Below are 139,604 nucleotides of genomic sequence, written 5' to 3' on the forward strand. Positions count from 1 at the left end.
ATGTACGTCATAGTATGCGACAAACGAAAGGGGAGGAGTGTGAGCGAATTCAATTGCTTGCGTTGCTACATGCATACACACCCATAAATAAATGCATACAAAACAAACAGCAATATTTGAGTGGAAGTGGACAAAATTACAGCAACAATAAAAACTGGCAGCCTCACACTAACGCATCAAAACTAATAAAAGAGAATGTGAAAAGCTTTTAAGCTCACTGAGAGCGCGATGAAGACAAAAAAAAGCCAAAAAAGTGTGATCTCTTAAATTGTACTCAATAAAAACGAATACTCTTTTATTTGAAGCAAAAATATCGTTCGTACCAGTCTCGCTTGATGCAAAAATTAGCGCACTACAATTGACGATCAAATCGTTTTATGAGTTAGTTGTATGCATAAATTATGAATATAATAATACTCGACACGGAATGAAGCTTAATCGAAGAATTTCTTGAACTCCAAGCAACCGGCCCAGTTCTCATCCCAGCCGGGAGTCACCTTCTTGGCGTTCTCGTACCACTTGCTCACGTTCTCGTACTTGCTGATGTCGAATTTTGCCACGTCGAAGGTGGACACGGTGGCCAAAATGGCAATATCGGCGACGGTGAGTGAGTCGCCAGCGACATAGGTCTGGCCCTCCAGGAAGGTGTTCAGGAAATCGAAGGCAGTCTCAATCTTCTTGAATAACTCGGGATCGGCGGGCGCCTTGGCGAACAGCTGAGGATAGTAGTAGTTGGCAAAGCTCTGGTACAGGGTGCCCATGTCGAAGTACAGTCTCTGGTTGATCAGGGCGCGCTTCTTCGGGCACTTGGGATAGAGTGAATCGGTCTTGCCGTATTTCTCCACCAGGTAAACCAGAATAGCTCGCGATTCCCACAGTGCAAAGCCATTGTCCACTAGCGTGGGAATCGTGTGCTGGGGATTGATCTTCACGAATTCGGGCTTCAGTTGCTCACCAGCCTGCAGATTCAGCAGCTTCTTGTTCAGCTCAACGCCAACAGCCTTAGCGGCCATGATGACGGAGCGGCAGGGAGCGGAGCCGGGCAAATAGTAGAAGTCCATTTTTAATTTCTATAATTAGAAGAGCACAGAGAACAAACGATCATTAGACGCGCTCCATTATTTCAGCAAAAGAAGACAGCAAAAGAACATTCGAAAATTGATAATTAAAAATCGCTTTATATGTATGTATATATATACATATATGTACATATGTATATAGTCCCTTGATGTCATAGTCATAACTTATGTATTTCTTTTTCTCTTTTAGTTTTTTCCACACAACTCAAGTATTTTTTGTTGGCTCACAAAAACAACAACACACTTTGACATATGAACATACATATGTATGCATGTACATATATAACTTGTATATTATGTACGTACGTACGTAGATATATACTAAGGCCACCACTTACTTTTTGATTTGTAGAAAATTTCCGGCGAACTGTACAAAGTATCAAGCAACACTGCTGAGCGCTTTAAGAGACGACCGGCTTTTATAGACCCCCAGCGGGAGTCAGTCACCGGCCGGTGGCCGCTATAAAACCGGCGAGCAACTTATCTATAGTTCGCCGCGAGTACAGTGGACCTTCGGTAAATGAACACAATTTGTTCCAGTTTGAAAAATAATACAAATATTACGTTTCAATTTGAACTGTTATTGAAGGAAAATTACATTAAATGTATAAAAATTTTAAAGAAGTAAAATTGGAATGTAGGCGAAATCTGAAAAGGAAAAATAAAAGGAATTTGGAAAAGAAATATTTTGTCATATTGGATGGAATCATACCTAGATTTTTTTTAACCAAAAAGTTTCTAGAATTTGTAGAGTATCTGACGCCGCTTTAAAATCTGTTGAAAGTGAGACACAGCAATATCATTGAATATTTCTGTTGCACGTGCAGCCTCTGTTTGATTGGGGTGATATTTTTTAACGTATGATGCCACAGACTCCCATGCTTTGAGCATTTCTCTGATGGCACTAGATGGTTGCTGTTCTTCTGTTACCCGCTTGTCTGATAAAGTCTTTTTCTCCTCTGATGTGATGTAAGTGCGCTTAGGCATAGTTTTCCGAGTAAGATCCGTTTCGACACAATTAAAAATTTGCTGGGGCAAGTAACCCGCAGTAGCCACAAGATTCTTAAATTCTGCTGCCTTAGAATCTGAACTTGCTGCTTCACCATGTCTCAATGCGACGTGAATACCAGTGCGTTTTTTAAATTTTTCGAACCACCCCTTGCTGGCTTTAAAATCTTGTCCATTTGCTGTTGATGTCCCTGGTGACTCTTCAATAAGATTGGCGAATATCCTTTTAGCCTTCTCACATATTATAGTTGACGAAAGTGAGTCACCTCGCATTTGCTTTTCGTTAATCCATATCAAAAGCGATCTTTCAACATCATCAAGAATAGGTGAACGTTGCGCAGATACTCTTGATACTCCCTTTGAAGCATTCACCACCTCAAGTTTGTCTTTATTTTTGAGTATTGTAGAGATCGTTGATTTCGATAAGTTGAACGCACGTCCTAAATCAGTCACACCCAAACCAAGTTTATGTTTTTCAATGATTTTGTGCTTCATATCAATAGAAATTATGGCTCTCTTATTTTTCTCTTTCTCTGATTTTTTTTTAGAAGGCATTTAGGTAAGTTAAATTTAAATTTTTAAACAAGCACTAAAAATTTTTGCATAAAATTGCATGCAAAATAGTAGCAAATAATGCAAAAACGGCCAATGAACAGCACTATAAGGAATATTCCAGATTTCCACAATTTCGGTATTTAACACTGACAGAAATTTGTATACAATAAAGGTTTTCCAATTTTTCGCTGGTCGTTGTGCGAAACATTGTTCATTAAGCGAAACTTAATTTCTCCAAAAAAAAGTGTTCGTCATGCGAGGGTCCACTGTATAGTATATGCACACACACAGCATGTACACAGTTGCCATAAAGAGCGCTTGTTGATTTCGCGTGTTTGACGTTGTTTGTATACATGCATATAAAACTACTATCAAAAGGCGGAATATGTAGCAGATATGTATGTATATGTATGTATATGTATATCCAAATTATAACACAAGTAACTTGTACAGCATGCAACAAATAACCTTCACTAGTGATACCACAGAAAGCGTCAACTTTCTAATAAACTCATTGCACTGAATTGCGCCTTAAATTTTCAAGAGAAAATAATTTATGCGCTCTCATCTGCTCTCTGCTCTCAGCAGAGCAATCTTTTCGGTTCTTTTTGTTTGCGAATTCAGACTCATTGTTGCCTGACTCTCTTCACTATGTGCAAGTGAATATGTGCGTTATGTATATACGTGTTGCTGAATTGCTCTATTATGTCTATATGTCTGTTTGTATGTATGTTGTGTACTGTGGATATCTTTTTTTATATCAATATGCTTATAATACCAACAAATTGAGATTCTAATACATACGTGCATTCAAACAATTTTGTTTGTTCCTTCCATCAATATAACTTTACACCGGTAGGAATCCATTTCATCACTTACATATGTACATGCATTCATATGTATGTTTAAAACGATTCAATGACAGTTACATTTTCTATTCACTTTATTAAAATAAAAATTAAAAAAAAAACGTAAATAAAGGATTGACCATTTGAGCTTACTGTTGAAATTCGCTATAAAATACTTTATTAGGGTAGGTCTGAACCATTTTCCAGATCTGTCTAAGTGCCCGCCAACTTTTAAATCGAATAACAGAGCTCATATCGAAAATGTGACGTCACAACAAAGCTGTTAATTAGCATTAAAATTAACGGAACTTCTCTTTGCATTACAAGGTTCTTCCCATGGTAGTTCCCATGATTAGGTCAGCCTTTTTATAGTGGGAAGTTCCATGAAATATTTCAATTCACACTTTCCTGGAAGAAATAAATAGCCTCACGAAAAATTTCAAGATCAAAACGACGCCATTTTATTAAACATTTGAAAATATGTTAACATAACATAACATACGCTGCCCGTAAGCAGTCTTTTAAGGCTAATTTAATACAAACAATATTTGCGATTTTAACTTTTGCCGACTTTGTACCATCGTTTCAATATCCCCCCAATTATCCCTAAGTATATGTTTATTCATAATATAAATATAACAGCTCTAATCTGAGTCAGAATCCGAGTCAGCTTCGCCGGTATTTGAAGCCTTTGCTGCGGGCGGATCATAGACATGCAGCTGCTTGCGCCAGATCTTCACCAATCCATCAAACGCCCGACGGCTGTACTTGCCAAATTTGTTTGGTGTCCTGGGATGTTCGCGAGTGCGCTCCTTCTTGGGCACCGTCTCTACATATCTTTCGTAGGCAGCCGTATTTTTGCCATAGTCGATCTGCTTCTGACGGCGGGACAAAATGGCCGGATCTGCCTCTGTGTACGAGGATGAGGATGATGTTGATGAAGTGTAACTATTATGGCGCACACGCTTCTCTTCCTTGCGACCCTTGAAGTGATGTGCCTTGGTATGCGGATTAGATTCGTTAGTTGCGGACGACGCGCTGCTATTTGGACTGTTGGAGCGACTATTCTCAGTGCTGAGTGTGGGCGGCGTTAGGGAGTGTCGACGCTTAAAGGGCGTCTTTAATTTGTCTTCCTTGACCAGACGCTCAAACTTCTCCTCATTGCTGCCGTCGAGAAACTCCAGAGTCATTTCACGTTTTGATTGAGCAGCTGTGCTCCCGGCACTGCTGTTAAAAGATGACGAGGCCTGAAAGAGATGCTAACTAATTAGCTAACTAGCTTTAGAGTATATAAACATCATATATACCTCATCGCTTTGTCCCAGCTCGGCGCGAACCTCTTGGGCCCAACTGTTCAGCGGCTTGATGTCCATCGAAATGGACGAGCCGGAGGAATTTAAGCTGCCTGCGCTTTTTATTGGTGTGGTTGAATCTACAGACATGCGTTGGTCCTCGAACATCATTTTGTCGCTCTTGTTTTTTATCTTAGTTGTATTTACAATTAAATGCGGTAAATACGTGCCTTAGCGCAGCAAAATAGAGTTTTGTGTTTTGCTCGCTTGTGCTATTTGTTCGCGCGTTTTTGTTGCTGCGATGCTAAATTGTGAGTAACTTGTATATCGATAGCTATCGATGACAACAGAACATAGGGCTGCCACTCATTCATAATAATATGATTACCAACACCGCTCTATGTGTGACTTGCAGCACTCATACACACCAGCCAACATTGTGCAACACTATACCGTTTGGTGATTTAGCGTTTTTTCGGCATAAAAGAAAAGTCTGTGTAACATTAAAAACTGCAATCCATTGGTAAGTACATAAAAAAAATTACTTGTCTATATTGTAAACAGACAGTTTTTCGATTCAAATTATTCATATGTTATATACACTTTCGTAGAACATATTTATTATTGGGACTAAAAACAACGCAAGCAAAAAATGAGCCTCACATCCGCCGCGGGGATAATATCCCTACTTGATGAACCGATGCCAGATCTCAAGGTGTTTGCCTTGAAGAAACTGGACAACATTGTGGATGAGTTCTGGCCTGAAATTTCCGAGTCGATTGAAAAGATCGAAATGCTGCACGAGGACAGGACCTTCCCGGAAAACAAGCTGGCTGGCATGGTCGCTTCCAAGGTATTCTATCATCTCGGCTCGTTTGAGGATGCGCTCACATATGCGCTGGGCGCTGGCGATCTGTTCGATGTGAATGCCCGCAACGAGTACACTGAGACAATCATTGCCAAGTGCATTGATTTTTATATTGCACAACGCATTGAATTCATTGAGAATCCAAAGGAGGCGAAGCCCGTGGATGAGCGCTTGGAGGGCATTGTGAATCGCATGATTCAGCGTTGTCTGGACGATAATCAATACCGCCAGGCTCTTGGCATTGCGCTGGAAACGCGTCGTATGGACATTTTCGAAGTGTCCATCATGAAATCGGACGATGTGCGCGGCATGCTGGCCTATGCCTACAACGTGACCATGTCGCTGCTGCAGAATCGCGGTTTCCGCAATCAGGTGCTGCGCTGCCTGGTCGGACTATATCGAGACTTGGGCGTGCCAGACTATGTGAACATGTGCCAGTGTCTCATCTTTCTGGAGGATCCGCTAGCCGTTGCTGAAATGCTAGACAAGTTGACTGGCTCTCCGGTGGAGGCCAACAACCTGATGGCTTATCAAATCGCCTTCGATTTGTACGAGTCGGCAACCCAGGAGTTTCTGGGTAATGTACTCCAGGCACTGAGGGACACAGCTCCCATACCCACAGCGTTGCCCAGCACATTCAAGCCCCAAGGCACAACAGCTGGAAGTAGTGATACCACTGGCAAGTCTGATGATGAAAAGGCTAAATCGCAAAGCGACGAGCGCATGGAGACCACTGATGATAAGGAAGGTAAGTATTCAGGCCAGACATGCAATCGCTTCCCATTTATTATAAACAATTTTTATTCTTCCTTAGGCGATGGCAAGATCGAACGCACCATCGACTCGCTGAACGACATGGAGAAGCTGCATCAGAAGAACATTGAGAAGCTCATTTCCATCCTCTCCGGCGAAGTGTCTATTGATTTGCAGCTACAGTTTCTCATCCGCAGCAATCACGCCGATCTGCAGATATTGCGTGGCACCAAGGAGGCGGTGCGCGTCTCGATTTGCCACACAGCGACTGTCATTGCCAATGCTTTCATGCACAGCGGCACCACGTCGGATCAGTTCCTGCGCGACAATCTGGATTGGCTGGCCCGTGCCACAAATTGGGCCAAGCTAACCGCAACCGCCTCATTGGGTGTCATTCATCGCGGACACGAGAAGGATTCGCTGGCACTGATGCAAAGCTATTTGCCCAAGGAGGCGGGTCCCAGCTCTGGCTACTCCGAGGGTGGCGCCTTATACGCCCTGGGTCTGATACACGCCAATCATGGCGCCAACATAATCGACTACTTGCTGCAGCAGCTGAAGGATGCCCAGAACGAGAATGTGCGCCATGGTGGCTGCCTTGGCTTAGGCCTGGCCGGCATGGGCACCCATCGCCAGGATTTGTACGAGCAGCTGAAATTCAATTTGTATCAGGACGATGCTGTAACCGGCGAGGCAGCTGGCATTGCAATGGGCATGGTTATGCTGGGCTCCAAAAATGCTCAGGCCATTGAGGATATGGTGTCCTATGCCCAGGAGACACAGCACGAAAAAATTCTTCGCGGTCTAGCCGTAGGCATCTCATTGACCATGTTTGCACGCCTTGAAGAGGCAGATGCCCTTGTCACCAGCCTCTCCACCGACAAGGATCCCGTCTTACGTCGCTCGGGAATGTACACCCTGGCCATGGCTTACAATGGCACGGGCAGCAACAAGGCCATCCGCAAGCTGCTCCACGTGGCCGTTTCTGATGTTAACGACGATGTGCGTCGCGCCGCTGTCACAGCAATTGGTTTCATCTTGTTCCGCACGCCGGAACAGTGCCCATCGGTGGTTAGTTTGTTGGCCGAATCATACAATCCGCATGTACGTTATGGTGCCGCCATGGCACTGGGAATAGCTTGCGCTGGCACTGGACTGCGCGAGGCAATCGCCTTGCTGGAGCCCATGGTTAAATTCGATCCTGTGAACTTTGTCCGTCAGGGTGCGCTCATTGCCTCCTCTATGATCCTCATACAACACACAGACTTAAGTTGCCCCAAGAGCACCTTCTTCCGCCAGCTGTATGCTGAGGTCATCAGCAACAAGCACGAGGATGTTATGGCTAAATATGGTGCCATCCTAGCACAAGGTGAGTGAAGGTCATATACATACAATCTGTTGCATTTTTAAAGTACTGCTTTTTATCTCTGCTTGCAGGTATCATTGATGCTGGCGGTCGCAACGCCACGCTCTCGCTTCAATCTCGCACAGGACATACCAATCTGCAGGCTGTGGTCGGCATGCTGGCTTTCACCCAGTACTGGTACTGGTTCCCACTGGCGCACACCCTGTCCCTTGCCTTTACACCCACCTGTGTAATTGGCCTGAATTCAGATCTGAAGATGCCCAAGATGGAGTACAAATCGGCGGCGAAGCCATCGCTGTACGCCTACCCGGCTCCGCTGGAGGAGAAGAAGAGCGAGGAGCGCGAGAAGGTAGCCACAGCTGTCCTTTCGATTGCAGCTCGACAGAAGCGCCGTGAGAATGCCGACAAGAAGGAGGATGAGAAAATGGATGTTGATGAGGATAGCAAGGAAAGCGCAGCTGCAGGCAGCAAAAAGGAAGATGAGAAATCAGAAACTGCAGTGAAATCCGAAGACAAACCGGCAGAAGAGACCAAGCTCAAAAAGAAGGATGACAAAGAGAAGAAGATTGATGAAAAGGATAAGGAAGCGAGCACTAGCGCGTCTGCTGACAAAGAAAAGGACAAGAAGGAGAAGAAGGAGCCCGAGCCCAATTTCGAAATTTTACAGAACCCGGCACGTGCCCTGCGTCAACAACTGAAAGTCTTGAGTTTAGTCGATGGCCAGAGCTACGAGCCCATGAAAGATATTACTATCGGCGGCATCATTGTATTCAGGCACACGGGCAAGGCCGAAGAGCAGGAACTGGTCGAACCGGTCGCCGCCTTTGGTCCAATGAACGATGATGAGAAGGAGCCCGAGCCACCAGAGCCATTCGAATACATTGAAGATTAAATGGGCATGTTGTTTGTCATCATCTAAGTAAAACATGTTTTGGTTTTTGAATATTGCATACAAATGTATTTTTCACCAAATTTACTAAAAACAAAACAAAATGCAAAAAAAAAATAAAATAAAAGAAAATAATAATAAATAAATTACACAGAGAACTAATGCTAATCTACAATTACTCATAATAAATGTTCATCGCTTATGATGTAAAAAATTGTTTACTACACTCATTCATTAAGAACTTTATCTCCATTTTTTGTCAACTAAAAACATTTCTTTTGTTGTGAAATGAGAAAAACCTTATCAGAATTATCTCAAACATCTCTGTTGTCAGCTGCCGATTCTACATGTTTGAATATTTTTTTTTGTTGCTTATTGATATAAACGAGCTTTTTTAAATTGTATGCCAAACCATTTCACAATGCCTAGAAATTGCTGGCGCTCAAATTTTTAAATTGTCGTTGACAAACAAATACGTTTCTCTCGCTCTATCTACAGTTCGGAGACCGTTTCATTCCGTCATACACACACATATAGTATATAAACATGTTTGACCGTGATTGGTATGCGTGAGAGAGCGAGAGAAACCGATTTGAGCAAACTAAACTGCAGTCTTGTGTATCAACGTCGAAGCTAATTTACTCTTTCCTAAGTATTAAATAAATAAATATTTTGATTTATGTGTCAATTTATATATACTCTATATTTAACTTCATTCCACTCATAAAATGCTCGGAAAGTAACCTGTTTTGGGCACATTTATACGAATGGGAACTGTTACCTCTAGCTCAATGTTTGTCGTGCGTTACAAAAGTAACGAGAAACCATTTATACTCTCAGCAATACCGTACGACTCGGGCAGCTGTTTACACCAACACACTCACGCACTCTTTTTCTCTTTCGCTCTTCCTGGCTGAGGTTTATTTCAAAGTTTTCTTGCTCTATCGTTTGCGTCAATCCCACCATTGCCGTTTCAGAAGTCGGGCCAAAAAGACGTGCGTCGGTCCATTACAATTACAGATAGTTTGGCTTCGCGTAATTATTGTAAATTCTAATTAATTACAGAGGGCAACAAATAATAAATTGAAAGTGTGATATTTGTGCGGTAAAAGCCAACTCGATCGATTGCGTATGAAACAGTTGTGTTTGCATTTGCTTCTGCGTTTGCTTTGTTTGTTGCTAGGTCAATCACGGCAGCAAACGGCTAATTTTATATGAGAAGCGGACACACAAGAATTGCGGCTGGCCTCGACCCTAGACAGTTTACAGTGGCTATGTTGTTGTTGCCGGCATAATTTTGTACATACTTAAACATATGCATTACTGTTAAAAACACATACATACTTACATATGTGCATTTCGTCAATATACATACACACATATTGCTGGGACAGTGAGCGTGCATAAAATTTTAATAAAGCAGCCGCATACAAAGAGCAGTGAACGATAGCTCTATTTGCGTTTTACTTGTAATTGGGTGGCGTAACGGTGAATGCAAAAGTGATAAATTGTGCCTAAAATTAATAGAAAGCCACCCATATTATGAACCGCACCAGAAGAAAGATTGTACGTCCAAAAAATCTTTACTCAAGTGCAAATGTATTTTCACGATGGAGTTTTTGGTAAGTTACAAGTAGTGGTTCTTCCCCCTTCGCACTGTCCACACACACATACATACAAACATGCTAGTCATTAACGGTAAATTATACATACATACATACATACATGTATGGAAATTGTGCAGTGTTCGCTGACTGTGGCTTCTCAGCTCGATAGCACGTGCTAGAATCTTTAATTGTCGCTGCATATGTACATATGTATGTATAATTGTACATACATGCATTGTATGTCTATATGTACATACATATGTACGTTTTTATTCTAATGAACTGTTCTTTGCGACATAGAGCATCGAGAGAAACACAAATTCCCAAGACCCCGATGCTGGATAAATTGTGAAATATGCACAAATGTATATAAAGTTTATACATATACATATGTATGTATGTATGCATAGGTAGATTTTTACTATGTAAATTATATATGTATGTAGTATTTTGTATTTTGTATGTGCATATGTACATACATATTTGTTTTTATATTTCTTACTAATATGTAGTGTTGTTCATCTAGCCATAAAATTTAGCTTTTAAATCCGTTGCTGAAAGTTCTAATATGACAGCTAATAAATAAAAATGCTCAAAAACCGTCAGAATTGGCTATTATTACGTAAAAATATTAATAAATGGGCAACACTATTAATAAATAAGCATACAGTCATAATTACAAAATATATATGTATGTTCATACGTATAGTTTGCTTTAGATGTAATTTTTTAATTTTAATGCTGTTTATATTTTGTTTATAGAGGTTATTCACCGTCCGATTATTGCTCTTTGACATTCACCCGTTTTTTCGGCACATATACATATGTATTAAATTAATATAAGTAATATAAATGACTATGAGCTGATAAGAGCATATATAAACTTAGAGTAATATACATATATGTATATTAAATATATAACACAAATTCACACATCCATATGCATACATATGTATACTTGAACAGCTCACAGTTCCGCATATGTTCATTTTGATTAGAATTACATTGGGACATTTTTATTAGAAAAGCATTGAATAAATATTATTGGCAAATCGAGTTAGATTATAATATGAAATACAATGAATGTGCAGCGATTGCCAGGCGATCAATCTTTTACTTTCCATATCCATATAGTTATCATATTTGTTTACTAATGATCATTATCGCTTCAGATTTTAGTATGCTTACTACTGTACTGCATGTAGTACGAGTCTGCCTTATCTTATGAGCAGTAAAAAAGTAATAATCTTATTTCAATATTTAATATAATTTATTGTGTACACAACACAATGTTTGGCTGTAGGATATTCATAAGTTGAAGTTCAAAATAAAATATAATGTCTTCTATCTTATCGGTATAGTCACCCAGACCACATGGGACGTTAGCAACCCCTTGGAACTGAGAAGCTTAGTTAATTATACGCTAAATGGATGTAAGGCCTTCAAAATGCGAACAACAATCATTAATGAAACCCTAAAAAAAACTTAACACAAATGTAATTAGTAATAATAATTAGAGTATATTTTTTTCTTATCAAAGTACAGTGGGTGCTCGATATTGGCAACTGAGTACAAACGTAGATAGGCATATGTAGAACATTGATTTGGTACTTGTAATACATAAAAATATTTATCTTTACAATCTCATGCTATCGATTTTGCGATTTCAGGTGGATGCGCGATTTGTTCAAACGCGGTCTGGAAGGTCCACTCACAGACGAGGAGCTGTACCAACATAGAAAGACGCTGGACAGTGAACGCGTGACGAGCACGTTTACTGAATTGTGGGAGGATGAGAAGAAGCACAACAATCCGAGCGTCGTACGCATGATATTTCGTGCATATGGCGCCATATTCGTGCCCTTGGGATTGCTCTTTTCCATTCTGGAAACATGTTGCAAGTAAGTATAGTAATCACCGTTGTTGAAATGAGCTAATCCTTAATTGTGTAATTCACAGATCCCTAATGCCTTTATTTCTGGGCGGTCTGGTGGGTTATTTCGCCACGGATCAGACAACGATAACCGAGTCAATGGCCTATTACTATGCGTTCGGCATTGTGATCTGCATGCTGCTGCCCGTGCTGACATTCCACCCGTTCATCTTTTACATATTCCAAGTGGGCACCAAGCTGCGACTGGCACTGTCCGGCCTCATTTACCGCAAGTGCCTGGAGGTGTCCAAGAGCAACAGAAACGATGGCCTACGCGCACGTGCCATTAATATATTGTCCAACGATCTGGGACGCTTCGATGTGGCCCTCTGCTTTCTGCATGACACATGGAAAGGGCCAATGGAATCGTTGCTCATTGGCTATCTCATGTACCGCGAGATCGGCATTTCGGCCGTCATTGGCGTTTCCTTTATGCTCAGTTTTATACCGCTCCAAGCGTGGGCTGCCAAAAAGGCAGCCAGCTTTCGTCAGATGACTGCGGAGCGTACAGACTTACGCGTGAGGCTTATGAACGAGATTATACAGGGCATACAGGTGATTAAGATGTATGCCTGGGAGAAGTCCTTTGCGCGCGTCATTGCCGAGGTGCGTCTGAAGGAAGTGAACGCCATTCGAGGAACTGCCTACATTCATGCCGCTCTCAGCTGCACCTCGATGATCTCTCCACTGTCTGTGTTCCTCGCCCTCTGCTCGTATGTTTACCTGGGCGATGCACTCACTGCCAAGAAGGTCTACATGTTATCCTCCTACTTCAACATGCTCAACGATTCCATGGTTCACTTTTGGCCTCTATCCATCACGTTCATAGCGGAGGCACTGGTCTCGGCGCAACGCTGCAAGGAATTTCTGCTGGATGGCGACAAGGCCGAGGTGCCAATCAAACTGGAGTCGGATGCCAAGGCGCCCAAGAACAAGCGCAAGGTAACCCGAGAGGACAAACTGAAGAATGTCGAGGTAAATGGCACGCTGCTGATCAACGGTGAGCCGACGACACAGACGCAGCACAGTCGGCTGCGCGACTATAGCCCGGATGCGCCACAGAAGTGCGTGGTCTTGAAGAACGTCTCCGCTTCGTGGGACTCAAGTGATGGTCATGCCAACTGCGCCATCGATAGCTTCAGCACGGACATTCAGGATCAGACGTTGACTGCTGTGGTTGGCCCAGTTGGTGCCGGCAAGTCCAGTCTCCTTCATGTGCTGCTCGGCGAGGTGGGCATTGATCAAGGCGAGGCATCGGTGCATGGCAAGATCTCATATGCTGCACAGGAGCCGTGGGTCTTTGAGGGCACCATACGCGATAATATCGTCTTTGTTGAGGACTACAATGAGCGGCGCTACAAGAAGGTGATCAAGGCGTGTGCCTTGGAACGCGATCTGGAGCTAATGCCAAAGGGTGATCTAACTGTGGTGGGCGAACGCGGAGTCAGTCTCAGCGGTGGTCAGAAGGCGCGCGTGAGTCTAGCCCGGGCTGTCTACCGCAAGGCAGATATCTACCTGCTGGACGATCCGCTGTCTGCTGTCGACACGCACGTCGGCAAGCACATCTTTGACAGGTGCATACGCGACTTTCTGTCCAACAAGATACGCATATTGGTCACACATCAGCTGCAGTATTTGTTCGACGTGGAGCACCTGCTGCTGATGTCCTCCGGCAAGGTTGTGGCGCAGGGCAGCTATCAGGAGCTGCAGCGCTCACGCCAATTTCAGTTCCTGGAGCAGGCACGTGCGCACGATGAGAGCGGCATCGACACGGACAGCGTTCATAGTCACATGTCGCGCAGTGATTCCGAGAAGAGCATGGATCAGCATAATACGTTGCTGCGGCCCGATGAAACCGTGGAGGAGATCAACCAGGAGCAGCAGTGTGTGGGCGCGGTTAAGTTCAGCGTATACGCTTCCTACTTCAAGGCACTTGAGAGCACATTTTTCTTCAGCTTGATTGTGGTGCTCTTCGTTTGCTCGAGGATCATGCTCACGGGTGTGGACTACTTCCTTTCCCGCTGGTGAGTTTGAGGAGTTCTAAAAAAAGTGCATTATTCACTAATCACATATTCCTTTCGTATAGGGTAATTTGGGAGGAAAAGATTGCTTTAAACGGCAGCTCCCTTGCTGTGCCAGCAGCTGTCAATGCCACGCTGGATGTGACCACAGAGGTGTCTGTTAATGATACAGTGTTCAGTGCCTTGCCGACAGAAAATGTGGCAAATGCGGACATTGAGAGTGACGTGCGTCAGGAGCTTGTCGTATTCTATGCCGCGATTCTGTTCGCCACGTTAATTGTTTACCTGATGCGCACCTTTGGCTACTTTAGGATGTGTCTGCGCATTTCTCTGCGCCTGCACGATCGCCTCTTCCGTGGAATCACACGCGCCACCATGTACTTTTTCAATACGAACTCCTCTGGCCGCATTTTGAATCGCTTCTCCAAGGACATACGCACAGTGGACACTGATCTGCCGCACACGCTGCTGGATTGCCTGGCTGTAATTATTTCTTTATTATCAAATACGTTATTTATTGATAAACTGACAAGCCTTTCAATACTTGCAGTTTGCCATTGATGTCTCCGGCGTGCTGGTCATTGTAGCCATTGCAAATTATTGGCTGCTGGTGCCCGCGGCTGTGATTGTCGTCCTTCTCGGCTGCATACGTTACCTTTATGTGAACACGAGTCGCAGCATCAAGCGACTGGAGGGCATATGTAAGTCCACAAATTTTCTTTAGTCTGGTTAATGTGAATCATGAAGCTTTGTTTCTTTTGCAGCTCGCAGTCCCATCTACTCGCTGACAAATCAAACGTTTCAAGGTCTAACCACAGTACGTGCTCTGCAGGCACAGAGCGCGTTGGAGAGCGAGTTTCACGAGTATCAAAATGCCAATACCTCCGCCTGGTTTCTCTTCCTCTCGTGCACACGCGCATTTGCGTTGTGGTCGGACCTGTTGTGCATTGGCTATATCACAGCCGTCACATTTAGTTTTCTGCTGCTGCGCAACGAGTTTAACAGCGGCGATGTCGGGTTGGCGATATTGCACAGCACCACCATGACTGGCATGTGTCAGTGGGGTATGCGGCAAACTGCACAGCTGGAGAATGAGATGACCAGCGTTGAACGTGTGCTGGAGTATACGGAACAGCCATCGGAGCCGCCACTGGAGACTGCTGAGAAATTCAAACCGAAAACCGAATGGCCTAGCAAAGGACGCATTGAGTTCATTAACTTTAAGCTGCGGTATGCACCAAAGGAGGAGCCTGTGCTGCGAGATCTGAACTTTACCATTGAGTCGCGAGAGAAGATTGGTATTGTGGGACGCACCGGTGCTGGCAAATCCTCCATTATACAGTCAATATTCCGCTTGGCCTGCAATGAGGGCATGATTCGCATAGATGATGTCGATATTGAGCACATGGGCTTGCATGATTTGCGCAGTCGTATCTCCATAATACCACAGGATCCTGTGCTATTCTCTGGAACACTGCGCTACAATCTGGATCCGATGAATGAACGAACAGATGAAGAGATGTGGAAGGCACTGGGCGATGTAGAGCTGCGTTCCTATGTATCCACGCTCATTGGTGGTCTCAATTGTCGCATGTACGATGGTGGCTCCAATTTCAGCGTGGGTCAGCGGCAGCTTGTGTGCCTGGCACGAGCCATACTCCGTAACAACCGGATACTGATATTGGATGAGGCTACGGCCAATGTGGATCCAGAGTATGCGTTGAATTGGATTCTTTTTCTGTCCATTGTTGTAATTATGTTTTATTTTGCAGAACCGACAAGCTGATTCAGCAAACGATCCGCTCCAAGTTTGCCAACTGTACAGTACTGACCATTGCCCATCGACTGCATACAGTTATGGACTCGGACCGTGTCTTGGTCATGGATGCAGGCGAGGTGCGAGAGCTGGGCCATGCCTACGAGCTGCTGCAACGGCCCGACGGCTATTTGCGTCAGCTGGTGAACAATACGGGTACATCGATGGCGAATGCGCTAATGCAGGCGGCGGAAGAGAGCTATAGCAAACGGCTATTGGATGGACGAATATCTGCCGATGATCTGAATATCACGGCAGCGATGCACGAGCACAACGATTAGCACAGTAATAACTCACCCAGCAACAAAAGCACAAAACTTATTTAAGATGCATAGCATTGGGAACTGAAAGTATTATGAGCGTACATCAAAATGTTGTACTTAACTTTAATTTATGTTTTCTCTGTGCTGTGTAATTGTACATAAATTTATGTATGTAAGCGTGATTATATTGTTAACTTGTTACTTAAATTTCGAATGGCGAATTTATGAATGCAATACTTTCGTTAGATATGTCTAATGTATACCTCCGCTATGTCTTCAGAAAACTATAAAGCTCGAAAGCAATTTGCACAAATCAAAATGCAACTTAAATCAGACTATATCTACTGCTATTTTTTTTATACATCTACTGTATACACCTAATATAGATACTATATAGTCTAAAGTAATGACATTGTACTTATGTAGGTATATATGTAAACAATAAAGTGCCTGAGAATGATTACACCAAACAATAAATTAAAAATCTATGCCTTAACTGCTATTAGCTAATATTTATATTAGTCATAAGACGGTCAATATATATCGCGGATCTGGAGCGAGCAGATAAAAAAAAAACTAAATTAAAAAAATTCTTTCTGTTAAGTGGGAAGGGCTTTAATCAAAATTGTCAATACTTAAAAAGTGTAGTAAAATATATTGGGAATATCTGGTTAAAGTGGACAGCTAACATTCAAGTGTTCGACTGATAGATACCCTATAGACAGAGATCATGGTTTGTGAGTATTATGTGTGATAGTTGACTAATTGATAGAAAAAAAATGATGGAACTTGTTCATATAAAATTTTAGTATGGAGAACTCTGCAAAGATAAATACTTTTCATTTAGATACGCTCTATGTTTAGCTATATGGATCTGTATTTAAAATGTGGGCAGCAGAGATAGCACTATTTGTGACCTATTAAATATGATTTTCCTTAAACACAATTTTAGAAATTTAAACCATGTACAGGGTATTTGGAATATATATTACTCATAGCTTGGTTTATTGAGCTAACTGTTAACCTGAACTATGGCACTCTGGCCATGTTTTCGGTTGCGACTGCAGTGCGGCTGATGGTTCGCTGTCAGGCGGCATTAAGATAAAACTGGCACCGAGTGGTGCGATAGGGCAGCTCGGATCATTGATTTATACCGATGATTCGCGAACGTAGCAAAACATTCCGTTAAAAATCAAATGCCTTTCACACACGCCCTATCAGTTACGAGTGAAACGGCAAAGGCGACGGCCACACGCGCGAATTGCTTTAAAGGATCTGTGCGGTCTTTAATATGTATAGAAATATACTCGTGTGATATAAGAAATATACATATGTATATATATTAAATATATATATATATAGATAGATAGTGATTTAAGTGAAGTTTAGGCCACACAATGTGCGCGACTAAGGAGCCACGCAAACCAAATCCAGTGCTGAAGGCCAATTTCTTATCCAAGTGGTTTTTTATGTGAGTGCGCGATCTATAAATCTCAGTCGAATTACCATGAACAAATGTTTATTTAATCATAAATATTCAGTGGTTTGTCAGCCATTGCAAGATAATATTACGTATACGCGCAGTGCTTCAAATTTCGTAATGAAGCAAATGCTGGCAATTTTTACAGAATCAAATCATGTTAGGCGCGATCAACTCCTGCTGCCTGCCGTCTGCTGCTGCCTGTCAAGTTGATAAGATAAAGATTGAAGTAAAGCAAATCGCTTACAGATTTATGACAGTGTCGTAACGCTTGCCTGTCAATTTGTATGCAGAACGTGCCGCAGTTTCTACGAAAATATTCGACTGATAATAAAGCATATATATATGGCCGTCTTTAGGGAGTATGAATTCCCATTTTCGAATATTGCCTGGCTCCATTAAGCCATATTCAACAATTCCAGACAATTTCAAGTCTGACGGCACCAACAATGTCATCAGACTTGTTGCATGGCATATAAAGATAATGTTAACTAAAAATATATTTATATATCCCTTTTTTTTTGCGACAACTCCCTGAGTTTTCCTAAAATAGACGTCCGTCCATCATAATTTGGTTAGCTTAAAGCATTCACCACATTTGGTATGACACTGCATATATTCTGATATTTCTTTCTTTCATTCCCTTTCTCTATAAATATACCCATGGAATGCGTATTGAATTATTTATTATACTTCCGTAATCTAATAGACATTGCAGATATAGTTCATCATAAATATTCGTATATCTTATCTGCCATCTCAAACGAAGTTTTTGTTCATTCAAGAATGCATTCTCAAAAACAGAGGCATTAACGGATTATAGGGTATTCTCCAGTCGCTCGGGACATAGCAGACAGGTCAACTCCATCTTTATCTTATTTCACGAACAGCATTTTGTTTTTGTCAGCTGGTCACGTGAGATTCTGCGCAAGGGCCATGGCAAGTCGATTGATCCCAAGGACTTATATGCGCACATTCCAAGCCTGGACAGCGCGGAGGTGTCGCACTCTCTGCTGGGCTACTGGGAACACGAGCTGAAGCGCTCGCAACCGAATGTGCTGCACATGATCTTCAAGGCGTACGGCACAAGCTTTGTGCCCATCTGCATTCTGTACTCTCTGTTGGAGATATCCTTGCAGTAAGTGGAAGCTAATTGGGATATACATATACCGACGCCATTCCTCACATTTATCCTTGTTTAGCACCATGCAACCTCTGCTGCTGGGCAGGTTCGTGTCCTTCTTCTCGGAGAGCAATGCCAACGAGTCCATGGAGGCAGCCTACTTGTACGCAATGGGCGTCGTCCTCTGCTCGCTCATCAAAGCTCTGTGCTATCACCCATTCATGTTCTATCTGTTCGAGCTGGGCGCTCGCATACGCCTGGCCTGCGCCGGGCTCGTCTACCGGAAGTGCCTGCGCGTCTCCGTGGCGGCCGATAACAGCGGCATGAGCGGCTACGCGATTGCCATCATGGCCACCGACCTGCCCCAGTTCAATGAGACGTTCTACTACTTTCACGAGCTGTGGAAGGGCCCATTGGAGGGGCTGATCTTTGGCTACATCATCTACCAGGTGATTGGCTGGCCAGCCTTGGTGGGCATCGCCACCATCATACTCTTCATCCCGCTGCAGGTGTGGGCGGCCAAGGCGACGGCGCGCTTCAAGCGCCTTTCGGCGGAATACGGCGACGAGCGCGTCAAGCTAATGAACGAGATCATATCGGCGATGCAGGTGATCAAAATGTACGCCTGGGAGAAGTCCTTTGGCAAGCTCATAGCACGCGTGCGCAAAAAAGAGATGGGCGCCATCCGCGGCTCCATGTACGTCTATGCGGCGCTGCAGTGCACCGATATGATCTCGAAGCTCTCGCTCTTTCTGTGCCTGGTCGCTTATGTCTTCACTGGCGACGTGGTCACCGCCCAGAAGGTGTTCATTGTGTCCAGCTATTATGACCATCTCAACCAGTCGTTGCTGCATCTGTGGCCCATGGCCATTAACTCCTGGGCGGAGACGCATGTGGTTGCACGCCGACTGTTGGACTTTCTGCTGCAGCAGGAGGATCCCGCCGACGGTGGTGTAGCGAACTTCAACGATGTCGACGACGACCTGCAGCACGGCAACTACTTCGGACGCATGCACAATCCGCGAGCCATGCGCAAGAGCGTCACACTGCATGAGCTGACGGCCAGTTGGGATCAGCCCGGGCAGGAGAAGCGCCAGCGGCACATCGAGAACATTAGCTTCCAGGTGGAGGAGCAGCAGTTCGTTGGCATTGTGGGCACCGTCGGCTCCGGCAAGAGCACGTTGCTGGCCGCTCTGCTGGGCGAACTGGACATCATCAGCGGCAGCGTGGAGCTGAATGGAGTCATCAGCTATGCGCCGCAGGAGCCCTGGCTCAATCGTTGCAGTCTGCGCGAGAACATCATCTTCATGGAGCCGTACGACGATCAGCGGTACAAGGATGTGCTGCGGGTCTGCCTGCTGGACAAGGACATTGATCAGCTGCCGCATGGCGACGCCACCATCGTGGGTGAGTCCGGCGCCAGTCTGAGTGGCGGCCAGAAGGCCAGAGTTAGCCTGGCCCGAGCTGTTTACCGCAAAGCGGATATCTATCTGCTGGACGATCCGCTCTCTGCCGTGGACACGCATGTCGGGCGGCTGCTCCTGCAGCGTTGCCTAAACGAGTTCCTCAGCGACAAAATACGGATTCTGGTTACCCATTGTGTGTCCCTGTTGCGCAATGCCGATCACATGGTGCTCATGGAGAGCGGACGCGCCACCATTCAGGGCCGCTACGAGTCACTCAAGAAGCTGATACACTTTCGCATGTCCGTGGTCAATGACAGCGAGGTGGCCAGACTGCGCGCCGTTCGGGCGGATAGCATCTTTGAGGAGGTGCCGCCACACGAGCAGCGCACCCAGCAGCAGCTCCAGCTGCAGCTGGACGAGCACGAGCAGCTCCACAAGGAGCAGCAGCACCAGGGCTCCGTCAAGCTCAGCTCCTACAAGCAATATTATGCCGTGCTGGGCCTCCCCTTTGTGGTCTGCCTCATATTCTTCCTCTTTCTGCTGGCGCGCGGCTTTGAGGCCACCATGGACATCTCTCTGTCCAAGTGGTATGTATTAACTACAATTTGTAGGGCTAGTTGAATCGTCACCTACCCATTTCACAGGGCCACCTGGGAGGAAACCCAGCCGGACGAAACGGAGCCAGAGATCGAACGCCGCGAGATTCGCATGCGCATGGTCATCATCTATACCGTGCTCATTGTGAGCACCCTGATTCTGTATATGGTGCGCACCTTTGGCTTCTTCATGATGTCCCTGCGCATTTCACTGCGCCTTCACAACTCCCTCTTCAACGGCATCATACGCGCCAGCATGCAGTTCTTCACGCTGGCCTCCTCGGGCCGCATACTCAATCGCTTCTCCAGCGACATTCTATCCATTGACATCACCCTGCCGCAGGCCATGATGGACTCATGGGAGTTCTTCGTCAATGGCCTGGCCGTGATTGTCGTCGTTAGCACTGCCAACTATTGGCTCTTGATTCCAGCCCTTATCATGATCAGCCTGCTCTACCTTGCCCGCCGCCTCTACATAGGCGCCAGCAGAAGCCTCAAGCGCATCGAGATTATTTGTGAGTGGAATATACATTGATATCAAGGTTATTCTCAATCTCTGACTGATTCTCCCCAATCCCAGCTCGCAGCCCCATCTACTCCTATACGAATACCACCTTCAAGGGCCTCACCGCAATCCGCGCCCTAAGCGCCACCAAGCGGCTGGAGAGCGGCTTCCACAACTATCAAAATGAGCACACCTCGGCTATCTATCTGCATGCGAGCATCAATAGGGCCTTTGCCTTCTGGACGGATCTCATCTGTGTGCTGTACATTCTGGTGGTTACGTTCAGCTTCCTGGTGATCAATCGCAGCTTCTACAGCGGCGATGTGGGCCTGGCCATAACGCAATCCATGACCTTGGGCATCATTTGCCAGTGGGGCATGCGGCAGACCGTCGAGCTGGAGAACCAGATGACCAGCATAGAGCGGGTCCTGGAATACGTGCAGATACCTCCAGAGCCCTCCTACGAGACTGAGGCAGCCGTCAATCTGCCCGCGAATTGGCCAAGTGCGGGCCAGCTGCATTTTAAGGATCTGCGTTTGCGCTACGGTGAACACGGACACTATGTGTTGAAGGGACTCAGCTTCACCATACATCCCAAGGAGAAGGTGGGCATTGTGGGTCGCACAGGCGCTGGCAAGTCCTCCGTGGTCCAGGCGATCTTTCGCCTGGCGCTCAACGAGGGCCTCATCGAGATCGATGGCTATGATATTGCCAAGCTGGGTCTGCAGGATTTGCGCAGCCGTATCTCGATTATACCACAGGATCCGGTTCTCTTTTCGGGCACGTTGCGCTACAACCTGGACCCGTTTGAGCATCAGCCGGACGAGGAACTGTGGCAGGCGCTAGACGCCGTCAAGCTAAAGACATTCGTTTCGGCCCTGAACGGCGGCCTCAACTACAGACTGCACGACGGAGGCGCCAACTTCAGCATGGGCCAACGCCAGCTAATCTGCCTGGCCCGAGCCATACTGCGGCACAACACAATACTCATCATGGACGAGGCAACGGCCAACGTGGATCCGATGTAAGTGTGAACCCCAATATGATTCATAGTCGAAATATTAACCACTTATGTAGCTCATGAGCTCATCAAGCACAAGTGCCTATTATCCATCATGACGACAGCTAAATTGATTTGACAATTTCCGTCCGTAAAGTACAAAACCGAGACACAGATATGTGCCATAGATATTTGGAAGTCTCTTACGTCATGCGCGGAACAAGTGTATCATTATTTTTCCATATCTAATCCAGTTCTCTGATTATCACTAAAAACCGATTATCAGACTGAGCATAACTGAAAGACAATAGAATTAGTCATATCATGGGCGAACGCACTTCTTTTACATAGGTATTCCGGTATTCCTTCAAATGAGAGCCTGGAAAGCATGTTATAGGGTACCTCATAGTCGGACATTGCCGACAAAATCACTTCAACTATATTATAAATGCATCCCAATGCCACTTGCAGCACGGATCAGCTCATCCAGGAGGCCATACACACAAAGTTCGCCAACTGCACGGTGCTGACCATTGCGCACCGCTTACATACGGTCATGGACTCGGATCGTGTGCTGGTCATGGATCGCGGTCGGGTCGTGGAGCTGGGTCATCCGCACGAGCTGCTGCAGCAGCGCAATGGGTATCTCTACCGGTTCGTAGAGAAGACGGGCGCTGGTAGTGCCAAGCACCTGCGGTACGTAGCGGAGCAGAGCTATTACAAGCGCGTGATCAGCAAACGTCAGCCGGCCGATCAGCCGGATCTGGAGCCGGAGGGCAGGCTGAGCGTATTCCGGGGCACCACACTATAAAAGACTGTAGTTTATGTTTTGTTTTGTAAGTTATGGTAATATAGTTTTTATTATAGTGAACTGATCTTTAAATATAAATCTATATAGTTTTGTATATATGTATATATATATGTATGTATATATATATATGTGTATATATATGCACATTATATGTATAATATACGAAGTGGTTGTTGTAGCGTTTCAGCTTCTTAAAGTTTTTGAAAAAAAGCATTTGTAAGTATTTGGTTTTCATAATTTCTTATCTTGTTCTTTAGAATGCCATGTATTTATTTACTTAACGATTAACTAGCGCGCTATAAACCTGGCTACTATTTAGTGTGTTTAGTGTTTTCAGTTTTTCTTCTTTTTTTTCAATACTATAACTACGCTCAACTCCTAGTTGTTCATGTTGTTGTGTCTAGTATTACATGAGTCACATGAGAAATCTTGAATGTAGTTCTTGCCTGTTTTCATACTTTAGCATTCAATATATTTATTAATATTATTATTCTATTATTTTCCGTATGTGCATTTTTTTCTACTATTCTTTTCTATATAGATTTTTATTAGATTTACGAAATTTTGCTAGGTATATGTATAAAATTTGTTTTTGATTTTTGTTTAGTAAAGTGTAAATGAATTTATCGCATACTTTTCTTTTTCACTAGACTTTTATAATTTTTTTATATATATTTTTTTTTCATGTAATTTTATTGTGTATAAATATTAAAGTAAATAAAGCATATATTTTGATGTATATAATTTTTTAAAATATTTGTTTCTTATGATTTTATTTGCTTATTTAAAATTCGCTTACTTAAAGTCTGCCTTCAACATTTTTGTAGTTTGATGTAAATAGAAAAATCAGTGTCTGGAGAATGTTCATAAATCTTATGTATATGTATATATAAGTATATATGTGTATATTTATATTTAGATTTTAGCTTTTCCTTATGTGTTGTCACAAAAACCAAGTTAAACCTTGAAATCCTTCCCCAAATTTCAAAGCTTAAGTTGTTTTTTCTTCTTCTTTTCGGATCTTGAATAAACTCTGTGTTCGTCTGTTTTCTAAACATCTTACTCTTGTGCTGTGTATGAATGTAAATAGGTATGTATACATATATATATATATAATTTAGATGCCCTAGAAATAAGATTGTTTGTCTGCCATTTAAGAAAAATTCGATGCAAGTTGAATAAAATTATTATTATTATTACTATGATTGGTATTACATTTTGATCTTTATTGTAATTAATTACTTGTTTTTAGCAAATATGTATTTGTTCAAGCAATTTTATTTTTGTTTAAGTTTTATTGTTGTTTGAAATTTTAAGTATCCTGTTTAAGATTATGCGATATACTTTCGCTCTACTATATTGTACGTACCATTTTAGGCTTATTTCTGTAGGTATTGGTAAAGTTAGTTAATTAAGGTATTTATTTAAACTTTTTTTGTTTACTTTTCATTTGTATGTTTTTTTTTTAAGTATAAACACATTTTGTATTCACTTTCTTATTCTCACAGTTAAGCTTCTTTGATTGAGCACAAAAGCAAATGAGAGTTTTTTGTTGAGGGGGGGCTTAGCGGAAAACCAAAAAACCTTAATATACTCAACATTCTATGTACTATATATGTATATATATATATATGTATATATATATATATATATATATGTGTGTGTATATATATATTTAAATTTATTTGCGGTCAGCTTAATGTGAACTCAGCACAGGACGCTCTAAGAATCTTCCCCTATTCTTAGCCCGTCCCATGCTGAGTTCTCAATCAACCATTCCAGAGGGTTCCAAAAAAGGAAGAAACAAAAATACGTTAAATTTATTAAATTAGGGCGTTTTGCACTTATCTCACGTGTAAATCAAAATTTAACACAAAATGTTGCAGATGTGTTGCAGAGAACCGAAAGATTGTAAATTTAACTGGAAGTCAATTTAGATTATTTTATTAAGCAGCTACTCGTATATAGATTATACTTAGTTAGGCGCTAACTACTCGAACTACGGCACTTAAGTGTGCATTGGTGCTACCTTCTCGCTTCATGCTTCTCGTTTCTCTCATTTTGCTTCTATTCCATCTTCTTTCTTTCTTGAGTGTGTTTGTGTGTGTTCCCTAAACTTAGTTCAGCCAGCGTTTAACAATATCTAGCTTAAAAATTATTTTCGAGTAAAACACTTGACAAAAGAATGTTAGTGGGAACTAAAACGTGCGTGCTTCATTAATTGAAACGCATATTTTGATTATAAAATATGGTCCCGAGGTTTTTAATATTTCTTGCCATTAATATTTCATTTTTGTTTTATTTCAATTTATTCTTAGCGTTGGCTTACAGAATTTGAATATACATATTTTGGGAGCTATAGCAGCAATTGGAAGTGTGGCCGGAACTTGCGCTTTCTATATAGCAATACAGATATATAGAGGTGTGTATATATTGTAACCGGTACCACTCTGCTTCTAGTTAGGTATAGATAAGATAAGGCGTTGTGCTCATGTACATTGTACATAATCGGCTTTGTATTTGGTTGTTTTTGTTCCAGTTGTTGTTTTTGGCAATGATTTTCGCTTTTCCTATTTGGTGTAAGGATTATACCAACAACTCGATTTTGCTACAAAACCGTTGTTTGCATTTCTACGAAATTTCTTGTTGCTTGGGTGCTTAGGCAAAGGTTCTATTACAGCTATCGAACCCAAAGCTTTAAATCTGCGTACAATATTTATATATAAATTAAGAAATGATTTAAATTTTATGATCTTAATTTGGTTGTTTTTTTTAAATATTTTTTTTAATTTTTTTTTTTTTTTTTTTGAAATAAAGAGTAGTATGAATTTGTTATGCAAGGTTTTTTTCGAAAGTTTTTTTTCATGGTGTAGTCGCATATATCCAATACAATATATACATCGCTTGCTATATAATAACTAGGCATATATTGTATATGTATATATAGATATATACATATATGCTGTTTATGTATATGTGAGTAAGTAATTAGCATTTGTTTGTCGTATGGTTCTGCAAAAGTTTGTAATACGCTTTGGAAAAATTGTCCATTAATTGCAAAAAATGTTTTCATTAAAAAAGGGTTCTAAACATGGCATTATGATGGGCCCGTAGGCGCCATATTATCGCGTGCATACTAAACGACGATGTGAGTATATAATATTTTTCTAAATACATATATATACTTTTGTCTATATATATATATATCTACGCATTTACTGCATTACTTATGTCCGGGCTCAATAATTTCAACGGTCACGCTTTCGGCCACTGGATTTGTGGTTATGTTCGTTATCAGCGACTCCTCCTGAGGTGACTGCAGCTGCGAGTGATGCTGGCGGTGCGAGGAGCCGTGGCGCTCGTGATGTCCGCCGCCGGACACTTTGCCGGGCGCCACCGAATTGCTGCGGTTTGAACGTACCGAAACGGCTGACGCATTGCTGGCGCTGCCATGAGATTCCGACTGGGAGCCTGTGGGGAGCACGTAGCGAATGTTTATTACATTTTTCAACTTAATACGCAGAGCATGTGGTACGCATAAACGGATAGAGCTCAACAACAATAACAACATTAAGAGCAACGGCAACGGCAACAACAACAACTACAACAAGCTAAGCGATAACAAGGCTGGCATTCAGTTAACTCGAGTGGAGCCTGTTGACAGGATTACGTGAGTCAGCTGAGGAAATAGAAATGCATTCGAGCGAGCACTAGACTACACAGAAGCACGCTGGCCTACTTATGCACTCTACATAATAATATGAGAATTTTTATGGCAAATAAATAGTAATGAGAAAAGTTATCTTCGGATTGCCGCAGATGACATACACTTGCAGAGGCGAATCAGATGAGAGACTGCTTAGCAATCGGGTTAGTTGCATGATGAGGATTTTCTATTTTATTTTCATACCATATACAATTTTTGGATTATATGTAAAAAATTTGAGACTTAATAAAGGAAAGTAAACAACGTTAACTACGACTACGAGGCGGACTCCAGCACTCTTCGGCCTCATATAGCTCTGTCTAATACAGAGAACATACATTACAGAAGATTGATCGATCGTATCCACAAATGAACTTAAATCACATCTAGATTTATACCATATACCATTATACATTGATTAATTACAATGTCCTCTGCAAGCATAAAATTTATTTAATAGTTTTATAGGCTTAGGCGAAAGTTGGCTAATTCATATAACTAGTTGGCCAAGCATGCTCAAAACGGAAATGGCGTGCATTAGAGACGGGAAACTGAAAGCGGAAACGGAAATAGAAATAGAAGTCGAAATGAAACTGAAATGAAAATGAAAGCAAAATACAGACGCTGCTAGGCACTATACGATATACAAATAATGTCATGTATATGGCTGAAGTAGATGGGTTCCGTTAGTGTATCGTATGACAGTTTCGTATGATCAGTTAGATGTGTCGTTAGTGTACGAAGAATGTATAGGGCAGCAGACTAAATAACTAAATCTGTAAATTTTAACATGAACTTGAACTTGAAGTTAAGCTTTAACTAGAATCTTAACATTAAGTGTGTGTGTGTGTGTTGGTTGGTTGTACTTCTGTTTTGTTATAATCTGAGAGAGTGTTTGGTGTCTTGGAGAGTGTCTGGTGGAACACATACATTGGTGTTAGTATTTGTTATGACAGGGAGCAGTTACTTAGTTTAGAAGTTAACGGCAACTCTCACTACGACTTAGCTTTAATGTTAGATTCTTACAACAGTTTGGTACGACAACAATACAGACAGCAACTACAATATACAGGACACTGGGCATAACACAGCTAAGGAACACATTCAACGAAATTGAGGCGACTGCATACCTCGTGGAACCGATTCGGGAACTGGAACTGGAACTGGTACTGGAACTGACACTGGTACTGATATACTGATATGGCTGCATTTCATTTGATATATGTTGTATGTATGGCCTATGACTAAAACTTATTGGCATCCGGATTGGCAGTCATGCCGCAGGCAGGCGCCGTGCCCGGCGACGACACATATGTAGTCGTAACGATGATGTTTGACGCTGGCGTCGGCGTCGGCGTCGCTGAAGTTGCGGCTGTAGCTGAGGCTGTGGCTGTGGCTGTGGCTGGGGCAGCATACGTTGTGGTGCTGCTGGCAACATTCGCCGCTGCTGTGGTGGTTGGCACGTAGGGCAAAAAATGGCTATGGACCACATTGTACTGGCTGGCGGCGCTCGGATGCTCCAGCAGACGGGAACAGTTGGAAACATCGCTGACACGGGAGTCGCTGGAGCGCGTGTTGCTCTTCGAGCGTATCATACGACCTTTTACAGTAATTTGTTCGTGCGTAAGTTTGTTTGTGTGTGTGTGTGTGTGGGTGGGTATGCATGTGAATGTGTTTGTTTGTTTGTTTGTTTGTATATGTCAGTTGGTGTGGCAGAAGAGAGAGCAGGCAGCGAGCAAAGAAATTGTTTTATTGTTTGGCATCGCGACACAAAATTTAAATAACAACAATAAAGTTAAGCACTGAGAACAAAGGTAATTGGCAACGGCTGCCTTTAGAAAGCATTAGCGAAGCAACAACAATCAAGCTGCGAAATTTAACGGTTCTTAAAGCGTCAATCAATTTGATTGAGCCCCAAAGAATTCTAACCGCACACTTGAACTTGTCGCAATTTTGTTTGGCACTGATTACGCTGCGTTTCCATAGAGAAATTCATTCAAAATGCGATCCACTCAATTTTGACTGATGAGTAAGCCCGAAGCTTTGTTTGCTTTCTCTTTATATAACTACTTCAAATGGCAAACAAATATGCCAAGCGTTATTCTATTTGAGTGTTTCATTTAACTCACTTTGTTCCCAACATATTTTCTGTTTTCATTACATATTTATTAAAGACGAATATTTATCATCGAATAATGTCTAAAGGTTTCTTTTGAAAAACTCTAAAAATATTTTTGAATCAAATTGTTCTTTGAATTCCATGAAATTGTATTATGTAAACCTATTAGAGATAATATATTTTCAATTTGTAAAACAGAATATAAAATATTCTTTCCAATTAATATGAAAAATATAATATATTTTTTCTTCTGAAAATGATTTATTTAAATTAATAATTTCAAATTTAAATTTTCAGATTTTTATGTTTAAAAAATCAAATTGTAAATAATATAAATTATAAATATTTATATAAATGAGTAAAAAATCGTTTCTTTATTAGAGAGCCTGTGCTTAACTTATTTATTTCCAAATTATTTTTGAACTATAGCAATAAATATTTTATAAAACCTGCCACTTGTCTTGATTCTGTTTAATATCTACCTTCATGTATATGAAATCTTTATAAATGATATCAAATCGCAAAGTCAACTAACTCAAGTTCAATTATGATTACTGCCTTATAGATGATTTCGCAATGGTTTGTGACTATAAATACATGCATTACAGTTATTTGCGTTTTATTTATAAATTATCAAATGTCAATCAAGAAAAGTGTTTAAGTACAGTCTTAAGATATCATTAAGAAACAGTTTGCTTGCTTTTTTTGCTATTATTATTATTATAGTTTTTTTTTTTTTTTTTGCTAAGAGCTTAACTTTTGCACACTCACTCAAAGGGATATTTCTGCTGTGATTTGTTTGGTTAGTTGTTGGGTTTTTCTTTTTTTTTTCTTTTTTTTTTTGCGACTGACTGGCTGACTGATTGATTGATTGATTGCATTTATTCTTGCTGTGTGCAGAAAGTTCTGCAAGTTCTCAAACGGAAGAGCACAAATCAAACAAAAACGATTCAACGACAACAAAAACGACACACAAAAAAAATGAGGAAACCAAAGCCAAAATGCGCACTGGTTAAGTACTGGTAAAAAAAATGGTGCCATCAATGGAAGCCGTAATTATGGAATACAAACCTGTCTTACCTAGCGACGGGTTGGGCGAGTGTGGGCGCAACGAGGCCATGCTCGGCTGCCGGGATGGAGCGCGCACGGACATGCGAGAGCCCCGCCTGTCCTGGCCATGGAGCAACTTGTTGTCCCGCAACAGGGAGACGTTCATCAGCCGTGGATTCGGCGTATTGAATATGGTCCGGTTCTCATGCCAGCGCGCCCTATAGCAAATTAATAATGTTGAGTTAGTTGAGTGAAGCAGAAATGTGCGAAGCTGGGCGTGGCTCGATTGAACTAATGTTAGCTCTGTGCATGTGTGCATGTGTGTGTGGCACATTGACGTTGCTCTTGGCCACCCTTAATGCCAATTAATGCAAAAATTTTGTTCATCTAAGTGAAATAAATTGCTGATCAAATTATGTATCATTTGGCCGGTAGCCAGGGCAACGTCACAGTGTCGAGACCCAAATTGAGTTGAGTTCAGTCCTAATGAAGCTGACATCGCCCACCCATTGGCCCAATTAGATTATGTTTGTGTGCGGCGCTGTTTGCTGCCTGTGTTAAATGTTTGCATTGCAATTTACTCACTGGCTAAATAATCGCAGGACGACACAAATAATAATAAACATCAATGCCATTCCTACCAGCACGCCAATCATGGCCGGATCAATGTATGTCTCGGCTCCTCGCTTGTCCTGCCGTCCTGCAAAGAAGCACAACCAACAACGACATTACTCTTCCATCCTGAAACTGGCTGAAACTGAATTCGCATATGTCACACACAGACCTTTGCACTCAACGGAGCCATCCTTGCCCCAGATGGGCAACATCTCGAAGCGGCATATGCAGCGTCCATCCCGGCACTCCGTCTGAAAGTAAATCGCCTCGCATTGCTCGTTGAAGAAACAGGACTCGTTGATGGCAGCCGCTGCAAGTGGAGTATAGAGAGTGAAGCCTTGTAGCACAGCTGTCTGTGGCCATGATTCATTTCAGTTAACCACACACACACACACACACACTTACGTACATAGATACGATGTACAAACATAGCATATAAATATATTTGCTCTATGGCTCCACAGCTTGTTTACAACTTTGCTTTATGGTTGTCTCGGAACGGAACAGCTGGACTCTCTGGGCTGAGTAAATTCTCAGTGGCGTCAGTTTGATGACTGCCAGACAAATATTTTTATAGCCCACTAGAGGGAGTGGTCGGTAGTCAGCCGGAGCACCCTCCACCTGTCTGACTTTTTATGCGGCCATTGCAAATGTTGTATTTGAATAATTTTAGCATGTGTGTAAATGCATAAACAGTGTCTGAGAATGTTTGAGATATGCACTAGGTCCTTGTAACATATTTATAGCTGCTGAACTAGGAAATGCTTAAAAAAACTGTATTCACCCAACTAGAGAGCAGAAGAGGTGCTCTAACATGTTCTTTTACTAGGATTTGTGTGTTACATAGACAAAATAGGAATAAAATAATAAGAAAATAATTATGATAAAAAATAATGATAATGCTAATGACAATGATAAGGATGATGACACAGATAATAATATTTATAATGACATTTATAATGCCAATGACAATATTCTTTGACTTTCTAATAATACTGACAATGACAATGGCAATGATAATGATAATGATAATCATAATGAAAATGGCAAAGGAAATTCCAATAACGGTGGGAATGATAATGATAGTATCAATCCCAACGCTAATAACAATAATGATATATAATGATATTAACAATAACAATAACAATGATAATGATAATTATAATTAGCAATGCAATGGCAAAGGAAATGTTAATAGCAGTGGGAATAATAATGCCAACACTAATGACATTAACAATGATAATGATACTGACAGTGATCATGATAATGAGAGTAAGAATTATAAAAATGAACTACGCTGCAGTTCATCGAAGCATGTTAGCCCCATTCTATTCCTGATGGTGATTTCACAATGTTATCCGCAATTTCATTGGCCCGACTCGATGACTCATTAGCCGGGCCTTAAATGTGTCAGTCAGAAATCGCACAAATTGATTTGAATTTATTGCTTTTAATGTGTTTACGTCCAGGAAACGTATACTATAATTATATCAAAGATGAGCAAAATTCCCCAGGTTCATTATATGGCAGCCCGCTGTCAAGTTTTCTGTTTTTAATTTTCAATATTCAGCAGTTAGTAATCAACGTAAGGCTTTGGGGGATTTGTTTCGCTAGCCCGGCGATTCGTTCAATGAAAACTTGGCAGACTGACAAGCAAGGCCGGGCGCAACTGGCACAGCGAAGCAAGGGACACCACCCTCCACCCTCTACCCTTCTACACACCGTCTTTCTTTATTTGCGCCGCGCTACTTTTCGCTTACCCTTGCCACATTTGTCAATGTGATTGGTGACCTGCAGATCCTCGGTGCACTGGCAGGACTTCTTCTTGGGATCGCATATGGAGCCGGGAAAGCCGCATTCCAATGTATTCTCGCACTTGTCACCGAACTTTTTCTGGCCACGGCTGGCATAATCTGTGAAGATTGCAATATAAACATATATTTATACATGTGTATGTAGGTATGAGTTAGAGGAAGGCATGAGAACGGTAATCTTAACACATGTTTCTCGACTAATCCCTAGCGACAAATTTATAATGAAACCGCAACAAACTTTCAATCCAAACAAATAAAATAAAAGAAGCACTCAAAGACCGCTGAAAATGTGAAAAGTATTTGAATCCCGAGCGACTTAGTGGCAGATTAAAATGTAAATTCATGTATAAATCTCAGAGCCAGCGACTGTCAGCCAGCTAGGATATGTATTTATATATATATATGTATATATATACATACATACACCTGTGTACACCTGAGCACGGCAGTGTGCCGAAATGTTTTTTTGGTTTCTGGCTACGCACTCAAGGGGCCGGAGTGCGGCTCAAGTGTAGGCACTTCAGCCTGTGCATGCCACATGCCACATGCCACTTGTCGGATGAGCATGAGGGGCGTATTCTTCATTAACTTTGAATGAAATGAAAACACAAACACACACACACACACACATACACGCCAGCGGCATGTAAAGTGAGTTGAGTTCTTCTCACATCTTAATTAAGCACTTGGGAGCAACTTTCGGCCGGAACTCGCGTCCAACAATATGAGGAAAAAATCTCAACGGCAACGAGGGGTTAAGCGCCAGCGTCAGCGTTAATGTTGCGGCATATGCCAAACGCGCACACCGCTTGCTCCACTAATTTGGTTGTTGATATCCAGCCATAATTACCCAGTATAACAGTATATACTCTGTTGCCTACGCTGCGGCTGATGAGTCTGGTGCCGATGCCGATGCCGATGCCGATGCTGATGACGATACTGAGGCAGAGGCCTAGCCCGGCGATAGCAGGCAACGGGAAAAAGGAAAAGGATGTGCGCCGACCTCGCATTTAAGCCAACGGAAGCGCAAAAGACAAAACAAAATGGCTGCGCCTTCGTAAGGTTGCGCCATTTTTATGCGGTAAATATGTGAGAGTGTGTGTGTGCCTGTGTGTGTGTGTGTGTGTGTGTGTGTGCATGCCTATTTGCCTGCGGTTTATTTTTAAATGCAGCAACTGCTATGAATAGCGCCCGGCCATGTGCAGCTAAAAAAGCAATGCTACCACTGCCGCTGCTGCTGCTTCTGCTGCTGCTGGTGGTTCGGTTTTTGTGGCAAGCAGCCTTGCAGCAAGCGAGGCAAATTCGCTGCTAGCATTGACAAAGTGTACACAGACTACCACACAGCCATGCACTGCGTCGCTTTTAATACCCTGCTCAAAAAGAGCTTACCGGGCAAGGCAGTTTTGTTTACCCATCGGCGTGCTGTTGCTGCTCGGGGCACGTTTCTTGAGTTCATTTTTCAAATAAGCACACCCTACGTTTCCCCTACCAAAGACAAAAACCTCATGTTCATAAGTGATTGCCATGGTCGAAACGCTGATGGTCAGCCATTAAGCATGTTCGCACAAAAGTCAGCGGACCCCGATTCCCCGGAAGGCTGGCATTTATAATTAGAAACTTTTGCTTATTTCAAAAATGCTCTCTCTCGCCCTGCCTCTCCCTCTCACTCTGTCTCTCGCCCTTTGGCATATATAAGAAAAGCAATCTGCAGAGCAAACCTTTTTGCAGTCGCCGCAGCAACAAAACCTCATCAAACCGAGATGGAAATACTGGAAATACTTTTTGTGCAAGTGACTCACACAGATGAAAAACCAGTGATGGCAGCGTGTGGATTATAATAACAATAGATTTTTGAGGCTCGCACTGAAGTGGGACGAGTCAAGGGATATACAATAAAAGCAAAGGTCGGATTTAGATTAATTGAGCAAGTTTAACTTTATGAAATATCATTGTCGGCAGAAATTGTCACAAAATATTTGTCAATAGATAATTACCCAATCATCAATCAAGAATACAGTTTTACTTATGCAATGGGTTATACAATGGGAAAGTAGGAGGCTTCGATTCGAGTAGGATCCTGAGTTTCGACAATTGAAAGTATTATTATTATTACTGCAAATAAATATACTGGAATTCGTGTTTAAAACAACTTGATATATATACTAGTTTAATACGTAAACTGATGGATAGGCATTGAAAACTAAGAACTGCTGACTATTGCATATATTTTGTCAGCTCAAACTAAAAATCTCAACTCAACTATCGAAATTCTCACAATGAATCTGAAAGCCAAGTAGTTTAAATGGACATGATTCCCAATTTTCTGATATGTATATATCATATATACTATATCTAATAAGCGGAAGCCGGATATCCTATTCAGGGGAAATCCTTATCTAGACCGTTTGATTCCAGAACACTTATTCCCTTACTACTAGTACTGAAACGGTGCTGAACAGTTCAGCCTAACGAATAGAACTGAAAACTCAATGATACTCGATAGAATATTGCTAATATACTCTTTGAAGTCTATTAATTTTAGACCTATTAATACCGGACTCAATCAATTTTGGACTTATACACTCAATTTTCGTTTTAAATCCGCAATTTCCATGCAAGTGCACTCAACACGTACCAAAGCAGATGCTTCTAGTCATGCGGATTCATGCACGGCACGCAATCACCCCCAGTGGGTCTACGATAGGCACACACACACGTGAACATGGCTAAACAAGTAGTGTAACTATTTTTATGCTTGTAGACATGCACTTGGTCGTGCTCCGTGTTGATTATGCAACAATGGAACGTGTGCAGCATGATGACGTCATTGTGGAGCATATTTGATTACGGCTTTGCCGCAAATGATATTTGCATGCATTGCGATAACGCCTGACCTGGCCCCTATGTATATGTATATGTATATGTATGTGGCGGGGCAGCCACCATGTGGTGTTGGCTTACCAAACTCGGGCGTTGTCGTCTCGGGTCCCACGCTGAAGCTATTAACGGCAAAGAAATTGTCACCGTCATCGGCCAGCGCCAGCGGCAATGGCGGCAGCAACAGCAGCGCCAAAACGGAAATCAGGCGCAGGACGTTGTTTGCGCTGTGGCGCCCCATCCTAGCCATGCGCTGGCCGCCACCGATCCAAGGCGCCATTAGCATTAACGAGTGCTCCACACGCATTTTTAGGGTGACGGCAGTGGTTAGTAATGCTCCTGCTGCTCCTGCTGCTCCTGCTGTTGCTCCGGCTACTCCTGCTGTTGTTGCTGTCGCGCCCAAGTTGCTTAAGTGCAAGTTGACTTGCTTAGTTGTTGCTGTTGTTGTTGTTGTTGTTATTGTTGTGCTTGGCGCCTGGGTGGGCGACAAGTGTTGAGCTTGCTGCTCCCAGCGACAACTGTTGCTGTTGCTGTTGTTGTTCTTATTGATTCTCTGATTGTTGTTACTGCTGTGGCTGTTGTTAACGTGCTTAGCTGTTGCTGGCGCTACAACTGCGACTGCGACTGATGCTACTGCTACTGCTGCTGCTGCTGCTGCGGCTATTGCTGCTGCTGCTGCTATTGCTGCTTCGTCGTCTTCGTCAGCGCATTGCTGTTGCTGTAGCTCACATTTTACACGCGTCTCGCGCCGATACTTGGCAACACCAATAAAGCGGCTCTGCAACGTGGCAGCACCGTGACGGGGCTCTAAAGCCCCATCTAATCTCATATTATTCGATCGTCGTCGTGCTCCTCATCCATGCTGCCCCCAAGTGATTGAATTTGAGCGCTCCTTGCTGCTCCGTGCGCTGCTTCACATGGAATGGCCCAGCTGCAATCGAGCGGAATCAAAAAATAAAAATCATTTTATGCTTTTTATCCATTGTCTGAAAGAGGTTAGGCAGGGGCATATTGGGATTGTGTATATGTGGGTGAATTTTCAATTTCTTTTCAAGAAATATATGTAAATAATATACAGATAGCAACTGGAAGTATTTGAGCATTGACTAAAGTTGACTTGATGGCTAAGACTTTAACAGATAGAGCTATAAATTTTGGACTTTAGTTTTACGAGCTTTAATCAAGTCCTTGAATATTTCATTTTCCTGTTAGTTTCTGCCATTTCTTACACATTTCAATTTTCTAGTCGGGCACTCCCGCCGGCATCTGTTTCCATCAGCTTCTCTCTCTCTCTCTCTCTCTCTCTCTCTCTCTCTCTCTCTCTCTCTCTCTCTCTCTCTCTCTCTCTCTGTCTGTCTCTGTCACACACACACACTTACATATTTTCCTTAACTTAGTTTTCTTTCGCTTTTGTTTTGATTTCGGCTTGGAGTTCCCAAAAGAAGAAGCAAAGCAAAAAGCAAGGCTAATCACTTAACTGCGTGTGAAATTACAAACCGACGTTGAAACAATTTCCGAAAGTGCCAGCAAATGGCCAGCTCAATGAAATTGAAACCAGGCACCAGCCACCAGCCACCAGGCACCTGCCCAAACTGCCAATTCGGGCGGAGTTTGCCATTGGCGCAGGACACGAAATTAAATTGACTGACAGTAAATTGGGGAATCATTTGAGAGGTGCCACACAGCGGTGACCTGGCAGCAGCAGGACACTGCTAATTGGATTAAGGTCACACAAACACACACACACACAAATATCTAGCATTACATATGCTCGGGTCCAGTTTAGTGTCTCTGCTTATAATTGTTTTAGGCCATGTTTTTAGCTTTTCGTTGTGTTGTTGGCTTTAAATGCATTTTAATTAAATTTTCGTTTCAATTATTCGATTTAATTACTGGGCGGCATTCGAGTGCCTGGCTGTCTGTTTGAACATGATTTGGGCGATTCATGGCGTCGCGTTGTTTTCACAGAGCCCGCCATAAATAAATCATGAATTTGAGCATGCAACACGCATCTGGCTCGAATGTCCGCTGTCCGCTGTCCGCTGTCCGCTGCGATTATATGCTATGAATGTTGCAACATTTCTGCATGCCACATGCAAGCAGCTGCAACTTGTGTGTTGGGTGCATGTCCACTCAGCATGTAGCTGTCCGAAATGAGGCGAACAGCAGGCGACATTTGTCTGCCAGTTGACGAGCATAAAGTGAGTCCAGTAAACAACGTTTCAGAAATGCGCTCGACTACATCATGCAAAGTGGCGGACGATCCGGCAATAAATCTTATATTACTAATTCTATACCTCTTATGCCTCATATGATTTATATGAAAATCGATAAATATCGATTTTTACCAAATATTTACAGAGGCTCAGTTAAAATTGCATTGTCTACCCTAAGCTTCGGCATGTGAGCATTTAAACCCCATTTCTGGCCAAAATATTTGCTCGCATTAACTCTTCGCACATTTTGCATTACAAAATAAAGCCTTCTTGTCAAACTTGGAGCCCAAAAGGCTTTGAAACCTCTGTCACAATGGCTTTCAGCAATGGCCACCCGCATTCGGTTTCAAATTCCTAGCTAAACAGTGTAAATCCGCAACTAATTTATGCGACAGCCGCATCACATATAACGCATTTACGGCCTGGCGCAGAGATGAGCAGACGCCGGCATGGGGCAGCTACACATGGGAACTCGTAAAACGCGACTCACGCAACCGAAAATGATGAGCCGGAAACGTGTTGCATGTTTGTGTACAAATTGTTTTCGGGTTTTCCATAAATTTCTGTGACGGCATTAAAAGCGAGCGTAATAAATAAATGTCAAGCGCGGCGTATACACAATATTAATAATATTAGCCTCTGCAATGGGTCCAACGTTGATGAGACAATCGCTTGACGCATGAAAAGCATCCAGAGACAGCCAGCGCACAGCGAACGGAAATTACAACAATAATAACACCGGATATTTAGACAAGGATATGGGTTTTGTCATACAGCAACGTGGCGTATGCGCAATATGTACAAAACGAAAGGACAGAAAGAGAGAGTGAGTGAGAGAGAGAGAGAGAGAAATGGAATGAATGCTACCCAAATTTTTGTCTGCCTTTGGGTACGCAATACCGTTCTAATTTTTTAATGCCAATTAAGACGGCCGGAGCATAAACGGCAGCACCTGTGAGCCAGGCCGAAACGTAATGCGGCAATGCGATCCAATAAATACTTATGGTTGGGCTATTATTTTAGCATAAGCTTCAGCCAAGGCCACAGCCGAGTGGCCAATGGTGCCGAGCCATGCGTGCTTTTATCTTGGATATATACATATACATATATATATATAATTATATCTGTGTGTGCGGGCATATAAAAATAAAACCCACATACCCATCCGAAGAGGCCAATTCAGAAATTCGTGCAATAAATTCAGCAAACAATAGCGAGAGGCCTCACACTCGAGCATCTGTGTGTGCACACATGTGAGTCTGTATATGTGTGTGTGTGTGTGCATATTTGCACACAAGCAGAAGCAGTAGCTGCCTACGGGGCAGCAACAACAATGCACTCGCATAGATAAACAATGAAATCCAAGCTAAGCGCCAGAATAAAAGACGCTGCACAGTGGTTCAGGAAGTGAATATGGAAGTATCCATTCAAGGACTCAGGCAAGGCTAGGCAAGGATTTCATTGATCAATATGAAATATACTAGCAGTAAAAATTTGTATTTTTAAGCATCCAGATACATTTAATCGTTTTATATGGGCTCTGATATAAATCCAGTTAAGAAATGCTAAATCTTGAATCATAAAAATTTTGTTGTGGTATTCAAATTGTTTCATTGATTATTATTATCGCACACATACATGCATATTTATAGAAGTATTTATGCACCATATTTATATGCATATGCTCTACATTAAAGATGCCATTTTATGTATGATATCTGAAAGTACTCTCCAGAGGCATAATCACCCATTCAAATTTGATGCTTGTTTTATCTGATTGAGTGCCACAGTGGCCAGCAGGAAACGCACTTTGGCCGAATGCCAGACACTCACACATGCAGCGCATGTTCTAGTCCTATACTTTATTGATTGCTGATGTAAGTAATCTAGGCGCAAAATCTAGACTAACTAACACCAAAGACAAAACGTTTTGCCAAGCGAGCAGAACGCACCAGTTCATCCGCATATCTTAAGGACCTCCTCATTTAGGCAATACAATGGGCACCCAGTTCTCTCAAGTATGCGTGTGTGTGTGTGTGTCTTGACTGGCAGCCAAACAATGTGCACAAGATTTATACGCTCTTGAACAAATTGCTTGGCATTAGGCACTGGAAATGCGTCCCACGGAATGCAATAGACATGGCGCCAAATGGTGATGGATGCCCAGCGCTTGGCCCCCAAATGCAGTGCAGTGCGGCCGGCAGGCGCAGTCAATACAAATTATAGCCCCACTGGGGGCAGCACCATCAGCCCCATTGCCAATAAGCCCATTAAATATGTATGCAAAATATCTCATAGAGATAAGTTTCTGACAGCCCCAGAATTTTGGAGGCAAAGCCATCGAGGTCGTCGCACTGAATGGATTCTAATGAACGTTGCCATGGATAAAGTTCAGTTCGAAGAAAAAGCATTCAGCAAACTGTTGAATTGACAAATTGTATGCTCATTCTATTAAAACGAACAAAACTTCTGCAAATTTACTTGGAATTCAAAGCGAATTGAGTTTGAGATAGATTTGGATATCGAGCGCTATGAACGCTTGCTTGAACCTTTGATGGTTTTCGGTCATTAAGCATGCGGCCTAAATGGCAAGTAATTTAAACTAATACTCATATATAATTGCCATATTTATTATCGTATACAATTATTAGTCACTATCTGCTTTTCCCATCCAACTGCAATTAATTTCATTTTGCTAATGATATCGCACACTAAAGTCCTAACTGCAATTAGAGCTTAGTAAAGCTTTTAGTTTTATGTATACGAATGCTATGAATACTTTATGTGGCAATAAATATGGTTAAATTATTTAACTGTCACATAATTATAGAAACGTATTTGTATATCAATATATATCTATACACATAAGCTTTAGTCTTAGCACAGTTTACATATTTACTCTACTTATTTATTTCTTAAAAAAGTTTAATTTTATAGTTTATTTAAAAACTGTTATAGCTCTGGCTGAGACAGTTATTCACAATTGATTTTTAATGCGCTATCCTTTTTGTCTACATATTTTATAGAAATATTTTCGGTAATGAAAAGAGAATTGTAGAACAATTGTAGAATAATATGGAAGATATTCCACATAAATAATTAATATGCGAAATAAATATCTATGCTCTATTATTCTATCCCTCTTAAAATGTTTCGCTATTAAAAATATTATGGCGATTAAAAAACCAAATTCCATTTGGCTTAATTGCATACGCAGTGACTATAAAATGCATATTATTAGATTATCTACCTCTGTATCAAGTATACGACACCGAAGCTCAGCACATGTGTGCAATCAATATCCTAATTGTGCAATTACATAAAGACCTACATATATTATACGCCCATTTCAGATTTCATCTGTTGCATTCGTCGTTACCTCTACGAGCTGAAATAACTATGAATTCAAGCTGCTTATCGCCATTTTTCCACTCACAATGCCGGCCACACGAATATGACTAAGCCTTGATCGTGTATCGCGACGTGAGCCCTGATTCATTTGCATTGAATTACGTTCTGGAATTAACCAACACAGCACCTTGGTCTATTTATTTACTTACTCCTTCACAGTGAATGGATTTTTTGTGTTGTGGCTAATTCACATAACAACAGAACAGGCAACAACAAATGTGCATATGTATGTCTCTATATTAAAAGGCAATTATATATCGCATGTTCTTAATAGGACTTCCCCGCAAGGCAGCGTTCGGTTGTGCCTATGATGAATCCATTTAGATTCGCATTTCGTGTCGGTTGGCTGCTGAAAATTGGGGCGGCAGCAACAGTACGGATATTTGGGCTTAGAAAGTTGCTAAGTGGAAATGCGAGGCTTGCAATTAGCATGCTATATATAATGAATTATGATTGTTATACAAAACAATATCGCTAAGGTTATGTGGGCCACCTGTGTGTGTGTGTGTGTGCTGCTAGAGCCACTGCTCCGGCGACTTGCCACAATTTGTGTCGTGAGCGAGTCCAATGTTGCGCTTTGTAAACTTTTCGGCAACCGTTGCCACGTGAAGGGCAATAAATAAAATGGCGAAAAAATGCGAATAAACAATAAAGTATTGCTAGCCTGGCATTGTCGTTGCCGTTGCCGTTGCCTTTGTCGCTGGCTCCCCACTCCACCTGGCCAACTCAGCGGGCAAACAAACAAACAAACAGAAAGCAACAAACTGACGACAATAACAACAACAGCAACAACTGCTTTAATAACAACAAAAGCAGCTCAAGCGGATATGGCGTGAGTTGTACACGTTGTAGGCGTCGCTACAGCTAAGGGCTTCGGTTTGATTTTTTCCCCTTTGTGAATACCCTGTACGCACTACTAGCGTGTAGGCAGGGTATGCTGGCCTGTTGACTATATATGTCGCTGGCGTATGGCAGGATCAGAAAGTGTTGCCATGATTGTCTGGCAGTGTAAATGCAATCAGAAATAGATAGCTTGAGAGACTAATATCATCAATACCTCTCACTGTCAATAGACATTTTAGTTTACACAAATAACAGTTCTGTTATTTTAATATTAAATAACAGCTTTCGTTTTTTCCATAAAAAGTTCAACAGTTAACATAACATTTAGTGATTAAGGTTAACAGATCACTGTCAAGTTAACAGATCTCTTAGCATAGCCTGAAGTTCTGCTGAGCTTGTTAACAGTGTCAGACTTTAACAGTCAAAGGGGAGAAAACTAACTAAGTAGCTGTCTCGCTTTAGCACATTAAATGAAATGAAGAGATCGCAATGAAGAAAACTGTAGAGACAACAGGATAATAAGATTCATTTGATACGCACAAAGCATATAAAGCAGAACTCTTTGGACTTTACATCAAATATCTAAGTAACTCACATCTTGGAAGTCATTTACAAAATGAATCCATCCTAAATTTTATCAATATACTAAAGACTTGTTTTCTAAGACTACAGCTAATGAATGCTTTCAACAGCTGTAACTCTGAGTTCATTCAGTAACTCTGAGTCCATTACTGCCTGCTAGAGGGGCTAGACCCCTCACACCCTGCCTAATTTGGTTTTTCTATTTTTCAGCCTGGTGCTCAGTAACAACGCAGCACACAAAGAGGTTTGGTCTGGGGCGCCACCGAACAAAAGCCAAACCAAAGCAAAGAAATTCCAAATCACGAAACATAGCGTGGCAAGCAGCGGTTTCTATGGTTGGCTGGTTACGCGCGCCAAGCGTCGCCATTCTGCAGGCCCCATTGAAAGGTATCCATGTATCCAAGCTGACTCCAATTAGCCGGCGTAAAAAATGGCTCTCGAATGTGCTGAAAACTCTCAAAGATCTGCTGAATTGACAAAGAAGCCCAGAAAACAAGAGCTAAAAAGCAGACAGAGCATATGCATGTCCATTGCCTAGTCGGGTTTATTTATTTCACTGTTGGTGTCGCCTCCGGCGCTGTTGAGCATTTCCGTTTCCGGCGGATGCTCAACGGATGTGCCACGGTTCCACATTTGATTGGTAAAATGGCATTCAATGTGCAACATTTAACATTTAACCTTTCGCCTGTCACACGCTGCATAAATAAGCCCATAACGGGCTCTGATTTTGCTCTGGCTTGACATTTTAGCGCTGCATTACGCATACGCCCCGCTGTACTGCAGTCGCATGGAAATTCAATTTATTACTTATGTCAATTTGTGGCACCCAGAAATTGAGTTGCAAAGACTATATGAAAAAAAAGAAGCAGATTATCGGTATTTTATATGTGTGTGTGTCGGTATGGAGCGCGCTGACTAATGGCAAATGGAAACACTTGTATGCTACGCGTGTCTGGCTGTCAGGCTTGACAGGCCATTTAGCTTCATTTTAAAAACTTGACACTTATGACAAGAAGAATCGATGTCTACATGCATAAATAGTCAACTCGTGTCTGGCGTTTGATTAGGCCTTACGATATCTAGCATTTATGCGGTTCTTTTTTATTGGCAATATGTAAGAATAATCGAAAACTGAAGTCGGCCAAAAGGATGGTGAGAATGAGGGAGAGTGAGAACTCTTGGCAATGGAGATGAGATATTGGCAATGAAATTGAGAAAAATTACTGAGCCTTTGCCAGCCGATGTTTTAGCTTGGTTTTATTTTTAGTTCAAAGTGAAGTGTGTGAATAATATTGTTATAATAAATTCATGTTGGCTCGATGTGGTCAAGTTCTAGCTAGACGAACCACAAGTTGTCCAAAGGGGAATTGCCAGTAGCATGGCCTAAAGTAAAATGGCTATCGCCAGTTGTTTTGATGCTGGTGCGAAGCTGTCTCAGAGGACTCAGGGAGAAAAATCTCCTTATTTTGCATATTTTGCGTTTGCATGTTTTCTTCAACCGAGCGCTGTTTGTGTCTTGTTGAAACCTTAATAATCATAACAATCTTTGTCTATCCAAGAAATAAAATCTTACTACATAGGAAATTCCTAGACTTATTTGAAGCTCAATAGAAATGTAGTTGAGGCTATTTAACGATTCAGAAATCCTGCATATAAATTTTAGTCAGTTAGCCCATACTGAGAAGTCAAATGAGCTAAGAATATCCACGAAATAGATTTGAGTATTTCTATAATCAAAAAATTATTTAATTTGTTAGGTTTAATCTCCAAAGAAGATAAGCAGTATACCCTAAACCCATCGAAAGTGGAAAGTCAGGGCTATTGATGTATAGTCTCATTTATAAATGCAAAACTGAATACAATTGTCATAACCAGGCAAGCCCTCAAGGATTGCCTTGTACTATTGTCAAGGCAACGCTTGTCTTTAATATTGAAATAACCATTTAATGTAAATAATAAAGTTGTCTATATATTTAACAACCCATTGAATGGCAAGATAAGTTCGGTGAAACAATTGAAAACGAAGCACGTGTCACATCGATGCAACGAACAAGTTTATAGGCGCATATCGAGTGTGTGCTGTGCATGCTGGGCCGATGAAGTCAACAGGATTGATGTTGAGAATTAATGTGGCTTTAGATAACTGCTTGGGCACATCGTTTGTCATGTGGCCGAATGGCAGTGCTTGTGGCCAAGAGTACTGCAAATCCGTTTCGGGCTCAGACGTTGTTTGGGGCAATTTAAACTCAATTTCCCCATAAAGAAACTGAATCCATTAAACTTGCTCGCTCGCTCGTTCGCTCGGTCGCTTCGCATGCGGCGCACACTGGCAATTCAAAGGCCCAGCCATGCGGCATTTATATTGCACTTTGCCAAACTGAATGACCTGGCTTTAAGGTCTATGCACATATATACATGCATATATAGATATATGTATATATGTATGAACGTTAGTTGAACACGTGTTCGTGTGGCTTTTTGTTGCATCGGCTGTGAATGCGCTTGAAGCGCTCTACAATATTTACATCTACTGCGCGCTGGGCGTTGCCAGAGTGGGCGTGGCTGACTTTATGTGCTCCAAGCTAACTGCATTCACACATTTGCCGTGCTCTATGAGCACTGCTAATGCATTTGCCCGCCAGCCCATGACAGGCCCCCGTAACGCGCGTATGTAGCTCCGCCCATGGCAAAGCCAATCCATGTAGAAACCAATTCAGTTGTTTCTGGTTACGCAGCACGCACTGGCAGGAAGCTAGGGACGCATAGAATGGCTGCGGCTAAGCGACAACAGTTTGTCATTTTAATTGCGCATAAAACACCTAGTGACACACACACACACACACAATTAAACAGAGACCCTCACACAGACACAATAGTTGGTTGGCGGCATCTGCATTTGCTGACCTAAAAACAGCGCTGACTATTTGTACATACTCTGCTTTAATGTTCCATACGTGGAGCACTCTCTCTCTCTACACACACACACACACATACACACATTTGAGTGGGGGCATAATGAGCACAGCTCGAACGCCAGCTACCAGCAAAGTTCAAGTGGTTTTTGTGTCATCAGGCAAATGGGCCGAGCGACAAGCTGGATTGACTTTAAGTCCCAGTCTCAGTTAGAGTCAGGCACACACACATACACACACACACACATGCAGCCACACACATAGTCACTTAGTGTTACCACACAATGTGGCATGCTGCGGCAACACCTAACCGAGACAATTTACAGAATCAACATGGACTAATTAATTACAGCTGTTGTGCAAATAGCATCTGGGAAGCAGCCTCAATGGAGGCGGTCTAGCCAGCGAGGCTTTCTTTTATTTTCCGCCACATTTGCCACTAAGCATAACAAGAGCAGATGAACACCTGCACAGGTGGGCATCTTTGATGCTTTATTGTCAGCAATTAATCACTTGATAATTGTATAAAATTGAAAAGGTTTCTGCTAGAGAGACAGATAGGGAGAGAGAAAGAGAGAGAGAGAGAGAGAGAGAGAGAGAGAGAGAGAAATAGTTGAAGAATTGTTAATAGCTGCATATATGTGGCTTGATGAAAACGGATTTGAGGGAATCATAGTCATATTCTGAATCCATTTTCATAAAGCCATATTCATATCGATTAAAAATTCTTCAACTCTTCCTCTTTTCTATTTATTTATCAGGTGAATTGGAAGTCAAAATTTCGATTTTTGATAAATTATATAAAAATGAAAAAATCAGACAGTTAGGACATAAAAATAAATTAATAAATTAATAAAATTATTATTAATGAAAAATGATACTAAAATGTATGTAAAAACGCAAGCAATATCATTTTTAGAATACAGTTAAACAAACAACCCGCCTTTTATCATATACAGAAAAGAAAACCTGAGTCGAATAAAGTTATTTCAACAAACCAATTTGTTTTTAAAATAAAATGAAATGTTTTAGCCTTGTGAGACTACTAAGATAATATCAAATGCTGACAGCATTGATATAAATTTGTAGATCGAAACTCTGACCTTTCAAACTTCGTTTAGTTAAAGTGAAATTTGTTTTCTAAGCTCGTTAACTTGTCAGCCATTTCCATAAAAGATTCAGCTCTCTTTAAATCTGTAAGAAATATATTTATCTAAAATCTATGTTATAAGTGCAGCTTGAAATGTTTGGGACTCGAAAGCGCTTCAAGAGAGCTTAGGCAAAGGATTGATGGACGAGGGCAGAGCAAAATGTAGTCGGCCGACGGCAGTTTATCCTGGCTGGGTCATAAAATTGCAATCATTATTATAGTCATGTACCAGGCAATGGGGCGTAACGGCAATCAACGCCGAGACGTTCAGTAAATAACCGCACAATTTCAATTTTCAACACAGAGGCGTATGGCACACACACACACACACACACACACACACACACACACACACACACACACACACACACACACACACACTCACACATATATAAAGAGGCATAAGAGGATATATATTTAAATGCATATTTTAATAGTCATAAAAGAGCCTAAAATCCGTCCCCGGGGCCAACAGAGCGCCAAATGCCACTGGGCATACTTAAAGGTTTCAGATACACACACACACACATGCAAACACACTCGTACACACACAGACATCTAGACAAGGCCAAGCACAACTGAAACAATGGCAACGAACAAGTAATATAAATTATAAACGCAAACTCTGCGACAAGGATATGGGCTGCCAGCAAAACAGGCGACATGCGATTTGATGGCAAATAATTTCGCAAGGAAATCGAAAGCGAATGCTAAGCCATAGCATCCAGCGGGCTGACATATGCTGTTGCCCCTGGCTAAGGTCAAGGGTCAGACCTTTTATTTTCTTTTTTTTGGGGGTTTGTTGATAATGTCAAAATTTACTGCAACACTTGGCAACACCAAGAAGCTAAAGTAGCAGCAGCAACAGCAACAGCAACGACAAAGGCAACAGCAACGGCAAAGGCAACAGCAACGGCAGCAATGCCGCCGGCATTTGCTGTTTGCTGAGGAAATTGTCAATAGTCGGGGCATTTTGGGCTGAAATTCGATTTGATATTGCCATTGATGACGTGTACGACGGCTGCAGATACTTGCAGCCCGATGGCCAAGTGGCATGTGGCAAGTGCAACTTGTGCAACTGCAGCAGCTGCCGCAATGTCTATCCCAAATCGATCCAAGCCCCGGGTCGAGTACGTATAACTTCACATGCCCCACACACACACACACACACAAATGAGTGTGTGTGTGTGTGTGTTGAGGCCAGGCCTATGCCACGCGATGTGATTGTGAATGCGCAAATGTGACGACGCGACGTTGCCAAAGGCAGCTCCAGGCTGGCTGGCTAGGATGACGTAGTCCTCAGTAACAGAGTTTGGCTAAAGTGTGTTAGTGTGCCTTTTAGCCTGGGGTTGTTATTGCACAGCAACACCAACACACTAACACACACACACACACACAGCGTTAGTGAGGCGGCATTAAATGGCAATTTTTTTTCTTGTTCCTGCTTTTGGGTTCGCCTGACGTTTCATGCTTTAAACGCGCCATTTACTACTGAGTGCGCTAAATTATTAAAAGCAAAATGCGGTAGACACACACAAGCACACACACACCCACTAACATACATACGAAGTTCATTAAATTCAATGTATGCAAAATGCGGCTGTTGCTGTTTGTCATTTTTGTGCTGCCCCTAAAAGTATGCAACATAATCAGCAGCCAGGTGTGCGACTGTGTGTGTGTGTGTGTGTGTCTGCGCCAGTTGCCTTAAAGCTTATAGTATACCGCATATTCTCTTTACTTTGTAAGTGTGTGTATGTGTGTGTGTGTGTGTTTGCTGGTTCTTTATGCGTCACGTGAGAATTCGCTTTATTATTATTTGAGTTCTGCTGGCTCCTATTTCTGTACCTTCGTGCACATCGCGTATACGCAGCGTACAAATACACATGCAAGCAAGCACACATACATGTGCACATACATACATGCATATATTTGCCTTTTATTCGCAAAAGGCATTGATTTTCAGTTTCATTCTCAGTTTCGTTTTCCGTTTGATTTCTTTCGAGCCCCGTCAACCACTGACATGTCCCAATATTTACTCAATATGCAGGAATATATATATATATATATATATATATATAGCTATATGTTTGACTGATTTGCGAGGCGTTGAGTTGATCTGATTGTTTGTTTGTGTTAGTCACACTTTATTGTAGTTATTGTTGTTGTTTGCATTCAGTTCATTTGTTTTTTGTTATTATTATTTTTTATTTTTTTTTTTTTTTCGATTTGTTGCCAAAAATCAACAGAGCAAAGTTTTTCGCACGCTGCCGTTGAGCGGATTTCTGTGGCGCTTTTGTTTCTTTTTTGGCCTCTGGCTGACTTCACTCACTCAAACGAACACTGGGAGACATACTCACACTCATGCAACACACAGACACACACATACACGCACGCACACATGCACTTGGAGTCGCGCGCGTAAAATATATAGTATGTAAAATTACAAATTGCTCACAATTTTCTCGTTCGCCTGGCTGCTGTTCTAGTTCTAGTCGTTGTTGTTGTTCTTGTTGTTGTTATTGGTTGTTGTCTTTTATTTGAATTTGTTGATGACTGGCGTTGTCTTCCGTTTGGCACAACCACGCGCTACAACGTCTGACTGCGTTCTGGCCGACTCGCACGAAAACCCATGTTCAAGTCCAAGTGGAATTGTTGAAAAAATTCATTTCACCAGCGCGCTCACAGGACATGCGCTCTGATGTCCTGCAGGTGACACACTTTTCCGCGCCAACGTCGATGAAGTGGATTTTTGAGCTACAGCCCCCGCCAGCTCCCCCGCGATAGCCCTAGCCCTGGCTGGCGTTCATAAAGTGCGCTGTTTTGTACTATTTACATCGACCATCGGTTAAGGGAACCGTTTGCCGTGCTTCTTACTCAATTTCGCATGCATTGGCGAAGGCCTGGGCCTGGGCCTGGGAGGATGGGGTCTGGGTCGACAGCTGCTGAGGATTGGCTGCCTGGCAGGCAGGCAGGCAGGCTGGCTTGGTTTGCCTGTGTTTGCTAAACTTTGGGCGTGATGTAGCACAAATGTCATTTGCTATGCGCTCTACTGTACAGCTCTAGCTATAGCTATGGCTCTGCCTCTGGCTCTGGCTCTGGCTGGGCAGCGCCTGTTAACGCCTGGGAAGCAAAAAGTTCGCATTTACCGCATCTATAATACATGACTTACTGGGCGCCAGCACGAATTCGTATTTGATTAGTCCGGCTTGGGCATTCGGGTTAACTGACCCTTTGCAGACACCAACAAGCAACAGCAGCAGTAGCAGCTAGTAAAAAGTTCAACAATTGCGCTTAAATATTTACCGAAAACATTTCCCAGCTAGCACATTGCACTGCAAGCAACTAAACTTAATTAATATAACTGGCTAGCAGGCAAACTCTATTAGTCACAGTCGCATTCAGATTCCGGCGGCATCTGTTTGCTTGACTCAAACTCATTTGGTAAACAGATATGCACAACTCGGCATATTACACAGCCGTTGCATTCATAACTGTTTATTCACATTTGAATTTGTATCTCTAATTAACATCTACAAATGCGCAATCCTGTCCACAAATGTCAAATGATAAAACTTTGCAAAATTATATTTACTTTTAAATGGTACAGCTTTCAGCAAGTTTTGCCTAGCTAAATATGGTTTCATAAATGGACAACATTTAGTTCATAGTTTTGTTTGCCAGATAAAGTTTTAATGTAATTGGAAGAGGACTTGACCTGAACCTCTAGTAGTGCTAATAGCAAAAGTAGTTGATAGTAGTAGCTGTAGTGATGCTAGTAGTAGAAGTAGTACTAATAGCTGTAGTGGTAGTAACAATAATTTTAGTAGTAATAACAATAAAGTAAGTAAAAGTAAAAGTAGTAGTAGTAATAGTAATACAACTAGTAGTCATAGTAATATTAGTAGTAAAATTGTTAGTAGTAATAATAGTAATAGTAAAAGTAGTAGACATAATAATATCATTAGTAATAGTATTAATCAAATTAGTAGTAGTAATACTAGTAGTAATAAAAGTAGTAGACATAATAATATTAGTAGTAATGGTAGTAGTAAAAGTAGTAGACATAGTAACATTAGTAGTAATAGTATTAGTAGTAAGAGTAGTAGGCATAGTAATATAAGTAGTAATAGTAATAGTCAAATTAGTAGTAGTAATAATAGTAGTAGTAGTAGTCATAGTAAAATTAGTAGTAATAGTAATAGTTGTAGTAATAGTAGTGGAAATGAAAGATTTAGTAATGGTACTAGTAATACTGAAAAACTAGTAATAATAGTAGCAATAGTTGTAGTCATGGTAGTAATAGTTGACGCAGTAGTAATAGTTGTACTAATATTAGTAGTAATGGTAATAATAGTAGCACAGTAATTTATCCCTATTGCCTTGATGTTCCACGGCATATAATTAGAGCACAGAGTCAAAGACTTTTCAATCTCTCTATTATATACATATAAGTATATAAATCTCTCTTCCTCTTCCTCTCTTCTAACTGGAGCCTTAGCTTAAACACAAGTTAACTTTGGAGCCTAAACTATCGTAGACATGGGCTATTGCATTCTAGAAATTTTATCATATTTATTTATCATGACAAGACATGTTTTTGGCAGCACAAATTAAAGTCTTAGCTCTAAATAGCTAACCACAATTATTTCGAGTCCTCTTCTTTGCAAATTATTGAATTGAATTAGTATTCGATGACGTTTTTGGGCGAAATGCGACAACAGGTTGTAAATTTTAAAGGAAACCAAATTCGAAAATATGTTGCCAATGCTGCAAAATGGAAATCAAAAGCTCAATGAAATCAACAACAGTAACAGCGGCAGCAGGGGCAGTAAAAACAACAGTAACAGTGGCAGCATGGACAGTGGGTAGGGGCAGGGGCAGGGGCAGGGGCAGCAGCAACGCCTGTCAATTAACACATTAAAAGCGCAACAGAAAAACGAAAATACGCAAAACTGAGCCGAAAAGCAAACAAGGCCAACCACATCGACAGTGGGCAACGATTAGAAGCATAGAATTTCGTAATGGAGCACTTAGCGCCCCAAAACAAACCAAATAAACCCCCGACGGGCCATGTAGAGTCAGAGTAGTCTGGAGTTTGCACTAAAGCTTAGGAACTGCAGCACTGGAGCCGGCTGGCTGACTGGCGGGAGAAGTTGTAAACAGCCGCTAGGAGGAAGGAGCAGCAGTCGGGGAAGGCGGCTGCATCAAAGCACTAATGTTTGACCCAGTTTGGAGCATGGCAGGAAAGGAACTGCGCATAACTATTTGGCGTTTTGATCATTAAAAACTGGTTGGCCCAAACCGAGCCAGCGACAAAGCCAGCGCGACGCCCATGCCAATAGCATGAGCTTTTTTTTTTTGTCGGACGCACAGCTCGAGGCTTTAAAAGCGCCAACGCCGCCGGTCAGCGCAAGAGTTTTAATATTTGATTAACGCGAAGCGCGCGCGACTAACGGAATAGCGGAACAGCATAGTCAGACTCGCAGTCATAGCCATGGCAAATTGGCATTGGAATTGCAATCGAGCACTGCTCCTGCTGCAGCTGATCGCCGGCATCTGGGCCTTTCCGGACGGTGCTCCGGCCGACACATGCGTCAAGCAGCGCGCCAACCAGCCCAATCATGGCAAGGCGCGCACCCAGCCGGCGCACACGAATCCGTTCGAGGTGGTCGCCAGCTCGCAGACCTACCATCCGGGCCAGGAAGTCTCTGTGGTGATCTATGCCCAGGAGCTGCATCAGTCCACCACGTTTCGTGGCTTCTTTCTGCAGGCGCGCGATGCTAACTCGAACGAATGGATTGGCGAATGGGTGCAGAGCGAGAACACCAAGACCATACCCGAGTGCTCGGCCATAACGCATTCGGATAACCGGGATAAGCTGGGCGCCAAGCTCATATGGAAGGCGCCCCAAAATAAGCGAGGCAACGTCTACTTCACGTAAGTAGAAAGGATCCATTCGAAGCCGCCGATGATGTGGCACTTGGCTAATGCTCAACTCAAGCTCTTTGGGCTACATCATCATCTTCGTCAGAGGGCCAGTTCATTAATCATACGCCGCATTGACCCACATAGCAAAGGCGCACATAATTGCCGGGTAATCAAAGAAAAGGCCTTATGTAATTGATTTGTTCAAGAGAAGAGGCGAACAAAAAAAATTAGAGAAATGCTGCGAGTGAAGCCAAAGAGTTGCGACAAAAAGACGCTGACAATGACGTCGGCAAAATGTTGTTGATGTTTCTCTCTCACATGCAACACACAATAGCAACACTCTGCTGCATGGCAAGTGTGTGCCTGAATGTGTATGTGTGTGTGTGTGGGTGTGTCAGCCATGACAGCTTATCATTTATCACTTGACAGACGCATAATGTGCCAAATGATAAATAAATTATGTATATGTCGACACTGGAAAGGGCCTACACACTAGGCTTTCGACTAACTTCTTATCTTTGTCGTTGATAAATTGTCGCAGAAGCCAACATAAAGCTGTAGCACAGTGTTGGCAAGTCTTCTTAACGCATTCAGCTTGTGATCGTTGATTATTAATAACAATAAACATGCAATTAACAAATTAAGTAAAGGCAAAGCATTCGCACTTTTGTAGCGCAGTGCTGGAAAGGCTTTTGAAAATCTCTGGCCAAAACTGTTGACTCATCTAGCTGTGACTATCTGTAGCTTGTGGCTTAATTGAAAACTTGTTTCACACATTACAACATATTCTCTCATATACGACTTCTCATTGCAGCGGTACTGTGCTGAAAGACTACGGCAATTTCTGGAGCGATATTGTGGGCAAGGTGCAAGCGCAACCGCTACCGCAATAGGCTGCAACAACTGGAATACAATTCTAGAATTGTACATTAAATGTTGCAATAAATCATAAACACTTAATATAGTAGTACACAACGACAAAATACTTGCTTGTTTTTCCTTATTTTTTTAGTGCAAGCCTCATTAAAGACCAAAACGGGCCAAGCCCCTTGCCAAACAACACTAAATTATTGGCTTTACGTTTATGAATGACCACTCACTCACACACATTGACTACTTACTGCCTACACTAACACTCGCATGCACAATCGTACGTATCGCTTGCTCTCGCTCACAAACACATACACACACATACATACACTTAAGCAGTCACGAATAGGCACACGTTTAAATTTCCAGGCACGTTGCCTGCATCTTATTGGAATTTCGCTTTGCCATCGGCTTTTTGGAACTAAATTGGAAAACTGAAGCAGTTCACAGGCGTTCTAAATCAATGGACGGATGAATGATAAAGTAATTAGAGCAGTTGAGACTTGTGTGGCATAAATAAAATTTCAACCACTTCAAGTCTGAGAAAGTTATTATTTCCGGTAACGATATCATCGAATCAGTACGATAAGAACTTAGAAGCACTCAGCCATAATCTTTGTGCATATGTACATACATTAGTATATATTAATACGTACATACACATACAAATGTAAGCACATTATTGATACTCTTGTAAACAAATTATTGATAGGCCTATTAACTAGGCACTTTGCCTGATGTCACTATAGAAAGGCAGAGAAGACCTTAAAATATTTTAAAAATATTATTCAATTTACACATTTATATAGAAATATGCTGTTATATAATCAGAAATTGAGATGCATTAAATAAATAAACGCGATCCAATCAATTTTTTTCGCTATCTAATTGCCATTACAGCTTATTAAACAACAGGTTTGTTTGACTATATTGTCTACGAGTACCGACCATATTAAAAATATATTGAAAATTTATAAATAAAAATAAATAAAATATTTGTATTTATTCTTGTATTAATTTAAAAATGTATGAATTTCTGGTTATTCTTACGATATGTTCACCTTAGCGAAGCTTTGCTGTACTTGCATTTATGCTTTATTCTTGTTTACTGCTTGCATTTGCACTTGTTTACGTCTTTCCAGTAAAGTGCATAGCAACAACATGACAATGGGGCGAATTGACGCTCAGCGTAAATCGCGTGTTATTTTCGCTGTGGTTTGTCAACTTGTTTTGATCGGTCTTCGCATCTCTCTGAGCTTCATTTTCGCCTTCGCTGCTGCTGCTTGACCAGTGGCGTAGCTAGCGCAGTATTTGTAAGCTTCAGTTTCCCATGGAATCTGTGGACCGCGCCTCTGGTTCGTTGTCCGTTTGTCTTTGTACCTACACTCTTTGCATTATTATACACACATAGCCATACATACATAAATACGTGTATAAGTTGTTGCGATTCTCTGTCTGGTGCTCGTATTACTTATCAGCAGTCGCTGCCGTCTGAGTCGATCGCTTCCATTGCCGCCTAGCCACAACACTTTCAGTTCAATTTTAACGACTTACCGACGAGGTTCGTGAATCGGAAATAGTATCATCGCCATCATGGTTATCAACTTTGCCGCCGGCCCAGCCAAGTTGCCCGAAGAGGTCAGCAAAAACAATTAAATAGGAACAAAGAATAAAAGTGTTCTAGGTTATAAGCGAGTCCTCTCATTATTTCTCCCGCATAGGTGCTGAAAGAGGTGCAGACCAATCTGCTCAATTGCAATGGCAGCGGCATTTCGGTCATGGAAATGTCGCATCGCTCCAGCAACTATGCCAAGATCCAGGAGACGGCCATTGCCGATCTGCGCGAGCTGCTCAACGTTCCACAGAACTACAAAGTGCTGCTGATGCAGGGAGGCGGCACGGGACAGTTCGCAGCGTCTGCCCTGAATCTCATTGGCAGCACAGGCACTGCGGATTACGTCATCACCGGTTCGTGGTCGGCCAAGGCAGCCAAAGAGGCGGCACAGTATGGCAAAGTGAATGCGGTGCTGCCCAAGCTGGCTTCCTATACCACAGTGCCCAGGCAAAGCACTTGGAAACTCGATCCGAATGCCGCTTATGTCTACTACTGCGACAACGAGACTGTGGAGGGCGTTGAGTTTGACTTTGTGCCAGAGGTGAAGGCGCCCCTGGTGGTCGATATGTCGTCCAATTTTCTGTCCAGGCCCATCGATGTCAGCAAGTTCGGCATGATTTACGCCGGTGCCCAGAAGAACATTGGACCCGCCGGTGTCACAGTGATCATTGTGCGCGAGGACCTGATAGGCAAGCACTTGAAGGTCACACCGTCCATACTGAACTTTGAGCTGATGGAAAAGAACAACTCGCTGCTCAATACTCCGCCCACATTCGGGTAGGTCGCGCTGCAGAAGAGTACTAAGCCACTTAGCTAATGCTCCTCTTTTTTAGCATCTATGTCATGGGTCTCGTCTTCAAGTGGATCAAAGCCAACGGAGGCGTTGCCGGCATGTCGGAGCGTGCCAAGGCCAAGTCGCAGCTCATCTACAACATCATAGATCAATCGAATGGCTTCTACTACTGCCCCGTGGAGAGGCAAGTGCGCTCCCGAATGAATGTGCCCTTCCGCATTGGAAGCAGCACGGGCAACGAGCAATTGGAGAAGGAGTTCTTGGCCAAAGCCGAGGCCGAAGGCATGATACAACTGAAGGGCCATCGGTCAGTGGGCGGCATACGTGCCTCTCTCTACAATGCCATTACGCTGGAGGAGACGCAGAAGCTGGCCAAGCTCATGCTGGAATTCTATGAGAACAATAAAAACTAAACCGATTCTCACTTAATGTTGTACTATTATTATTATTATATTGAAAGCTCTAGCATCAGTCATGGGTCACAGCCTTAACCTTATTTATACAAGAGATCGCTCAGCGAAAATCTGGTCCAGTTTCTCCTCCATTATCGCATTCGTCCCGCGCAAGTTGTCCACCACAAGTTTGGCCCATTCGAAGTACTGATCGCGGCGTTCCTGCAGTTGTGGAATAAATTTAAGTCCGCTCTCATTCCATTAAATACTCTCATAACTAACCTCTGTCCAACCACAAGGCGTGGTCTTGCGTAGATCCCTCAGATTGTCCAGCTTGTCGGCCAATTTGATGAGCTTGGCGCGCTTTGTTGTATTTCTGGCATTTACAATTTGCAGGCGCTTGCGTTCGCTCTTCTCCAGGCTCTTGTCATCGGTCACTTCCAACACCAGACTGGAAACATCGGTGCCGAACAGCTGCTCCACCTCTTGAATGGTTGTGTCTGTGTCTTCAACAACATCGTGCAATATAGCCGCTATAAGGACGCCCTCATCTTTAATTCCAGCCTCTGCTAATATTGTGGCAACATTTATAAGATGGTTAACGTACGGCGTGGAGTCGGGATCCTTTCTGCGTTGTTTACTATGTTTGTATGCCGCGAATTGAAGCGCTTTCATAAAATCGACAGATGCCATCGAAATTCCTTTATTTTTGTTTGTAATAAATCAGCTGTTGCAGCTACGGTTTCGCCGAAATATTTTATATCGAACCGGTATTTATTGAAAATTCGCCGCAATTATACGATAGGTGGCAGCCCTGTCGCGTACTACAGCTTCGGCTTTCTGCACAGTAACACTGGTACTGAATTCGCCTGATAAATGAAAAAATGTATATAAATAAATTTGATTTTTTATAAATATCACCCTTGGCAGTTGACTTATATGTTTTATATGATTTTATGCTGGAAACTTACTTTTAAAGAACTAAAACGAGACTCAATGAAATTCTATCGATATATTGAAACGATGATTTTGTTGAATAACAGCTCTATCAAGTTTATTCACATCACAATCAAAACCGTTTCAGCCCGCGCAATTCAATTATACAATTATAATTGAATTATAAAATGTTTGTTGTATCATAATGTTGCTACAGATTACAATAATTATAATTATTTGGGACAATTATCCTCGGCAGCTTTCTTGGCTTTCTCTTGTATCTCAGGCAAAAAGAATATCTTACGAGACTTCAATGCAGACCACTTCAAGCGCTTGATGTAGTAGGTAATGCCAATCAGAAATGCGGATATGACGAACACCTTGATAACGAGAATCTTGCGAATGTCATACTCCGGCTCCGAAGTCCAGCACAGAAATGTGGTCACATCCTTGGCAATTTGGCTGGCTGACGGGGCCACATCCTCATCAGCATAGGACACCGACTCATTAGATATCAACTGGCCCATGGCAATGGCGCCACCGCTGAAGTACGGATTGAAGTAGAGACCATCGCGCAGAGCGAATCCAGCCGGTGGGTCACAGTAGCCAGTCAATAGGGCGAACACATAATCCTCGCCGCCCTTGCGTGCGGACACAATGTAGCTAAGATCCGGCGGATAGGCCCCATTATTTGCAGCACGCCCAGCTTCCTCATTGGGATAGGGCATTGGAAAATAGTCGGACAGCTTGCCCGGACGATCGTAATAGTTGCCTTCCTCGTCGGGTCCGTCACGCACGGTAATGCCCTCCGCCTCGGCCTTGGCCTCCGCCTCGGTCATGCACACGCCCACCAAATTGCGATAGGCGATATACTGCAGCGAATGGCAGGAGGAGCACACCTCCTTGTACACCTGATAGCCGCGACGCACGCTCTCCTTATCAATGGCCGACAAGAAGCCCTTGTGCGGCCATTGCTGCTTGGCCGGATGCACACTATCGCTGGACGCGTCCACACTGGCGTCCATGGCGTACATCAGTAGTCCGGTGGCTCCAGTTAGCGCCCCAAATGTCAACAACTTCTGGCGTGCTCCAGTCCATTTCCTGGCATTGATCGACGATGAGCCGCGCTTTCCATATGCACCACTGAAAAAGTTCTTCGAGGATTTAAATAGCTTCGAGCCAAAATTTAACAATTTGCTAGCCATATCTAAGCGCATGCTGTTTTTCACTATTGACACTGACAAATTCGAGCAGTGCTGTAAATCACTAAGGACTAAGACTCTCGAGTCGTAAGGCACATTTTACAACACTAGGCAGCAGTGTTGTTAAATCTGGGTAAGCATGAAAGCTTTTAATTGAAATTATTAGATAATTATTATTATTAGATAATTATTAGATTTAAGATAGTCTCCTAATTATACATATTTCATTATTTATTACCTATAGAATTTAATGACTCTCGCTTTGTGGCATTTTACAACACTGTTAAGGAACATACGCACATCATCCGCAGCTAAGTCACATTTGAAAGCCCAAGACCTCAGTAGCCAGTGCTTAATTTAGAATGTTTAAAAATTGAAGTAAATGAAATAACATTCGAGCACACAGCTTTGCTTTTTATTTGTATTTTGGCATTCTCCAACACTGACAATGATTGTATTCCCAGATGTTGCTGTAATTGTATTTTAATAGTTGTAGCTTGCTAGCTGACTTTTGCCGCTATTCACAGGCACAGTGAAGCTTAAACAAAATGCATATCTTAGATCTTTCTTCATAATGCATTTACACACTCTTACACATACGCACGCACGCATACACACACACACAGAGTGGACATACATATATCATATGTCAAATGACGTTGACTTTCCGTAATTCTCTTATGCTGCAGCGAAATGTATTTAAGCCCATTTCATTTGTTGTTAGCAGGCAACTCGTTCTGTTGCCCACTCCTCCTCCTACTCCTGCTTCTCCGTCTCCGTCTCCGTCTCCTTCGCCTTCAGCTCCCATCCACACGCTGATCTGGCAGGCACTTTCATTTGTTATCTGGTTGGGTAGATCTGTTCAAATCTGTAACAGCCCAACAAACAGAGCTGGCATACAATATTTCCTAGCCCATTCTTCACACTGTGTGACCACCAAATCGTCAAAGTCAGCCAGCCAGCTTTTACAACAACAACAACAACCACAATAACAACAACTGCGGCCAAGCGACGCAAACGGTTTTTGGTGAAAATTTGTACCTGATTTTATACTATTTCCCTTTTCTGTTACACTATTTTTTATTACGTATTATCATGTTTACCATATTTTACACGCGCTTACACACAGACACGCACACCAACACAGACTATGTTTGCGCATGTGTGTGTGCTGCGTTCTGCTTCTGCGCAGCGATGCATAATTCCCACTTGGTAGCTCTGCTGCCGCTTTTGCTGCTGTAGCTGTTGCTTGTTGCTTGTTGCTGTTGTTTCTACGGTGGTTGTTGCTGTTGCTGCTGCGAAATTAATAATTCTTTCGACTAGCGTGAAATTTTCATAAACAAGAAAGCAGCAGCAGCAACAGCCCAACCACAGAAACTTTCCATGAAAATCTTTGGGACACCGCTTGCTTTTCTCGGCCAACCACGAAAATACATGGGCCGCCCAACAAAATGAGTTCACGATCTAATAAACTTTACTCAAATTACAAACGCTTTTTGTCTGTAAGATAGATAGATATAGCATTAGCATGGCTCTATATGCATACACACACATACACACATCCGTACAATATTCAACAATAAAAGGTTGCATGATTTATTTAGTTGCATACAGTACATATTGAGTGTATATTTGAATAAAACATGCAATAAAACAATAGTCACGACGCAGCAGCCAACCAAAAAAGGCAGTGCTGTAAAACGCCAAGACGAATCAGTATATTGGAAAGCAAGGCAAAATCGCATTCAGATTGGAAGGCATTCAAATCAACATTTACATACATACATGTACACTTACTATATACATATAAAAATAGCTAAATGGTAAATAGTTTTGCTTTATAATGTAAGCATAACTGACTGAAATCAGCTGTGGAACTACTTTCTGTGGATTTGTCTACCCAGAACCCATTGAAAATGGTAATCCAGAGTATAATGTGCTTAAATTATAATAAAATGTTTCCAAAACAATTTTTTAATGCATGAACTTACTAACATCTTTCTTTTAAACTACTTTGATAATTAAATTTTTAATTTTATAGATGCACAAATAGTGTTAAGGGACTGGAAGAAATAATCTAAGACCCACTGCAATATGTGCTTGCTATGCCCAAAAGCCAACCTTTAAAAAAATCTAGTGCTGTAAAATTCCAAAGCGCAATCATATTGCAAACCAAGCTCAAGCATTGTTTATGTACGTACATACATATGTATGTATGTATTTAGGCATGTGTATATGTACATATGTATGTGTGCGCATAGATTATACAAAACAAAAAATTGCCAGCAATGTTTATATTTAAACATAAACTGTGCGCATCTATGGCGCATGGTTTATATACAATAACAACAAAGGCAACAACAGCAACAACAACAACAGCAACAGCAACTGGCATATGCATAATTTTGCAATAAATGTAAATATTACTGGTCCGCTTCCTTTGGGAGCCACAGCGCCAGGCAGTTTCCTGTTTAAAGATGCTGGGCCGCGTCTTTAACGTTGGCTCCTTATCTGAATTTTTTTTTTCTTTTTTTTCTACTTGCAGCAGCAGCAGCTTCGGCACGAAAGCCAGAAACAAGAATTATAGACCAAAAGCCAGTTGCAACTAAACTTCAGTTACATACACTCACACACATACATACATGTACATACATACATATGTATGTATGTTTGCGCATAGGTGTCCGCGCAGGAAACGCTTGTATGTGTGCAACTAGAAAAAGTGAAGGCCCGGGCAAAGAATAGTCGCAGCAGCAGCGCAGCAGCAGCAGCATCAGCAATTTTTTTTCTCTTTGCTTTTTTTCCAACAATTGTGATTTCAGTTGGCAGCGAGCAACGACAAAGACGACGACGATGACGACGATCGACAACAAACAAACAATGAATATCAATAAATTTTGTTGAAAAACATACATACAAAAAGGCACACATGCACACGTTGGGGTGCTGGTGTGTGCTTGCAGCATGCCTGATGCTGTGTCAGCAACTGCATCAAGATGCAACAGTTGCATACCCAAAGCTTCAGCAATTTACGAACGAGCACATGTACATGCATACATACATACTTACGTACATGCATACGTATTTCATTATCATAAAACGAGATCACATTTTTATTTTATTAATGGCTGGCAGTGTTGCAAAACGCTGCATGCCAATTATAATACTCGCTGCGTGCGTTACACGCGCTACTGTTGACGCTCTGTTAAGCGCACGCCTTTCACTGTGCCCACTAAGCACAGGGCTCTTCCTCTCTCTCTCTCTCTCTCTCTCTCTCAATCGCCAAACTCTTCAATTGATGGCGTGCTCTTAATTCTCGCTAAATTTTCTTCGCAAAAAGCTAAGCTCCTATGCATACGCATACAAGCATACATACATACATATGTATAGAATATCACGACTGTGTGTGGTTGTGTGCGTGTGTGTTTGTGTTTTATGCGGTTTGCCGTCGATTTTGTATAGTTTTGCCAGCATAGCCTTTAGCTTCATTATGACGTTGTAACTGTCTTTTCAATTTCTCGTTTTGCCCGATTCGCTGTGCCAATGATGCTTGGCCTCTCCACTCTCTCTCTCTCTCTCACACACACACACACACACTGTATCTAGCAGATACACAGCTAACCGCTTACAGTGCGCGCTATGCTCAAAGCTGAGAGCTGTTAACTGAAAATTGCTGCGCTGCTTTGATGAAGCTGAAGATGGATCTGCCGTCCGTTTTCTGTCCGTTCGTCTGTTTCTTTTCTATAAACACACACACGCACACATGCAGCAATTGAGTCATATCATGTGTATACAGTAATGAATCTTCATTAACGAACAATATTTCTTCAGTAAATATTATTTAGCCAATTCAAGAAAAATTTTTATTTGATTAAACTAAAAATTATTTAAAAAATTAAATTTAAAAATATTTAAAAAGAAAAAAACTAAAAATCAGTTACAATTTTCAAGTAATTACAATTTTATATTATTTAATAGTCATTTTTTGGTAAGGCTTCTTTTTCTCAGCGTCTGCAAATGTTTACATCCACTCTAACGAGCCTATACTGTAGCTTGTATTTAGCTAGCTTTGGCTTCTATATCTGTGTGTGTGTGCGTGTGTGTGTTTGCATCTTCGACGTCGCGACGTCGCTTGATGAGTTTTGTTTTAATTCTGCTTCTTGACTTCAATTTCTTATAAAAATTGTATATGCACGTAATAGCTGAGTTATCTGTATCTGTATCTGCATCTGTGTATCTGTGTGCTGCAATATGGTTACTGCTGCTGATGTTGATGTGTTGCCGTTGTTGTTACTGTTGTTGTTGTGATTTGGTAAATCTCGCGTAGCCGATTGTAATTATTGTAATCGAGTCTCGAACCGATCCAATCCGATACGATCGCCGTCTGAGCCCGAATAGCATTTAGATGCCGAGGTTCAGGTCCAGTTCGCACACTGATTTGATTTTCATGTTGTTGCCTTTGTTGTTGTTCCATTTTGAGCTCTTTTCATTCTTTTTAGCTGTTTTGATCATTTTGTAATAGTTTTCGGAGCGCACTCCTTAAGTCATCTCCAACGGATGATCGTGTGTAGCTAAGGCTAAAACTGTAGCTAACTCTGAGCGTGCGCATTTCTCTTTGATGCTGTCGCCGCTGCAGTCGCTGTCGACGTCGCCGCTAACGTCGCGACGTGTCGTTGTCGTTGTGCTTTTTGCTTAAAGTTGATTGACTGTCTGTTCATTTAGCCGCCTGGCTGTCCGTGCGGCTGAATGGCTCGCTCCGTTTGTTGGCTTTAACTTTGGCTCGAACACACAGCACAGCACAGCATAGCGACTGCGGCTTGTTGATTTGTCTTGCCGTTGCCGGTTGCCTGTTGCCTGATGCCTGTAGACCGTTGCTAGTTGCCCATTGCCCGTTGCCCGTTGCCCAACTCCCCTTAACCATCTTACCTCACCTGCCCGCCCCGCCTGTTGTCTGTTGTTTCTTGTACATTTCGTTTAAGGCCATTATTGTTTTGAACATGTTCAAGTGCCATTCTCACGATTGTTTATAGTCTTTTAATTTCAAGCTCGAGTACAAGAAATAAACAGTGAAATTTAGCAGCAGTCGATTTTTGTTGTTCTTAAACTTAATGCTGCTCACTTCAGTTGAACTTCAAGTGGAACAGAGAACACTCACACACACACCTCGTCTATGCCTCCTAAATCTATGTCCAAACAGAGAAAGGCCGTTACGCATCGCTGCTCTCTTCACACTCTCGACATGGCCAAAATGTTTGCCCAGTCCAAGCAGGCGTCAAAGCTGTTGCATTCTACAAATACAAATACAAATAAAAAATGGACACAGTTGTAGAGATTGAACATTTAATTTCAAGTATTGGCAAATATTTACTCGCTTAACTACAACAAATTCTTTAATTCAAAACAAGATTGGATTTCGTATAGTTAAAAAATAGAAAACAAATACAAACAAATTTAATAATAAAGAATAAATAAACAAAGAACATAATAATAAATACATTGAGTCATAAATTTACCTAAATAAAAATATAAGTAAAATATTTTTTAAATTAAAAAGCAAAAATGAATTACTACAAACATTTATTGTTAATTTTAATAGATATCAAAATATAAAATTAATAAAAATAATTGAAATACCAAATAATAATAATAATAATAATAATTTAAAAAATATTAATTTTAAACAAAAAATATAAAATTAAAATAAAATATTTATAAATATCAAAAAAATTGTAAAATAAAACATTATAACATACATATAACATAACAATCATAATATTAAGTGCGTTAAGAAAACAATATTATATGAACATATCTATAAATTTGCTGAGCTTATCTCATCTGCATATATGTATACTCATCTGCATATATACAGGAATATATCTACTATTGATAAGTTCTTCCACTTAATAATTTACTTTACTAAATTCTATAAGTTATACATGTAATATATTCAGATACATTTTTTGTAGCTAAGATCTTGGGTGTAGTATATCTTTAGCTTAGATAAACTAAACACTATACAAAACAAACAATGTTCCAACTTTGTTTTTCTTTAAGCTCAACATACAGCAATAGCAGTTTATGATCATTTGACATCAAGTTCTATATATACTCAATTTACAAGCTCAAAAGCTAAATGTTTATATGTCTACATTTTATGGAGCTGGCAGGCAGACTAGTCAGAAATTTATAAACAAATGAGTTTTATTTCACTTGAACAATTCGCTCCCACAGCTTTAAGATCCATAGTTTACCATATAATTGCATTTAAATGATATGCAATGCATCCCTATTAATTCTCTATTTATTGGATGGCAAGCTTTATGATAATAATAGTTAGGGAGAATACCCAATAATTGTTTCATTTACACAAATAGGCAACATTTGTGCGAACTTTTAGCCTCAATATGTGCTTTTGCCGCTTATTAACCCTTCAAGCCATTTGAGGCACTAACAGCTGACATTGCTCTACTCCATCAATTGTCTGAACGTTAATTAACTAGTCTTGTCCGAGACGTAGTCAATTGACATGCGCCTTGGCCAAGAATCAAATTTGACAGTCAAGTTGGCCGAGTTGGCCAAGTTTGGGCCGAAACTCGCTTAAGATCTACGAAAATTTTCGCGCATGAAACCAAGAAGAAGAAGATGAAGAAGAAGAAGAAGCGGGAAAAGAAAACTAAGCACTGACAATTGATGAAGACGACGACGACAACTGCAACAACAATTCGAGCCAAGTTTGCTGCAATTTAAATTAAAAGCGCAATTGAACTGGAAAATTCGTCTAAATTGTTTTCACAATTACACGAGCAGGAAGAGAGCCCGAACTATAGAGTCGTGGCCACAATCAAGTCCTGCACCATCGCAAACAAGTCAGGCAATATACATATATATATACGTGTGTATATATAGCAGAGCATACAATGCATAAAAATTTCAAAACTAATGATCCCCGCACTGAGAAGCTGCTTTTTGTACACAATTTATGCATGTGAAAAGAAAGATCTGCTTTAAAGCTGAGGGGATCAGGCCAAAGCTAGGCCAAAGAAATGCAGTGCTCGCTTTTTGTGGGAGTTCAGCTTACGATTTTTTTTCCTTTTCTGCTTCTTCTATTTATTTTCGTATTCTTCTATTTTTTGTTAGCTGCGATAAGCATCGGAAAAGCTAGAAGTTTAGAAAGGCAGCAACAGCAGCGGCAGCAGCAGCCGTAGCCGCAGCAGCATCCGCGCCAAAGCCAGTTCGGGGCAAGTACCAGAGCTACGCTTCTATCTATGTATCTGCAATACATAAATTGTATGTATCTATAGCTGGCCACATACATTGTACTCGCTGTACTCGCTCTCCATCTCTCTGTCTGTCTATCTGTCCCTCTCTCGCCTTCTCACTCGCTCGCTCTGCATCTATGTAATGAGCATGTAACTAAACTTCTGTGTAGCCAAAACTCCTACAACGCTGCAGAGACACAGCCAACAGCCGAAAGCAACACCAAAGACCGAAGACTGAAGACAGAACACTGAAGACGAAGATGAAGTGGAAGAGGACGACGAAGACCAAGCCATGGCAAGACCTACTGCCAACTCCCTCAATACCCGTTTGCCACAACTTCAATTCAACTGTACTAGGCTCTTGGCTCTTGGCTCTTGGCTGGTTGCCTCTCGCTGCCTGCCTCTATCTGATGATGGCCGTTGAAGTTAAAGCTGTAGCTGAAGAGCGTCCGACCCGACCCGGCACATGGCTCTGCTCTCCCTCTCCCTCTCCCTCTGTCTCACTCGCTTGCTCTCTGTCTCTCTGTACACTCTCCAGCAGAGTGTGGGCCCCATCTGTGGCCGAGGTACGCTCGATCGCTGCTTTTGGCCTGAAGTTTGCTTTAGCTTCTACTCGTAAACATGAGGTACGTTCTTTAGATACCCTGCACATAGCGTACTTTACTTATGTAATCAGATATGTGCGCAGCTTCGAAAAATAGCTAGTTTTTATCGATGAACTATAAATAGAAGTATATTTCGAACTAACCTAGCTTGGTTAATATGAGGGCAGCTAGAGCACATTTTAAGGAAATATTTTTTTATGGTTGCTTACACAAATATGGACGTTAGTTGGATCCCTTTATAGGGTATACCCTGTAGGATAACTAAATTTTATATTTATTAAACAATTTAACAAAGTCAACAATTCTTTTTGTTCCACATCTCTAGCTATAATAATTCAATATATTATTTTCCAGTTCCTATAGATATCTAGTGTAAAGTGAAAATTAACAACATAGCTTTATGTCAATATTTAAATGAATACTAATTAAGTTTCCTTAACTTTGTTACCATATTAATCTTATCTAATTAATAGCTCTTTCATAATTCTCTTATCTAAATAACAATATTCATCCAATCATCAGTTGTTATCTAGCAGGGTATTTCGCATTCGCTGCAGCTCGTGTAGTTCTTTTAGTTTTCTTGTTTTTAGCTCAGCTTGACTTCATTTGTTTGGCTTTTTTGGGAGACAAAACTGGTTATTACTCTTTCCTTTTATATATTTTCCCCCGTTTGCCTGAACTTCGGTTTTTGGTTGCCGTTTTATTTTATTTTTTTGTATTATTTTTATTTTATTTTTTTCTGTATTTTTTTAGGTGAGCGGTTCGTGGTCCGTCCAAGTGTCAGGCGGCGGGCGGCTGGCGGCTGGCATTTTGGCTCAGTGGCGTATGCAAAGGGGCAAATGGCCAACACATTATGGCCAACTTAAGCGGCAGCTGCCATGCTCCAACTATGGCTGTGCAACAGCAACAGCAGCAGCAGCATAAAATCAAATTCTTAGCTTGGCCCGCGTTGGCCAAGTTAGTACGTGTGTATGGCTTCTAAGTTTTGTGGGCAGCATCAGCAGCAGAGCCTGCAGCGCTTGGCAGCACGAAGAGAGCAACAAGTAGGAAGTGGGCGCTCGGCCTAGGCTTGGCCCGCATCAACTAGCCCGGCCAAGAAAAGGCACAGCCGAGCCATAGCCATAGCCAAGCCAGGCCAGGCCAAGCTGGCCCAGGCAACTTTTCGCCCGACTCCTTTGTTACATTTTGCGAGAGGTAAACGATCGTTAGAAAGGTTTTTATATGTGCCTCCACTTCGGCAGACGTCCACAGATTTGTGCGCATGTCGTTTTATTGAAGCTGAAGCTGAAGTTGAGGCTGAAGCTGAAGCTGTAACTATCTTACTATGGTCATGTTACCACTGCCTGTCGTTTAAGATGCTTTTGGGCCTTTTTTATATACCCTGTTATCAGGGCTGGCTGGCTGGGAAATAAGGAATATTGCATGGGAGACAGAGGAAAACTGTATCTAGGTGAGCCAGAGGCAGGATATCCGATGTAAATAATCTCCTACAAAGAATTACGATCTTACGATTGAGTAGGGATCTATATACATTCATTGGCGATCTACCAGTCTGTATACATATATGTTCTCATTGAACCTCAGAACTAATAAAAAGTTTTCATTCAAGATTTCCATTCTAGGAAATTCATTCTTCATAGAAATCAACTACAGGGTATGATTTAGTCTATCGTCCTATCAAGAGCATATATTTTTTGTTCGGCTTCACTCATTCGTTGATTTTGTTTAGTTTTGCTGGCTTTGTTTGCCTTAGCTTTGGCTGCAGTTGCATCCATTTTGGTGGCCCCGGACTTGGACTCAGATTCGAACTGGGACAGACTCGGGGCAGGAGTGCTCCTGCCTACTGCCCGCTGTTGGTTGTCCGCTGTCCGCTGGCCACTGTAGCTTGAAATGCTGTTAACCTCGTTTGAACTTTGCCATTTGTTTTGAGCCATTAGATGGTTCGCATCTTTGCTATAGCTGTGGCAGCGCAATTTAAATATATATATATTGCAAACGAAAGGAGTGTACGTAATGTAATTTAATGTGAGTGAGCCGCGGATACGTGCATTTCGACGGGCAGTCAGTCGGACGCGTTGGCAGTTGGGCAATGGCCAATGACATTTACAAGATACAAAATGCAATGGCAATTGCATTTCCAACAGCTGAGATTGCATTGGCATGGGTCAGGCGACGATTTTTCGATGGTTGCTCGGTTCGTTGGTTGTGCCTGGTTACACACACACACACACACATACATACATATGCATCTGTATATACAACCCACTCGCTCTGCACACACCTCGAATTTTTCGCAATGACAAGTAGCCAGTGCAGCGTGTGTGATTTTTTATCTGAACTGGGCTGGGCTGGGTTGATCCCGGGGCTACGACTGGGGCTGGGTTTGAACTAAACGAAGCAGCTCAGCTCCGCTTAGCGCTCGTTTTATATATTACATTGGGTTAACGGATGAGGCCAAACTGTGGGAAGAACTGAGAGTTTGATTGGACCATAGATTGCTACCTTTTAAGGAAGGAGGCCAAAAAGCGGTATCTTGCGTTTCTTAACTTACACATTTATCGATTACACAATTCAAATGAATTCCCTGACCAAACTCTAATTGTTTAGATGCATTTTATAAACATATCTGAAATAAATCTAAATTTTATTTATTTATTTATGTTAAAGAATATATCCTCAATTTCGCAACTTCATTAAGCGCACATGTATTCTCAACTGGAAAGACAATTGATTTACCGTTTTCCAATTAGCTCCATTTCAGCATTCTCTCCATACGTGCTGATCAGAACTTTGCTTGGGCTTTACACAAATCTCTTGGACTAGCAACGGCACCCACACGAGTGGACAATTTTAGGTGGGAGGTGTAAACAAGAGTGCATATCAATTACAGGAAGCGGAAAATGAATTAAATATTTAAAGACACAGTTTGCCGATTTCTGCAATGTTTCATTGACAATGCAATGTTTCATTGAGCGGAGACGCAGAATTTGCGTTTCCAAACTGTGTCACCTTGATGGAAAATTATCGACCGCTAGGGCCCTCTAGCTGTTTTGTATAATGGATGCGGATTCGAAGGAGACGCAATAAGAAGACAACTACTGACTGCATGACTGACTGACTGAGTGACTGACTGACTGACAGTCGGGCAACAGCTGCGCGAGTGCGTTGACGTCACGAACCCTTGCTCAGACGCGCCCTACCTTTTGGCAAAGAATTGTCAAAAGAACAAGAAATAAAATCGCGTAGAGATAAATGCAAACGCATACATACATACACAATGTACAGCACATATGTACGTATGTATGCACATGTATTTATCCCAATACAAACACATGCATGTTGCTGTGACTGTTCTGTTTGTACGTACTGTAAAACCTTTCCCAAGCATTTCACTACGATTCTTTAACAAACCAACCCCGCTAACGATAGCTGGAAAGCAGCAGCAGCAACAGCAGAGGCAGCAAGAACAACAAGAACAACAGCAGCAGCAGTTAAAAGGTGCGCGCGTCGACAAGCAAACGGCAGCGACGCTTCGTTGTCGAAGTCGACGTCAACGTCTCACCAAGTCCAAGTTGAACGCGCTGTTGTAATTATTTTAATATAATTTTTTCACTGCGTCATCATTATTTTCTTTTGCTTTTGATATAATTCTTCTTTGTATCATTTGCACACGATTGCACACACATACACACAAGCGCAAACGCAAGCGCAACTCACTCAAATTCTACTGTGTAGCTATGTGTTTGAGTATGTGTGTGGGCTGCCGCTCATTGACTATATGTGTGTGTATATTAAGAGTTCAATTACCACCACGTTGGTGCTGCCAACTCTATAAAATTGCATTTAACAAATTTTAAAATAGTTATTAGTATTCTAATAAGTGTAAAAAATATATATTATATTATACATGTAGCAGATACTTTTTCTATGTACATTATTAAAAATACGCCAAAAATATTATATCAGATAGGATTTTATGCCTCACGCGTTGGCAGCACGCCTCTCGTTTATGTGTATTGGTGAGCTACGATCGTTCATTTGAAAAGCGACGCTCTTGGTCTATCGCGCTCTTTATTCTCTCTACACTCAGCGTACATGTATACGTCATGGCTCTGCTGCGAGCCATTTCTCTGCGCTATAGAGTATGTCTGTGGCTTAACTTTGAGTTAGTCTTATAAGAGCTACGTTTGCGAGTGGTTGTCAGTTGTGGTGCAATATTCTACGTTTAAGTTGCGCAGTCGCCGTACGATTGCAATTTTGCTTTTTAAACTTGCACACCAGTTCAAGTAACTTATAAAGAAAATATAGTAATACTATATTACTATATAATACCTCAATTTAAATCGCGTTTATTCCCCGTTCGCTGTGCGTATTAATGTGTGAGTGCTCAATATGTGATTCGACGCTACCTATAGGAAAATAATAACTGTACACTGCCGAAATTTCAAACTAACCGCAAAAATTTGGAGGCCTGTTGCATTAATTGCCATTCGCAGCTGGCCGCCATGTTCGTCTGTCAATTCAATACAAAATCTTACAATCTGAGTATCAAACATTTCATGTACGATATTAATTTAAACGGAATATAATATATAAAATAAAACCAATGCAAAAGTCGTGCTTGGAGGTACATACAAAATGAAATATATGAACATACGTAAATGTACATGTGTGTGGAGCGTTGCCTGTTTTTGCAGTTTTTTTCAAATTGCCGTTGATTACACGGCGAGTGACACGCACACAGAGACATCAGACTCGCACACTCTCACACTGCACACATGGGCATCATCATTTTTACCGAAATAATGAGCGGATGCACGAAGCGTTTACAGTTGGATCAGTCGGCTAGCCGTCTAATTATAAATGATTTAATTTCAATAACAATTTAATAAAACAGAATCTGCGAAATGAAATTGACAACAAGGGAGCAACAACGACAGCGGCGAATTGTGCTGCTGGCAAATATCATGGCTGAATAGTCAGTTGAATTTTTGCCCTCGTGCGTGCTTGTTTGAATGTGTTTGTGTATGCGTGTATGTAATTCGCCATACTTCTTCAAATCGTGGCAGCCATAAGAGACCACAAAACAACAAGAACAACATCGACGGCGAAGACAAGGCATACTCGAGAAATAAAAGCAGCGACGTCAGCGGCGACAGCAGCAGTAGCAGCCACAACAACAACAAGAAGAGGAAGAACAAAAAACAACTGCTGCTATCAACTTGAGCCATCAGCGCAGCCATCGTTACTCACAAATACATGCATACAGACAGCAATGTTTGCTGCTGCTTTGCTGTGCGCGTGTGTAAGCTTTGCTTTTTGCATGTGTTGATCTCTGTGTTTGTGTGTATGAATGTATAGGTATGTATACATACATAGCACGTATATAAATGTGCGCTCTCAATATTTTTTTTCTGCTTACAAATAAGCGGTTCTTTCGTGGCGTTGCCACACTACGACAAACTATTTTTTTTTTTTAATTTCAAAAGTCAACGATCTTTTTGTTTAGGCGCGAACAAAATTTATTTACACATACACATTAAATGCAAATGCATATGCATACGTGTGCGTAGCTCATTTGCTGATAAGAGTCGTAACGCCTAGAGCAAGCAGAGCATAGCAGAGAACTGAGAACTGATTCGGTTGTCGCTCTTATCAATACGAAAACTGGCAGCAGCGTGGCTTGTTATTGTTGTTCGACTTTATTCAGCACTATCGCTTAGTAATTTAAATTAATAATGAAAGAAAAAAAAATCTAAATCAAAATAAAACATGCCAGAGAGCTGAGTAAGTGGACGCCCCGAAAATGGTAAGACTATCTAAATGGAACGGTTCTGATCGGAAATACGTACTACTGTTTTTAGTGAGTGAGGGTCCAGTGTTTCACATTGTTTGCTTAAGTATTTGTGACTAGATCCACACTCATTAAAAACGGTAGTTCAATCTGCGTGAAATATTTGAATCTAATCAAGCTATGTGTTAATCTCTTTGTACTTTATTCTTTTCAAAAATATTAGAATTATAGAACGGAAGTGAGAAACTTGGTGTTATACTAAACAACGCCTGATAAATGCCAAGTAAAAAGCAATATGTAGATAGCTCTAATGGGCACAACCACTTCCGTCTTCACAACATCTTTTCCCTCACGTTACAGTCTAAAAGATAGTCTCGATGAAATTTGAACAGAGTATGAGACAGTCGTTTGCACCCGATCGTGACGTTTTTATTTTATTTATTTTCCTTTTTTTTTTTTTTTTTTTTTTTTTTTTTTTTTTTTTTTTTTTGGCTTTTCGAACAAGGTAATTAGTCAACTCTACGCTCACGCACACGAATAAAGAAAGTCAACCGAACAGAACGAAATGAATTGTGTTCTAGCAGCTGTAGGAACAAATGTTAAAGAGAGAGAGAGGCAAAGAAAGAGAGTGAAAGAAGGGTGCAAACAATGTTGATTTCTTTCCCAAGGGTTTTTCTGGGGCTTAATTATACGCACTAAATTAACACTAATGTGTATGATTTTGTGAAAAATCAGCTCAAAAATAATGCAACAAAGGCACTTATATTTCCCAGGAAAAATGGAAAACGCTCTGAAATTAAGTGTCGGTTGCTAAACGAAATGGGGAATATTTCAAGTGGGTCTATGAAATTTGAGTGCTCAAAAGTGCTCCGAAAGATTTCCATTTAAACAAATACTAAGTACAAGATTTCATAGATATTTGAATACAAAATTTGAGTAGATTTCATTATGTTAAATGTAGTAATAGTGTCAGATCTTAAAATATAAATATCATATTTGCTTTTTTTGGTATTCATAAATTAAATGAGATTTTCTTCTCAAGTGGCAAAGAGTTCAATATACTTTAGTAGTACCAGTCGAAGCTAGGGCTCAGATTTCTGACAGGCAGCGCCCTCTTCTTTAGCTCTATCGTCTCTCTTTCTTTCCTTCTTTCTCTCTCTCTATTAGTTTAATTTTGCTACCGGAACAAATTGCTAAAATTTCTTGGAAGCTTGTTGTTTCCCTAAAGTGTCGCATAGTTTCTAAACTAGAACTCGCTTCGGCTCTCCCTTTGTTTCTTTCGTATTCTATATATTTTAGTTGACAAATAAACAACTAGTGTCTGAGTAAACAGCCATTTCCGTAGAATTGTGTGGCCTGAAAACTTTTGTGCAGATCGGCAGAAATTCAAACTGCAACGACGCCACGAATCTTAAACAATCGGACGATGGTTTTCAGAGCGGAGTAGGGCATGAGGCATGAGGCGGGTGCAAAAATTATTGTATAAATCAGCAGAAATGGCAATGAGCCGAACTCAAAAAGAGAATCGGTGATAAAACACGACTGCAAAATACTCTACCAAAAACAAATAGAAGTAAATTTAACTTAATTTTGAATTTAGATGTAGATAAGAGCAATGAATAAACTAGATATATTTCTATATACATGTTTATTGCTTTAAAGACGCCTTTATCTGAAGACAATATATCTCAGTTTACATTTCTAAGCTCAATGTATATCCCTAGGCAATAGCCAATATACTCAAAATTACTTTGTGAAATAGGGTATCAAAATAATAAACCTTAATTCGAAGCTTCGAGCTTGATTCATTCATATCGCAGACACACACAGATACAAATGCAAATGTAAATACAATACGCTTGGGATCAAAAAGCAAGCGCCCGACAGAAGTGGGCATGGGTAAGGGGAAGGGGGGAATCGGAGAGGGCTGACAGCCAATTGAGCTATGAAAACCGATCAAAACGAGCCCCAATTGAAATTGTGTTGCCAGGCACGAGCAAACTGAACGAAGTGATATCCGAAAAGTGACCGAAAATCCGAGCCAAGCCCATAAGACTAGGAAAATCACCGACCAGTGGCCCAGGAGAAGGTGAATGTTAAGGAGGAGCGGGAGGAGGCTCGCCAGTCAAATGCCACAGAAAGTCGTGCACTAGCAATAATCATTGCTTGCAGGATGGCTTGGGATGGATCAAATGCATGAAGAGAGCGACCAAGTGAGAAGGAGAGAGAGAGAGAGAGAGGAGGGAGGTCTCTGCTGCAGCTGCTGCCTGATATTTCTTTTTTTTTTGCTCTTCTCTGACTCTATTTTGTCGGCGAACATGGATCTAGTGCACGGTTGTTCATGATTAAGTTCGTGACTAGATTTCATGCTCGTCTATTAAGTTGGGTCAATACACACAGCGAAAACATGGCCAAGAGGCCATTACAAAGAGAAGAGCCAGGAGCAGCTGCCATCGGGACACGTCAATTAGCCAAAACGCATTTACTTTTGCAATGTGCAAAGACATTAAATACATGATTTGGTCATAAGAAGCATTTTATGGGAATACCATGAATCGATAACAATGAACATGCTACTAATTATATTAATTATGTTGAGTGAAAGGAAAAGAATGGTTTATGATTTAATATTAAATTAATTTAAAAAAAAAGTGTTTTCTTAAAACTAAGTGAAAAATGTTAAATTTGATAATTTTCTTTTTGTAAAAATTTATTTTATATATTCAACACTAAATGAAAAGAAAAACGTTTTATTACCGATAACTTATTATAGACAGAAAAAAACAAGAACGGGGAAAAGCAATTAGCTTCCGTTTGGGCTGTGTCTGGCGCATCAATCAGTCGCACAGCACAAAAATAGTTGTATGTACATATGCGTATATATGTATGCATGTATGTAGACATACTTCTAAATGATTATATTACATGATTGACCCGTGACCCACATAATATGGCAAGCAGAAGCGCGCACGCTCACCCGCAGCTAAAAAAAAAAAAAAAAAAAAAAAACAGATAGAGAGGAGGATGGAAGGGAGTTATTGACCTTTTGGCACTGTCAGTTGCAGCCATTTGACCGTTTCAGCAACAGCAACTGTAGAAGCCAATGCATGCTGGCTCACACGCCCCCTTACGCCCGCATCCCGCTGCTGCTGCTGCTGCTGGAGTAGCCTGATTTGTGAGAGTTTTATCTGGTTTATGGCCATGCGACACGCGATTGGATATCGATTTCAAATTCGAACTCGAATCCGAATTGTAACTGCCACCGCCCGTTGACAAATGCCTCTAGCTACGCAAATATATGCGAGTCTAGTTGAGGCTGTTGCTTTTGTTGTTGTTGTTGTTTCAATTGTCAGCGTGTGAACGTATCGAGCGAGCGAGGGGGTTGCCGCAGTTGCGCCTGCGGGTGCGCACTGGGCAGTCTGTCGCAATCGCATGCGCCAAACGACAGAACCAAAGAGAGAGAAAACACTAACGGTTTCGCTTTATATACCCTTTGGATGTGGGTTCCACGGTCTGCCATTTAATGTGAAGTAAAACAAAAACCTTTTGAGATTATAAACTTCACCTAGTTATTCGATTCGATTACTTAGTATTAAAGCTCTCTGAATATAAACTGGTCTATATTCATTATATACATAAATACATATACGTATATAAAACCCACTTGTATTTCATAATAGCAATTAGTTTCTCCATAGAACTATTTCTAATAAACTAAAAAATATTAATATTAATAATAATATATAACAAATATGTCTAATAATTAAAAATAATATTAAGAATTAAAATCATAATGAAAACTTGTTTTCTGTCTGCTTTGCAAGGGTATTGAAACATAGGCCAACCAAAAATAACTTTTCTTTGCTTTTTTATTTTTGTATTATTCTTTTAGCCAGTGCTGCGAAGCGACGCAGCTAACAGTGCGTCTAACTGTAACACCTGCCGCATTTAAATTTCTCCAAGTATAATTTCAGTTGCCGCTCTCAAACGAGGCCCGGAACACCTTTCAACCCTGATCGCTATTTCCTTCTTCACGCTACTGAAATGCCAACGCACTGGAAGGCCAATAAAAAAGCAACGATTGTTGTGTTATTTACATATTTTCAAAATGAGAGTGCTGCTATTTGTAGGTACACGGACAAACACACATACACATAGACACGCACACTTTGAGAGTTTCAACCCCAGCGTGAAAGCCAAGCGCAGTGAATTGCAACGGCGCAAAATTCAACCTCGAACTTCGTATTTGCCGCTACTCTACCTTCCTCTTGTTTTCCCATTTTCATTTCCTCCTTCCATCCACAATCTAGCTGCAGCCGCGGCTACAATGAGCTGAGGCTGGCGGAGCCGTCAAACGTTGAAACTAATTGATATAATAGTTAAAATAACAAACTAACGAGAAAGAAGTTGGCTGTAACAGCAGCAGCAGCAACGGCGATGGCGACGACGTTGGCAGCGAAGCCGCAAACAAAGCGAACAAAAAGAATTACCGAGAGCTGACTGCGTTGGCGAAGTGCAAAACCTTTCCAATTTGAAAATAGCTTTGTGCTGTGCTGTGTGCTCGTTCCCACAAACAATAACAGCAACAAGAACAACAGCAGCAGCAGCAACTACGACTGCCATAACCAGAAGGAGAACAACAAGCTCTATGCTGGCAATTGCAAGTAGAAAAGAGGCGAGCAGAAGTAAGCGGTCGGTCGGTCGGTCGATCGCTGCCAGCAGCACAGAAGATGACAATGCAGCGATTAAAGCAAAGCAGAACAACGCAGCTTGAACTCTGGTCAGCGACGTCTTTACTGGATATACTGTTCCAGCAGAACGACTACTGCAGTGGCAGTGGCAGCGGCAGCGGCAGCTGGAAAATGCTTGTTCCAATGCGTGGCATTTCCGTTTACCCGCGAGGATGATGCTACAGCAAACACTTGTGCTATGTTTACAGACCATTCGGCCGGACGAGCCAGAATAGTAATCAGATTTATTGAATCAAAATAAAATATGTATGCAATTTATTGAAGCGTTTTGTCTGTCTCTGATACGTAAACTTAAGTGGTGCGTGCTAAGCGAGAGGAAGTACGTTGGGCATATACATATATGAACAGCCCAGAGGCAGGGTGCATGCTTTAATAGTCAAAAATGCAGCTGCTGTAGATTGCAGATTTATAGATAAATATGTAAACAAATTAGGATTTGAATTATCTGTTTAAGAAATTCAAATAAGGCGATAGTTATCGATAACTTCAAGAAGTGCTGTAAAGTAACTGATTGTGATACTTTTCAGCACTGATGAACCGATTCAGCCGATAACAGCATACTCGATTTGTTTACCGATTCAATAACCTGAAACAAGTTTTGCGCGCCAAAGTAATTTTGATAATAATTCAGTTTAATTAAAGCGCTGATTAGCTATTATTATTGGCTTGCGGTTAATTAATTTAATCTATAATTTAAATAACACTTGTATTTGCGATATGCATATATGCGTATGTGTCTGCTCATGACCATTTTCATTCATGTTTACCTTGATTTGCGCTCGACTTCGACTTCGACTTGAAAGTATGATGTGTCTTATGCGAATGCTTTGCTTTTGCTCTCACACGTAACATGCAACCAACGTAACGAAGGCGTTGCAGGCGGCCGCCATAAATTACCTGTGTAATTGCAGACAGATAAAACATAAACAACATATTTATGAGAGTATTTGTATGAGCGCATGACTCTAGCTATGTATGTATTTACAAGCAGACCATAAACAAGCTGCGCACATTAATGCCAATTTCGTTTGGCCAAGTGATCATCCACCCACCCCCTTGCGAGCTATCTAAGTAGTTCAGCTCGCGGTAATTAAAAGCCCTAAACGTTGACCATGAACTGATCTTGGCTATAACTCGACGCGGACTGCTGCTGCTGCTCACCTTCGCCTTAACTTGCCACGCCCACTGAGCTTGCTGTAACTTTTCGCGCGTCTACGCAATGTGGGTTACGGTTACTGACCCACCTACCACGACGCTGGATTCGGCGTCGTATTTGTGCCACTGTCAGTTTGTGTATTTGGTTTTATGCGTTTACCTCTCGCACACCAAATCCGTCGGCGCCGTCATCGCAGTCGGCGTCGGCGTTGGCGTCGCTGCTGGCCATTGTTATTATTGCTATTAACACGATTTTGAACAATTTATGCTTCATTTTTATGATACCCAGTGAAAGTGATTAAGGGGTATATCGATGCTTTAAGGCTATTCGCTTTAAGGATTAATGGATACTGGATTTGGATTATATAGGCAGTGGAATCTGTTTGATTTTCAAGGCTGCCTTTTGAGATGGTAAAAAACTATATGAATAATGTCTATTATTCAAATTGTATATACTACGTTTACCATTGTTTACAGGGTATCTCTGGCTCGGCCTTTCTCGAGCGCAGCAGTCTTGTTTTGGTTTCTTTTGTTGGGTACTTAGCGGCCAATGGCCAACTACCGCATTTCGCTGGCGCACCAGTTTCAATTTCTGATTGCCGCTCGACTCGGACGGATCGCACAAATCCCGCGTCTGCCTCTGCGTCTGATTGAGCATAACATGATGTGGGCAATCGTACAGGTGGGTTTGGTGCTGCTCCTGGCTGTGCACTGTCAGGCGAACAGGGTTGTGGATGACATATGGAGTGCGTTCAGGGGCGTCACCAATGACAGCGTCTTGCTGGAGCACATAATACCGGAAATGTATGGACCGAGCATGCATCAAGCGAATCCAACCTTCACATTCAAAATGCCCAACGGGCAGCGCGACGGCTTTGAGTTGTTGACAATGCAGCGCTCCGACTTTGCGGAACCAATCTTTCCCAATATCACAGCAATGCCTCAAGTAGCGGCAATCAAGTCCAATCTGGAGGAATGGCAGCAGCTGGGTTTGCCCGGCTGGACCGGTGAATTGCAGGAGCAGCAGACATGGTTGGAGCAGATACACAAGTGGGTATTGGTTGGTATATGTAGAAGGAATCATTTAACCATCGAAGATCTTCCCACACAGGGAGCCAGCACAGCAACAGCTGAGCTATCCAGAGTCCGAAATTTCGCTGAATCTGAAGACCCAAAAGCTGGATGGACATGTGACGGATATACGTGTGATAACGTCCAATCCGGCGGAGGCGCAGCTCGAGGATCTGCTGAATGGAGAGAATGTGTATATAGCGCGCGCCAACGCTCCCTTTGGCTACTCCATGAAGTGGTCATTGCGTAATGAGACCGGACCGCCGAGTGATCGAGGCAAACGGGATGTGGCCAAGCTCTACTCCATGATCAAGTGCTCCACGAACTGTGATCCGTTGATCTACAAGGGCTACGGCTGCTATTGCGGCTTTGGCGGTCATGGAGTGCCCAACGATGGCATCGATCGCTGTTGCCGCCTGCACGACAAGTGCTACGGCCAGAGCAACTGCATCTCCTACCTCGAGTACTTTGTGCCCTATGTGTGGAAATGCTATCGGGGCAAGCCCCTGTGCGCCATCGATCACGGCGAATGGGGTGGCCCCGACTCCTGTGCGGCTCGCTTGTGTCAATGCGATCTGCGACTCTCGCGCTGCCTGCGCAAATTCTATTGCCCGCATCGACGCGCCGTTTGCCACTCATCGCGCTCCCGACGACTACAAAATTTGATATTCTTTGATTGACGTGGATTGATGTAATGTAGAGTCTATAATAAGAATGATATTCTTGGTTAGGTATTGAACACTTGTTACTAGAGGCAATTAATATATATGTAGATACATATTGATCAACATATATATACGTATATAAATATTTTGTATATATGTATGTAATCATTTGTATATATGTAATATGTATACATATATGTAATCATATTTTTAAGACAAGCTATTGTAAACAAAAATTCCATTCAAGCAATCAGCTTCTATATAAAAGATCCATGAATTTATAGCTGTGAACTGTCAATAAAGTTGCCTCTATAAAAAACTAAATAAATATTTACATATTTTTATATTATTATATAATATTATATTTGTGTTTATTTTGTCTTTATTTAATATAAAGATCGTATAGAGTTCACTTTTAGCATGCAGTTTTTCTTTTGATTTATATTATATTTGTCTCTTGGTATCTTTAAACGTATCATTTTATTTCTGGTAAAACCTGAAATTTAGAAAAGTTTATATAAAGTTATACATCTTAAGCTACTAAAGTCATTCCAATTGTTATAGCATTACGATATCTATTTGATAAATGTCTGCTAGAGTAGTATTCAACCTTGAAACTGCATTGTTAAGTCGATTCGATGCATATCTATTCATCATCTAGTTTTCTTAACAATCACTATTATGTTTATAAATAGCATATCTTAAAGACTTATAACTTAAAATGTAGAAACAGTATTTAAAACCCTGTTTCATTAATGATTATTATCAATTGTTTTTTTTTTTATTTTTTTATTATCAATTGTTTGCCTAACAGTATTTTTGCATGGATTTGCATAGGTTAATAAAATATATTCTTTATTAACTTATCCAAATATATTAATGTATCGTGTGATTACGATAAAAAAGTTCTTTAGCAATTATTTCTCTGAATATTATTATCTCTTAAGATAAATTGGCTTTTATTATTGTATTGATTAGATTATATTGATAATAATATAACCATGTGTCTTATATCATAAGTTTAAGTGCATTATAAGAGCAGCGGCTATCGTGGGATTACACTTAAATAACTTTTTAAAACAATACAAAAATATTATATAAAGAAAACAAAATTTATTTTAATTGATATTAATAATCAATGAATTACGATTATTAATTGTATCAATTGAAATAAAATTTATTTACTTTTTAAAATATTATTGTATTATATTTATAATATTATCCAAGCTAATAAGAATATATCTATCGTATTATTCATGTATATTATTATTATTAAAAGTATTATAAGAGCAGCGGCTATCGTTTGATAATACTTAATCAGTATTTGTAAACTGGTTTTCTTTTCTTTTCTTTTCTTCAAATTTTTTTTTTTTTTTATTGATTTGGATAAGTTATCATTTATATCATTAACTATTATAAGACCAGCGGCTATTGTATGTTTGTAGTGTACAAACTTGTTAATTTAGGTTTGCTATTAATATGTATGAAAGGCTTATAGCTTAGCATTAGACAGATTAATATATAAGGGTTCCAGAATTATATTGTCTATGTAAAATATATTGTGGCCTCACTTTGCTGCCATGGATTATACAGGTTTGATAGTATATATGGGTTTCAGTTCTATTGACATGATTATGGAAAAATAATATTAATAATAATAAACTTAGTCTAATGATGCCTTTGGCTCTTGCGCGAACCACTGCGTGCTTTGTTGCCAGCTGGCGTTCGCTCCTTTTCCTTCTCCTTTTCTTTTTCTTTTTCCTTCTCCTTCTCCTTTTCCACTTTGCTGCTGTTGCTGCTGGAGGAGCTGTTGTCGGATTGCATGTGAGTGATGGCCGCGAACTCCTTGAGCGAGCGGCACTCCTGCATGAACAGCAGCGCCGTCTTGTGCTGCGTGGTGTGCGGCTTGTAGACCAGCAACAGATTCTGGCACATGAGCACCACATCCCGCTGCAGCTCGTTAATGCTGCGTAGATGGCCGGAGTCGATGTTACGTTTGATGGTGGGCAAGTCCATGGGGCGCAAGCACAGCTCTGCCTTCTTGTGGGGATGCTCGTCGTTAAAGGCGCGCCGAAAGGGAGCCGCATGTTTGCTCTCCTGCAGCGTGCTGTAAATGCTGAGGAAGAGCTTCTTGGAGGCGCCACGCGTCTCGCGACGATCGTCAGTGTGCTCACTGGACGCCGGTGAATTGGGTATGCTGTCTATGACAGGAGTGGAGGAGCAGCGACGCCGTGTACTGGATCTGGCTGTGGAATGATCGCTGGCCGTTGTCGTGTCATCATCCACCATGGGACTCTCTGAGCGATCGCGATGCGGCAGTCTACGCAACAGTGGCGCACGTGCAGAAAGGGGCGCAGGAGCAGGTGTGCTGGATAACCCAAAGCCGCTGGGTGGCGTCTGTCGTGTGCCACTGCTCGGCTCTGGATCGGGCTTGGTTTCCGTATGCTGCTTGGATTTCGCATTACGGATGGGCTCATCCGCTTTGCTGCTTTCTGTCAGCGAAGAAGACTCCTCGTCCGTGTCATGCACTGAACTGGCGGCAGTGGGTGCAGGCGTCTTCAGCTCTGTACTGGTTTCGGCTGTGAGCTTGCAAGTTTCCGAACTGCTTTCCTTGCTGGGCTCCTCTTTGGCCACTAAAATGAAATGATACAATAAATCTGAACTGGAAGTCTTTCATCTTCTGAATTACCCTCACCTTCATTGTTGGCCTCGACTTGCTCAGCTTTCCCTTCTGCCTCATCCGAAGCAGCAGCTTCTTCTGGTTTTTTACTGACTTCGGGTGTGTTGGCTTCAGTTGCTGCAGGAGATTTGCTAGCTGCTGCTTCAACTGCCTCTGTTGTATCAGCCACCACAGGCGTAGGGACTTCCCGAGCATTCTCCTCACTTGAGCTGCTGGCAATTGTTATTGTCTCATTTAACTCCTCGGCGATTATTTCTGCATCATCTATGGCCATGTCTGGGGCTTCAACTGATGGCTGACTGCGCTCCTTGCTCTCCTGTGATGCCACGGCTGCCAATGGTATATTATCGTTGGAATCATCACTGGAGCCAATGACCACTTCCTGTGTTTTCGGCTGTGCTGGCGATTGGCTGGACTTGCGATTGGCCGAATCGTCATGCTTTAGCGATTCCAGTTTCTCTTCAAAGTCAACTGCCTCAGCTTTGGCTGGCGCCTCGGCTGGGGACACCACATTGTCCACGTTCTTCAATATCTCCTCATCAATAACGCTGACCATTTCAATGCCAATGTCGTCAATAATGTTCTTACAGAACGCCTCGATCAGATGCTGCTCCGCGGGATCATCGGTGAAAATTGCCTCCAGATCTGCTGCAGCCTGTTTGTCAGTGACGTTTGCCTCCGCATCTGTGGACTTTGTTGGCGATTCATCCGGTTTATTAGTAGTGGCTGTTGCTGCAGCAGCTACTTTATTCTTCTCCAGCAGCATGGACAGTGTCGGCGCAGCCTGTGAGGGACTGCGCTCGGTGATGGGCACCTCAGGTGGCGGCGGTCCGCTAATGGGTCGTGTCATAAATTCTGGATCGTTTGAACTTTTCAATATGACTGCCGGTTGACTGGGCATGGCACTGGCGCCACTTGTCAGCAGCGAAGTTATCGTTGGCGCCGTTGCCGTCGCACGGGCCACGCCTGTGCCCGCGGAGCTGCCTGTTGGCGATGTGGCAGTGTTGCTATTGCTGCCGCCGGGTGACTTGAGTAGCGATGTTAGCAAGGGAGCGGGAGCTGCTTGCTGCTTATTACTGTTCCCAGCTGGGTTGGCGGCTAGAAGTAGATTTACATTAATATATGCGTTGCATTCATGGAACCCGGACTCGTTGGAAACAAACCTGGAATGTCCTCCACATCCATATCCACTGAAGTTGTGTCGGCAGTTAGGTTGGAGCGTCTTCCTGTTGCACTTTCTCTGTTACGCCAGTTGCCAGCAATATCCTTTTTACGTTGCTCGCGCTCCCGCATTCGATTCTCCAGCTTCATTTCCTCAATGCGCTTCGTTTCCTGTTCCTTTTCTATTTCCTGCCACATCCTCTGCAGCTCCTGCTCGGTTATTTCATCCGATTGCAAGGCCTCAATTTCCCGTTGCACCTTGCTATACAGCTCCTGATCTCGGCGCATCTGAGTTTTGACTTCCAGCAGGCGCTCTTCCGTTAGCCGTCGCAGAAGGATCTCTGTGGGAGTCTCCACGGCCACGGTAGCGGGAGAAGAGAAGCCGCTGCTTTCGTTGGTGCGCTTCTTGCGTTTCGTGGTCTCAACTGTCTCCAGAAGGTGGCCATACTGGACGGCACAGTTTTTCTGAGAATACCAATCCGCGGGTCGAGAATTTCCATTGCCACAAACTGTTTTCAGTGTGCGGCTAACTGTTATCCAATTCTGGTCTCCACTGCACGAAACTGCTGATGCCAGGCATAATTGTTCGCGTTTGGTCCAAGTGTCAAGAGGAGCGCGGCTCATTTGTTAATATTATTTGATGTACAAAAGCCGCAAACAAATATTTCACAAGCGCCGTGTACAGATAGAGATGAGCGCTAATAGAGATGAGCAGTCTTGATGTAACTGTTACTAAGTAACTAACAAAAAAAAAAAGGTATTTTTAGGACTGTAACTAAGAAAATACGTGAAATTTTACTTACAAACCTATAGCATATTCAATCTATATAGATTTTATAATTAGATATATATTTTTTTAAATTAATAATTGTTCTTGTTGAAGTCAAAAGTACTTAATTCTTGTCAGTATATATTTGGTATTTTTCAGTATATTTCTGTTTTTCAGCTAGGGTCACTCAGCTACACACAACAACAATAAAAACAAGCAGCTTACAGATTTTTTGTGTACTACAATTGTGTTTAATTTGTAAAGGCACAAAAAAATAAAGCCAAAATGCAATCATTATCGCATGCAGTGAAAACAAGTCTGCCAAATTATTTGTCCAGCTTGCCGGTGCCCGACAGCGTGGGCGGCTGGTTTAAACTATCATGTGAGTGCCACGCTTGTCTGAACATTGGAATTGCACTAAAGGGCGCTCTAAAAAAGTTTGTCAATTCTTACACGATCTATAATGACATAGCTAAATAAGATCAATTTTAGTAAAATGCTATGTGATTATCTAGAATGCACTAGCATGTTTTGTGCATATTTTTAAAGCTTACCCCAGCGCTGCTCACCTGAGCCAACTTATTATGCAACATTTGGGTCAAAAAGCGCCATTGCTGAATTTGTTGTTTTTGTAAAACAAACGAGAATTCTCACAGAAAAGCTCAACAACTTTTTATCTGCATCATAGATAAACAACAGGCAATTATTGATAAGTTTAATGTGTGGAACATAATTTGACATGGATCGAATGTTACTATCCATAGCGAACTCCGTCAGCCGGTCAAAATTGGCTCTTCACGATTTGGCCTACTAACAGTCCAATAAGTATTGTAGTATTTCTGAAATAGTATTTTATCTTTTGCAGTCAAGGATTGGCTGGCACTCATTCCACCCACTGCCGTCGTTGTCGGCATTGGCTACATCTCGTATCAGGCCCTTTGTCCCGCAGCTCAGCGTAAATCGTGCTCTGGCCGTTGCAATGACAACATAAGGAAACACGAGGCGAAGGTTGTCGACATGATTGACATTGAAAACATTGCGGATAAGGCCGCTTTCTGTCGCTGCTGGAAGACCAAGAACGTGAGTATATCATATACGCGATGTTACTATAGGTTGCTTAATTAATGTCATTATCCCTATCCCTTTTAGTGGCCCTACTGTGATGGCAGCCACGGCGAGCACAATAAGAACACGGGCGACAATGTCGGACCGGTTGTGATCAAGCGAAAGTAATTTAAATCTGGATTCGCAGTAGCAGCGTTTTTCTAGCATTTCCTTGCTGATATACAAATGCAGGCAGTACGAACATTTCTGAAGTTTGCAATAACAAATTGTTTTAAATTCTATAGATTGTTTTCAACCTACTTTACCGTAAGCAAAAATTGAATGAATTAACTGGAAGGAAAGCCAATAAAGATTGCCTAAATGAATGTAATTCATACTAAAGAAATTAAGCAAGCTTATTATTAAGTTAGGGGAATTAATGATGCAAATTGCAATAGATTGTTCATCAGAGAAAACTTCAATTTATGCTTTAAGACTTCCTCAATATTAGATTTCTACTACCATTAATTGGTGCTTATGTAGCGAGATCTATCTATGTATCAACTCTCCCTCTATGCTATTCCCTTGAATTCAGACATTTTGGTGTAGTAGAAAACGCGTATTTATTTAAATTCCCGTATATAAGTTATTAGCTGGCTGATCTGTTTGACATTAAATTTTCTTTTTTTTTTTTTTGTTTATTACAAACATAATTCGTTTTCTAACAGAAATGCAGAGGGCTAAAACAATTTGAAATACAAAAGATTTGGCGTGCTGGGCAAACCAGGACATTATGTATATATATTTAGATGGTAATACAGCACGACGTTTCCGATTCACTTATATATCGTTACTAATCAGTTGGAACTTAGAAATAGAAATGGGCATTGTGATTGCTGCCCTGCGCTGCTGCATGTTGAATCTCGATTAGATATATTGTGTTTGCAACTTATTTGAAAATCTTGCCCTGGTTGAATTTACGGCCATCCTTGTCGGTGCCGGACCATGAGAAGTACTGGGTAACAAGCTTCTTGGTCTCCTCGCTCTTGGGATCCAATTTCTTCCAGTCATAGACCTCGTAGTCGATCTGCCAGTCGGGCGACAGGGGGAAGGCCAGCTCCTGTCCGCGCCACACCCACACACCAGAGATGGAGCTGTTGTTGTCCTCGCCGAAAAGGCACACTGAGGCGAATGCCTGCTTGCGCATCTTGTCCAAGCGCTGGAACATGCCAGTGATCAGATTGCAAGACATGAACACCTTGGAGAGCTCCTCATTGTATTTGTATGAGCCGAACCAGATGGAATAGTTCTCGGGATCAAACTTCTCGAAGAAATAAGGAATGGACTTCGATTCATCCTCGTTGGAATAGACGCGCTTGAAGTCATCAAAGTTGAAGGTACCCTTGGGCAGGGCATCGAAGGGATCCTTCGATTTGGGTTCAGCGGCCAAAGCCTCATCGGCAGCATCAAGCTCCTCAGGCTCTTCCTTCTTTGCCTCCTTCTTTTCCTTGGGCTTCTTCTCCTCCTTCTGTTTGGCTGGCTGCTGCTGCTTTGTTCCGGTCTTAGCCTGGAATTCAGCATACTTCTTGGGATCGTAGACTAGTGCCTTCTCGCACAGCTTGAAATCCTTGACAACAGCCTGAACCTGTGGCTGGTTCAGAATGGTAACGAACCAACGGTTCAAATTGACATAATCACGGCGCACACTTGGCTCCAGCACGTACTGGTACAGATGCAACAGGCTGGCGAAGACAACAATGTCAGCCAGAGTGATACGCTCACCCACGAGGTAGGTAACATCCAACAGCTTCTTGTTCAGACGCTGCAGCACAACCTCGGCGTCCTGCTTGACATTCGCGTTCTTCTGCTGTGGCATAATGCCAAGCAGCGGGAACACCCATGCGCAGGAGACCGGCAAGATTTCGTTGTCAGCAAACGAAGTCCATTGCAGCACCTCAGCCTGTGCAAAGGGGCACTTGCCACCACGAAGCTGCTCATTGGCCAAAAAGTAGGCAATGGCATTCGACTCGCTCAGGTATTTACCATCAGCGGTCTCAAATGCGGGCACCTAGAAAACAAAATGTTACATGTTATATTTTTGGGCCGGTTAATTCTGAAAATGTCAGCAAGCTGGCAGCAGCTCACGTGTTAATAATCGCAAACTTTTCAATACTTCCAAGAAGCAAAACTTATGAGTTGGCAAAATTTCACACGTTCCCCATGCGAATAACCTCATTTGCGCATAAATCTGCTATGCGATATTTTAGCTGCTGACGTTGCCGGCTTTTGTGCTCTTTGCCAAGCGATAAGCAACACCCATATATGTATATAAATAACTGAAAAGTCTAGACTCACCTTGCCGAAGGGGAACTTCTTTAGGAATTCCGCCGATTTGTTGGACTCGCCAAACTTGAAGTCCTCGGCCACTTTCACCTTTGCGCCAGAGTACTGGGCCGCGATGAGGGCCTTGTATGCGCGGAAGTTCTCGGGATAAGTGTAAAGTGTCTACAAATAAACATATTGCAGATTCAATTTAATATTTATTGTGTGCGTCCATCTTTTTTGCACTTGTTGAGCAACAATTTGGCAATTATTAATGCAGGATTGCACAATAATTTACAAATTAAACAAACGAATTTTTTACTTACTCCAGTCGACATCGTGATTTCTGCCGGAGAGAAAGAAGAAGACACACGCAGTTTTGTCATCGGCTGCTAGATGTCATGTTATGTGTGGAGTCCATTTCAGAGATTTTACAGTCACGCTGTTAAGTGAGGAGTAAATATGTTACGGTGGGGAGCACACTCTGTTGATTGTAGCGAGTAGCGAGCGGAGAGCACAACGAATGAACATCATCTGCCACCGAGAGCGACCGTACGCTTACGGCGCATAAGTTTAACTAAATTCAGTGCCTCAAACCACTTGAAACTATAAATAAATTAAATGTTAATGTGTAAGTGCAGCACCGCTACAATGCCCTGAAGTGCAGCAGTGAAGAAAGATTTCCTAACCAGGTACAAAAAGAGTTGGACGGTCACACGATAACCGCCGCAGTGAAAAAAAGTGAAAATTAGAGTGTGTGTGGTGTCAGTTTAACGAGTGCGGGGAGCGTTGCATGCGTGCGTATGTGTGAGTGTGTGTGTATGATTCTTACGTTGCGCTACGTTACGTTGCAAGTGAAATTTCATGACATTTGGCAGCGGCAATTGAAATTGTTTATTTTACTCAAAGCAATGCTACACAGAACATAGCAACTGCCCGCAAATGTTGTTCCCTAAATATGTGAGTCGCATTTATACATACATATACGAAAAACACATACGCGCACCCATACACCCATACACGTTTGCAAAATGAATGTCACAGCATCCAGCAAAATTTGCAAATCTTGCTTCTATTATTATAGCTGTTTACTTTGCATTTGCATTTGTTGCTGATCCGTGCTGTAATTGAAGCTGTGTGTGTGTGTGTGTGTGTGTGTGTGTACTCAACCCATCTTATTGGCGCTGTCTAAATGTGTAACCTTAGCATTATCATGCACTCTTTTCCCGTCACTTCTATTTGCAGCCTGTGCGACATGTGACCTTCATTCCAGCAACAAAATCAATAGCAATACACATAGTTAACGTTCACATTCATGTTCACGTTCACGTTCACTCCTTCTACATATCATTCGCATTAATATTTGTTTGTTCTTTGTTGCCCTCTGTCAACGCCCCCCTTCGATGCTTGGCCCTGGCCTACCTCACCAAAGCTACGCTTCAACCCCGCTTACCCACCTGTCGCCGTAAATTTTCATCAGCAGCCGGCCATGATTTGTACTTTACATAATTAGCCCATTTGCTAGGCGCTATTATTTTCAAATTGGAAATCTATTTAGCCTGTCGGGTGCTGTTCATTGCACAAATAATAATTCGAGGCTTGGACATTTGGTACAAACTTGAGTTTTAAGCCCGAATAAAAAGTGAAGAGCTTGGGAGAGTTAATCACGCGCATTTCGCAGATTCATATAAGCACCTTTGCTTGTAAATAGTTTTTCTGAAATGAATCATAAACACCTGAACGTAAGATTAATTATTGATTATTATACAATTTCTTATCACCTTATCGGACAACAATTTTGAATTTCAGTTGACGAGTCACTCAATCAGCACATGCGAACAAAATTTAGTTCATAAGTGCGATCGTTATATCTTCATAATGGCATTGCCAGAAAGTTTCACTTAAAAAAAAAGGAAATTGAATTGTCTAATAAGTTTCTCTTAGTTAGAGAAAGAAGGAACCATTATCAGCTGTTAGACCCACAAGAAGGGTGCGCACAAAACCGAGAGCAGACAGTGTGACCGTCTTACTTGAATTTCAAAATCATGTGCGTGCGAATGTCAGAATATACTTTCTAAGAAATCGAGTTCCATATAATTTTTATCACTGATAATTTACTATTTGTGCTTTTGTAGCAATAACAATTATATACACGTATAAATGTATGTATGTATATGTATTACAACACTGGTACAATTTTTGACAACTTTTATACACTGCTTTTTCTCATTTTCCTAAAGTTTTCGTATTGCTTTACTGAAATAGATCGTTTATAGTACTGTCACTTAAATTTAATTAGAATTATAATAAATAAATTAATATTATCCTCGAATTGAATTTCTCAAATTGTAACCTGTTGACAGGATAATGAAAGATGCTCGAATATGAAATATATGAGCTGAAAGAGGAACAAGTACGTCTTCCGCCAATCAGCAGCAACAACACCACCACCAACAATAAAAGCCCAAAACCACGTCAGAATCCGTACATTTTGTTGAAGTCCAACACTTTACTGAAACCCAAAGCTTCCACAACATCTGCAACGACTACTGAATCCGGTGAGCCGTCGCTGCCAGCACCAACGTGTTCGGTCATATATCCAGAGGTACAAGAGTACGTAGATCAGGTCGCACAGCCCCAACAAACAACCCACAAGGATATTGAGGCGGTGCCAAAGCGTAAACGTACTCGACGTGTTTATGTGGCAGAGCTCTCGCGTTGTGCCAGCCTAAGATCAAGGCAACCAGCAACAGTTAACCTACCACCCATACCGGAGAAAGCGTCAAGTCCATCACCGACAGCACAGTCATCGCCTACGCCCACAGAGGCTGCCGAGTGTCATAAGTATATCAAGTTAGGTAAGCAGCTGGAGCTTATACATTCAGTAGACAACTGCTAATGATTCAATTTTTGCAGAACATTTCAAACCCGAGTTTTGGAACCGCATTGAAGAGGAGCCAGAACCGAAAGTAACTGGAAGAAAGCGACGCGGAGGTGGCGGTGGTGTCAACGTCGGCGGTAGAAATCGCAAGCGTCGTTCTAAGATCGAGATCGATTCTAATTTCTCAGCGGAGACAGCAGCGGCCATCGCTGCGGCTCAAATCGAGCTTGATTCGAGTAAACCGGCGTCGCGCGCTTTTCGCAAACGCAAACGCAGCTGCAACATGTCGCTATACGACCGACGGTATCAAACATCCACAGACGAACAGCGGCGCGTGGCCAATGGCTATGTGTCTGGCGGCCCTGGTCTACGCGCTGGCAATTCGTCCGTCACCGGAGACAACGATTCACCCGAACTGCAGAGCCATCAGTATTATGGCCCAGCCGGTGGCAGCAATTCGAGCGGCGGCAGCTCCATCCCCGGCAGTGGCCTAAATGGCAGTGGTGGTACAGCATTGAATCATGTGCCCACTATGGGCACGCTGTGCAACATCGGCAACACTTGCTATCTGAATTCGGTGGTGTATACGCTGCGTTTTGCCCCGCACTTCCTGCACAATTTACATCATCTTATTCAGGATTTGAATGTGGTGCAGCAGGCGATACAGCGCCAACAGAATGCCAAGTCCGCCTCGCTGGGCCGCAACGTGAGCGGCAGCGGTGGTGCTCAATTGGAGCACGCACGCAGCTGGAGCAGCAAAGATCTGGCCACAACAGACCCGTACAACAGCACCAGCAATGGCAGCGGCAGCAATGCCGCCAGCAGCGGAAGCAAGAAGTCAACACATCAGTCGGTCAGTGAGAAATTGCACGATCTGTACAGCAGTCTGCATGGCAATGAGATGGCCGACTCCAGTGAGCCCTATCATGCGGACACCCTGTTGCATGCCATACAGGACGTCAATGCCACATTCGAGGGCAATCAACAACAGGATGCGCACGAGTTTCTAATGTGTGTGCTGAATTGTATACGCGAAACGAATCAGTCGCTGATAAAGGCCATTGGCGAGTGTCCGGAAGTGATTGCGAACGGGTGAGTTGTACCTGTTATAGGTGGACAATAATGTGACTAATTGACTGATTGCCTTTTCGTTTATGCAGCTACATTGCCAATCCTGATGATACGGATACGGTCGATTCTATGGAGCGCTCTGATGTGGGAAATCATGCGATCATGAGTGCTTCCGGCAATGGCTCGATAGCAACTAGTCAAAATCAAAGTACCACAACAACAAAAACATCATTTTTTTCACGCAAATCAAAGAGAAAAGATGAAGTGAAATCCTCAAAGGCGACACGATTGCAGTCACCGCTCAAAGATAATAGTCCAACCACAGCTGGCGGTGGCATAGGAACCACACATGTCGCCTCCAATAGTCTCTTTTATTTAAACACAGTCGATCTCAGCGGTGCTCCAGCTGCTTCAGCTGCTGCTGCTGCTGGTGCTAATACAACAGCATCAGCTGCATCGACCGCACCTGCAAAATATTCCAGTGATGATGAAATCAATACGGCTAGTCTACTCAAGGATAAAATGCGTCTGGAGGAGCGCATCCGCGAGCTGAATATCAACTTTTTCAACTCTGATTTTGAAGGTATTGTGGTGCTGACCACCAAATGCCTGAGCTGTGAAACAATTACGCGTCAGAAGCAAGGCATGCTCGATATCTCAGTACCTGTGCCGATTTCGGGTTATGATAATGCCGAATTGCAGGAAAAACCCAGCGCTTATATACAGGTTAGTACAGCAACCAGATCAGCTATAGAAAAAGTTCAATGGATCACAAAGGCATTAATTATCGTTAAGTACAATAGCGTACGATTGGATTTAGTCAGGCTTAATTCCCATTCATTCATTATTTTTATTCATGCTGAAATGCAATAATTGAAGACTGATTCATTGATGATATACTTTGTGTTTTTTTTTTTCAGAACTCTTGCATAACGCGTGAATATTTTCGCGGCGATAACAAATACAGCTGCAATCAGTGTACGGGCTACACTGAGGCCATACGCTCCATATCGTATGAGGTGCTGCCCCGTCTACTGGTCATCCAACTGAATCGGTTCTCGGGCGGCATGGAGAAGGTCAGCACCTATGTGCCCACAACATTTACGCTGCCCTGCTTCTGTGCCAAGTGCTGTGAGCTGAGCGATGCCAACAAGCTGCACGTTTACAAGCTGTACAGCGTCATAACGCACGTGGGCGCCACGTTAACAGTGGGCCATTATATAGCGTACACCTGCTTCTTGGACCTGGCCAGTGATTACGTCAATTGCCCCAAGGATCGACGCAATGCGACAAGCAGCGCACAACAACAGCAGTCAGCGGCACCAGCAGCTGGCAATGAGAACGCGGCGCCGAGCAATAATGGAATTAGCAGCATTGCGAGCTTACCGGTGTCAGCGGCTGCCTCGGCTTTGGCCTCGTCGGGCACCAGTTTGATGAAGAAAATGAAATTCGGCCGCAACAAAGCATCCAGCAGCGGCGACATGAGCAAAAATGTGAAGCAAGTGAACGGATTCACCAGCAAGACCATCACCAATGGCATTGGCAAGCTCAGCATGAACACCACCTGCCAAGGCATCAACTGTTGCGCGATGCGCCTGTGCTGCAGCCAACAGGCGAGCATGGCGGGCAGCACTACCGCCAGCAACAGCGACTTCAGCGAGGAATCCCTGCAGAATGGCAGCAACAGCAATCTCAGCTATGGCAGCAGCACCAACAGCTGTGCGTCGTATCCCACGGGCTATGGCAGCACGGGGCGCGGCGGAGTCAAAGCCAACTATGCGCAGGGCAACAGTAGCGAGCCCATTTGGTATATGTGCGACGATGATAAGATCAAGGCGATGACACAACGGGAATTCGAGGAGCTGCTCTCGCCGACGCGCAAAATTACAATTACACCGTATTTACTGTTCTATGCACGCTTCGATTTGCAGCCGGCGACGCCACAGAAGCCGAGCTCATCATCCACACCGCCACCACCGCAGCCCACGTCAGCAGCGTCGGCGTCGTCCGCAGCAGCAGCAGCAGCAGCAGCAGCAGTAGCAGTGCCGGCGCAGCAGCTACCGCAGAGCTCCTGGTCAAATGATAATCTGCAAAGTGGCTTGCACAAGATTTGAAAAGTTTTTGCGACGCTGCGCAAGGTCATCAAATGTAAAACAGATGTAAGACAAGCAGCTAAATGAACAGCAGTAGCAGCGGCAGCATTAAATAAGCAACCATATAAATAGAGCAGCTATGTAGGAACTTACATTCAAGTACATTATATATATAAATATATAGGAAACATATACAAATACGTCTCTTAGTTTAGGTCACACGAGTGTGGGCATAAGTTGAAGCAGAAGTCTGTTTGTTAAACAATTGTACACGTTTAAGCTCTATCGTTTATCTACATGCATAAAAACAAGTAACAAAAAAGTAAACTACATTTAATAACTCTTATATACGAAACAACAACAAAATGTTTAAAACTAAATACCCTTATGACTGAAGCCAGCTAAAAAAAAAAAAAAAAAAAAAAAAAATGAAAAGAAAATGATATATATCTATTATAATTACCACGCCCAGCCAAAGCCCTTGTTTCGGGCCTGGGCAACTGTGTAGGATAGTTGTGGTCCAGTTAAAGCCGTTGGCTAACAAATTCAATTAGTTTGACACATGGCATTTAGAATGTACTTTTGCGTTCAGTTCAAAAACATTTTTTACGTTAATACATTTCTATATACTATATATATATATATATATACATATACGCTATTTTGAGTTTAGCAAATAAGTATTGTTGCTTTTATTTGCTATGAAAACACTAAATTTTAATTTTGTCTTGGAAATTCATTTGTTAACATAACAATTAAAGCTGAAATCAAAGCTAAAATTGTAAACACGAATTTAACACGTTACGAACGCTATGCAAAAACTTGTTTCGCGCCTCAGTGAAATACTAATGAAAAAAAACATACGCATCAAATCTCGATAAGCCGTTTGTAAATTTACATAAACAGAAGCTCAATTCAATAAGTAATTTACAAATATGATAATACATCTTTTGAATATAGTTAATAAATCCGTTTTGTGCATAACTTCCATAAAGAAAAAATAGCCTAAAGGCAGTTTCAGCCTGACGGCAGCTTCGGCAACTTGTAATTCAAGCAGTAGCTAAATATTTTGTTCTACATAAACATAAAAACAAATACATATATACGTACATATTAATAAAAACGATTATCAATGCATCTGGACATAGTAATAGATATATTTCTATACATATATATATAAATATAAACATATTGGCCCAAGCATACATATATCAAGTGTTAAATAGTTGTTACAATTTAATGCAAACCAATGAAAGCCTTTCTTTTAGGCCAATTGAGAAGAACAACAACAGCAGCTAATAGAAGAAGAAGAAGAGCAACAACACACAACCAACACACACACACGTTCACAAAAGTGCATAAAATTGAAAGTCAATCAGAGAATTGTTATAAATGTAATAAAAGTTTATACTCATGTTTTTCATAGGACAAACTAAAGCAAAATAAGGATAGCAACAACAACACAGAGACACACAACTTCATGTATGTTAATACACAACAACACACTCACACATACACCTATGCTAATTATATTAAATAATAATAAAAATTAAATTTCATAATAAATACCGAATGCAATCTGTTCAGCTCTTTAGTTAGGGGTTTAGTTACGTCATTTCAGGAGCGCTGCTTTAGTGATATTAACATTTACAAACACACAAATACATAACACACTCAGAACACACATACATATTTATTTAGCTTGTACTTGTAATTTGTAAGATATAACAATTCCAATGAAACAACAATTGGAATCAAAAAAATCTAACCCCAAACAACAATAACTGAAGTTTCCACAAAATTGTGTTGAAGAAGCGCTGTTTAATTCCAATTACTTTTATTATTACGATAATTATGGATTATGATTATGATTATTATTATCATTATGATTGAGTAGCATAATAAAACATGCTTCAATATACGAAATATACAACATAATCTATGTACATTGTATATGCTATCTGTGTGTATCTGAATGCCTCAATTCTTAAGGAAGAAATGTGAAAGATATTCTCTTTGGAGAGCTGATAAATTCTGGGTAGAACTCATGTTCCTTAAGTTGCTGTAGTAGAAATATGAAAGGACGTAATCTGACCGAAAAATATAGCTTTCTAGCGTACTATGCTTATTTCCACTTTGAAGAAGGCTTTTGCTGAACCCATTTTCAATGGGAGATCAGGGTATAATGGTTTTGTTAGAAGTATGTAACGTGCAGAAGGGGACGTGACAGACCCCACAAAGTATATATATTCTTGATCAGGGCGAAGGGGCTGAATCAGAAGATATACGAGCTAGAGACTGAAAATTCCTAGGCCCGTGTATATCATGCGCATATCGAGCTTTTCTCCAAAAATGGATAACTACTACCGATATTTTATTATCGAATAAAAACCTTATCGAAAATGGGTTATTTTATTATATCGTCTACACTTTAAAATTTCGATTTTTGTGTAATTTACCCACGACTCCTAATAAAGTTATTATGCTAGTCTCTCTCTCCCCCTCTCGATCCCACCCCCTCCCTCACCATGTGCGAATATTTATTGAAATATCAGTTGCTCGAAGGGTTCAGGGGATCTCGTTGTCGAGCAGTCTCGACTAGAGGAAGAAATTCCTTGTTTATCTTTAGCTTTAATTTTTAACCTCTACAATCTTAGCTGTTAAAGAACCCAAACATAATTAACAACTGACATTTTGGTATTATATAATTATTTTAATATTCTTTTAGCTGATGAGGGCTTGTGCACGAAATGATTTATTTGACGTTATCTGTGGAGTATAACACATCTATTTCATGTTGTTTTCTTTTTTTTTAAGTTTTTGTTTTATTCTGTTGGTTTGTCAAGTAAACTCCTGATGGAGACCGAGACCTGGTCATAGTTGCGTTCCTTCCATTGGACATTGGTGAGCATGGTCTCTAGGGTTTGCTGTATGGCCTGTTCCAGTCCCTTCAGCGAACTTCTGTGCTCGGTAACGAAATTCCTGAAATCATCGAAATCGCTCTGCTGGAAGGTCTGCTCCGAGAAGGGCGGCAACAGCCGCGACATGTCCTTGACAATGGGACTGTAGCTGTGTTGGAAAAATGGTTAGTAATATAATTACATGTTGATTCGAGAGAATCGCTTACAATTTGTAGATGAAGTCCACGTTGTTCATGAAGTAATCTCGGGCCAAATGGAAGCCAATCTCATTGTATGCCACCGCCTGGAAGGCCCACATCGAGTCCTGTTTGCGTATGCCCTGCTTCGGCTCAAAGGTGAGTGCCAGGTAGCGCTGCAGCAGCCACACCTCACGCGTGCAGCCCAGCGACGACATAATCGTGCGCTTCTCGGCAGCCACGTTCGAGTTATTGTAGCGCATCCACAGGAAATTCCAATCGCCATCGTCGCCATGCCGTATGGCGGTGCAGTAGACCGTTTGCCGCAAATTGATGGGCACCGGATTCTGTTTGTCCGGATCCTGCTCGCTACGCCAGGCCGTAAAATAGTTCAGTGCCTTGGGCACACAGTCGCCCACCTGATACTGGCACGCCCAAGTGGCCACCATGGTCTTGAGCAGCACCTGGTCCTGCTGCTCAATGTTGGCGAAGGTGTCATTCAAGCCATTCAGATGCTCATAAACGGGCTCGATTAGCTTTTGCAGATAACGCTGAGAATAAACGTTGAAGAGGGATGTCATATAATGCGAATGGGTTTTTTTTATCCATCTCTACTCGTTCACGTAGCAAAAAGAGTGTATGCTGGGACTAGAGACTTAGATGTCCGATATGGACTTTCGTATGACTTTAAGAATAGAAGGCATAATATTTATTGTACCAACATAGTTAATTTCTGTGCACTGGAGGAACTAGAGAATTTTAATCTGGAATCGATGTATCATGGACCAAGGCATAGTATTTATTATACCAACATAGTTAATTTCTGTGCTCTGGAGGGACTAGAGAATTTTAATCTGGAATCGATGTATAGCTATAGGCATAGTATTTTGTATACTAACATAGTTAATTTCTGTGCACTGGAAGAACTAGAGAATTTTAATATAAAATCTATGTACGTGAACGAATACTATGCAGACGGTCTTGACCGACTGCCACATCTTACTTAATATAGAAACAGAGATAAAGAGAGCGAGAGAGAGAGAGAGCGAGAAAGTCTTTAAGAGATTGAGAGCGAAAAGAATTCGAAATGAATTTGAGACTAGGTTTTGATCTGGTCTAGAACGAACTTACGAAAAAATACAACTTTGACATGGGAATTTAGTGTCGGGCCGCATAATGTTTGCAATTTAAATAAAAATTAGAATGAGAGCTCTGGGTTACGTTGTCTTGTGTGTAGCAGGATAAGAGTGTATCTTGTCTTGAAATATACGTGGAACTCAACTAACCTTGAAGAACTCCAGATTGGGCGTTTGTCTGATGATACCCCTAAGGCGCTTCAAATTCTCAAAGGCCGACTTCCAGGGCAGATACTCGCGCTCGCGTCTCATATACTCCAGCAGTTCCATGGCGATGTCATAGTTCTGCTCGCCCGTCCAGGCCAGGTAGAAGGCATCGTCAATCAGCTGGGCGCGATTGATCACATGAATGCTCTCGAAGTCGCCATTGGTGAGCGTGTCGATGAGGAGTTTCCAGTTGCGCTCGTCATAGTTGACCTTGTACAGCGTCGACATCTGGGTATTGAATATGATCCACTGATCCTTGCCGGGCAGTCCCGTAATCGTCTTGGGCAGCACTTCGCCGGAGCTGCCGCACTCCATCCAGGTCTTGGGCGCCGTGTTCGTAAAGTCGCGCTCCCCCTGGGTGGTATAGCTGAGTGGCACCCACCAGCAGCCGCCTCGCTGTGCCCGTGAGATCTGAGTGTTCAGCAGATAACGCTCCTGGCTGAGCTTGGCACTGCCAGCTGAGTAGTCGCGGGTGATGTTGATAATGGGATAGCTGTGAAGGGTTTACAGATTAGAGATTCGTCTAGTCAGTCAAAAATTTTGGTGTATGAGCACTCACCCCGTCTGCAGAGTCCAGGAGTCCATAATGCGCTTGATGTCGTAGCTCTTGGGCAGTGCCCTGAACTTGTGGGCCGCTTCTGTCAGAGATTCCCAGAGATTATCCTGCTCGGCATTGCCGTAGGAGAACTTTTGCAGATAGTTTTGTATGCCCGAGCGGAAGGACTCGTCGCCCAAGAACATGTGCATCATGCGCAGCACTGTGGAGCCCTTCTGATATGAGATCTGGTCGAAGCTCTCCTGGATCTCAGTAACCAGCTCAATGGGTCGCGATATGGGATGGCTCGTCTCTAGTGCGTCCTTCCTGAAGATGACCAGCAGATTACTGAGCGACTCCTGTGCCATGGAACGCCACTCGGGATTGATTTTGTCCACACCCAAGCTGGCCACATATGTGGCGAATCCCTCGTTCAGCCACAGATCCGTCCACCACTTCATCGTGACCAGATTGCCGAACCACTGGTGGGCCAACTCATGGGCAATGATCGAGGCAACGCGCTGCTTGTCCGCCAGCGACGAGTGCTGAGCCGAATAGAGCAGAGCGATCTCCCTGTACGTGACCAGACCCCAGTTCTCCATAGCCCCTGCACTGAAATCCGGTATGGCTATCTGATCGATCTTCGGCAGCGGAAACTTAATGCCAAACAGATCCTCGTAGTACTGCAGCACCTTGGGTCCCACCTCGGCCGCATAGTCGCACTGCTCGATGGCGTTTGGCCGGGCCCAGGTGCGGAACAGCGTGCTGTTCGGCAGCGTGGAGGGCTTGTGGGAGAAGTCATTGACCGAATAGGCTACCAAGTAGGTGGACATGGGCACCGACTCCTCGAACTCACACCAAATATAATCCGCAATTTGTTCGCTGCAAATTATATCGTACAATTCTATATATAGTCTAACCGTCTGTCAACTGGCCAACCGGTCTTACTTGGGCTTTATCTCCTTGACGGGCATGTTGCTCAGTCCGTTGAAGCGCTTGTGGTAGCCAAGTGTAACCACAAAAGGCGCCTTGTAATCCGGCTCATCGAAGCAGGGGAAGGCCAAGCGCGCAGACGCTGGCTCAAACTGTGTTATGGACAGCCAGCTGAGTGAGAATTTTGAGATATTGTAAGAGAATATTTTGAAAAATACATAAGAACATAGGCATTGCTTTCGTGTAGCTAAATAACTGTGAATTATTGCGGCAATGTCTTTGTCATTAAGCTATAGTAGTGTCAATTGAATTATTTCGATTTTCTGAAATTTAACATACCATTAACATAACTTATTAACATAAATTATGCAGAGTATCCAAATTTATTTAGGTTCTGTACAGTCCTTATCTTGCTGCTTTTTTGTCCGTCTGTGTACCCGTCCGTCTATCCGCCCTTTTGTCCGTGCATCCTGTGTGTCAGAGTGCCTGTCCTTTTGTCCGTGCGTTCTTATGTCTCTCCGCACGTTCGTCTTTCTGCCTGCCTGTCCGTCCGATCCTCCACCTGATCGTCCCTCTATCCGTGCGTCGGCTGTCCGGTGCGTAAATAGTTCTACATATATTCCCTGGTAATTCCCTTAAGTAATATTTTCTAAAGACCATTTTCCTAAGATCATTCCCATATTTCTTTCCTTTGCGGGTCTCTTACCGGGACTTGTTCGTAACGGGATCAATGTAGGAGCTTCTGTAGTAGCCCTCCAGCTGACGGTTGAGCTCGGCGGCGAATGGCATGGTCAGCTCGTAGACATCTCCGGCCACGAGCTCCTCGCAGGTGCGCATCACATAGAAATCATGGACCGCATTCACCTCCGTGCCGGAGACGCAGTTCTTTTTGTTGGCACTCGATGTGTCGCGCAGTGTAATGAGCGACTCGTCGATCGTCAAGTTCTTCGCGTGCAACGTGATGTTATTTGCGTTTTCCAGCACCTTGAACAGGATTTTCACATCGCCCTCGAAACGCAGGTTGTCCGGGTCTTCAAAGTGCGTCAAGACACGTAAATTGTACTTCTGGGGCCGCAGCGCCGTGGGCAGCCGAAAATGGTTATAGCTCGAGTCGGCCAGGGTCAAGCCCAGCACCGCCCAACTGGCCACGAGCAGTAGAAGCAGCCGCATGTTAAAACTGCGGAGCAACAACAACAACAACAACAAGAGAGGGTAAAAACATTTATAAACAAACATCAATCAACGCGCTGCTAATGTGGAGCGGAATGGAGCAATTAACTAAATCACTTGCGGTATCGAAGCTTAAATCAATTTATAAAACAAGCCAAACGGAACGCAATCAACACCAACTAACGCTTAACACCATAACTATTGAGTGCAGGGTATACTGAGTGTTTAATGCATTTGTAATACGTTGTGAAAATGAATCACTTTAGATCAGGACTTCAGTATATAAAATTCATGGATATAAAATTCCGTAACAGTCTAATCAAGTTATAAAGCATAAAGTATGCACTTATACTCCTCATCTGAATACCAGTAGGCCTATTGATATAGTTGTAATATGTTTCTCAGCCTTCCTTTCTCTGTCTTTCTATCTGTCAATCGCCCTCTCTCTATCTTAAATTATGTTTATATGATTTTCTCTACTTCTTTGTCTCCCTTTATCTCTCTTTCTCTTCATCTCTCTTTCTTAAGATCCCTATATACATATCTCTCATATCTCTCCCAAGCTTTCTTTGCCGCATCTTTACTCTTTCTTTTTTCCTCTATTTCATCTCTAAGTTTCTATCCATATTGTTTTCTTTTCTCTCATCTTTTTCCTTCTTTCTCCGTCTTCTTCTGTCTCATTCTCACACTCCTTAGCTTCGTATATGTCAAGGGCGAAAACCTCGATGAAAAACCTTCTTAAATACAGACACACATCAATTTTAATGTTCTTATTCTAGAGTTAAGATTCTCTATGTTATATGCCTGCACTGCATTAGACAAAAGCCCTATATCTAAAAGGGTATACAACCTTCGAATTTGATTATAGCCACAACTGAGCCGCAAGCAAATCAATTATTTATATTTAGTGTTAACTAAAATAAAAGAGCAACCTTTGTTCTAGTTTTGCAAGTTCTCTTAAAGCTTCTTGTAATTCGCAATGAAATTAAGTGTAGCCGAAGGGCATTTAAAATGTGATATGACTAATGTAATGCTAAGTATTTAATTGTATTTTATTTTATTTTGTTTTTTATTTATTTTATTTTATTTTGTTTTTATTTATTTATTTAATTTTGTCTGGGTTGCTAGTGATGTTCGGCATCTTTGCCATGCCGCACACGTATTAAGGTCTGGGCCAATGAAACTTGAATAATTTTTATTTTTATTGAACATTTCGCTTTATATCGTGTTTGCTGTTTTGCGCTGCCCTGACGCTCATTTGTTATTATTTTGTAGCAATATTATGCTGATTGTGTGCAAAATGTGAGGTGCTTCGCGTCAGGTGTTTGCATCTGATTCGGAACTGATTCTAAAGACTGTAACACCCAATGGGTGTGACATATGTAGCTGCCAGAGATCATTTAGAGAGCATCTCTATCTCTCTCTTAGTCCCTCTCCCAAACACACACACACACACACACACACACACACACACACACACACACACACACAGAGTGTGAAAGAACAGTAACTGGATAAACCAGATGAGAACTTACAACTCGTTTTTTTCTCAATCAGAATTAAAGCTATGCGTGTGTAGTTATTTGTGTGTGTGTATGGGTGTGTAGGTGTCTATGTGTGTGTGGGTGTGTGTTTATTAAACATATGCAAAAGCTGACTGTGGGCGCGGCCATTGAACCCCCATATTAACATATTCCCGACTATCTGCACCTATGAGGGAGGAAGCCGCGCTCAGTTTATGCATTGAGAACATGTCGAAAGTTGATTCGAAAGTCAAGAATTGACAGCATGATTGATGCATGGATTGGGCGCTGCATGTACAAAACATTGAAAGCATTTCAATTCTGTGTGGCGTTTTCTCTGAAATCAATTATAAATTAAACAGTTTGCTGCTGTCGGGTATATACGACGGGATCATACCTGCCCATGAGAAGCACTGCTAAGAGAAAACTTTAGGAAACGGATTAACAAATATGTCATATTTTTATACGAGCTTGAGCATAGTAAAGCAACAATGTCCCACACTTTATAGAAACTATTGCCCTTACAAATAAAGCTTAGGATGAGTCTAATTGATTAGATATTAATAAAAAGCAAACAAGAATTTCAATGTATTATAGAATTTTAGAGTTGTACTTGAAAATGTTTTAAGTAGACTATACAAACTCTGAAGCTACTTGGGGCACTGTAACATGAACTTAAGATATAAGTATCAAAATAAAAATAATATATAAATATAGACAACAAAGCCTATATTAAATTGGAGACATCAACAACAAAATCAGCTTTTCTAATTCACGCGAAAGTATTCAATAGATATATTAACATAAATATGTACATTAAAGATATATATTTCATATTTATTGTAAGAATTTATAATAATTTTATTAATTATTTATTTTAGAGACCAAGTTCAACAAACACTTTTTAAATTAATTTTTTATTGATTGTGTTAATAACCGATACATAACCGTTTGAAGGATTTCTAATAGTGGAATTTCTTCAAAAATATATTAGAATAATATATTAAATTTAATAACATTTAAGTAGACATAATATTATGAAAAACTATGGATCTTTATATTTTGACCTGAACCGTTTATATCCGATTAAACCACTTCAAAAAATATTTTAAGCCATTAGATTTATATACGAATATACACACAAGTGAATATTTACTATATAAACTATACGCCATATGCAAAAAAAAAAAAAAAAAAAAAAAAAAAACCATAACCGATATATAACCATTTAAGCTGAAAGTCACATCCAAAAGCTTTAGGTATTCAGCAGATTCACTTTCAGCCTCAGGGTTTTTTAATTGAATTCGATAAATCAAAAAATGAACCGATTCGGAAGTGCTTAGTAATGCCAAAGCGAAGATTAGCTAAATGATATTTATGCATGCATGCAGCTGAAATTGTCATAAATGTTCAATTACATGAACTTGAAACATTTAAAGTTTGCTATTGAAATAATACAACCGATTCAAATTGCATAACCGTTAACGCTTCGCAATTTACTGCACTGATTTCAGCTATGATTCGAGCGCTTGGCATTGACATATCAATTGAACTTGAAGCACTTTGCCTACGAAACGCGAAATTGATTTGCACAGCTTCTGGCATACATACTATATATGAACTTTAATTATAATAGATATTTATATACTCTATATATATATCGATATCTGTTCTTCTTTAATTGCTGGGCGTTGCTGAGGGAAAAGTCGAGTAGTTGAATAACACTTCTGTCAATAGTTACAGCAAATGGTTTACGAGCGTTTCGAATTTCACGTTATCTGTTTATATTTTAATAATATTAATTACTTTAAGTTTTTAGTTTATTTTATGAGCAATTTTTGTAGACGTTTTAATTTCGTTAAGCTTAAACAAGTTTTGTTGCTTTGTGATTTATTTATCTTTTTACTTAAAGCGCAGGGCTTGAGCTTGGAGTTATGCACATAACTGGGCTTATACAGATATGTTTGTAGTTATATTATATATATAACTTTCTAGATTGTATACAACTGAACTAACTACCGTACCGCTTGGAGCTTCTGTTAGCTAGACGTGAATGCGAGCCGTTCGCTGGTCGGCGGCAATCTAAAGATTTTCATAGCAAGGCGCTTTTATCTTATAGGCGCATACACACGCACACGCACACACACACACACGGAGAGAAAGAGAGAGAGAGGGATAGAAAGAGAGAGCATGATTGAGCGTCGCTTTTCGCAGTCGCAGCAACAGCAGGCGGCTTAAACGAAACAAATTCGTGCTTCGGCGTCGGCGCAGTTCAGGCTTTTGTGGAACCTTTATCAAAATTATACACGCACACACACGCACCTATATATATATACGCACACACACACACAGCGCTCACAGCGGGTAGTCAGAACTTTGCTTGCAATATCTAATGGCAGGGCTTACGCAGCGTATGCGCGATTTCTGTGAATTTGAATGCAGACACACACATACACACACACATGCACACTCAGCTTGAAGATGCCACATGGTGGCATGTTGTTGACGCCAACGTGTTTTTGACCCTAATTGCGCTGATTAACCCGTTTTTCTCTTTTTTGTGTGTGGTGTTTTTTTTTTATTTTTTGCAACACTTCAGGCCAAAGCCACTGTAACCACCAAGCAACAGCGGCCAGCCCCACTCGCACCACCCACAGCACAGATAAGCATGGGACAACACGCACAGCATGCAACACATTTGGCATTTGGGCACCCCGCCAGTCTCTGATGCTCAGTTACACTGAGCGAAACTAGTGCGCCTTGAGCTTAAAAACAAGCTTTCGCTGTATATAGAAATATTATATTATATATACATATGATATACTGCTGATTGCCAATATATAGCCAAATATAATGTTTACTAAAAATATATATTAAAAATGATTTATTTTCCTGTATGAAATATGGTTCAGAAATTAAGTCTTCAGCTTTACAAATTGTTAATGAAAACAACAAAATATTTAATTATTTTACTGATTTATTTCAATGTAATATTTAAACAAATCTTTTTACTTAGAAAAAATATTAGAAATATTTATTATATACAAATTATTTATGACATATGTATATACAATTTGTAATATTTATTTTTAGCAATTCTTGAGCTACATTTTTTTATAGGCTATTACTAATGAATATCATTTTGATCATTAAAAAAATTACTTTATATTTTATACAACTTTTAATTGTTGGTAGTAATTTTACACTTATTTTTATCTAACTTTTTACTAAATTAAAATTTTTTTAATAAATATATATTAAGTTTTAATTTACATATTTTTTTGTTTCGTATTAAGGAAGGTAATCTAAAGTATTTAACTTAAATTTATGTATATATATATATATTTTATATTTAATTTTTTTTTTTTAATATTTTTAATTACAGTTAAAACTCACTATTTAATAGAAACTGTATTATTAACTGGACTCCGATTATATAAAGGCTCATACGCTTATGACTAACCCTACGTGAATTTCAATTATAAACAAAACAATTAATACTAATTGCAAAATACATAAATTTTGATTTACATACCAATTTATTTTTACAAATGCTATACATACCGATAGATAACTGAAAGGTGAAATACCTTAATGAAAAATGTTTTAAATATCTGAAGAACTATTTGAGGAACCACACCCATTTTTTGTGCGAGTGTATTTGTGCATTAGCCAGAGAGGAAAGGACTTAAGGCCCCAATGCAAGTGGCTGGCACATTCGAGTGCTTGCCGGGGGATGGGGAGAAGGGTAGGAGAGGGCATGCGAAACTGGGAAAGTGGAAATATGGAAAAGTGGGCCGTGCGTGGCAAACTAACTAAGTAGCACTTAAGCCCTGCGGTAATTGCCCCAAACACTAATTGCAGCATTTGCGCTTATCTGCTGTCAAAGGGGATTAAGTTAATGGTTGGCACCCTCCAGCTGGCTTTAACCCTGCCCACTAATTGTGGCACGCGCTTAAGAGCCCATTTAAAAATCAATTTGTATCATTTTCAGCCAAAAATATTCTTAAAATTGCCAAAATTAGCATAAATATATAGGTTTATACCAATTAACGCTACAGCTTAATCGATTTAGCACATTTAAAACAAAGTTAAAGCAAATCTAAATACCAAACGGAAGTCGTCTTTAAAGCGAAAAGTTAATTTAGTTTTTGGCAAAGTTTATTAAATTTGAAAGCAAACGTATTTTAGCGCCATCTAGCGAATGGTGCCTTACAGCTATTGCGAATTTAATCTCATGACGCAGCCAACTTCACATTTAATGTTACACGCACAGAGAAGTCAGCAACCCCTACAAAAGGCTGCACCAGTAAACAGCATAAGCCAGCTTAACAGTGCTGTTAAGTAAGCAAAGACACGCACCAAAACATCGCCAACGAGCTGGCAGCGCTGGCCATTTGGCGCCAAAATGTTATATCTGAAATAAAATTTTCGTATTTAATTTTTTCAAGTATATTAATAAAATGCATTTGGTTTTCAGTTCAGGGTTTTGTCTTTATATTTAAAATGTACATATCCTTTTCAATAATATTGCCTTTTTTGATGCAAAAATAAGCTTTGCTTAAAATAATCATTATATAATAAGGGGATGTTTGTTTTTGTTTTGTTTTTCATTTTGTTTTTGTTCAGTGTTTGTTCATTGGTCGAGGGGAGGGGTTAATTAAACGAATAAGCGTAAATTGTACCTAACACAAGTTTTCAACTTTCAACTCTTAAGCTTAACATAGCTAAAATATATAAATGTATATATGTGTGTGTATGTATGTATGTATGTTTGATGATTGTGTGTGTGTGTGTATCTTTAGCCTGTTTCTGCTTATCAACTAGTGAGGGGTATGGGGAGGGGATGTGGGCCGCTTAAATTTTTATGACATTAATTTTTCATTTTAGATTATAATGCACATTTCTTGTTACGTTACACAAATTCAAACTAAAGCTCTAAGTTAATTGAACTAAAATGTTAAAATTTTCATATATAAAAAAACAAGTAAACAAAAATTGATCAAAGAAAAGAACGAACTTAAGTTTCAGGAGAAAGAACGTTAAAATCTTAAAATTTACATCAGCGTGTGTGTAGGGGATTCAGTGTATATGTTTGTGTGTGTGTGTGTGTAGCTTTACAATTAATTCTTAACTAAAATTAACAAATCAAAATCAACAAAATCAACTTAAAAGGTGTTTCTCTTTATAAATGAAATAAATACCCAACTCTATCTCTATCTCTGTTTCTCTATTTACAAATACGAGTGATTTTCTGCGGGCGTTGCCACCCAGTCGTATAAATGATGAAGAAGCAGCCGCATCTACAGCATCAGCCGCGAACGCGACTTCTTAAAGCGACCCGTTGCAGCGCCTCCAGCGCCCCCATCACCATTCCAGGACTTGGACTTGGCCCGGAAATGTCTGTAGGCCTCATTGTAGGCCGGCTCCAGCATCGGGCGATACGCGCTCGGCTGGCAGAGCTCCGACTGTGTCTCGAAGAACTCTTTGTAGCCGTTGTGCAGCAGATAAATCTCCGGATAGTGCAGGGCCGGATACGCATGCGTGTTGCGCTCCCGATCCAGGTTGCGCAGGAAACGCGACATTTTTGGGCCACGCTCCGACGAGAACTCACAGTGGAAGATGATGATGTGGCGCTTGTTGCCGGCGGCGGCATTTTGCTGCTGCTGCAGCTCAGTCTGTGTCGCGCTCAGGAACTCCTCAAGGATCTGCTCGTGGGTGTAGAGGTTCTTGGCGCCTCGAATATGCCCGCCATCATATTCGTACGGATAGCGGCAGTCGATGATGCGATAACTGGCTACCTGGTGATCGAACTTGCCGTTCAACAGTTGCGCCACCGTCTCGCTGGAGATCGATTTGAGATCCCGGTGACGTCCCTCCATCAGTGGCAGGGCGTACGTCTTGCTAAAGTCGCCAATTAGCTGCGGCTCATTGTGATTCTCCGAGCGTGCCAAAGCGGACATGATTTCAGCATCATTGAGCGACATGCTTTTGCGCAGAGGAGGTGGGTGGGTTGATGTGGTTGTAGCTGTGGCAGTGGCAGCGGTGGGGCAGTTCTCCTTCTCGACGCAGCGGTGACGCTTGCTCTGGATGGGTGAGCAGCTGGCCGATGCGGGCGGTTCGGGACGCTTGAAGCAATCCCGTGCAGTCTCTGACGTCTTTGGTTGCTGTTGTTGTTGTTGTGATAATGCTAGCTGATTGCTATTCGTCTCTGTCATACTGAGGCAACGACGCACCGACGGACGACGCATCATCATGGTCAGGGCCTCCGGCGATTTGGGCGGCACCTTGATTTGCCCGCTGATCAGCGAGTTAAGCCCGCTGGGCAGTGTGAGCGAGGAGGATGGGGTTGGTTGTTGGACGCCAGCATAGGATTCCATTTCGAACAGCTCCATGTACTCATCATCCATGGACGACTCCATGGAGCCCGACGAGGAGAGGCTGTTGAATATGCGAAAGCTGCGCGCAGGTGTAGCAGCGCTGCCAGCTGCCGCTGCTGGGGTTGCCACCGGCTGTTGCTGCTGCAAGAGCTTGGGCTGGCGGATAATTTGAAAACGCTGCGGCGAGCCCTCGGGCGAGAGCAGACCGAGCAACGCCGGGCTGACCGAGCGCTGCGACGGCGACGACAACGGCAAAGCGTCATCGTCGTAGAACGAAAGCTCCTCCTCAGCATCCATAGCCATGATGTTGTTCATGTTGTTGTTGGTGTTGGTGTTGTTGGTCAGCGCACGGCGAACGCGGCGACTGCTGTTGTTTTTGTTGTTCATGTTGCTACAAAGGCAAGAGGAAGAGAGAGCGAGAGAGGGGGAGGATTAGTCAACTGAATTTCGTTTGCTTCCTGCTGCTGGTTGCGCTGCTGCCTAAACTGTGGCGGGTCATTAAACCCGCAGCTAAAAATACGCGGCGGTGGCGGTGGCGGCAGTGGTGGTGTAGAAAAAACAACAACAAGCAGAAGAGGAAGAAGCAGCAAGCAACTGCGAGGGGTTGTTGGGCTCATTTTCCATGCGTGTTGTTGTTGTCTCTCTCTCAGTTTAATAAATAAGGAAATTTGAATTAGAACTTAAAACGTCTCCGCCCCTTGCCTTTTTTGCGGTACTCTGCACGGAATTTCCCTTTTGCACTCGTTCCGCTCGGGCTGTTTGCGTCAGCGGTCAAATGCATCTGCACTTTTGACGACATTTTGGGTCACGCAAGACGGCCGCAGCACAAGCAAAAGCAGAAGAAGAAGACGAAAAAAGCATAAGCAATCGTTATTAGCCGACTGCGGCATACTCTCTACACACTCTCTACCAACTACAAACAGGTCGAAATGACAACTTGAAGTGCTTGAAAAATATACTCTTTTGCATTTTACGAACAGTGTATACAAATTGACAGAGCACAGTTGCTGTTGTTGTTGTTGGAGCTGAGCGAGCTTCGCGGAAGCCGGTTTAATGAATGAAAAAGCAACAGCAACAGCAACAATAACAACAGCTGAGCGCCACAGCCGAAAAAAACGTGTCGTTCGCTCGTGTGGAGCGTGCAAAAAATAATGAGAACAAAAAACATTTTTACTCTTACTTTTGTTCAACTGTATAAAGCAAAGCAGCGCGGTCGACGCCGGCGAATGCCTTGCGGCTGCTTCTCAGTGCCGTTGTTCACAGTTGCTTTCTGTATGTTTGTATATACATGCATATGTGTGTGTGGGCTTTGTTACTGCTGTGGTTGTTGTTGCTTGCCACGATCTGTTCAAGTTCAAGCGCGGTGCTTTTGTTGTTAAAATTTACTTGCACTTTTCTTTTATTACATTATCTATGCTATCCTCATTCCTATGCGCTCTATGCTTCACATCTAGTACTTGAGTGATAATTACCTGATATTGCAATCCATGGCGCAATTGTTCTCTTCGGCAATTGATTCCCACAGCATTTTGAATTAGTTAATTTATTTATTTTGTAGAAAATACCGCAAATATTATTTGGCTATTTCGGTGGAAGAATTTCAACTCGTGAATGTTTTCCGATTCTCTTTTGGTGATCTTTTTGAAAATTGCTAAAACACAATTCTCACACGTCTCTTTTGCTGGCACATTTACAGTTAATTTGTTAGTTCGTTTCGTTTTCGTTAGTTGCGACTTTGCACTTGGTAGTCCTTCGTTGAATTTGTTGTTTCATTTGTAAAATGTATTTGTTAAAAACTAATATTGCATTTGTTGTTGCAGATAGTATATGTGTTTATTTTTGGAGTTTTGCATCATTCTTATTATTATTGTGTCCGTTTTAACATTATTGCATTTGTTTGTAGTTGCACGTACTTTGTGAGTTCTTTGTGTGCTGCGTTTTGTATTAATATTTTATATCCCAATCGTTTTAACACAAACACACACACAAATTTACTTCACTACCGTACGAATGGCAGAGAGAGGGAGAGCAGCTCGAGGCGCAGATGTTGACACGACGACGAACAGAAAATAAATGTAGTTCTCGAGCCGAGCGCAGCTGGTTTTAAAGAGCTGCGGCCGTCGATGCAACCCCCGCTGCCGACGTCGCTGCTCTTTTGTGCGAGCAGCAGCAGCAGCAGCAGCACGTATAACGGCAGGAGCAGGATCGAGAATTGAAGCAGCCCAAGGAGAGAGAGCGAGAGCAGGAGCGAGAATAGCAACAGGAGCGGGAGCAGCAGCTACATACATACGTCCGTGCATATGTATTGGACAATTTCCCATTTACCATATTCTTCTATTTTCAATACCAATACCAAATAGCAAAACGCAATGAGGCGAAATGGGATGGAAGACATCGGAAAATCTCTGCAGTTGGAGCGATCGTTCGATCACTGGCCAATGCCAGTCCCAGTACCAGTGCCAGTGCAACAGGTAGCTCTTAATAATTTCCCCTACCCAATGCGCGGCCGGAGCACTATTGAATACGAAAATTTTGGCGCGCGAGCTTTTATAGCGCGAAGCGCGTCGTCGCCGACGCTGAGCGCCAAACCGATAGCCGAGTGGGCCCCGATTGGCGGCCGAGCAGCGATTCGTGTGGAGGCCGAAGCGAGAAAAAACACATGTGATTTACGTTGCTACCAAGTGACTGGGACCAGAGCCAGAGCCTGGAGCCGGCGGGCTCCTCAGCCTGCGTCTGCAGGCAGCGTGCAAATCTTTAAGCAGAATTGAAGACACAGACGGCAAAGGCGACGACGACGATGGCATCGACTGTGCGGCATCGATTGTGTCGTTCGCAGGTAATAATGTGAGATCCACGCATTCCGAGACGCCTGCCCGCCCTGTCGGCCCCCTTGACCCACCTTAGGCGTACATCAGCAGGTAGTCGTTGTGCCAGGTCCCAGTCATATGATCGACACTGTGCTCTTTGGGGGAGGTGGAGCGGGGCGTGGCTCTTTTGTGTTTTGCAGACGTAGACGCCAATGTCGTTAAATGAGCAGCGCTCAATGTGTATGTGTGCGTGTGTGTGTGTGATTGAGTGTGTGTGGGCAGTTGCGGCAAAGTTAAAGCAAAAATCGAGTTACATATGCGAGTATGTCTGTATGTATGTGTGTTTGTATTTGTGTATGCAAGCCCTGCGGGAGTCGTGTCGTATAAGACAGAGGGGAAGCGGTGGGGCACCCATGGGTATAGCAGTGCCTGCCAAGAGCCGCTTGTAAAGACTTGGCGAATTCCTCAACAGGCAAAGTCTACCAGCACAGTGCAGTGTATAACAGAAGAAACAACTAAATTGGACGGCGACCATGGGGCGACATCATTTATAAAACTATCATGCGAATCATATGGGCAAAGGCAAATGATTTGAGCTGGCGGTTCCAGCCGCCGCGAAATCCGCTCAAAGCTAAATGAGCTACGGTTTCATTCTCTTGAATTGCTTTTGTGCTGTGCAGGAAGAGGATCATCTTTTTGAAAGAATAAACAACAAACTAAAAAGGACGCAAAAATCATAAAGTGGTTTCGAGCAAGTTAAAAAGCATATGGAAAAAACGCTCAAAACTCATTCATAGTGTGACACAGTGTGCGGTGTGGGTTTATCACAATAAAATTCCATATGATAAAGCTTAAGCAAAATGTACTTATGTACATCATGATATTATTTGCAATATATTATTATTTTAAAATCTATGTAATGCATTTGATTTAAATATTATAGGTATAGCAATTGTACTATTTCCCATGCTCGTCACTACTGCTCATTTGAATATCATAGATCACATACCACGGTGCGGCGAGACAAACGAAGACGAACACAGAGCACAAAAAGGGCAAACTGAGAAATCAAAAAAATGTATGCAAAAAACTCGCACACAAACGCAGAGGAACACTCGCACACAAATGCATTGAGTGATTTTGATTACGAGGAAAGAATAGGCGGCACACTAATACAAGCGTCGAACACTATGAAATTGCAGTAACAACGTGAATGGGAATGGAACACAACAATAGCAGCGGGAGCAGCAAGAGCAAATAAACTTCCAAAAAAAAGAGAAGTGGAATGAACAACGTGAAGAACTAAATTGTAAATCGAAATTCCAAGAAGTGCGGTCTGAGATTTGGTCGGAGGTTTGTTTTTTAAACGTCTGACGTCGACGGCGGCATTAAAAAAGTGCAAAAAAGCGTTTGAGATACTTTTACGCGCGCGCGCGAAAGCTAACGAGTGTGCGAGAGTGCGAGGGGTGTACCGGGCTATGATTGTGTGTACGTGTCACACATATATATGTACATACGTGTGAGTGTGTGGGTCTTTAGTGTGCGCGGCGTTTAGGACTTTTGCATACAAAAGAGGCGGAGAGGAGACGTGCAATTAGTGTGCAATAAAACGGACATAGAAGAATTTGATGGATAGGTAAATTATGACCATTTAATCCATTTGCATATTGTCAACATTGGTGTGTGAGTGTGTGTGTGTGTGCATATAAATTCCTGAGTATGTACGGTAGAAACTCTCTTAAGCGGATACTCTAGTTTAATAAAGGAAAATAAAGAAAGAAGAAAAATATGCAAATTATGTTATAATTATATTTTATTCAGATATTAATTAACAATGAATAAGTCTAACTATGTCTATTTTATTTTCAGGCTCAATTATACCAATTTTTTCATATAACGGAGATTTTACTGTATGTTGTGGTCGAGCTCCACATTGACATCCAAAAAGCTATTGCGAATTTGAATTGGAGATTGACAAAGGTGTTGACAGGCTTTTGGCATTGAAGGTATTTGAACTTTGCAGAGAATTTCGATTGAAGCGAGGCCATGGGAGTCCCGAAAAGTAGGGGAAATCTGAGAATGTACATAAGAAGCAGCGTAACATAGAAAAATGCTGATCAGAAAGAATGTTCGTCTGTGGGCACACACACACGCACACACGTGCGCAGGACAAACAGTTAGAAAGGGATAGGTGCGCGGGGAATGACCCTCGGTCCCGTTTCAATTCCCATACACAATCCTGTTCCTTTCGGGCCTCTGTCTGTACATATGTTCAATCAGCTGATCGTGCGTAGCCCGAAGGACATGCACATAACAGAGTAGAGAATTAGTCCTGCTGTTCTGTGGTATGTGTGTGACACGAGCAGAAGGAGAGGCACGGGGAACGAGCACAACGCGCGCGCAAAATTCCTTAACACGAGCCCAACAAAAACAACAACAACAACAACAGCAGCAGCAACAGCTCTGTGTGTTGTGTGCTCAGTGCGTGCGTGTGTGTGTGCCAACGTAAGACGTAGCAGGGGGGGCGCAGAGATTTCTTGCAGTCGCCGATGTGCATTGGCCAGGCAGATCGACGAAAGAAGTAGGTGAAGAGCGCATGAGCGCTCGGAATAGGTGCACAAAAAGGAAACGCGTTTTGATTTTTGCGCCAAAATCGCTGCCACTGTATATGTGTCAGTGTGAGAGCTCTGTGCCAGTGTGTGTGTGTATGTGTGTGTGCAGGACTCGTCTGATGGGTAGAGTTGTTTAAAAGGCACAAATGGCTAAATAATTTCAGTTAATAGCTTTTAGAGTACAACTTATTTACAGACGTTGCGGGGACGCAGCTTGTAATGTATACACATATGTATGTACATATATTTTTATGAATTTAATAAAAAATATAAATATAACTAAATATAAGTTTGACTTTTTGTTGTAGGAATAGTATTTAAACTTTTTTATTCAAAATTCGATATGGTATAAATTATATTGAAGCTACTTACAAGTCTGCATATCCCAACTAAAACTTTCACAAATTTATTTAAAAGCTTTCAAATGTCATTATTTAAAATGCTAGAAGTAGCCAAATGGCAGCTATAATGGCAACTCTGCTGCAGTGAGCGGCGCAATCTGTACGGGAATATGTATGCGTATTTATGTGCTGTTAATACATGTGTATTTGTGTAGCCGTCTGCGAGCCTGTTTATCTTTGAGCTCTGCTGCAGTCGCTGCTGTGATTTCTTGCAGTCTTTGTCGCTCCTCTGATTATGTGCAGTAGAGTCGTTGCTGTTGCTGTTATTGCTATTGTTGTTGTTTTTCTTGCTACTCGACGTTTGTCTTTTTGCCTCTTTGCCGCGCTTTGTTGTTGCTATTTTATGTTTCCTTCGCCGCCTCGCACTGTATTCGTTCCTTGTTCCTTTTTGCGCCTTGTCTACAAGCTGATTGTGAGAAATATTTTTCGTTACTTGACTTTCTGCTGTGCGTGTTCCTTCTGTCTGTCCACCGTCCGCCGTCCGTTGTTCGTCGTCCACAGTCTTATGTCCTCGTACCCATTGGCGGCCACCGCCGGATCCCACAGTCACAATTCTTCTGCTTCCCACCCATATCTCCACTGGTGCCCGCAGCTCCAGTTGCTTGCACACACTAATTGATTCTCTGCATAAATTTTATTTAAAGCTTTAATAAATGTCAAAATAAGCAATTCATTTCGATGTTAGAGAACGCATTCATTCACGAACACTCACACGCACACTCACACGGATCATTCACGATACATTCACCACATTCACATTCACATTCACATTCACATTCTCCAAATGAAGCTTTCACTGCGGCAATCAATTGCCGGGTTCAGAGTTTAAATGTGCTGCTGCTGTCGAAGAGCCGCCCGCCTGGCAGCCCATAGCAATCAATTCGTATACAAACATATGTCTACACACATATACATACATACATATGTAAGTATCTATGTATATGAGCTTACTCTGCATCCAGAGATCGTCTGTCACGTCACGCGACAAGCCCTGCACATTCATTGTGGGAGGTGACAACAATTTCCATAGATTTGAAAGGATTTTATTTGAATTTTGGTTTAAATTGAAGCAATTAATTTGTCATTGATAATGCATTAATTGCTTGAGGCACAATGTATTTAATAAACAACAAGAAATAACGGTTTTCTTTGTGGGTTTAAGTGCTGTTTATATAGTTTGTCTATCTGCACTATATATCTGATATTCTTAGATATATTTCTTCAATTTCTCATATTACACTATTCTAACAACCATATCCTCACGTTAAAATTTAGTTTAACTTCTTATTACACAACCAGCATTTTCTAGTTCTGCTCTTTATCAATTTCCTTTAGCAACACCTGAAATTTCATAGGTCTTTGCATTGTGCAACGCCCGCAACAAGCTGCATGCAAAACTGGGGAACTACATATTGTTATGATAACTTCTAACGGTCAACACTGATAAGCCGCAGTGCTGAAGCTTCCCCGAAGCAATATTTCTTGGATTGTTTGCACAGCTCTTGGCAAATAGTCATAGTACATATACATACATATGTACATATACATATATACATTTGTATGTATGTATATAAGAGAGGGTCATATATAGGAACCTTACACATGTATTGGTGTGTGTGTGTGTGTGTGGAATGATATGAGGCTGCCTCAGGAAGTACTAATCAACATTGCTCGGCTCAGCAGCACAACAAAAGTTGGTATTGTATATGTGGGCAAATAGGCAACAACAACTTGAGAAGGGGGCGGCAGAGGCGCGAAGGCGGTGCGGGAATGTATATTGTAGCAGTGGGGAAGTAGGTTGTCGTTGTTGTTGTTGCCATTTAATGAGCGAACAATGTTCTTGACATGATTAGATATTTTTTATATTCCCAATACCCTTGTTAAGGTTGTTTTTATTTAGTCTGCGAATTTGTTACGCACCGAATGGCGCATATCAGTTAGGTATAAAATATATATACATCTAGTCTTAAATTGAGAAATCTAATGTTCAATATCTAAAATATGACTTGTATCTAATTATTTTAAATCTTACGGATAAAATTCTTTGATGTTTTCTATATTAATTCAATTCTCTATTATATTTTATTCCATTTTATATATTTTTTAGATATCCCAATCAATTCTACTTAGGAATTGCATTTAGGATAAAACTAATAATATTTTGATGTTTAGAATTCATATATGAGAAATACTATATCTATTATATTTGACTTATATTATCGTATTACTTGAAATATATTTATGCATGTTAGAGTATTTGTATTTCAGCTAGACTCTTTATTGTTTTGACAGTTATTCATTTTATGCATGTCGCGCGAATTTGGCGCGCATTTCGATTCCAATTATGATATGTGGGGGCATGAATGCCACATTTGTCGAGTTTAGTGGGGCATTGACTAGGCACAGGCACAGGCCCAGGCAAAGGCACGGGCCCAGGCACTGTCTTGATAAGACTGCTCTCGATCTGCCTGGCAGTTGGGTCATCTGTCTGCCAGATTTGGCTGCCCCGCTGCGCATTCCACTTGAGTTTCCCAGGCACCCAAACACCCCCCACTGCTTGGTTAGTTTGCAATTGAAATCGATCAACAATTAGCTGATGTTTTGCTTGCAATTTTCTAAATCATTAGAATAGTAGCAGCTTGCTCAGCCTTTGTCTGCGTGGCTCAAGTGGTTCGCCATTCTCCCAGGACAATTCGCCTTGTGGCCGGCACTCGTTGCGCCTGTGTTTCAGCTTTTGTTTTCAGCATTTCTCAATGTTAGTTCCTTCTATGCTCTTATTTTTGCCAACAATTCGGGTCACAACAAGTGCCGACATTGAAACAATCTCTTGGTATTATAAGCATTTCTGTTTCTGTTCGATTTCGAGCAGGCAGTGCGAAATCTTCATTGTCACATGTTGCGCCGCATTTTGGTTCCCACACAGCGTGCAATTTATATACATTTATGTTGTTTCCCTTTATTTTATTTGGCTTGTCTTGTCTCAAGTGTTTCAGGCTGTGGTTAAAGACTTTTTACTTATTTGGATCAAGGCTCTGTTCTGCTTAAAACTGTTCTTAAAATATCATTGTGAGTGAGTGAGTGATAAATAATAATAATAATAAATATGTGATATATATAGAGCTGAGTCTTAATAAAGGGAATAATATATTCGAATATAGTCGAACCTCACAGTAGTTAGGCCATGGAATCTATTGCTACAAATTTTGGCTTGAAAAACTTTTTAAGATTTGATCTAATATGGAACCAAAGATATTTAATAATGATTTTAATAATTATTTTATTTATATAATATAATTAGCCAAGTCTGATGATCATAGGATTATATTTTTCATTCAACTGCTGTATCTATTCCGAATCATTCGTGAAAATCTTTAAAAGTATAAGATTCGAATTAATTTTAAACAAATATTCTACAGAAATTTTAAAAATATCCCAAAACCTTGAATAATTTTTTTTTTGTTAAAAACAATTTTTTTTCTAGTTTTTTTAAATTCCAAATTTTTTTTTATTATTTTCGATTTATATTTAAATGTGTTAATAAAGTGTTAATAACATTCAATAATCGTATAAAAATTTGGCAAAATTTAAATATATCATATCAAACTTTTATATTTTATTATCAAAAATTTAAATTGAACTCATATGGAAATTTATTAGCAATTAACTTAAAGATTAATTCATAGTCCGATTTGTTTGGGTTGCCGTCATGATCAATGACTTCTGTCACTCTAATATGATATCCTTCATGGGTTTTCTCCGATTCGAACCCCTTCGCGGTTTGATACCCTTGGCCAGTGGTCAATGTTTATGTTTAGATTAATAACAGCCACGCGACTGACCCACGAACTGACCATTGGTCAGTTCATTTTTAGTAAAACCTCAATAGATTCGCGCCCTAAGGGATCTATGCTAACATCTTGGACAACCACAATACCTCTACATATATTTATTTATATACATATATGGGCATGTAGCCAATCTATAGCTTAGGGATATGTGGAAATTAATCACAGGGCTCAACCCTAGCGCCGCCGAATCCTTTCTCTGGCCCTAACGCTGTGAGACACTGTGTACACAGCATGTAATTAATTGATTAACATTCTTAAGGATAGCATTTCTTTTGGATTGATGTGCCGATCTTATCGTGTTACATTCGCGCAGCCTTTCAACACATTTGGGACGCAACCCTTTTGTTAGACTTGAGCTATCCGCCTGACCAGATCCGGGATAACAATGGGCATGGCTATATATATTTTTGTCTGTCTGTCTGTCTGTCCGTGGCGGGGCATTTCATTCATGCATCTCTGGAGATGATGTGTTTCGCGTTGATCCTAATCTAGAGTATACCCTAGATTGTTCTATATTGAGTAAACAAGGGTATATTGAAGTTTTTGAGAAAATAGAGGCAATGACCTTATTTATTATTAATTAGATGCTGAGTTTGTCTCTGGTCTATTTCTACGCTTTTGAGAGAAGTTTTGAAGGAAGTTTGTATAGACAAACTAAGAGACTGTATGAGCAAGCATTAAAGTCATCCTTAGCTAGCTGTAGAGGGTATCTTTGGGTCTATCACGAGGAACTAAAAGCCTTCGTAATTATTCATTTTACGCGCATCTTCGCTAACGCGCAGTTTCTTAGAACTCGGACTTGAGAAACAACGCAGTTTAATCAGTGAAATCAGTCAGATCAGTTGTCCGAGCGAAACCACAGACTGGAGACGGGGCTTTACTGTTTGAGGTGCCTGGTCCAGCAATTTCTCAATGTCTAAGTGAATTACACAGCACATTAGATGGCATCGATGTGGCTGATGTTGCATAATCCCAACGATCGCCCAGCTGCCAAGTTTTGCACCCCTCGGCAAGGTAAGCAAATTTTGCCATTTGTCCTGTACCCATTCCCGTTCCCATTCCCATTCCCATTGCTATACCCATTCCCATTCCCATTCTCAGGCGGGATGGGTCGCTTACCTTGAGCGAGGGGCCCAGTCGGGCAGAGCAATTGCATTGTTTTACTAACAACATCAAAGTTATGACAAGATTTTGTCTATCACAGCTCAAGCTGTGCGCGTTCCTCATCTCCTTCTTCTTCTTTATGTCTTGAGATTTAGTTTGGTTTTTTTTGGGAGGGTTGAAGGGATGATCGTAGGACATCACGTGTGGCCAACTGACAGACTGACTGACAACCGACTGCACAGATCGCCTTGTGCTCGAAATGCATTACGATTGAATTTCAAATTTAATCGCATATACAAATTTTATTTATGTGACATGGGTGCATTCCGTACCGTGGGATGGAACTTTGCTCGCTCTCTCTCTATCTCTGTGACAATTCACCGATCACAAATGGTCCATGTCAATCCCTAATGCTTTCACTTGGTTTCAATTGGCAGGCAGGGAGAAAGTCATAAGAGAAGTTAAAGGATGGGAAGTTAGGAGAAAGTTTAGAGATTATGTTATAAGATTTATTATATTTTAATATAAGATGGTAATTTATATTTATAAATTTTTATATATTGTTAAACATATTCTCTACTAATTTTAAATCAGTAAAACTTATTATATTATAATATAATTTATGTATCGTAATATTTTATTATATTACATTATTATAGCATTATCTTTTTTTTTTTTTTCATTTATTTATTTATTGTTATACTAATTTTTTAAGCCATTCGTAAATCTAATTTGATCAATTACAAAAATTTTTGTAATTTGAAGACGAGATTAAAATTTATAAAAAATTTTGAGGATCGACTACAAATAAAGTAATTTTCACCAGTTTCTCTCCTTTCATATTTCAAACATCTTTATAATCATATGCTTGGCTAACGTATGCCTACTACGAACTCATTAAGAGATTAACAATATCTTAAATAGAAAATCTAGCAATTTTGCTTTTGCTGCTGTTCTTCTGCCCACTGCTAAATGGCTTGCAATTGCACATTCAACACATTGTGGCACAGACAAAGGCACATGTCAGATTCAGATACAGATACAGATACATACTATATATATGTATACTCGTATGAGTAGTTGGATTTCAGACAGAAGAACAAGTACAACTCAATATGCCGATCCATCATCTGGTACTCAACGCTGGCCATATGTGTGTAATATTAATCTGCAAAATTTATATGTATATAAGAATTTCATTCTCTTCTCTTCTTTATATATATACTTATTTTTTGGCACATGAACAAATGAAGTCATTGTCAGCAGTTGTCAACGCTGGCACGCCCAGGCAGCGTGTGTGTTGTGGGCGTTGTGACGATAGGAAATACGAAAAATCTTTAAAACTAATTCCCAAATTACCGGTAAAAATGCCTAAAACAAAGTGCCAAACAATCAGAGAGGAAAAAGTTATAGAAATTTGATGGCCTCCAATGGCTTGGCTCAAAGGAGTGTACGCTGATCCAACCCATAATTAACTATTCAAACAAAAGGCAGGCGTGCATACAAAAGGATCGATAATCACACACACACGCACACACATACACCTACAATATACCACTTGATGTTTCGAGTCACGTTTGCTGACACAAATCCTTCTTAGGAAAGGCAATATTTCCTAGTCATCGCCACGATCTACACGGGCACACACATCCTCATCATCAGGAGGCTTGGAGAATCGACTGCGAGGCGAGCCATATTGACAGGCCATAGCCCCGTGCATACCAAAGCAGATTGCGCAGATTTCCAAAACGTTAGAAACCAAACGGCAACAACAGCAGCAACAACAACAATAGCAACAGCAGCAGCAACAACAACAACAATTATGAATACGTGAGCTGATCTACCTATTGTTCGACTGTTTTGGCTGCAACCTGTTCTGTGCATCGTGTAAGGTGTTGCTCGCCTGGCCTTCTTTTCTCTTCTCCTTTTTTTTTTTTTTTTGCTTCTCTTGATCACACCTACGTATATATATAGGTGTATATACATATATGTGCATATGTGTGGGGCCATTCCTACTGTTCGCTTGCCAAGCATCAGTCCACTGCCTTGACAGCGAATTGCTTTGGCTCATAATTCACTCACTCAGGTTTGAATTTCTTTAAAAATAACTTTATTTTGCATGCCATTTCATTTCTTTTTATTGTTTCTTTTTTTTTTTTTAATTTATTTTTTACTTAACTTTGCATACTTCGTTAAGATACAAAAGTGCGTGCTGCATATGGGAGCAGTTGCATCTAGTCTTAGACAAGAATTGTGGGAATGCCTTGCTAAAATGATTTCATTGTCATATGAATGATCATATTCATGTAATATCTACATATGTATAAAGTAACTCTTCTTTCGAGTTTAATGAATCATAGAGAAACTAGATTATTCTTTTGTAAAAAGCAAACATAATTTGATTACAATTTTTTATCGATTAAATGGGAATTTTTCTTATGATTCTTTCTCAGCTCATTCAGCTTCTAAGAATTTCAGCTCTAACGTTTAGAAGGTGTTGAATGTTTTCTATCTTTTGTTCTCCTTTATCGAATTGATCTTAACTAAGGATCTCATGATTTTATTTTGTAGTAAAAAGGTAATTTTGTACCTTTTACAAGTGAAATAAATTTTAAAATAAATGTGAGAACGAAACTAAAAATAATATTGGCTAAATAGCGGCACAACATGTTTAAGAGTTGATCAGTTTCGAATTATTAAGATGTTTTATAGAAGTTTTAGCGCTGAGAAAACATAATGATGGACTTTCTAAAACTTTTGCTTATTTGAGTAAAGAATCGTACCCTGGAATACTTTTCTATTTAAATATCCTATACATATAGACTTAATGTTCTTCCAATATCATGTAATAGCTCAACGTCTGCTATTTAATAGCCGCCTCAGTCATATGCAAATACACCTAACGCCCCAAATATGTAGCACTCGTTCTGGTCTCATTCATTTGGCACGTGTGCCGGATACAATTTTCAGCAGTTCTGCCACACAATGGGCAGAGCGAGCGTGTTAGGAAAACGTGCCTACTACGCGGCGCCCGCATCGGATGCATTTGAAATATTTATCCAAAAATTGTTAATACACAGCGCTACAAAAGGACCTTTCAAATTGAAAGGATGCGATTGTATTTGCATTAACATTGGCATTGTTATGCCGGCATCAGGATATCAAACCAGCGTTGGTAGAGGGTGTGACAGTGCTAGTGTGTGTGTGAGTGTGAGTGAGTATTTGTGTGTGTGTGTGTGTGTGTGTGTGTGTTGGCAGATCCTTTTACAATCAGAAATGCGCGAAAGTGTGGCGCATGCGCACGTGCGCTTAGATCCTGCGCCCTCGTACAAGGGTGGCTCTTGGCAGCGCCCCTCTATCGCTAATGAAAACAAGTGGACGCCATTTCCGCAAATGGTTTAATTGCCAGCCAGCTTGATGATCCTTGTTGTGTTGTTGTTGTTGTTGCTGCTGCTGCTTCTGCTGCTGGTGGTGCGGCGATGGTGGTGTATGCGCCCTCAGCTTAGCTAGCAGGCGAGTACAGTGCGCAACCAGCATAGTCCTGGCTAGCAGGACATAAGCGCCTGTGTGAATCTAACGGCTGCAAGGACAGCCGCCAGAGAGGGTGGTGCTGCTGCTGGTGTTGTCGTTTCTGCTTGATACCCTGTAGTTTTTGGCAGTGATTGAAAAGGGGCATGCTTGGCATGGGTATAAACAGGGAAATGTTTGACTCTGTAAAGGAAAAGAGAAATGTCTGACTCTTTAAAGAAAAGTAGAATTATACTTGTATATATTATATACTCATTTAATATAAAGTAATTCTTCTCTCAAAGCCTTTAGCCTGTGTCTCTCACAAGTTTGCTATGAAAGCTTTCTGCAGGGCAACAGCTAGTCGCAGTCACCCACTCGCCTAGATCAGTGCGACTTGTTTGGTCTGGCCTGTTGGTGGTAGCTGAGTATCGGGCTGGTGGTGCACCATTATATTTTTGGGGTGGTTCAACCCCCAGGATGTGGCACGGGCCCCTGTAAAGTTGTAACAGGCAGGTGCTGGCTCATGCTGGTGTTGATTTTGATTTTCATTTCGTGCTGATGATACCCTCCATTGGGGTGATGATGCTGCTGCTGCTGCTGCTGCTTTTACTGCAGCTCGAGCAGACAGACATGCGTGCAGCTGCCTGTTCAGCCGCGTACAGTCAATGACCCGTTAGCTTAATCAAGGCAGCAAGTCCTTGATTACATGGTTGACATAAATCATAAGCAGCGGGCCGGCCGCCTGGCAGCTGCACAAAAGCTCAATGCCCAAAACAAACTCGATGCGCAGCTGAGCAGAAATAGAGCAGCCGATAACGACAATAGTCAAATTTGTGCAATAGCACGGCAAGCGGCCCAACCACAAGCCCAGTCAAACATCTTTGTGGCACACACCGGGCTCGGCACGAGTCCTTTGCTGAAAATCTTCATAAATTACTGGACATTAAATGTCCAAGAGCTGCTGCTGCTGCTGCTGCTGATGCAGCAATCATTGCGCAATGTGTGCAAAAACGACATCAAGAAATCAACAATGCGTGGCAAAACAGGACCAAATCGCAGCCACACCGGGCCCCGTAGCTGCATCTTGCAATGCGCTGACAATGCTGCTGCTGCTGCTCAATGTATTAATGCCATTATTCTTCCGGCGCATAGCCATTGTGGCACTTACAACGCTGCAGCGACTCCCTTTTCTTCTTCCTTCTTCCGTTGTCGCTGTCCTGGTCGTTGTCCTGCGCAATCATTGTAATCGATTTTGCACAATTTCCAATGCCAATGCTCAAGACGTTGCGCCGACGCTGTGTCTTAGGGGTTGTCGCTGCCGCCGCCACTGCCACCTGGTTTACACACACACACACACGCATATGTATATGTGTATGCATTTCATCCCCCTTGGCTGGCCACACAGCTGATCATACGTGGCTCTATGTAGCTCGTGCCAAAGCGCGCGCGGGGTTCGTCTTTAAGGAATACGAAAAATTGTAACAGCAAATAATAATGGGCTTCTCTTTAGGCTAGGTCTGGGCTCTAAGCAGCCGGCGCTTGCCGTTGCCCGCCACCGTTGCCGTCTCTCTGACTCTCGACACCTTCAACTATTTCTCGCTTGGCACAAGCCAAAAAGAAAATATATATGTATGTATATATGTATGTATGTATGTGCAGTATAGCCAAACATCTGTCCCATATTTTGTGCCGTCTTAATGTGACACATTTGTAAGACTCGAGCAGCTCTCGACTGTTTATCGCTGACTAACAAATTTGGTAAGTGCTTAGGGAGCAGCGCTAAAGGGTTGCCCCAATGTGTTTTGTTTTGCTTACCAATACTAAGTGCAGCCAGTAGTGTTGGCTAATTAACCGACCTCAACTTAAGGGTTGACAACTAGCTCCCCATTTGCCGGCATTCCCTAGATATTCTCCCCACTTCTTGATTGAACTCAAAAATTGACTTTTATTCCAATTGATATTTAGCTCCATTTCATAAACAGTTAATTGCCACAAGGTGAAAACGCTGAGTCTCATAACTTTGCTTGCCTTTCGTATGTAAATGGAACTTTAAATAATCTCAAGATATCTATAAATATTGATGGTCAACTGGCAGTTGGTTTTCAGAGCTGTTTTTCGAAAAACAAAATTATGTAAAGCAACTTGGCTCAAAAGATATGAATATGGATGAGGAACTGCAAGGTAAATACATACTGTTATATGCAATCTTTAAAAATCAAGAATAAGGTTATTAAAGTTGAGTTTTTGTACTCATTTATGAAGAGATAATAGAGCTTCAGCTTAATTCTTATATATACAATTATGAAAGGCCTTCTATCTTAGCTTATATCGTTTATCTTCGTATTCATTCCCAATCATTGGAAAGTTCAAGAAGTCTTCTATAACTCGAGTAAGCTTCTTATCGCCAATCGTATTTGCTCCAAGTTGATCCCCAATCGAAATTCCAACTAGCTTGAAAAATTTAAGTTTATTTATCATGTAAAGTCTTTAATAATTCTAGATAATACCTATATACACTCATATATCTACCCTTTTGCCGATTTCTAGGAATTACAAAATTTGTGGCACATGCCATTTGAGTTCAACGAACTGTTTGCTTTCCCTATTATTGCAGTCTTATTTTTTATCATGTGCCTAACCTAAGACAGTAGTAAGATATCTATGCGTCCCACATACTATATGCATTAGATATGATAATGTGTCATTTTTCTATATACATGCAGACAGACACATACACACACCTCCCCTTCTAACGGAACTCCCAACAGCCGTATTAATAACATTGGGGTCATTGTCATGACAGTTCTTCCGTTTATTTATATAGTACGTCTTGCTGTCTGAAAGAAACCCCCTATGAATAATGCACTCCATGTTGCACGTTGTTTTTGTTGGTGTGGCAGCCATGCGGTGGCATTAGTTGCCCTATCGGGTGGTGCTGTTGGTGGTGCTGCTTTACATTAGTATATGTACGATCGCTCAAGCATATATATACATATATATATATATATATATCGTGCATATATGTAGTCAAAACTTGAACCCTCCTGGCCAGCCAGCCAGTCAGCCCAGCCAGGCAGTCAGCCAGTCAGCCCAGCAGCTGCTCAGACGGCGGCTCGGCTCAGACTTGGAGAGTTTTCCTGCTCCTTGCCACGTTTCATTAAATTTTTGCTTCATTTCAAATGCGATTGCATGCAACTGTGTGAGTGTGTGTGTGCGTTTGTGTGCGTGTGTGCGTGTGCGCCAAGGAGGCAGGATTACTTATGGGCGATCGAGGTGGCATATGCGTTTTCTTGGCGCGAGCTATGCGGCAATTGATGCACAAGGAAACAAAACCGGAGGCAAGGACGAGAAGCAAGAAAGCAGGCAAAGCGAGAACAAACGCACACAAAACAGGGAGTATAATGAGAAGTTTCGGCTCTGGGTAGCAACTAAAATTGGGGTGACGATGACGTGCTCAGGAAGGTGGTGCCAGGAGCAGTTCGAGTGCCGAAGCAGTCGCAGCAGCAGTCGGAGCAGCAGCAGCAGCCGCAGCCGGTGGTGCTTTTAGGTGTAGAAATGCGCGCAAATGCAAAAATCTCAGAAAAGAAAAAAAAAAAACAAAAAAAAAAAAAAAAAAACTAAAGTTGAGCATCTAGAAAAGTGAAAAGCAATCAAAAAACTGCAAGCAGTGCTCAAGGTGTGTGTGTGTGTGTGTGTGCTTATGCAAAAAAGTGCACACACACACAGACACATATCATCGCCAGCACACAGACACTCACGCACACACACACACACACACACACACAAGACGCTATCAATAAATTTCAGGACTTCGGGCGCGTTTCCTTGGGGGCAGCAACCTCAGCGCTGCATGTCTCAAGACGAGGCTCTGTTGCAAGCAGCGGCAGCTGCTGCATTTCGTGTGCTGCAAATTGTTGCTGTTGTTGTTGCTGCTCGAAAATTATGAAGCTGCAAGCAGCGCCGGCTGCTCTGTCATTGATAATCTAGCATAGAGTGCTGCCGCACTTGGGGTTGACTTTCCCCTTGATTGGGTTGACTTTTCCATTCCTTTCCTTTCTTTTCCTATTCTCTTGTCTTATTTTCCTGGACGAAGATTTCCATTTGCCGTGGGCGTTTTTGTGCACATATTTTGACATGTCACGCCCCGTCGGATGCCGTTTGACCATCAATAGCTGCTAATTATTTTGGCATTGTGCTCGTGGGGTTTCGCAAGCTGCCAGGGCATTGACAGGACATTGTCCTGATAATTTGTCTTTGGAGCAGACGGCACGCGGCTGGATGGTAGATCAATTAAGGTCCAGGCGCGAATCCATAGGTTATAGTCTACTACTTTTGTTCTATATTAGTTAGTAGTTTAGTTGTCTAAGTAGCATTTGCTATGGGGATGGGTCTGAGATCACCTATAAGATGGCTGACATTGGGAGGAGGCTTGCTAGGAAGTCTCAGCTACATTTAATTTGAAAGAAATTGCATGAGGCTTTTCGGGTAGACTCCTAGATCTATAATATAGAGAGAACAAAAAAATAAGGAGAGAAAAGATCCATATTATAGAGAGCGAGAGAGAGAGAGAGAGAGAGAGAGATCTGCATACATAGAAAGACATTGCAGAGTCCAAAGTTTAAATTTATGTTTCTAGTATGATTTCTCCTAAATTTATAATATAGAGAGACTTATAATATCGACTTGTGGGATGAGTGGGATCTATAATATGGAGATATCCATAATAACAAGAAATTTATAATATAGAGAGACCTGCTTACATAGATCTTGAAGAACCCAAAGTCAAATTTCAGTTTCTAATCGGATAGTCTCTTTATATACCCCAGTTCCATACTCTATTATACTTGCTATGATTGTGCAAGAGAAGCCCTGCAGGTTAATAGATTTTGCACAATTTCCAATGCCAATGCTCAAGACGTTGCGCCGACGCTGTGTCTTAGGGGTTGTCGCTGCCGCCGCCACTGCCACCTGGTTTACACACACACACACACGCATATGTATATGTGTATGCATTTCATCCCCCTTGGCTGGCCACACAGCTGATCATACGTGGCTCTATGTAGCTCGTGCCAAAGCGCGCGCGGGGTTCGTCTTTAAGGAATACGAAAAATTGTAACAGCAAATAATAATGGGCTTCTCTTTAGGCTAGGTCTGGGCTCTAAGCAGCCGGCGCTTGCCGTTGCCCGCCACCGTTGCCGTCTCTCTGACTCTCGACACCTTCAACTATTTCTCGCTTGGCACAAGCCAAAAAGAAAATATATATGTATGTATATATGTATGTATGTATGTGCAGTATAGCCAAACATCTGTCCCATATTTTGTGCCGTCTTAATGTGACACATTTGTAAGACTCGAGCAGCTCTCGACTGTTTATCGCTGACTAACAAATTTGGTAAGTGCTTAGGGAGCAGCGCTAAAGGGTTGCCCCAATGTGTTTTGTTTTGCTTACCAATACTAAGTGCAGCCAGTAGTGTTGGCTAATTAACCGACCTCAACTTAAGGGTTGACAACTAGCTCCCCATTTGCCGGCATTCCCTAGATATTCTCCCCACTTCTTGATTGAACTCAAAAATTGACTTTTATTCCAATTGATATTTAGCTCCATTTCATAAACAGTTAATTGCCACAAGGTGAAAACGCTGAGTCTCATAACTTTGCTTGCCTTTCGTATGTAAATGGAACTTTAAATAATCTCAAGATATCTATAAATATTGATGGTCAACTGGCAGTTGGTTTTCAGAGCTGTTTTTCGAAAAACAAAATTATGTAAAGCAACTTGGCTCAAAAGATATGAATATGGATGAGGAACTGCAAGGTAAATACATACTGTTATATGCAATCTTTAAAAATCAAGAATAAGGTTATTAAAGTTGAGTTTTTGTACTCATTTATGAAGAGATAATAGAGCTTCAGCTTAATTCTTATATATACAATTATGAAAGGCCTTCTATCTTAGCTTATATCGTTTATCTTCGTATTCATTCCCAATCATTGGAAAGTTCAAGAAGTCTTCTATAACTCGAGTAAGCTTCTTATCGCCAATCGTATTTGCTCCAAGTTGATCCCCAATCGAAATTCCAACTAGCTTGAAAAATTTAAGTTTATTTATCATGTAAAGTCTTTAATAATTCTAGATAATACCTATATACACTCATATATCTACCCTTTTGCCGATTTCTAGGAATTACAAAATTTGTGGCACATGCCATTTGAGTTCAACGAACTGTTTGCTTTCCCTATTATTGCAGTCTTATTTTTTATCATGTGCCTAACCTAAGACAGTAGTAAGATATCTATGCGTCCCACATACTATATGCATTAGATATGATAATGTGTCATTTTTCTATATACATGCAGACAGACACATACACACACCTCCCCTTCTAACGGAACTCCCAACAGCCGTATTAATAACATTGGGGTCATTGTCATGACAGTTCTTCCGTTTATTTATATAGTACGTCTTGCTGTCTGAAAGAAACCCCCTATGAATAATGCACTCCATGTTGCACGTTGTTTTTGTTGGTGTGGCAGCCATGCGGTGGCATTAGTTGCCCTATCGGGTGGTGCTGTTGGTGGTGCTGCTTTACATTAGTATATGTACGATCGCTCAAGCATATATATACATATATATATATATATATATCGTGCATATATGTAGTCAAAACTTGAACCCTCCTGGCCAGCCAGCCAGTCAGCCCAGCCAGGCAGTCAGCCAGTCAGCCCAGCAGCTGCTCAGACGGCGGCTCGGCTCAGACTTGGAGAGTTTTCCTGCTCCTTGCCACGTTTCATTAAATTTTTGCTTCATTTCAAATGCGATTGCATGCAACTGTGTGAGTGTGTGTGTGCGTTTGTGTGCGTGTGTGCGTGTGCGCCAAGGAGGCAGGATTACTTATGGGCGATCGAGGTGGCATATGCGTTTTCTTGGCGCGAGCTATGCGGCAATTGATGCACAAGGAAACAAAACCGGAGGCAAGGACGAGAAGCAAGAAAGCAGGCAAAGCGAGAACAAACGCACACAAAACAGGGAGTATAATGAGAAGTTTCGGCTCTGGGTAGCAACTAAAATTGGGGTGACGATGACGTGCTCAGGAAGGTGGTGCCAGGAGCAGTTCGAGTGCCGAAGCAGTCGCAGCAGCAGTCGGAGCAGCAGCAGCAGCCGCAGCCGGTGGTGCTTTTAGGTGTAGAAATGCGCGCAAATGCAAAAATCTCAGAAAAGAAAAAAAAAAAAAAAAAAAAAAAAAAAAAAACTAAAGTTGAGCATCTAGAAAAGTGAAAAGCAATCAAAAAACTGCAAGCAGTGCTCAAGGTGTGTGTGTGTGTGTGTGTGCTTATGCAAAAAAGTGCACACACACACAGACACATATCATCGCCAGCACACAGACACTCACGCACACACACACACACACACACACACACAAGACGCTATCAATAAATTTCAGGACTTCGGGCGCGTTTCCTTGGGGGCAGCAACCTCAGCGCTGCATGTCTCAAGACGAGGCTCTGTTGCAAGCAGCGGCAGCTGCTGCATTTCGTGTGCTGCAAATTGTTGCTGTTGTTGTTGCTGCTCGAAAATTATGAAGCTGCAAGCAGCGCCGGCTGCTCTGTCATTGATAATCTAGCATAGAGTGCTGCCGCACTTGGGGTTGACTTTCCCCTTGATTGGGTTGACTTTTCCATTCCTTTCCTTTCTTTTCCTATTCTCTTGTCTTATTTTCCTGGACGAAGATTTCCATTTGCCGTGGGCGTTTTTGTGCACATATTTTGACATGTCACGCCCCGTCGGATGCCGTTTGACCATCAATAGCTGCTAATTATTTTGGCATTGTGCTCGTGGGGTTTCGCAAGCTGCCAGGGCATTGACAGGACATTGTCCTGATAATTTGTCTTTGGAGCAGACGGCACGCGGCTGGATGGTAGATCAATTAAGGTCCAGGCGCGAATCCATAGGTTATAGTCTACTACTTTTGTTCTATATTAGTTAGTAGTTTAGTTGTCTAAGTAGCATTTGCTATGGGGATGGGTCTGAGATCACCTATAAGATGGCTGACATTGGGAGGAGGCTTGCTAGGAAGTCTCAGCTACATTTAATTTGAAAGAAATTGCATGAGGCTTTTCGGGTAGACTCCTAGATCTATAATATAGAGAGAACAAAAAAATAAGGAGAGAAAAGATCCATATTATAGAGAGCGAGAGAGAGAGAGAGAGAGAGAGAGAGATCTGCATACATAGAAAGACATTGCAGAGTCCAAAGTTTAAATTTATGTTTCTAGTATGATTTCTCCTAAATTTATAATATAGAGAGACTTATAATATCGACTTGTGGGATGAGTGGGATCTATAATATGGAGATATCCATAATAACAAGAAATTTATAATATAGAGAGACCTGCTTACATAGATCTTGAAGAACCCAAAGTCAAATTTCAGTTTCTAATCGGATAGTCTCTTTATATACCCCAGTTCCATACTCTATTATACTTGCTATGATTGTGCAAGAGAAGCCCTGCAGGTTAATAGATTTATTAACTTTACATAAATGACTTTATGTGCAGCCCCTAATAAGCTAGAGAAAGGCCGCCCGCTAACATTTCAACACCATGGCGGGGCAAACAAAGAACTGGCCTAATCAAAAACTTCGGTCGCTTGTCAGAGCCTATTAGGAACTTTCGCCAGACGCAATTCAAATGGGAAATGCAAATCAGCGTAAAACTTCAAACCAATTAACTGCTACCAAGTAAGCAACTTAAAACGCCTTAAGGTCCTTTTAGCGCTCAACGTGGGCCAATTTGAATGTGAATGGGAAAGTAGAGTAGAAAGAGCACGGGCAGCTTTCACAACGGGTTGCTTCCGAAACTTTTGAGTAGCATCTAAAATTCATGGCACACGCAGCATTCAGCGCCAACGAAACGGAAAATGCAGGCTTAATAGTGAAAAACTGTGTTGGAAAAATGCAAATGGGCTTTGCGAAAACTCGATAGATTGCTCGGTGCTCGTTTGGGATAACCCTTTAGCTCATTAGTGCACTTATTGATCTACGGCAGGAGGCAATCAAATTCACATTTCGCAACATTAACATGACAATGCGGTTCAGATCTCAAGTCCTGACTGAGGTCGGTTGAGGCAGCGAAGCGTTGCTAACTGTTGCGGCGCAGTTGCAAATCGATCGATCGATCGAGCGATGCGGTCCATTCAAGGATCTTAAACCCTATCGACCCTCCTATCAATGCCCAGGAGTCGAGTCGGCACAGCTGAGGCACAGCTGAAATTTCGCAATGAGCGCGCGCGCTAAAAAATGCAATTAAATCTTTGGCTTTACCCTCCTTTCGCATTTTCCTTCGTTTTTTTTTTTTACTTCCTATAGCCGGTTCCAAATGTACTTATTCATGCATTTCTGTGTGTGTGTGCCTTGAGGAAGAGATTTGTAGCAAACGTCTTTGGTTTTTGACATACCCTAGGCTTGGCCAGACTTTATTCCTTTACCCCTTTGTCTGGCACTCAGGGTGTGGCACAAGGTTGATTAAGGTTGCGTAAGGTAGGGTTCTTCGGTAAGGTAGGGTTTGCTTCAGGTTCGCCTTGCCACTGTGCTGCTGTGCAATGTGTCATGGGGTTTGTGTTTGTGTTTTTTCGCAATTGATTTGCGGAGAAAGCATCGATTGTTGGGTAATTGTGCAAAAATTGGAAAAAGTCACAGGAGATGCCAGCGAATGTCAAAATGGGCGTGGCACTTCATCTTTGTGTGCAGTGCGCAGAAGAAGGGGCAGGAGTTGGAGTTGATTCACATGTGAAATCCATTTGAACCTTAGTGCATGTTTTTATATAGATTATGTTTGATAAACTAGTACATGACTAAAGTCTGAGAGGTAAAATAGAGCCAAAGTCTGGGGAAGTCATATATAATAATAATGTAGAAAAAAGGCCAATCTACTAAGGATAGTAGGAGCCATTTGACTATTAGATTAGTTTTCTATTTTTTGGTTAATGAAACGAATGGAACGGATTAGTTTCTCAGTTTAAGAGACGCGTTATTTTAAAAAGTTCTATTATCATGTCAAAAGCTAAATTCCTTGTTTGTAATTTAAGAAATTTCTGTATAAAAACTATATGCCCTAGGAGGTAAACGAATCACAGAAGGTTTACTTCATAACACACAACCTATGTATACAAAGTTAAGATAAGACACGGAAATATGTAATAAATAGTGATGGGAAATAGTGATTTTGATTGGGGATCTTAGAATTACCCTTCTATATTGCGCCACCTGCCCTATATCGTACCTACAATACTTACTAAGAGTATCACCCTCTTGGCTAGCCTATATTTCACTTCAGAATTCGTCACACGATCGCTCAAACTTGTAGACGAAACCCCTGCTCTAATTTGGGTTTCTATCAGTGCGCTTCGCATAAGAACGCTCCCATGCCCTGAAGCAGAACCCTTCGGAATCCCACGAAAAAAGTGAAATTGTAACACTCTCCCTCTTGATAAGGACGCGCATGCGCCCAAAAAGCTGCACAGCTGCTGCTACAGTTTCTCTTGCTCAGCTAGCTATTTATTTAATTACCAAATATTTATTGAACATGCATTACGGTCGGTTAATGTCGCGTCCCATTTCCCAGGCTGCGATCCTTGCAAGGGGTTCCGAAATGCGTCACAAATTTTGCAATTTGCTAGATGCTGCTGCTGCAGTAGCTCCTGCCAACAACAGCAACAACAGTCGGTCTCATTTCGCATACCTTTCACGTAATGCCAAACCCGCCATAACTCAACCTCAGTCTCCTTCTCCCTCTCAGCCTCAGCCTCAGCCTCAGCCTTTGCCTAAGATTAGGTGAGCCCACAGCGAGCTCTTTGAAGATCTTCGATTGGGGTGCATTTTTCGCATCGATTTCCCATCGATTGGCGCACCCTTCGCTAAGAATTTGCCTTCATTAGCTACTTTTCTTTTTCTGTACTTTCTTTTTTGTGAGCCGCAGACAATTTTCATATGCATTTCTCAAACTTTGCAGGGATTTTCGCATAGCTTGGCAAATAATTTATTGCGTTTCCTTTAATTTCATTTGGCGATTTGTCTGCCTCGCAATTTACAATTTGAATTTAAGGCGCTTGTTTTGCTTTGAATACGATTTATAATGAGTTTGTGTTTGGGGTTGTTCGAGGGCTTGATGTGGGATTGAGCATACGACTCTATTGTCTCTATCACTAAATATGCAAGTAGTGTGACAGTTTCTAAGAATTTATACTTATGTTCAGTTGAAGAGTGTTCAATATGTGTGTATGTTCCTGAAGTTACATTTACATATGTATTTAAATTAAAATGAAACTTCAAGACTGTCTTGGCTCGATTTGCTAATTAAGAATTCCATCCTTAGAAAGTGTGTAGATGTTAACTGAGTAACTATGAAAAGTAGTACTACAATATTCAGGCATATTTCTTAAATATTCTATATAATATTGCAGAGTACCATAGATTAAATATATGGTAAATATGTAGGACAAAAAATATTGGTGTAATAAAATTATAATTTGTAAACCCTATTGATAATTTATATAAATTAATCACGGTTGCCCATAAATTTAAGTAATAACTTAATTTCTTGAATATTTCCTTCAAGCTTCAATCTAATTTTTATAATTTTAATTTTTTTTTTTAAATAATATACTTATAGGATATTTATTGGAACTCAGAAACGAATTTTTACCTATTTTGGTAAGCTAATAAATTTGAAGATTTAACAAAATAATTATTATTATCAATAAATAATACAGTAAATCTAATATATGCCATTTATTTTTTTTTATATAATTCTTCATTTTTTACATATGATCAAAAATTTATTTATATTACGCATTAGACTTAAAATTTATCTAAAGCCAAAAAAATGTCTTAAATTGAGTGTTATAAGCTGTTTTTTTTTCTCAACTCGTCTACATTTCCCCAGGCTTTTTACAAACGCATTCAAATTCAAATAAATTACAAAAAAGTGTTCTCATTTCCTTCCGAAGGAGACTTCTTGCTGTATAACACGCTTTTGCCATCCAAATAAAGCATTTTGTTAAGCTAATTTTTATCCCATTGCGAACAAAACACTTTTTGCCTCTTGTTGTTTTTTTTCTTGTCTGTCATTTCTCCTGTAAAGAAAGTCTTGCTCTAGGCATTGCCATTGATAGTACCATACAAAGAAAAGCAGTCAAAATTATGTTATAAATTATAAGAAAAAAGGGTAAATTCATGTTGAAAATTTCAAGTGTTTTGTAATAAAGCGCAAAAGACTGAAAAAATGAGCCTACAGCCCAACAACCCCAAAAGATCTTCACCAAGAAAAAATAAATAAATAAAAAAATTACAATGAATGTCAAAAAAAAAAAAAAGTTAATGCAGACATGAAGAATGAAATAAGTTTGCTTCATTATTTGCTTGTTTTTCCAGCGTGTTTTGTTGTTGTTTTTTTCTGCTTTTTTTATTGTTATTGTGTATGCAACGTCATGAGCATGATATCCAAAAAAAAACCTAACCCAACCCAATCCAATCCAAACCCAAACCAAACTACAAATTGCGAATGCAACGAAGCGGCTGCAATCCTTAAGAATGTATAAAAGCTAGCAAAGAGTTGAGCATGGAGTTTGTTCTTAGAGCAGCACACACACATGTATATGTAGAGCCACACACACTCACAACCTGGCAGCCGCCAGTCACTCACCCAGGCCACCAGGCAGGCAGGCAGGCACCACCCCTTGACAGCGACACCCTGAGCGCAGTGCCTGTGCCTCTGCCTGTGCCTTGACATGATCTTCTTGGTACTCCTTGCCAGAAATAGCACCATCTAGAGCCAGCCCGGCGCTGTGCAATGAGTAGCTAAGTAAACCAAAAGATTTCACACGCCGTTGCAAAAGGCGTCAGTGTTTTTTTTTTCACTCCTCCTGCCCCTCGCTCTCACCCCTCGGATTTTTTTCATTTTTCTTTTTTTTTTTGCTGGGCTGGGTGCATTTTTTACTTGACGCCTTGGCACAAAGCTGCATAATAATTATGCCCGAGATTCCCTTATCGGGCGCTACATAGAGGCGTAGAGTGCGAAAAATCGAGCTGGAAAAATCTCATTTGAATATGCGTCTTTGGGAAAACCAAAAAATTAATGAATATTTTCGAATACTTTATGAGGCATGCTTAACGCGCTCAACGCGGCCCAGCTGATTGGCAGCACTTAAAATTTGCATACAGAAACTAGTTTGAGTGCACTGATGAGAAAGAGAGAGAGTGTTTACATTAAGCAGATGCTCTATCGGCTACGAATAGATCGAGTGATATATGGGTTTGTGTGCATACCCAAAGCTGAGCTTCTTCGATTAACCCTAATGGTATCATATGAAATGAAACAAAGTTCTGCAGCAACTTTTATTTCAACTGTTCGATTGTTAACCGAATGGATCCATAATATCCCATCCTATTTTCTCTTACAAGGAATAGATAGACGATGAAGATGTGGACTCTGTGAAAAATTTTTCATATATTTAATCTACCTGTCATATTCATATTATATATTCTTACTACTCTATATTCATTTTGGGTATACTAAGAATTTATCCAAACAAATTCGATAAGCTTGTTGTACGTAAGTAATGTCTTAAGTCTAAGCACTTGTAATCTAAGTCTGAAGACTCCAAACTCAAAATTTCCATATATGGTAGATAGTCAGCCAAGTCTATTCTCCTCCAAAGAACTTCATCCGCTTAAAAATATATACATAAATTTGCTCAAATTAAACCACTTAAACTGTTTCATAAAAAGGAAACAAATTTCTAGCCATATCTTCCCTGTGAGTAGTTTTTATTCCTAATGCTCCTGGAGTTTGGCCACCTGTGCCGACACTTCAGTTGCCTGAGACGTCATTAAAAACACATGTAGTTGCAGCACTTGCTCTCATGGGAAAGTGCGCAGCTCTAATTCATATAGACAAAGCCTAGCGCTGATTAATCATCGGAAATGCTTGTCGCTATATTACGTGCCGCTAACCCATTTACAGCAGCTCGTAAATAATGTTTTTGCCTACCCTTAACAATGAAAGAAGAAGAAATGGAATCAATAGAGAGAGAGAGAGAGAGAGGGACTCAAAAATAAAAGCGAGGGAGGCTGGGGCAACAAAACAATTAGAATGCCAAAACATCAAGCTCGGCGATCTGAAGTGCTCATAGAGCTATCGGATTTCTCAAGTGCTTCTATACATACATATATTATTATATGGGTATATGTGTGTCTGTGTCTGTGTGGCACAAAAGTTTTGCTGCTCCCCCCTTTGACAAGTTTATCAGAGAGTCTGGGGGTAAGCTTCGCTCAATGCGCAATTCGTATTGAAAGACCGTTATAGACTATATTTCCATTCGATTCCATTTCTTTTTGGGGCGGTTCGTTGTACTCTTTGCGTGGCCTCATTTCGAGCTATGCTCTATGATTTCTTTAGCCTGTCAGCTAGGCGTCATAAATTGAAATTGAAATTTATGCTGGAGCATTTAATAGATTACTTCTCTTAAATATACATATAGACATACACACATGCATATATATTTGAATTTGTTGAGTTTTTCTTTAATGATTTAGTGTAATTAGCTCGCAGGCTATGCGACGCTGCGTGCCAGGCGCCTGGAGCATCTTACATAAGTACATTCATATACATACATACTATACATATATATGTATATTTATTTATATGCAGATATATGTATACAGAACTGTATTCAAAATTTTTTCATGAGTGCTGCGCGCGTTTTGTGATTAAGATCTTTGAGTAGACTCATATTGTGCTGGGCTAGGCGGCCAGAGGCGGGCGTAACAAAGCAGGGAGCAGCACCATAAAGTGGGCTGCCTGCGAGATCATCAACAGTATTTTGTGTTTTTTGGGCAGTTGACTGTGTGTGTGTGAGTGTGTGTGCGTAGCCAAGGGTTTGGCTAATTGATACATCAGCTATGCATGAGAAACATACATTAAAGACATGCTCCTTAGCTCAAAAGAACGAAGCGTATACAATTTTTATGGTGGTAGCCGCTCGCTGGGGGTCAGTGTAAAAATACCGTATACTTATGGTTTGGAGTTGATATTGAACTTGATGAGATGCAGCATGTGGACAGTGAGTTCTTATTGAAAATATTTTGAAGAGGAGCCTTAATTTCTTGTAGAAAGAGATATACGTAGTTGATTTATAGCCCTAGAGCGTTTAGCTAGATAGATATGATAATTCAGGAAGAAGTTGCGATCATATATAATAGAAATATTTTGAAGAGAAATAGAAATTTGTTGTAGAAAGAAATATATGTAATTTGTAAGAAATGTAGAAATTCGTTGTAAACTTTATTTTATTTATTTTTTTTTAAAGAAATTCGTGTTTGATTTATTGCCCTTATAGGCTTCAACTAGACTAAAGATGAGTTCAAGAAGAAGATGTCGATTATATATAATATAATACGCTATATACATTATATGCAAGCTACAAATACAGGATTCCATCCTAAGACGAATTCTGTTGTAGAAGAATACATCATTATGAGACTAGCTCTAGAAACTCTATATTTGTAATGAGAATGACGAGAGCAGCTGTTAAAACTTTTCCACAGCAATTTTCAATTAAATTTTCGTTGTCGTAAACTTGCAGTAGCTGCCAAAAAAAAAAGAAAAGTGAAGAAGATGAGGAAAAATCGTAAATATTTCTCATTTGCCGGGGCTCACACGCTCGTCATTGTTTGAAGCTCTGACAAAACCGTCAAACCGTTATCCCCGCTAAGCCAACAATCTATATCTGCTTCAGTTTTATAGTTTTTGTGTATCAGTGTGCGTGTTTTTTTGTGCCCAAAAATCCAGCCCCTTTTTGAGACATCACAATGGAAGCATCCCGCCTTTTACATCAAGTTGAGACAACTTCCTAGATGCTTTGAAAGCTGCAGCGACCTTTGATCCTGTTTCTGTTTCAATATTATTATATTTCTCTCTTTATTTTTTTGGGCTGGCCAACGTTTGACATGCGCATGTAAATGCGAGCGTAATACCCATAAAGCAGCTTAAGACACTTTTCCTTTTCAATGCTTTTCCACTTTTCCGCATTTCCGGGACAAAACACTTAAAAAAGCGCATGAAATTTTCTACAACGACGAACGGCGAACGCCGAGCGTGGAACGCTAATGATCAAGGGGGTTGGGCCACGAGAGATATCCCACATGGGCAGAACGGGGTTACGTCTAATTTACATGACGTCTGCCCCTTTTCGAATGCTGCAAGCGGAAAACTGGACCACAACGTGTCCCGTACTCGATTGGCAACATTTGCCGTGAGATGGGGTTGCTCGTGGAAGCTGGATAAAGCGAGGCCAGCGTTTACGGATCTCAGCATCTTTGCGCATCTGTCCGCGAACGGGTCATGGTCATAGATGCGGCTAATGAGTGTGCACAAAGGATGCAATGGCCGGGCAGGACACTCGCCATTAGCCAAGACAATGCAATCAAATAGCCATGAAGAAAGCTGCGAAGCCCTTTCACAATCATTTGCGTCATTTGCATCATTTGCATCTGAAATCAGCTCAGCTCAGCATCATCATAAGCCTTAGCCCGGGTTAAGCCCCTTCTTTATTTTATTTTTTTTGTGTGTGTGTAGTGGACCGCGGCTCGAGATCTTGTTGTGGCCCTTTGTGGACACTTATTTTGGACATTTTTATTTTCATTTGTGATTTAGTTGGTGCGCGGCTTAGCCCCTCGGCAAACCGAACGACTGCGGCAACTTGACCTATTTT

General features: G+C 41.4%; 17 protein-coding genes and 1 long non-coding RNA gene across 25 annotated transcripts; 9 read left to right on the top strand and 9 right to left on the bottom strand.

The window, feature by feature from the left end:
• Positions 1-254: 254 nt before the first annotated feature.
• LOC108616081 (glutathione S-transferase D1-like) lies at positions 255-1,556 on the bottom strand. The gene is made up of 2 exons (XM_018011047.2): positions 1,418-1,556; positions 255-1,070 (listed from the first exon to the last, which is right to left on the bottom strand). Exon 2 carries the CDS (start codon positions 1,059-1,061, stop codon positions 435-437), a length of 627 nt encoding a protein of 208 aa, XP_017866536.1. The 5' UTR covers positions 1,062-1,070; positions 1,418-1,556; the 3' UTR covers positions 255-434.
• LOC149270267 (uncharacterized) lies at positions 1,051-1,613 on the top strand. The gene is made up of 2 exons (XR_016268682.1): positions 1,051-1,183; positions 1,270-1,613. It is a non-coding gene; the product is annotated as an uncharacterized LOC149270267 (long non-coding RNA).
• A 2,314-nt stretch (positions 1,614-3,927) lies between these two features.
• Slbp (Stem-loop binding protein) lies at positions 3,928-5,112 on the bottom strand. The gene is made up of 2 exons (XM_018011036.2): positions 4,798-5,112; positions 3,928-4,737 (listed from the first exon to the last, which is right to left on the bottom strand). The coding sequence occupies exons 1-2, from the start codon at positions 4,951-4,953 to the stop codon at positions 4,135-4,137; spliced, it is 759 nt and encodes a 252-aa protein (XP_017866525.1). The 5' UTR covers positions 4,954-5,112; the 3' UTR covers positions 3,928-4,134.
• Positions 5,113-5,178: 66 nt separating this feature from the next.
• Positions 5,179-8,884, top strand: Rpn2 (Regulatory particle non-ATPase 2). The gene is made up of 4 exons (XM_018010917.2): positions 5,179-5,305; positions 5,394-6,398; positions 6,465-7,772; positions 7,841-8,884. Exons 2-4 carry the CDS (start codon positions 5,435-5,437, stop codon positions 8,659-8,661), a joined length of 3,093 nt encoding a protein of 1,030 aa, XP_017866406.1. The 5' UTR covers positions 5,179-5,305; positions 5,394-5,434; the 3' UTR covers positions 8,662-8,884.
• A 719-nt stretch (positions 8,885-9,603) lies between these two features.
• rdog (red dog mine) lies at positions 9,604-16,782 on the top strand. The gene is made up of 7 exons (XM_018010872.2): positions 9,604-10,280; positions 11,936-12,166; positions 12,225-14,222; positions 14,285-14,702; positions 14,770-14,920; positions 14,984-15,932; positions 15,992-16,782. Exons 1-7 carry the CDS (start codon positions 10,201-10,203, stop codon positions 16,314-16,316), a joined length of 4,152 nt encoding a protein of 1,383 aa, XP_017866361.1. The 5' UTR covers positions 9,604-10,200; the 3' UTR covers positions 16,317-16,782.
• Positions 16,783-17,531: 749 nt separating this feature from the next.
• LOC108615981 (putative multidrug resistance-associated protein lethal(2)03659) lies at positions 17,532-25,029 on the top strand. Its single transcript, XM_018010885.2, has 6 exons — positions 17,532-17,769; positions 18,686-18,916; positions 18,981-20,894; positions 20,952-21,418; positions 21,484-22,432; positions 22,880-25,029. Exons 1-6 carry the CDS (start codon positions 17,696-17,698, stop codon positions 23,217-23,219), a joined length of 3,975 nt encoding a protein of 1,324 aa, XP_017866374.1. The 5' UTR covers positions 17,532-17,695; the 3' UTR covers positions 23,220-25,029.
• jus (EB domain-containing julius seizure protein) lies at positions 24,536-49,139 on the bottom strand. Of its 4 annotated transcripts, none has more exons than XR_016268561.1 (8): positions 48,970-49,139; positions 35,485-36,331; positions 32,470-32,622; positions 30,879-31,019; positions 30,680-30,794; positions 30,125-30,312; positions 28,056-28,525; positions 26,551-26,690 (listed from the first exon to the last, which is right to left on the bottom strand). XR_016268561.1 is itself a non-coding variant. In XM_089462160.1 (7 exons), the coding sequence occupies exons 2-7, from the start codon at positions 36,227-36,229 to the stop codon at positions 26,443-26,445; spliced, it is 1,590 nt and encodes a 529-aa protein (XP_089318286.1). In that variant the 5' UTR covers positions 36,230-36,331; positions 48,970-49,139; the 3' UTR covers positions 24,536-26,442. The 4 variants fall into 4 exon arrangements, 2 of the variants coding, with proteins under 2 accessions (XP_089318286.1, XP_089318281.1); XR_016268559.1 differs by having other exon boundaries at positions 30,116-30,312; XM_089462160.1 differs by lacking the exon at positions 28,056-28,525 and having other exon boundaries at positions 24,536-26,690.
• A 2,766-nt stretch (positions 49,140-51,905) lies between these two features.
• On the top strand, positions 51,906-54,313 carry LOC108621255 (putative defense protein 3). Its single transcript, XM_018018458.2, has 2 exons — positions 51,906-52,451; positions 53,257-54,313. Exons 1-2 carry the CDS (start codon positions 52,009-52,011, stop codon positions 53,333-53,335), a joined length of 522 nt encoding a protein of 173 aa, XP_017873947.1. The 5' UTR covers positions 51,906-52,008; the 3' UTR covers positions 53,336-54,313.
• A 321-nt stretch (positions 54,314-54,634) lies between these two features.
• Positions 54,635-56,149, top strand: LOC108616062 (phosphoserine aminotransferase). The gene is made up of 3 exons (XM_018011010.2): positions 54,635-54,950; positions 55,034-55,704; positions 55,761-56,149. The coding sequence occupies exons 1-3, from the start codon at positions 54,906-54,908 to the stop codon at positions 56,131-56,133; spliced, it is 1,089 nt and encodes a 362-aa protein (XP_017866499.1). The 5' UTR covers positions 54,635-54,905; the 3' UTR covers positions 56,134-56,149.
• On the bottom strand, positions 56,146-57,070 carry Mesh1 (Metazoan SpoT homolog-1). 2 transcript variants are annotated; one of them, XM_089466238.1, is made up of 3 exons: positions 57,034-57,048; positions 56,395-56,981; positions 56,146-56,334 (listed from the first exon to the last, which is right to left on the bottom strand). In XM_089466238.1, the coding sequence occupies exons 2-3, from the start codon at positions 56,803-56,805 to the stop codon at positions 56,218-56,220; spliced, it is 528 nt and encodes a 175-aa protein (XP_089322364.1). In that variant the 5' UTR covers positions 56,806-56,981; positions 57,034-57,048; the 3' UTR covers positions 56,146-56,217. The 2 variants fall into 2 exon arrangements, with proteins under 2 accessions (XP_089322364.1, XP_017866547.1); XM_018011058.2 differs by having other exon boundaries at positions 56,395-57,070.
• Positions 57,071-57,139: 69 nt separating this feature from the next.
• On the bottom strand, positions 57,140-58,633 carry Cyt-c1L (Cytochrome c1-like). The gene is made up of 2 exons (XM_018011025.2): positions 58,489-58,633; positions 57,140-58,396 (listed from the first exon to the last, which is right to left on the bottom strand). Exon 2 carries the CDS (start codon positions 58,263-58,265, stop codon positions 57,282-57,284), a length of 984 nt encoding a protein of 327 aa, XP_017866514.1. The 5' UTR covers positions 58,266-58,396; positions 58,489-58,633; the 3' UTR covers positions 57,140-57,281.
• A 13,354-nt stretch (positions 58,634-71,987) lies between these two features.
• Positions 71,988-79,881, top strand: LOC108616052 (uncharacterized). Of its 2 annotated transcripts, XM_089462598.1 has the most exons (3): positions 71,988-78,228; positions 78,295-78,867; positions 78,929-79,881. In XM_089462598.1, exons 2-3 carry the CDS (start codon positions 78,368-78,370, stop codon positions 79,566-79,568), a joined length of 1,140 nt encoding a protein of 379 aa, XP_089318724.1. In that variant the 5' UTR covers positions 71,988-78,228; positions 78,295-78,367; the 3' UTR covers positions 79,569-79,881. The 2 variants fall into 2 exon arrangements, with proteins under 2 accessions (XP_089318724.1, XP_017866486.1); XM_018010997.2 differs by having other exon boundaries at positions 71,988-78,867.
• A 589-nt stretch (positions 79,882-80,470) lies between these two features.
• Brd8 (Bromodomain containing 8) lies at positions 80,471-84,117 on the bottom strand. The gene is made up of 3 exons (XM_018010954.2): positions 83,397-84,117; positions 82,249-83,331; positions 80,471-82,186 (listed from the first exon to the last, which is right to left on the bottom strand). Exons 1-3 carry the CDS (start codon positions 84,016-84,018, stop codon positions 81,222-81,224), a joined length of 2,670 nt encoding a protein of 889 aa, XP_017866443.1. The 5' UTR covers positions 84,019-84,117; the 3' UTR covers positions 80,471-81,221.
• Positions 84,118-84,339: 222 nt separating this feature from the next.
• On the top strand, positions 84,340-85,613 carry Cisd2 (CDGSH iron sulfur domain 2). Its single transcript, XM_018011070.2, has 3 exons — positions 84,340-84,545; positions 85,029-85,243; positions 85,313-85,613. Exons 1-3 carry the CDS (start codon positions 84,449-84,451, stop codon positions 85,394-85,396), a joined length of 396 nt encoding a protein of 131 aa, XP_017866559.1. The 5' UTR covers positions 84,340-84,448; the 3' UTR covers positions 85,397-85,613.
• A 271-nt stretch (positions 85,614-85,884) lies between these two features.
• Positions 85,885-88,015, bottom strand: eEF1gamma (elongation factor 1-gamma). The gene is made up of 3 exons (XM_018010976.2): positions 87,856-88,015; positions 87,563-87,712; positions 85,885-87,275 (listed from the first exon to the last, which is right to left on the bottom strand). The coding sequence occupies exons 1-3, from the start codon at positions 87,913-87,915 to the stop codon at positions 86,157-86,159; spliced, it is 1,329 nt and encodes a 442-aa protein (XP_017866465.1). The 5' UTR covers positions 87,916-88,015; the 3' UTR covers positions 85,885-86,156.
• A 37-nt stretch (positions 88,016-88,052) lies between these two features.
• Usp1 (ubiquitin specific protease 1) lies at positions 88,053-95,527 on the top strand. Of its 3 annotated transcripts, none has more exons than XM_018010897.2 (5): positions 88,053-88,489; positions 89,893-90,387; positions 90,446-91,502; positions 91,571-92,207; positions 92,402-95,527. In XM_018010897.2, the coding sequence occupies exons 2-5, from the start codon at positions 89,904-89,906 to the stop codon at positions 93,593-93,595; spliced, it is 3,372 nt and encodes a 1,123-aa protein (XP_017866386.1). In that variant the 5' UTR covers positions 88,053-88,489; positions 89,893-89,903; the 3' UTR covers positions 93,596-95,527. The 3 variants fall into 3 exon arrangements, with proteins under 3 accessions (XP_017866386.1, XP_017866395.1, XP_089318723.1); XM_018010906.2 differs by having other exon boundaries at positions 88,053-88,221; XM_089462597.1 differs by having other exon boundaries at positions 88,055-88,160.
• Positions 95,528-96,266: 739 nt separating this feature from the next.
• On the bottom strand, positions 96,267-104,354 carry LOC108616009 (aminopeptidase N-like). The gene is made up of 7 exons (XM_018010941.2): positions 104,200-104,354; positions 100,189-100,659; positions 99,498-99,653; positions 98,574-99,431; positions 97,958-98,507; positions 96,702-97,222; positions 96,267-96,643 (listed from the first exon to the last, which is right to left on the bottom strand). The coding sequence occupies exons 2-7, from the start codon at positions 100,650-100,652 to the stop codon at positions 96,400-96,402; spliced, it is 2,793 nt and encodes a 930-aa protein (XP_017866430.1). The 5' UTR covers positions 100,653-100,659; positions 104,200-104,354; the 3' UTR covers positions 96,267-96,399.
• A 2,289-nt stretch (positions 104,355-106,643) lies between these two features.
• stg (string) lies at positions 106,644-111,072 on the bottom strand. Its single transcript, XM_018010965.2, has 2 exons — positions 110,028-111,072; positions 106,644-108,946 (listed from the first exon to the last, which is right to left on the bottom strand). The coding sequence occupies exons 1-2, from the start codon at positions 110,081-110,083 to the stop codon at positions 107,479-107,481; spliced, it is 1,524 nt and encodes a 507-aa protein (XP_017866454.1). The 5' UTR covers positions 110,084-111,072; the 3' UTR covers positions 106,644-107,478.
• Between the last annotated feature and the right edge of the window lie 28,532 nt (positions 111,073-139,604).

This window comes from Drosophila arizonae, chromosome 2, assembly GCF_054131065.1.
Source record: "Drosophila arizonae isolate 15081-1271.41 chromosome 2, UAZ_ARI_1.0, whole genome shotgun sequence".
In the NCBI taxonomy this organism is placed as follows: Eukaryota; Metazoa; Arthropoda; class Insecta; order Diptera; family Drosophilidae; genus Drosophila; species Drosophila arizonae.

Bases quoted from the DNA above. Each gene is read 5' to 3' on its own strand.
- LOC108616081 (XM_018011047.2), bottom strand. From the start codon at position 1,061: ATGGACTTCTACTATTTGCCCGGCTCCGCTCCCTGCCGCTCCGTCATC.
- Slbp (XM_018011036.2), bottom strand. From the start codon at position 4,953: ATGATGTTCGAGGACCAACGCATGTCTGTAGATTCAACCACACCAATA. The intron at 4,738-4,797 runs GTATATATGATG...CATCTCTTTCAG, and splicing joins AGCTGGGACAAAGCGATGAG to GCCTCGTCATCTTTTAACAG.
- Rpn2 (XM_018010917.2), top strand. From the start codon at position 5,435: ATGAGCCTCACATCCGCCGCGGGGATAATATCCCTACTTGATGAACCG. The intron at 6,399-6,464 runs GTAAGTATTCAG...ATTCTTCCTTAG, and splicing joins GACCACTGATGATAAGGAAG to GCGATGGCAAGATCGAACGC. The intron at 7,773-7,840 runs GTGAGTGAAGGT...CTCTGCTTGCAG, and splicing joins TGGTGCCATCCTAGCACAAG to GTATCATTGATGCTGGCGGT.
- rdog (XM_018010872.2), top strand. From the start codon at position 10,201: ATGAACCGCACCAGAAGAAAGATTGTACGTCCAAAAAATCTTTACTCA. The intron at 12,167-12,224 runs GTAAGTATAGTA...TGTAATTCACAG, and splicing joins ATTCTGGAAACATGTTGCAA to ATCCCTAATGCCTTTATTTC. The intron at 14,921-14,983 runs GTAAGTCCACAA...TTTCTTTTGCAG, and splicing joins CAAGCGACTGGAGGGCATAT to CTCGCAGTCCCATCTACTCG.
- LOC108615981 (XM_018010885.2), top strand. From the start codon at position 17,696: ATGTGCGCGACTAAGGAGCCACGCAAACCAAATCCAGTGCTGAAGGCC. The intron at 18,917-18,980 runs GTAAGTGGAAGC...ATCCTTGTTTAG, and splicing joins CTGTTGGAGATATCCTTGCA to CACCATGCAACCTCTGCTGC. The intron at 21,419-21,483 runs GTGAGTGGAATA...CCCCAATCCCAG, and splicing joins CAAGCGCATCGAGATTATTT to CTCGCAGCCCCATCTACTCC.
- jus (XM_089462155.1), bottom strand. From the start codon at position 36,229: ATGAGATTAGATGGGGCTTTAGAGCCCCGTCACGGTGCTGCCACGTTG. The intron at 32,623-35,484 runs GTAAGCCAACAC...CAATCTTCACAG, and splicing joins GACGACAACGCCCGAGTTTG to ATTATGCCAGCCGTGGCCAG. The intron at 30,795-30,878 runs GTCTGTGTGTGA...GCTTCTTTGCAG, and splicing joins TGGCTCCGTTGAGTGCAAAG to GACGGCAGGACAAGCGAGGA.
- LOC108621255 (XM_018018458.2), top strand. From the start codon at position 52,009: ATGGCAAATTGGCATTGGAATTGCAATCGAGCACTGCTCCTGCTGCAG. The intron at 52,452-53,256 runs GTAAGTAGAAAG...TTCTCATTGCAG, and splicing joins CGAGGCAACGTCTACTTCAC to CGGTACTGTGCTGAAAGACT.
- LOC108616062 (XM_018011010.2), top strand. From the start codon at position 54,906: ATGGTTATCAACTTTGCCGCCGGCCCAGCCAAGTTGCCCGAAGAG. The intron at 54,951-55,033 runs GTCAGCAAAAAC...TCTCCCGCATAG, and splicing joins CAGCCAAGTTGCCCGAAGAG to GTGCTGAAAGAGGTGCAGAC. The intron at 55,705-55,760 runs GTAGGTCGCGCT...CCTCTTTTTTAG, and splicing joins AATACTCCGCCCACATTCGG to CATCTATGTCATGGGTCTCG.
- Mesh1 (XM_018011058.2), bottom strand. From the start codon at position 56,805: ATGGCATCTGTCGATTTTATGAAAGCGCTTCAATTCGCGGCATACAAA. The intron at 56,335-56,394 runs GTTAGTTATGAG...CCACAACTGCAG, and splicing joins CGCCTTGTGGTTGGACAGAG to GAACGCCGCGATCAGTACTT.
- Cyt-c1L (XM_018011025.2), bottom strand. From the start codon at position 58,265: ATGCGCTTAGATATGGCTAGCAAATTGTTAAATTTTGGCTCGAAGCTA.
- LOC108616052 (XM_018010997.2), top strand. From the start codon at position 78,368: ATGGCCAACTACCGCATTTCGCTGGCGCACCAGTTTCAATTTCTGATT. The intron at 78,868-78,928 runs GTGGGTATTGGT...CTTCCCACACAG, and splicing joins TGGTTGGAGCAGATACACAA to GGAGCCAGCACAGCAACAGC.
- Brd8 (XM_018010954.2), bottom strand. From the start codon at position 84,018: ATGAGCCGCGCTCCTCTTGACACTTGGACCAAACGCGAACAATTATGC. The intron at 83,332-83,396 runs GTTTGTTTCCAA...ATCTACTTCTAG, and splicing joins GGATGTGGAGGACATTCCAG to CCGCCAACCCAGCTGGGAAC. The intron at 82,187-82,248 runs GTGAGGGTAATT...ATTTCATTTTAG, and splicing joins AGTCGAGGCCAACAATGAAG to TGGCCAAAGAGGAGCCCAGC.
- Cisd2 (XM_018011070.2), top strand. From the start codon at position 84,449: ATGCAATCATTATCGCATGCAGTGAAAACAAGTCTGCCAAATTATTTG. The intron at 84,546-85,028 runs GTGAGTGCCACG...TATCTTTTGCAG, and splicing joins CGGCTGGTTTAAACTATCAT to TCAAGGATTGGCTGGCACTC. The intron at 85,244-85,312 runs GTGAGTATATCA...TATCCCTTTTAG, and splicing joins GCTGCTGGAAGACCAAGAAC to TGGCCCTACTGTGATGGCAG.
- eEF1gamma (XM_018010976.2), bottom strand. From the start codon at position 87,915: ATGACAAAACTGCGTGTGTCTTCTTCTTTCTCTCCGGCAGAAATCACG. The intron at 87,713-87,855 runs GTAAGTAAAAAA...GTTTATTTGTAG, and splicing joins AAATCACGATGTCGACTGGA to ACACTTTACACTTATCCCGA. The intron at 87,276-87,562 runs GTGAGTCTAGAC...TTTGTTTTCTAG, and splicing joins AGAAGTTCCCCTTCGGCAAG to GTGCCCGCATTTGAGACCGC.
- Usp1 (XM_018010897.2), top strand. From the start codon at position 89,904: ATGCTCGAATATGAAATATATGAGCTGAAAGAGGAACAAGTACGTCTT. The intron at 90,388-90,445 runs GTAAGCAGCTGG...CAATTTTTGCAG, and splicing joins TCATAAGTATATCAAGTTAG to AACATTTCAAACCCGAGTTT. The intron at 91,503-91,570 runs GTGAGTTGTACC...TCGTTTATGCAG, and splicing joins CCGGAAGTGATTGCGAACGG to CTACATTGCCAATCCTGATG.
- LOC108616009 (XM_018010941.2), bottom strand. From the start codon at position 100,652: ATGCGGCTGCTTCTACTGCTCGTGGCCAGTTGGGCGGTGCTGGGCTTG. The intron at 99,654-100,188 runs GTAAGAGACCCG...ATTCTCACTCAG, and splicing joins CCCGTTACGAACAAGTCCCG to CTGGCTGTCCATAACACAGT. The intron at 98,508-98,573 runs GTGAGTGCTCAT...AACCCTTCACAG, and splicing joins TCCTGGACTCTGCAGACGGG to CTATCCCATTATCAACATCA.
- stg (XM_018010965.2), bottom strand. From the start codon at position 110,083: ATGCTGTGGGAATCAATTGCCGAAGAGAACAATTGCGCCATGGATTGC. The intron at 108,947-110,027 runs GTAATTATCACT...TTGCCTTTGTAG, and splicing joins GCCATGGATTGCAATATCAG to CAACATGAACAACAAAAACA.